This window comes from Polyodon spathula, chromosome 15 (genome assembly GCF_017654505.1).
Source record: "Polyodon spathula isolate WHYD16114869_AA chromosome 15, ASM1765450v1, whole genome shotgun sequence".
In the NCBI taxonomy this organism is placed as follows: Eukaryota; Metazoa; Chordata; class Actinopteri; order Acipenseriformes; family Polyodontidae; genus Polyodon; species Polyodon spathula.
This window is the reverse complement of record NC_054548.1, coordinates 5,868,122-6,012,300: the sequence shown is the minus strand read 5'-3', so window position 1 is coordinate 6,012,300 and position 144,179 is coordinate 5,868,122. Positions and strand designations below refer to the sequence as shown.

General features: G+C 36.6%; 6 protein-coding genes across 7 annotated transcripts in view; 3 read left to right on the top strand and 3 right to left on the bottom strand.

Annotated features, from left to right (window-relative positions):
* Window positions 1-32,322, top strand: part of LOC121327753 (Krueppel-like factor 12) — a 72,266-nt gene extending 39,944 nt beyond the window's left edge. Inside the window, exons 3-6 of the mRNA XM_041271937.1 lie at window positions 3,674-4,223; window positions 14,480-14,615; window positions 21,240-21,397; window positions 25,684-32,322. Of these exons, the coding sequence (XP_041127871.1) occupies window positions 3,674-4,223; window positions 14,480-14,615; window positions 21,240-21,397; window positions 25,684-25,865 (1,026 nt within the window). The 3' untranslated portion in view covers window positions 25,866-32,322. The remainder of the gene's footprint in view (window positions 1-3,673; window positions 4,224-14,479; window positions 14,616-21,239; window positions 21,398-25,683) is intronic.
* Window positions 32,323-59,230: 26,908 nt separating this feature from the next.
* LOC121328009 (Krueppel-like factor 5) lies at window positions 59,231-67,672 on the bottom strand. Its single transcript, XM_041272428.1, has 4 exons — window positions 67,381-67,672; window positions 64,750-65,554; window positions 64,300-64,359; window positions 59,231-60,133 (listed from the first exon to the last, which is right to left on the bottom strand). Exons 1-4 carry the CDS (start codon window positions 67,558-67,560, stop codon window positions 59,955-59,957), a joined length of 1,224 nt encoding a protein of 407 aa, XP_041128362.1. The 5' UTR covers window positions 67,561-67,672; the 3' UTR covers window positions 59,231-59,954.
* A 1,507-nt stretch (window positions 67,673-69,179) lies between these two features.
* pibf1 (progesterone immunomodulatory binding factor 1) lies at window positions 69,180-114,220 on the bottom strand. Its single transcript, XM_041272643.1, has 18 exons — window positions 113,822-114,220; window positions 112,829-113,140; window positions 111,922-112,022; window positions 111,551-111,749; window positions 105,899-106,018; window positions 105,505-105,638; window positions 105,220-105,328; window positions 104,755-104,936; window positions 104,269-104,394; window positions 103,309-103,407; window positions 86,671-86,836; window positions 85,897-86,047; window positions 84,419-84,509; window positions 82,622-82,724; window positions 80,502-80,632; window positions 75,638-75,722; window positions 71,844-72,011; window positions 69,180-71,350 (listed from the first exon to the last, which is right to left on the bottom strand). Exons 2-18 carry the CDS (start codon window positions 113,075-113,077, stop codon window positions 71,297-71,299), a joined length of 2,268 nt encoding a protein of 755 aa, XP_041128577.1. The 5' UTR covers window positions 113,078-113,140; window positions 113,822-114,220; the 3' UTR covers window positions 69,180-71,296.
* A 633-nt stretch (window positions 114,221-114,853) lies between these two features.
* Window positions 114,854-126,119, top strand: dis3 (DIS3 exosome endoribonuclease and 3'-5' exoribonuclease). Its single transcript, XM_041272358.1, is given in 21 exon segments — window positions 114,854-115,192; window positions 116,107-116,264; window positions 116,586-116,779; window positions 116,963-117,036; window positions 117,769-117,936; window positions 118,313-118,471; window positions 118,713-118,826; window positions 119,163-119,300; window positions 119,672-119,818; window positions 120,144-120,260; window positions 120,572-120,670; window positions 120,895-120,959; window positions 121,050-121,134; window positions 121,573-121,700; window positions 122,590-122,676; window positions 123,018-123,174; window positions 123,519-123,733; window positions 124,167-124,335; window positions 124,973-125,131; window positions 125,491-125,613; window positions 125,848-126,119. Coding segments are annotated over 21 exon segments (2,853 nt in total). The 5' UTR covers window positions 114,854-114,973; the 3' UTR covers window positions 125,926-126,119.
* Window positions 126,120-126,224: 105 nt separating this feature from the next.
* bora (bora aurora kinase A activator) lies at window positions 126,225-134,671 on the bottom strand. Its single transcript, XM_041272359.1, has 12 exons — window positions 134,626-134,671; window positions 133,877-134,065; window positions 133,388-133,494; window positions 133,075-133,120; window positions 132,543-132,624; window positions 132,155-132,208; window positions 132,009-132,065; window positions 131,261-131,490; window positions 130,788-130,941; window positions 129,832-130,421; window positions 129,229-129,378; window positions 126,225-128,966 (listed from the first exon to the last, which is right to left on the bottom strand). The coding sequence occupies exons 2-12, from the start codon at window positions 134,033-134,035 to the stop codon at window positions 128,946-128,948; spliced, it is 1,650 nt and encodes a 549-aa protein (XP_041128293.1). The 5' UTR covers window positions 134,036-134,065; window positions 134,626-134,671; the 3' UTR covers window positions 126,225-128,945.
* A 355-nt stretch (window positions 134,672-135,026) lies between these two features.
* On the top strand, window positions 135,027-139,620 carry LOC121327696 (mitotic-spindle organizing protein 1-like). 2 transcript variants are annotated; one of them, XR_005951599.1, is made up of 4 exons: window positions 135,027-135,132; window positions 135,947-136,092; window positions 138,070-138,239; window positions 139,581-139,620. XR_005951599.1 is itself a non-coding variant. In XM_041271845.1 (3 exons), the coding sequence occupies exons 1-3, from the start codon at window positions 135,087-135,089 to the stop codon at window positions 138,091-138,093; spliced, it is 216 nt and encodes a 71-aa protein (XP_041127779.1). In that variant the 5' UTR covers window positions 135,027-135,086; the 3' UTR covers window positions 138,094-138,938. The 2 variants fall into 2 exon arrangements, 1 of the variants encoding a protein (XP_041127779.1); XM_041271845.1 differs by lacking the exon at window positions 139,581-139,620 and having other exon boundaries at window positions 138,070-138,938.
* Window positions 139,621-144,179: the final 4,559 nt, after the last annotated feature.

Below are 144,179 nucleotides of genomic sequence, written 5' to 3'. Positions count from 1 at the left end.
AGAAGTGTGTGTGCCTGGGTGTCTGTGTATATACACCTATCTACAAATGAAACATAAGCAATGCAGAATAAATAATAGTTATCCTATCAATTAAGGATCTCTTTATTCATAAGACAAGTTCGGTTTGGAGTTTATCATGTTATAGCATTATCACACTTTGATAAGTTTGCCGCGAACATTCCTGAAGACATGTTCATGATAAAATATTTTCATGGCAAGGATGGGTAAATATCCCTTTTCACAGAAAACCGAAAAATATCATGAAGTTACAAAATCATTGCACAAAACCCCTGCAATAAAATAAAAAGCCTATATTATACTGCAGGTGGTCTACTTAAAAATACACCCACATATACACATAACCACTTGCAATCTGTGTACCCAGTCATTGTTACTGCCAACCATACTATACATTCACATCCTCTAGTTTGAGTGCAGGTTTGCATTTGGATAAACGTGTCTCTTAAATAATGTAGTATAATAATAATAATAATAATAAATAATAATAATAATATAATAATAATAATAATAATAGATTGCATCTTTGAAATAAGTGTGGCAGTTTCAGAAGATACAGGTTGCATTCTTTCCCAGCTAACATTAAAACAAAAACATAAAGTACTCTGATCTTGTACTCTGAAAGAGGAGCCCATCCTAAGAAAAAAAAGTGCAATTAGCTATTACACATTTCAGAGAGTTCTGTATTGGCATTAGTGATCAGGACTGGTTTCTCTTTGAACGTAGCCAGAGACAAAGCCACAGCACAGACGTGGTTAGGTGTCTGCCAGTTTGTAACCCATGCGATTCCTATTAAAATGTATCTATAGGCACTTGGTAGTTTGGTAGTAATATTAGTAGACTTGCTTTACCATTCTTTGCACCTACATGTATAAATCATTTCCTTCTTCAAAAATGGTTTCTCCTTAAACAGAACAGTTGGTTACAGTTGCATAATAGTCGGCAGAGTAAATTTATGTTAATGGTTTTATCTTTTGACTGGATGAAGTTAGTGTCACAAGTTGGATGGTTTCTCTCTGTGAAAGTAGTTGTTAGTATCTGCAAAACAAGAATTGAATAATCGTGTGAACAGTTGCGAGTGTGTAAGGTTAAAGACTTATCAAGTATCAGGGCAAGGTCTTGGTGAATTAACATTTAAACATCTTCACATTTAACTGTTTTGGAGGTCCCTGATTTAGATTTCAGTGAGACGAACAAACTAACGATGAAATGTATTGATGAAATGAAGAAGCACGTTATTTTCATGTTCTGTAGGCACATTCATTTAAATTAAAATCTATGTTTTTTTTTTTTTTTTTTTTTTTTTAAGTGAAACCAGATCACTGGAGACAGTCTTAAACCCATACATCTTAAAATCTGGCCACTGTTAACATGACTTCATTTGATTTTTACTTTCACTTTTTATTTTAGTAATGACTTTTTTTTTTTTTTGGGGTGTTTTTTTGATTTGATTCAAATGTGGTTTTTATAAGCAGCTACTCTAAAGCATAGTCCAGCATCCTCGCTGATGCTATTCTTTGATTTAAAAAAAATGTATATTTAACTGTTGCATTGGTTATTTATTATTAGCTGTGAAGTTTGTGTGACACCTTGCATACATATTAATGCATTTAGGCTGTATATACAGTGGCTTGCGAAAGTATTGATCCCCCTTGTCATTTTTCCTATTTTGTTGCCTTACAACCTGGAATTAAAATTGATTTTTATTTGGATTTCATGTAGTGGACATACAATAAAATAGTCCAAATTGGTGAAGTGAAATGAAAAAAATAACTTGTTTCAAAAAATTCTAAAAAATAAATAACGGAAAAGTGGTGCGTGCATATGTATTCACCCCCTTTGCTATTAAGCTTCTAAATAACCAGTTACCTTCAGAAGTCTTCAGAAGTCACATAAATAAAGTCCACCTGGGTGCAATCTAAGTGTCACATGATCTGTCACATGATCTCAGTATATATACACCTGTTCTGAAAGGCCCCAGAGTCTGCAACACCACTAAGCAAGGGGCACCACCAAGCAAGCGGCACCATGAAGACCAAGGAGCTCTCCAAACAGGTCAGGGTTGGGTTATAAAAAAATATCAGAAACTTTGAACATCCCACGGAGCACCATTAAAGCCATTATTAAAAAATTGAAAGAATATGGCACCACAACAAACCTGGCAAGAGAGGGCCTCCCACCAAAACTCACGGACCAGGCAAGGAGGGCATTAATCAGAGAGGCAACAAAGAGACCAAAGATAACCCTGAAGGAGCTGCAAAGCTCCACAGCGGAGATTGGAGTATCTGTCCATAGGACCACTTTAAGCCGTACACTCCACAGAGCTGGGCTTTACGGAAGAGTGGCCAGAAAAAAGCCATTGCTTAAAGAAAAAAATAAGCAAACACTTTTGGTGTTCGCAAAAAGGCATGTGGGAGACTCCCCAAACATATGGAAGAAGGTACTCTGGTCAGATGAGACTAAAATTGAGCTTTTTGTCCATCAAGGAAAACTCTATGTCTGGCGCAAACCCAACACCTCTCATGTCCCCGAGAACACCATCCTCACAGTGAAGCATGGTGGTGGCAGCATCATGCTGTGGGGATGTTTTTCATCAGCAGGGACTGGGAAACTAGTCAGAATTGAAGGAATGATGGATGGTGCTAAATACAAGGAAATTCTTGAGGGAAACCTGTTTCAGTCTTCCAGAGATTTGAGACTGGGACGGAGGTTCACCTTCCAGCAGGACAATAACCCTAAGCATACTGCTAAAGCAACACTGGAGTGGTTTAAGGGGAAACATTTAAATGTCTTGGAATGGCCTAGTCAAAGCCCAGACCTCAATCCAATTGAGAATCTGTGGTATGACTTAAAGATTGCTGTACACCAGTGGAACCCATCCAACTTGAAGGAGCTGGAGCAGTTTTGCCTTGAAGAATGGGCAAAAATTCCAGTGGCTAGATGTGCCAAGCTTATAGATACATACCCCTAGAGACTTGCAACTGTAATTGCTGCAAAAGGTGGCTCTACAAAGTATTGACTTTGGGGAGGTGAATACTTATGCACACTCAAGTTTTCTGTTTTTTTGTCTTATTTCTTGTTTGTTTCACAATAAAAAATATTTTGCGTCTTCAAAGTGGTAGGCATGTTGTGTAAATCAAATGATACAAACCCCCCAAAAAATCAATTTTAATTCCAGGTTGTAAGGCAACAAAATAGAAAAAATGCCAGGGGGGGGGGGGGGGGGGGGTCAATATTTTCTCAAGCCACTCTATATATATATACGTGATAATAATTTCCATTCATGATAGGATTGATTTCTTCTTCACATCATACAGTAAAAACAGATATACAATATGACCAGTATACAAAAAGGTCATTTAAAATGTCTTTGGAGTGGGAGGTCAAAGGCCAAAGTTGACTCAGCTTAGAGAAGTGACTGCATTTTTAAAGGCTGTGTCTTTAAAGTCAGTCAATATTGCATTTTGCACAATTGCAATGAAAGAAAAAAAAACTGTTGGAAGATTTAATTAAGTATTTGCAACGTGTGTTCTCCTTTTATTGAAAATGTTAATTCTTTAAATTTGCTGCCCAATGAGTTATGTCATGATGTAACTGTTGCAGCTCTACCTTGAAAACCACAATATCTAATTCTTCCCATTTTTTTCCCCCACAGTCTCCAAAAGTCCACAACTATCCCACTATGGAAGCCGTGCCTCTTTTACTTAGTAAAGTGAAACCAGAGCCTCCAGAGGATTTGCTATCAACTGACCAGTTCCAAACCCAGACTGAGCCAGTGGACTTGTCTGTACACAGAGCCAGGACCTCCCCCTTAGCTGTTTCATCGTCACAGTCGTCACCCGTTTCCATGGCGACATCGGCCTTCTCCCCTTCTTCCTCCTCCTCATCTTCCTCCTCAGGGCACACCTCTTCACCAACAGTCATTGCCTCAGTATCATCAGCATCGTCAACAGGCATGTTATCACCAGGCCCACTTGTGGCGTCCACCTCTGGGGTGCGGGGTCAGCAGTTTTTGCACATCATCCACCCAGTGCCACCTTCCAGCCCCATGAACCTCCAAACTAACAAACTGACGAGTCACGTGCATCGTATCCCTGTGGTGGTCCAGTCAATGCCTCTGGTATACACAGCAGTGAGGTCACCAGGGAGTCTCAACTCCACTATTATGTTACCGTTGCTGGAGGAAGGCAGACACCAGGTCAAAGGTAAGGAACTGGCTGTTCTTTATAAGTATCTGCTTCAAGGTACTGTACATATGCAGAAGTTACACATTATATTAGAAGTTCCAAGTTATGAACAAAGAACACTAACACATGTACCAATGTTCTTAGCAAAGAACTTTATGGTAATAAACCTAAAAAGTCAGCTACCTCTATATTTATCCATGTGTTTTCAATATCAAACTATAACATGTTGGTGATCAAGGGCCAGTAAAAACAAATCAGTTGTGTGCATATTGTACAGTACTTCTATGCTTACTGTTGCTGTGTGTGTCCTCTGTATAATCTCAAATGGCTCCAGGTGCCTTTATAATTAATTATGTATTGTATGTACATTAACGTAGTGAATTATAAAGATGATTACTGCTTTGAAGCTAAAAGGCCACGTATATACACTTGATATGGCACAACAGTACTGATTTAATATAATTGTAAGTAAATGAGCAATTGGCCACTATGCAGTCTCTTTTTGTGACTGTGCAGTGCATGTAAAAACATTGAAAAGGTTCAGTCCCTTAAAGATAATCAATACACAATAGCAGACTTGTAAAAGGGCACATTTGCATATTAATTGAGCAGTTTTCCCATGCTGGTCCTATAGTTATACTACATTTTTATCACAGTTTACCATGGTTTGCTTTCACTATGATGTATTACACTTGCTATGCTTGTAGCTTCTTTTTTTGTTGTTAAATCCTCTTGTGATAAAAACTTACATCAGTAGAAAAAAAAAAACAAGTGTTGCTTTGTGGGAATGCTTTGGCTGAAAAACAAACTAAACATGTAACAGTTGAAGGAAACACAACATTTCCTGTTTGCAATTGGGAAGAAGAGGGGAAGCTAGAAGAGAGCGGTGGTGGAAAGAGGACAGAAGTAAACAGATTACAGAATAGGTGAGGAAGAGGGGATATTGGTGCAGCATATGCTCTGGGTAATAATGGGAGGGAAGGGTTGAAGAGAGAGGGCATGGGAAGCAATCCCATAAGCATGAATCAAAAACGAATGCTAAACGCTAGCCATTTCAACATCTTAGGTAATACTAATAAACACAATAGTGCACAAATGCAGGCAAGGAAGGGAAAACAACTAATTATCTGAATCGTACAGGTTTTGTAACCCGAGTCCCAGTCACCCGTTACACAGGGTTACAATACTCCCATCAGTCAGTTGACGTTGCCTTTCCCTGACCTTTATTGTTCAGTTTTTCCTTCCATACTACATTACACTGCATTGTTCAGTATATAAATATAATAAGTTATAGATTTACTATATTAGGTATTTATACTGTACATGTTTTTTTAAATAGAAATGTAAAGAAAATGCAAAGCAACAAATCCTTCTTGTGAAGCCTCATGTTACAGATACACCCAGTACTGTGGCATATAAGAAATAAGGTGCAGGAACTACACAAGAGAAAGAAAAATCTGCCCTCAACCAAGGAGGAACTTTTTGAAGCTGTACGTTATTTAAAGAGAGCTGTCTAGAGATTTCTAATAAGAAAAGATTCTGTGAGTTTTCTGCTGCTTTGCCTCAAGTTCAGGTAACACAGGCCATTTGGGACTCTGCTGTTATTTTAATTAGAACCACACATCCTGTCTGTTCTTTATTACTCTCAGTTTTTTTTTTTTCTCCTAGCCCCGGCAACCTGTCTAGTGAACTGCGTTTCGGAACTGATTTCCCCAAGGGTGTGGTTTTAATGCTATAAACATTGTTGGGTGTGCTTTGAAATCTCTTTGAGGCTATAGTACTCTGCACAAGGGACACGGCTGTTTTACTGTTTATCTGGGATATCTGTCTCTCCCAGTCTCGAAGGCCCCAAGTGCGGTCCTAAGAGAAAAGCTTTTAAAGTGTTGGTTGTCAGCCACCTCATTGAAAACAAAAAGTTTTTTGTAATTGGGTGGAACCAACATTGAAGATGGTGGAACAACAACCACTTAGATACACATAGCAACAGCAACTCCACCCAACTCCACACTGACAAAAACATGCAGCGAACTGGATCAGAATTAACTTTGTTTTTGTAAAAATGGAAAAGGGGAGGAGTGGAAATAGCAAATACAAATAAATGCTGAAGAAAACATGCATTTGTTTAAATCCTCTTAGTTAAAGCCAAGTCACGTATTAAAAAAAAAGATCAGCATAAAATAAAAAGGTTCTGTTTGGAAAATGAGAAAATTAGGGCTGTCACTCGATTAAAACATTTTTGATCGGTTCATTTATCGGCATTAGTTGATTAATCGGTAGATTAATCAGTAGATAAATCCGTCCACATTTTTAATGAAGGTAATGATCTTATAGCGGCTGTCCTGCATGTAATCCATAGACTCTAAACAAAAAAAAAAAAGCCTAATGGGAGTTTGGTCTTTTTTAAAGCATTTTTGTCATTATTTTTATTATAGTAAATGTAACAAATTCGCAGAACAATCTTTATTTTGGTCCACTGTTAGTCACATACCTGAAAACACAAAACAGCTGAGCTGCCTTTCCAACAACAGTTGTTTCATCTACCATTAACATTACAGCTACGTACTTATATTCCTGTACTTCTGCTTTTATTGCATTTCGCAGAAGCTGAGACACCAAAGAGATGAAGTCATTCTGAATCTCAGTACCTGCTATTGACAAGTGATTGCTTAGCATGCTAGCATGTATATATAGTATATAGTATATAGTATATAGAGTATATATAAGTAGCGAGTATGTCCCTTCCCTTCCTGTGTCAGTTCAAGAAAGTTGTTCTTGAAAATTGATTCGTAACCAAATCGACTACGATGTCTTCGTTGTCTGATGACATTTTTTTTTTAATTTGTAAAAAGCAATTTGAAATATTATTTTGAACATCTCAATACAATTCTCAATAACAGTCTCTAGTCTCTATAATAAGCAATATCGTGCAAAATTCAACTATTCTTCCACCGTATTTATGTCCAACCTCTGCTCACTAATGATTGGACCGCTGCAAAACAAGGGCAGATCTTTGACTTTCCCATTGGTTAAACTCCCTAGTCTGAATTACACATCTGTGGTGGGTAACTAGAGCCTAAGAGAAGCACCTAAATACAAGAAATACATAATACCAATTAAACTGTGATTAGTAGTAGATTACAGTATATTTATGTTATATGTAAGGGAAATTGGTATTGCTGTGGAGTTTTACAAGGTAAAATGGAACTCAGTAAACAAGTCAACAAAGCCAGAGACTAGAGTTCAAGAGCATTATTTTAACAAGGGAATTCCATTATTACCTTGTAAAACACCACAGCAATGCTATGAGAATTGGTGTCATAATGTCTTCTCAACCATGCTTAATTTTCCCTTCCGTTGTTGAGTAATGACAGGAATGCTGACCTCCATAGAAAACTATGAGAGAGCAGAGCCAGTTGCTGTATACAGTAATTTAGTAAATATAAAACAATAACAAAGAAACCTATAGGAATATGTTTCATTAATGAATGTTGGTTCAAATCATAGTGTACACAAAAGGGAGATTTAACAGACTTATACAGATTTCACCTCTGAGATACAAACCAAGTGGGTGTTGTTAATGTTTTGATAACATGTAATTAGTTAAAAGTGTATAATATTGACAACAAAATCGTGTAATATAGGTGGAAATGATACAAACATTTTTAATTGCATGAATTAGAGCACACGTTCACACCCACATGTTGAAATAAAAAAGTGTGGACACTCCCTGTCCATATTTTTTTAGATCGAGTACTTTAAAAACAACCTTTGTTTATCTGCTGTTGCCAAACCACAGTAAACACGATTCCATTTAAAGCAAGGGAGGCCTATAGCTTGTTAAAATGTACACCAGTTATCTCATCAGCCTTTGTTTACCTCTTAGAATGTTGTCACCCCCTCAATTTTACTGTGAGAAACTGCTGACAAGAATTCCGGAAGGTCTTCTTTCTTCCCTTCATTCCTGATTCTGCCCAAGTTTCCATGGAAACAAGGCCAGATTTTAAAAAAACAGGAAGATGAAATCATAGAATTGAATATAGCATATTATTATTATTATTATTATTATTATTATTATTATTATTATTATTATTATTATTACTATTATGTGTGTACAAGAATATGTTTTGGTACAGCCAAAGATACCAAATGCATATATGTGCATACCTAAATATTAGATTTGATGGGTTTAGGTAGTCTGTGTGTGAGTATGCATCTGTATATGGCAGGGTAATCTGTCTGCTTCTTTGTGTATCTGTGTGGGAGGGAAAGATGGTTGGAGGATGTGCATAATGTACAATTGTTTGTGTTTTCAGGTCACCATTACCCTGAGCATTGTTCATTTTGCATATTGTGTAGTTTTATAATCAAGGTTCATTGTAAACTTTTCTTTCTTATAATATGAGTAACTTCTGCCAGGGGTTGATGTTTGCGTGACTTTACAAGTAAGTAAACAGTATAGTTCAGTCCCACCGGAGGATCTCAAAATGTTTCACACTGTTAGAAGGTAGATTAGTTATGTCCACAATACCAATATAGTGTCACCTACCCTTCAATGACTGGAGAGTGTTTCGTTCCTCGTTCCCCACGCCCGCCTCCAGGGGGTGCTTCCTCCCTCCCTCCATGACGTTGATCCTGGAGAACAATGAAAAAAATCCATCCTTAATTGTCGCTCTCCTCTCCCCTGTCACTCTCTGAGTAGGGTTAATTCACACGCCTAATTCACATTTATTGCCTAGACCCCAGAGCTGCTTCCCTTCCTCCCATGTCCATGAGAGCCACGGTCCTATGGCGGCCAAAGGGAGCTGTAAATTTGTTCTCCCTCTCTGTTCTTTTGGTTCCAGTTATATAGGGGAACTAATCAAGAGGTGCTGATGACTTGCACCTGACTACAATTGAGGTCCCAATCACTTGTAGCCATGCCTATGATAACATAAATAAAAGGATACAACACACACATAAAACTCCTAATTGGGGTCTCCCTTTGGGTATAATAACAAATAAAACACACAGTGTAAAAAATACAACAAGTAGTGCAACTAAAACAGTATACAATAAAACAATTAAAACTTTGGTCATTTGTGACACTTCCATTTCAGAAGACTGTGGGTTTCAGCCTTTTTCTAGCACTGAACCTTGTCACACCCGTAAATGCAGTGGTGGTGTTGAAACTTGGGCATTTATCAGCAACACCTTTGCTTTCTAGAATGTTAAACAGTTGCAGTGTTTGACTTGATTGTTGAGTCTCCTACTAGCTACTCACACTATACTGTAACGGCGAGCACAGACGGAAGCTTTGCAGACTGTGGGCTATTTAAAGGACAGCCTGCATGCTGTTCAGGGTGGGATATTGTGGGAGTGTATAAGAATCTTGCTGTTGTACTGCCAATAAAGAGAATAACTAACCTGCTTCAAGCTCTTCATTCCTTGTTACAATAGGTATATAAATAGATAGACAGACAGACAGTCAGACAGATAGATGATAAAGCACACCCTACTGATAGTGTGGCTGGGGTGCTTAAACCATAATATCACCTCTTTTGGGGAATCCAGAAAGGCAGACAGACACCAGAGGTGTGGTCTGCCACTGAATAATTCAGTAGAATCCCAGGTGTATACGTGTAAGCAAGCCTAAACGAAATGAGTCGTTTCGCTATTGAGGACGTTCTGGCCCAGCAACCTGACGGCTTTAAAAATTCCTGCAACAGGCGGGCAAAACTGGGTAAAGTCAGTAACATCGGATGGTTATGCCCCGCCCCTGTGTGTATTTTGGATTATTATGATTTAAATGTATTTGTGTTAAAAAAGAGTTATTATTAATTGATGTTTTGTTTGGCAGGAAAGGAGTTGAAAACCTTCTCTGTGAGATATACTCGTGTAGAATGTGGTTGTCTTCACACTAGCTAATTGATTGCCAATTTGAGGACAGACACATCTGACTAAAAAACCGACTGTGTTGGCTGAACGGGGTTGAGTGTGTTGGAGGCAGAACAAAAGACGTGAGTCATGAGATTAGAAGAATAAGATAAATAACAATTGCTATCCTTGCTGGTTTTACAGCACGATACTGGTTTGGTTTTGTCTTGATTTGTTTTGGCCACTGTGCCGTTTTGTTTGTGTTTTTAGTGTTTTGTTTCCTGTTTTGTTCAAACCTTTTATTTATTTAATTATTAAACCGCGCATCAGTGCTTCGCTCACCTCAGTACTCTGTCCTGTCTACTTCCTGGTCCGACGTCACAGCACCACAACCCTCATTATCATGATTGCAGCTGTTTATTTGTGCATGCTGAGTAAGTTGCATTGCTCTTAAGCTTACATAGACTGCAGTGCAAAATAACTGTCTGACAGCCAGGCAATTTGGATTTTGCAGGCACAGTTGTTTGCACTGCACCTATCCTTACATCTGCTCCTCTGAGCACTAACTAAACTTGGGGTACTTTTGTCCTGGCAGTCCCTGACTGTAGAAGAGAGGGCTAATTCCTTCTCCCCTCCGTAATACAGCACATTCTTATTCACTTTTGTTTCAAAGCGAACTGTGTTTTCAAATAGCTTCTTTCCACAGAGTGGGTCTATGTACTCACCGGCCTTAGCCCAGCGAACTCTCAACACCTGTCTAGACTGACCTTATATACAGACCTTTCCCAATTAAAGGACAATCAATAGCTGATTGTCTTACCCAATTAGTCTATATACTGATGCATTCTGGGAGATGTGGTTTTCTACCCCCCCCCCAAAAAAAAAAAATGACAGCAGAACCGCATCTCTTTATATCATGTACTCTGATGCAGATTTCTTTAAATAAGATACAGATTTCTGGTGATACGGGGACCACTGTACTGCCCCTCGGTTACTCTATCCCAGACTTTACATATATAAATGTGTATATATATATATATATGTGTGTGTGTGTGTGTGTGTGTGTGTGTGTGTATATATATATATATATATATATATATATATATATATATATATATATATATATATATTGTAAGGTAGCAGGGAGGGGGTTAAAATCCTTCCCTGCTAAAACTTGTGAGAATGCACATTTGGGTCTAATTGTTGAATTGTTTAGTAATTCCCTGCACCTGGTGGTAGTTGTAAATTAGAGCCAGGTGCAGGGTATTTAAGAGAGACAGACAGTTTGTTCAGGGCTGCTGAGTGAAGAGCCCGACTGAGTGTGTGTGTCCAGTCGTAACGAAGGTGAAGTACGGAGTGAAGCCCGTGTGAGTTTGTATTTGGTGTTGGTGTCAGGTAAACGGCTTAGCCGTCCTGAATGTTTAGTTAGGTTCCCGTTAATGTTAGTTAGAGATCCAAGAGAGAGCTAGGTGTTTGTTTCTGTTTTGTTTGTTTGTTTTTGTTTTGTTTGTATTCATTTGTGTTTATTAAAAATAGCGCGTAAGCGCTTCAAAATCCATTTCCGTGTCCTGGGTCTGGTCTTAAAGGGGCAACGAACTCCGTGAGTGCGAGGATCGTTTACAATATATATATATATATATATATATATATATATATATATATCCCATTTTAATATACATTAGAGTTTCATGGCTCATGTAACAATCTTGGCCCAGCTTTTAAACTACTGCTTAAGGATCACCCGGGGATCTTATTGATACTGAATAGCTTCAGGTCATTTCTCTGCTTCAGATCAACCTTTCAGTAGCGGACATGTCAAAAACTATGCAGAGCACTTGAACTGGTTGGCAGTGGACGTTAATGGTGTGTCATCACTGAAGCGCCAATGCACTTCAGGTATTCAGTCAGGGCAACATAAAGTGACATTTCCCCAAAAAAGAGGAGTGTAATAGAAATAAATTAAAGATTTGTGGTATTAGCTTATGTTTAAGAAACAGTAAGCAAACTGTTAAGAGATCTAATAATAAGTAATCTACAGGGGGGGTCTATTGTAATGACAGAAAACAGCAGACCTAGTCGTGTTAATAAAGGGACAATAAAGCACCCCAGGGCAAACCACTAACAGAATGAATATGGAGTTAATGTTCTGTGGTATTAATATCTGTTTGAATCCTGATATATTTTGCTTTAGATTAGATGTAAGAATGTGCTTTACTTTGGAAATTCATTATTTTAAGTTGCACAATGTTACTACTGTTACAGCACTAATAATCACTATTATTTCATATTTATTCAATAAAGAATGCAATAGAAAAAACAATACTTATGTTTTCTGTATTTATTTTATGGCACCAGTAATCCTGTATAATCTTTGATAGTTCATACTGAGGACGAACTATTCCTGAAGCAATAGTGTCACAAAACAAGACCGTCTATCTCCTCTAGCAACACAGACATTGTGAATAGGTGAGGTGAGGTGGGGTGGGGTGGGGGGTGACAACACTTCAGATTTAGACCTTTACCCAGCAGTTGTTGATTTTGCTGTGAAAAACTGTAAACCACAACAACATTGAACAGGAAAGCCTTCCCTCAGCAGTTTGATGTTTAAGAGTTGTCTTTGTTTATGTGTTGGGTGGAGGCAGTCCCTGATAGTGTTGGAGTGGGTTTGACAGGAAAGCCGACTAGCACATCAGCCTCTAAGGGCACACCACCCTTGGCTGATAATGAGGAGGAACTGAGCGGAGAGGACAGAGAAGCCTGGGGGCCTCAGTGCTGTGAGCAACCATAACATGCTCCTGCTCCTGAAATTTGAAAATGATGTACTGTATACCCATTTACTCTGGAAAAGAAGCATAAACAAAATATAATTCAAGCAGAACAATTCAATGCAGTTGTGTATGGGAGTGCAACTTTATAAAAAAGCTATTCTTTTTGAGGGAAATAAGGAGAAAATGTGTGCAAAGCGTTTGATACTGTTGGCTTTCCACAGAATTCTAGAGGACCTGCTTAGCTGAACTGCCTACTGTATGTTCATTGTGGACAGAACACTTTGCAGACTGCAGTAGAGCTTTACTGAGCATACAGAGTTTAACAAGGCATTCAAAGCCATCAACAGGAAAAACTCACATTCATGTTTCTCTTTCTAGAGTTTGGCACGTGCTGTTTAGTGTTTGCAAAAGATTGATTGTTAACAATAAATATTCCCTAGACTGTACATTTTAATATTAGAAACAGACAAAAGTAGCGCTGCTACTATAGTGATTTCTGGGCATTTGCTTGATAATGCAAAATACTCACGGTCCAGTTACCTAAGATATGTGTTCCTTGTGGTATATGTTACAGATGTATTTCTTAGAGATGTGTTTGATAGCTGTATGGTGGCCAAAGGGAGCTGTAAATTTGTGATGGTTAAAAAGCCACCAGGAGGCAGTAACTGAAACAGAAAGTGGTATACAAAGCTGATCTAACTAAGATGTTTCATACCCATACAAGTTGGTTGCATATATATATATATATATATATACACACACACACATACATACATACATACATACACACACAGGGTGATTAGAAAATAAGTTTACCACATCAATGATATGACGCGTTGATGTGGTAAACTTACTTTCTAATTACCCTGTAATTATATTTTAGGCTCTTTCCCTCTGGTTGTGATGCAGTTGTTACTTGTAATTCTCTTTGTGTAATCCTCTATCTACAGTCAGTAACCATCTGTATGCTACTCCTTTACTTGCCCTACTGCAGCCACCTTTTGACTGAGCCTCACCCCAGCTTAAGAGTCCCTAAGCATCTGATGCTGCCGCACAGTAACACATTTAAAAGATACCTAGCATTCTGTACGTCAGGGCACTCACTGTTATTAAAAAATACTGTTCAAAAAGAATATCACTTGAGTTGTTTCCCTGCTCTAAGGCAACGTTCAATCAAACTGTGTATGTCAGCTATTACTGTATGGCACTGCTATTTTATTAGATGGCATGCTTTTGTAGATTACATATCATAATAATATCACATGTTTGGTGATTGTCCACTTGGATGGAGAGTTGCAGGGTGGCAAGTTCATAGCTCCACTCTGGCACATCTGATGGTTTCTAACGTAAGTTAAGGTATTTCATGTTCATATCAAGTTGCCCTTCAATGTGGTTCTCTAAGGAAACTAACGTTAATGAAGATGTGCTATTGTTAGCACTGCTTCTCACACACCCCTATTTATATGATATATGCTGCAGACAAATCTTTGACAATCCTGGGATCTCTGCTTGTAAAAATGTCAGCAGTGTAAGTGAACAGTATGCATACAGTAGGCATGCGCTCAGGACTGCTGTACAGAGTTGTCACATTATAATGTTGGATTCCTCACATTATGATACTAATTTCTATCTGTTATGTCTCTTTTATTACAGCACAAATAGACCCAAATGACTTGTCTCCAAGACAAATCAAAAGCGACAGTGATGATGATGACCTGCCAAATGTGACCTTGGACAGTGTTAATGAAACTGGATCCACTGCTCTCTCTATAGCAAGAGCAGTGCAGGAGTGAGTATTGTTGTTTCTATGTGTCTACCGACGCCAAAACAAAGCCATGCATCTGTCAGTCAGCCAGTCCAAGTTAATACAGCGGCTGCTTGTTTGACGCATGTATATGAACATGAATACGTAATTTTTAAAAGCTGTTGCACCTCGTACACTGAAAACCTTGCTTTTCTGATTGTGTAAAGAAATCTTCACACTGGTTTCTTATGAAGGGGTAAAAGTATCTGGAAGAAAAGTTTTGTGTTACGTTTATGACTGAACTTTCTTAAAAGCCCAGTTGTCATTTGTTTTTCTCTTGAGTAAAGTGTCACATTTTCATTTTCTAGCCTTATCTGTTGTTTTGTCCTTAAAGGTAGAAGTTTAACTGAAGACTGTCTTTTTATATCAAATGGTGGAAATGCTCACATATAAGCCACCTTATATGTATTTATTTATTTATTTATTCATTTATTTATTTGTTTATTTGTTTAGTTATTTATTATTCTCCTAATAAATGTAATTGCTACTCATAACACAGTCAAACTACTGCCAGTACTGCTACAGCTAGACTAATCTACACATGTACTCAATAATTTATTTCTTTTTTTACAAATTCATTTCTTGTTTTCGATTGGAATTTGGGCAGAGATATTTGAGAGTTGTGTGTGCTATATATATATATATATAACTGCTATGAAAAAGGGCATATTTACTTGTGCACTGTATGTCTTTCAGTTTGGAGGGTGAGCTGCAGTGGGTGCTTGCTTCAGTAGCAACCTGGTTGACATTATTTAATTGAGGTGACTTTGTCAAAGCAGCAATCTACTGTCTAATAATGTGGCACATTTTTAACTGTTTAAAACATTATATCCTTCTTTTTTTATGACTCACATTCTCTCAAAATCTGTCCTAATCTAAGGGTTAAATAATGCAGCAATTGTTAAACTAGTTGTGGGAAGTCTCTCCATCACAGAAGTTAACCCAATTGTGGGAAGTCTCTCTGTACAGAATATTATTGGATTCAGGGTCTACTAATAGCAATTAAGAATGATTCAATGTTTTGGTCTGTTAATCTAAGATGTGCTTTAGTGACTCACAATGAGCAGATGTGATCCACAAGTAACACAAATGATATATGTCTGATTAGTTAGGTTGACGACATTGACCTGGGGAGCCTATGAAAGGGGCAGTATTCTTAAACATTGCCTGAAAATTCAAGGTCTATTACTTCCCTGGTCTGCAGCTCGCTTAGTAGTGACGATTCTGTAATAAAACACATTTATTTGCAGTTCTGCTACAATCTAACACATTTTTTTTTTTTTTTTACCAAGCTTTTACGTTCTTCTCTGATAAGAGCTTTTCTATGTTTGCAGAAAACGACAAAAAGATTATTACAATATATTTAGGGAGATTTGACCTTGAGATAGTACCAGCAATAATATCGAGTCTCATTGTAGAATTCCAAAGGAAATGTGCATTGAGTTAATAACAATTCCAACAGGGACCCAACGTCCAAGAAGACCGTGCCTGTATACATCCACATACAGAGACACCCGGAAGCGTGTTATTATACTTAGGAAACAGCAGTATTCCATACAGAAAAAAAAATGAAGGGCTGTCAAGCTGTGCTGAGTTGTGCTTAAATGTGCAGAACACTATCCAGATATTTTATAATGGCCAACGCTCATCACTTTAAAAGACCTACAGGTAAACATATTCCAATACAATAGCTTTAGCAACAATTCATAAAATGCAAGGAGATAAACATGACTGTGTTTCTGTAGGTTTTCCCAAGGTAAGCTCATGAATAAGTAAAGTGATTGTTGAAAGTGCGTGTGTGACACAGGAGCCTCTGCAGTGCATTAGCATATTCACCAGCTCCTCGGGAGCAGTGGGATTGACATTGCTATTGTTAGAATAGAACCAGCGGTAGCTGTGTTGTCCCAGGAGGCTGGGGGGCCCAATGAATTGAACAGGTGGGGGAATAAGAAGTGAGCTCAATGATTACTTGGCTGTGAAAGAAAGCCTTAAGAGTGAAAGGTAACTATCACTATCTATCTATTTATCTATTTATCGTTTCATCCAGTTATTTATATTTATAGTATCTGTTAGCTTCACTGTGAGTATTCACTTGTCTATCACTCTGACCATATGGCAAGGCTTATACAGATACATAGGAATTTGTATGTTTCCCTGATGAATGAAGAGTCTATTTGTTTACAGCTGCTGTAGAGATTACCCAGTTCCTGGTCTTAGCCACAGTACAGTTTGGTGTTTCTTCCAGCATTTTGTGCATCATGTCACACCTTCTTGTGAAAATTTCAATCAGACAGAATGTGAGATTGAAACAAATAAAACCGAAGGAGCAGGCTGAGAAACATTCAGCTTCAAAATGGATTTAATCCCAGTAGCATTCCTGTGCTTTTATAAGATATCTTTATAAGATAGTCATACAGTTCTTGTTGAGATATTCACACAGTAAACACTCTTTGCAGACCTGTTCCTGCTGTCTCCAATTCAAACTAGTTCAAAGAAAAATAAGGCATGACACTATCATAGACAAAGAATAAAAAGCTAGGACGAATGTAGAGTAGCTTTATGCTTTAACTAAATGTAGGCGGGACGGCTGAGGATGCAACTGTGCTAATTTTCTTGTGCCCATCATGCCTTGAACCTGTATCTTATCCAAGCATGAAATACAGTAGCTTCTCCACATACATTTTTAGTACAGCACAATACTGCCTGTGCTAAAATGGCCACAGCCAGCCTATTTACGTGGGATGACACACATGTGCAAGATACGTCAGCAGAGAATAAAGTGTGCGTGGAGGGATGCTATCAGATGTACATAAGCAGAAGTCAGCAGCAGCACTAGGTGAGATAAAATGAAAAAAAAACCAAAAAAAAAACCAGCACAGATTAGTTTAGCCCATCAAAGGTCAGACACATATACTGCAACACTAATGTGTAAACACAATAAAGGCAAGGAAGCAGACTGGGGCAGCAATGGTTTAGCTTGAAGCATTCAAGTGGGAGCAAGTTTATATGTGAAACAGGTCTGTGAGTGTGGGGTCTGATCTGAGCCAGGTATAAACATCACTTCACAAACATTGTAGTTTTGAATTAGATTATTATCATTATTTTTGAAAAGAACACCAGTCTAATGGTAAGGAACATATTGTTTCTGGAATATGCAGTCTGTGCATGTTCTGAGTAAGCTGTCATACAATGTTCCTGGTGGTTTGCCTTTGCAAGCCAGCCTGCTGAGTTGTATAGCAGTGTGTCGACTTCAGTTGTGTGAGCAGAAGGCAGTTGCGGAACAAATAATTTACAAAAGCCTGCCAGTCACCTCAAGAGCTTTCCTGCACAGAGATCTTTTCAATGGCTGTTGTCCCATGCGAAAGAGTCTGTGAAGTTTTGAATTATAATTTTTGTTTTGATGTTTCCCCTCACTTGGGGACTGAGGACTAGGAGCTCAGGCTTATTTCTAACGGGTTCTGTTATTTCTGCTAGGCCCCAGCTTGGCGGTGAGCCAAGGGCAACAAGTTATCCCTGTAGCTGTAGAACAGCAGGAAGTGGGCTGCGTGTGTACGAGACAGTTCACCAGAGGGTCTTTCTGGACTGTCTCCATCTCTGTGCCCCCTCCACCTGTGCATGGCAAAGACTATTTCAGCTGCTATAGTCATTGTACCATGAGCATGTTAGTAAGGATGTAGAGCGTGTGTTCCTCCTGGAACCAGGAGACTGGGCCTGGCCTGTCGTCGACCAACACTCCACATGAGGTTTCTAATTGAAAAACTTCATTTTATAGGAAATGGGAATTATTTGTTTATGAGAATACACTGAGGTACACTAGGTAAGGGGATTGTACATTTTATAAGTGGGATATTTAAAAGGTTTGTCCCCTTGTTTATAATGTTCAGCCAGTCTCTCCCCCTGCACCCCCCTCCTTTTTTTTTTTTTTTCTTCAGACTATTGAAACAACACTGCTTGATATTGACCTCTGCCTACAGAAGCTAACATGATACTTCCTGTGAGGTTACCTCTGCAGTTTGCACTGGTTTGATTGTCCTTTTCAGTCTGTTTTAAAAAGCTCTTTCCATAAAAGGATTGCCGGTTCCCTTACCTGACAGGACATCCGCTGTTCTCTTCCTTAGCTGAGAGTTAGGCATCAAAAAATGTTGAAACACATGGGACAAATAAACAATTTATTTTTTTTTAATTGGGTTTGGAAATGCATTTTGAAACGCCAATTTCCTTGTGTCCGCAGCGTTATTTTTACATTGATGTACAGGATCAGTGCATGACCCTATGCCAGAGGCTCTAGAACCTGATCCTTAGTAGATAGGAGGTTCTAGATCTTTGTGTAACTTTACTGGTGTAGTAATAAAGTGAAAGAGTGCCCTCTTGTGTTAGGGAATGGTAAAGCACCACGATTTGTTTGATGCAAATGGTTGGCAGCTGTTTTGAAGAAATACCTACAGAAATCAGGATTGTAACTTCAATATATTCAATTTAAACATATCATTTTCTCAGGGATGCTGTGGACTCTGTACAAGTAGACTTCAATATTGCAAGTCAAGCTCACTGCTTGGCCAAAGAGAAGCTGCTTAGTTAAGATTGAAATCGCCATGGGAACCAGAGGAGCTCTGTCTCCTAGCTCCTACTGGAGCACAGCCCAGTAGTGCTAATCCACTAAGACTAAGCTTTGAAACACTGTAGAGTTCCTTTGTCACCATATACTGTAGTAGACAACAAGAAAATATCTATATGTGACACAGTTTGTCAGTTAAATAAAAACACATTCTGATATGTTGTCTCACACAAAGGGCAGAACTGAAAATAAGTACATTTTGTAGGCTTTAGTTTGAAACTAAAGCTAATCAAATTAAACATCTACACTAGAAAGTCCACATACAGCAACTGCCTGTCAAACTGTTCCTGGTTTGAAGGTGACCTCCAAGCCTGCACATTAAAGCTACAGAAAGTTGATGCATACGCTTATCATGCATTAAAGTCTACTGCCAGTACTCTTGCCCTGCAACACTAGAGTGAAAATATTGGCCCTGGCACAGTACTCAGTTACTGGAATGTTGGACAAGTTTGTCGTACAATAAACTTGTGAGTGGTTCCACAGTTTACCCACAATTATTAAAGACATTAAAACACAATGAAAGACCAAATGGGCAACTGCTTTTACTTTTCCACATAGTTAACACTTTTAGCCGTTTAGCTTAAGACTGGTTTAAACTGGGCATCTATTTGAGTTACAGCATTGGCTAACCCTTTCCCCAGGATGTTGGCAGGTCAGCCTGTAATATTAGAGGTAGAATGCGAGTTTGTTCTTAAGCCACTATACACCAGTGCTGCCGGTGTTTGTCAGAGTAGACGCCTTTGGCGAGTGGATACTTTCAACACGTGGAATGGGCAGCTGGTTTGCGGGACAGGCAACATGTTTTTCATTCCTGGCCACTGATGCAATGTTCTTGAACTGTGTGTTGAGCTCAGTAGCCTGTTGCAGGCCTCTGGGTAGAGGAATAAGAAGTGGGGCAACTTAGATTTCATTTTTAGACTGCTGTGGAATGGACCACAGAGATGTCTTTTCAGTCTTCTGTGTGAACAGGAATTCATGTCACAGAGCCACAATGCTGCAAATAACAATGCCTGGCACATACTTCAGCGGTGAGGAGTGTGGGCGGTGGAAAGGTGGGAAAGTGAAACATCACTGGGGGTTGTACTCTACAGAGGCTGAGGCTAAGCCGAGAGTCTGAAAATGTTCAAGTAATGCAGAATTTTGCGTAGAAACTTAGTAAGAATGTAGCATGCGTGTATGTGTTACTGTTGCCTATACATTTAGGGATATCAATGCATTTCAACTAATATGGGGGGGGAGGGGGGGTGGGCTTAGGGAAAGGGGCTATGAAAAGCTGGACTGTGCAAAGGAAATCTGTAACAAGTTGGTCTTGCAGCTGTTCTGTAAATTGCAGAATGGGCACTTTGTCTCCCCCAGCATGCAATGTAGTGAGTGCCCACTGTGTTATTATTACTGTGTTAAGTTTGTGGATTGTGGTTTCCCTAAAACATAAGACTAAGTACACCACGCATGGTAAACTAGGTTGTTTTGGAATTTGAAACCGCATGTGGAGAGGTATTTCCTTTACAGGCAAAGTCATGGTAAATTGATTTTGTATCACTCCAGTGTGGACTTAAGCATATTCATATGGAAACTAATATGGTTTGTCTTAATTTTAGTAAATCTTATGTCTCCAGTATTACAATACATTTGCTTTATTTGTTATAGCCTCTACCAAATGCTGTAAAGCATCAACTGAGTCATTTTTGGGTTAGTTCATGTTCTGCTTTATCAGCTGTATTCTGTGATTCTCTCAATACAGTTCTGTTGCAGATCTAAAATTACATTTTGTTTGCAGAGAAATATACTATGTGCACTGTTAGTGGAGGTGTTTTAATTTAAATAGTCTTGGTTTTCAGGGTCCCATACATTAATATTTAGATCTGCAGCGGTTTCCACCACTGTTTTTAGTGCTGCTTCTGTATTAGAGACAGTCCGTTAATTGGACTGTGCACATGCTGTAGTACGTGGAGTCATGGTTACCGTCCTGATTGTGCTGCTCTCTTGTCTTTCAGTTCCATCTCACCATTCAGTATTGAAAGCACAAGGCGCCCACGGAGGTCAGAGTCCCCTGACTCGAAGAAGCGGCGCATACACAGGTGCGATTTTGAAGGCTGCAATAAAGTGTACACAAAGAGCTCCCACTTGAAAGCACATCGGCGGACCCATACAGGTAGGAATTGAGGAATCAGGGCTATAAACATATGTAGCAGGGTTAGCATGAATCTATTTATCTGTTCTCCTTAGCATGTTTGGCAGGCCTGGATCCCGTCACGTCCTTCTTGCTGCCAGTCACGACTTTCCCCTTTTAAGATCTTTGCAGTCCCTGCACTCTTAATAGATTTCCTCCTAGGCATTTGCCACTGCCTGCATTGCATTTTCATATAGCTAATAATAACACTTGCTTGGAGCTTTTAATTTTTCTTTATTTTTTTCCAATGAGTCAGTGACCTTGTAAGTTCAATTTGACGAATATGCAATTTGTGATTTCATTCAGCTGTGATGATTTCAAACATAATTGAAGCTTCCAGGGAAAAAAAGGAGATTAAACTCTCAGTGAACCAAATAAATTATCTATCTATCTATCTATCTATCTATCTATCTATCTATCTATCTATCTATCTATCTATCTATCTATCTATCTAAATCTATCCATGTATGCATTTATCAATTTATATGACTGTCTCTATCATATTACTGAATCCTGGCTTGTAAACAACAGCACCAACACATTACTGCAGTTCAAAGCAATTGGTGATTTCATAAGTGTGTAATAAACTGAGGAGTCAAGAGAATACAGATTGAAGAATAACAAAGAGATATACAGTATAGGACACAAAGGGTCAATATAGGAATCCAGATAAATGACTGTAGCAAATGGATGAAAAGGCATACACCAAATACAAGAAGTTGTGATCCTGGCTGACTCGGCTGACTAAACTTGATGAATTATGCTTCCTTTGCCACATATTGTACTTCACACGGAGTGTGGGAAGGAGAAAAGGCCCATCAGACTCGTCACGTTAGCACACCAGTCTGCCCTACTGGAGGGATATCATTTAAAAGCACAGTCTTTTTTTAAATGTTCCCAGTGTTTTAGATCATACTGTGTGCCTTGATGGTCTATTCCATGCATTTAAATAATTACAGTGCTTCCTACCTTCTGTTCTAAATGCGCTTTTACTTAGCTTCCATTTCTGCCCTCTTGTTCTATTCTTTGCTAAATTTGAAGTCGTGTCTTGGGTAAAATTTATCCATACAGTTTATGATTTTATAGACTTCAATCAAGTCCCCTCTTTCTCTTCTTATTTCTAGGCTAAAGAAATTGAATTATTTTACCCTGTCCTCATATAGCAGTCAGCCTAGTTGCCCTTGTCAAGTGCACTGATGTCTTGCGTACGTTTCAAACTTTGACTTTCCTTGTTTTCTTTGGCTCTTGTAACTTTTTACTCCAGTTTCTACTTTGTAATATGTGTTTTACAAAATGGCAGTGGAAGTTTTTCTGAAAATATTAACAGTGAAAGAATGTTATTAATATAAAGACAGACAGAATGTGAAAATTCATTATACCAGCCCTAAGAATGTAACTGTTTAATGACCAGCTTGTGTAGTGTGGCCCCAGTTACTTGAATTCTTCATCAGCTGTTTCCATTTCCACTGAAGTTCGAGCTTTAGAAGTTAAAACCACACAAATGCTTTCCTCGCTGGCACAAGTCAAACTAATTGTTTCGACCCGTTAATGCAAGTTAACCCAGATCATTGTTTAATTCTGCATTTCCTTTTTTTTTTTTTTTTTTTTTGGCTCTAACTTAATCAACCACAGTATTTTTTTTAGCAGCGCAAGTATGTCCACCAGGTGGTGTGAAGGAGCAAGGATTTTTATTTCCCAAGCATATGGTTCCCCCTGGTGGACACATGCATTAAATAATAAAAAAAATAATAATAATACATGGCCATCAGCATTTACTGTTCTAGCATCATTATTCCATTAGCTTCTTATCCCTTACTGTTCTTTCTGATGTCAGACCTGGGCACCTCAGACAAACAGTTCTGCATTCACTGGAGATGTAAGATCACTCACTGGGTAGAGAGCATGGCAATAGTGTGGGTAATTATTGGCAACATTCTCCATGCGTGCCTAGGCCTGGGAAAGTCTCCACCCTTGTCACGTGCTGTCTCATGGGAACAGGTTTAGGCTTTTCTGCATCAGTTAAAATTGGGTAGGTCATGGACAAAAGATGAGTCAAGTGATATACAAGTTTGCTTTGGCAAGATGAGCAATTGGTTCCCTAATATAAAAAGGGACCGTTTCACCTATTACGTTCGACGTGTGTGGACTAGTTCAGCATGTGAGTTTTGGTTAGGTGGCGTCAAAGGTTGTTCAGTGACCGACCCTAATTCAGGTATTGGGTTTGTTCACATTAAATTAATAGGTGAGCAGCAGAATGAAAAAAACAAACAAACAAAAAAACCCACTTTATTTTAGGAATTTAATCCTACATTTATACACAAAGGCACATCATATATCATCTATAAGCTTGTTGTCTCAGCTTTGATGCTAGCTGTGTTGGGGTCTTCAGAACATGTGCCATTTGTATAGAAACAGACAATAAGCAAACAACTTTTGAACTTGTTTACTTCTAATGAGAGTATTTGGTATTCTAGAATTAATCAGTAATATATTTTAGTGAATACCTGAGAATGTAAGCACACAGAAGCACATTGTGTATAGATGTATGTGTATGTACAGATACTTGACAAAAGTTTGAGATCAGTCAGCTACTAGGACCCGGATTAGAACTGATGGACTGAATGCCCACAATTTGGACTGAAATTATTATGACTTAATGTTGTAATGTTTCTTTTGATAAGCATTCTTCAATTCCGCTCCGCTGTTTCCTAGGAAACCACTGTAAAACACAACCCAAACAAAAAAAATGAACAAAAAAATAATTATACCTGTATAACTGTAAAGCAGAGGCCTTTTGAAGAGAAATTAGTATACAAGTGAGAAACCTCCCCTGCCTATAATTAAAGCTATAAAAGTACATGCCTTACCTATTATATTGCCTTGAGACTTCCAATGAGTATAGATATAATCGATTCCTAATGTAAAGTACACACCCGTCCACAATACACGTGATGCTAATAAAATGTACTTCTTTTGTTTAGTGTGCTGATGCCAACCTTAGTCACAATAAGATACAAAATTAGTGAATCATTAGAAATGACTTTTCAGCATGACATTTATAAATTAATATATACTTATTGCATAGTATCAGGGAGACATTGTGGCCTTCGGGTTTTACTCACACAAAGATTAAAACCTATTTTATAGCTATAATTTGAAATTTCAAATCATGTTGACACGGTGAGTGTCATTTCAGATGAAATAAGCTTGGTGTGCCTGTACAGTAGCTTTTGCTATTGCCTTTCCATTCATAAGCTAGACTGCTTTATTTTGCCACAATAGTTAAAACTTTAGAAAAGCAGAAGAGCACGTTATCAAACAAGAGTTATTCTACCCACTCTGGATTCTTTATTACTGTATATGAAATGATGTTGCCCAAACAATCTGCCTGGCAAAAAAAAAACCCTGAGCACTGCTTCTAAAAATACTGTTTAATAAAGTATTTATTTTAAAAGACAACAGTACAATCCTAACTTTGTAATTGTAGTTTAACAAGATGAGTGAATACACTAGTCTGAAAACTATATGTATCTTGTCAAAGAACTACAACCGGAAAGACCTGTTCTTCAAAGCTGATATGCAAAGTTTAATAGTTCGGCAAATGTATAGAAATACAGCTCTGGCCAAAGGTGTTGCATCATCCTATAGAATTAACTAATTTTTGATTCATAAAGTTGAATGAAACATGCTGAATAATGTTATGTTAACATATTGAATTACATACCGATTTGTTGTTTTCCGTGTACAAAAAACTGAAAAAAATTGAAACGTGACATTTTAAAATCTAACATGAAGCGCTACTATTATGGCTTCTGGTAGATGTTTGCGATATCATTTTGTAGTTTGTTTGATTACATGATGTCAAATAAAAGATCTAAATTATGATCATATAGTTGTTTTTTTTTCTTTTTTAGTTATGTCTCAATCCAAAAATTCTAGGCGATGCTAAACTTTTGGCCACAGCTGTAGAATATGTGCCTGTACAAGTAAGGGCTTTTTCTTTAGGGCAAAGCTACCTTGGCAAGATACTGGTATTTATGTCAACATTAATAAACTACAAATCATGCAGCTATAAGACTTGACATTATGTTGCTTAGTCATTGCATTTAAACCAGTACTTTGTGAAGTGCTCAACACTTTTCTGAAAAGTTGTTGCAACACATGTCACCTTCTATGCTAAATTATTTGTATTTTTACAAGTTGTTAAACATACATTTCATCATCAAAGACTTGAGCTGTTTTAAGATATATCCCTGACTGTTTTCCAGGTGAAAAGCCATACAAATGCACCTGGGAGGGATGCACATGGAAATTTGCTCGCTCGGATGAGCTGACGAGGCATTACCGCAAGCACACCGGAGTGAAACCCTTTAAATGTGCAGACTGTGACAGGAGCTTTTCTCGCTCAGACCACCTGGCCCTTCACCGCCGCAGACACATGCTGGTTTGAAGAAGATCCCTCCACACAAACACTGTAAGAGCAGGGTCTCTTATAACCCGAGTTCAGCTGGGCTGAACCCAACCCCACCGTTCCCGCCCCGGAGCGTCCGGAAAAAGAAGGAGATTCTGTGACTTCTAAAATATAGGCATCCTGTCCCATGCCTTTTAGCTATGTTGCTTTTAAGTTTGGAGCTTAGGAAACTTATTTTTGGGCATCGTTTTTAATGTCCTCTCCTTTTGTTTATACTTCAGAATGAAATGTCTTGTTTTGTCAAACAAGTATTAACACATCATCATCATAAAAAAGTGTTTTGATTTTCAAAAAGGCGGCCTTTTCTGCAACAATAATGTGAAAGAACCAAGACCTCTGCAGAAGAGCAGGCCATGACTCCAAGACATCATCAGCGCCCTGTTTCTCCAATCAATGAAGCCAGCGGAGCGGCTCACTCACAGTGTTTCCAATGTGTTCAGAACTCTTAGGCTTGTCAGCTGTAGGAAATCAAAGAGATTAGTTTGTTTCTGGAGTCTTGCAATAAGGAGTGGCGTTCAGATATCAACAAACAATTGGTGGGCCCCAAGTTCTTGTGGAGTTGAAGATTGGTGCTGCCACACAGAATAAAAGTGAGGAATCAACGTACCGCTTACTATTTCTTTTAAGAGGAATTTTTCTGTTGGAGATCTGCACTTAAAATCCAGTATAACTGATATAGGTAGGGGTTGGAACCAGCAGAGCCCCCCAGCCCAAGGTACCAGACATTGCCCCACTCCCTGGCTTCTAGGGATTCTTTCCATATTGGTGGAGCTCTTCTTTTTTACATAACACATGTTAAAAAGGACCGTTCTCAAAAGCACATGGACAACCCTAATAATCTCTATCTGGGCTAACGGAGATTGTGGGGCAGCCAGTAAAACCGCTTCATTCTGTCTATGTGAATATTTTTGTGTTCCTGACATATGAAAAGAAATGCACCAGATGCATTGTACGCTGTGATAAGCAATCAGTAAGGTGCACTTTTAGTTTATTGTGGGTTTTTTTTTTTTTTTTTTTAAATCATCAAAACTGCACTCTCTCATACCCTTTTCAATTTCTTAAATCTGCCTGCGGATATACAGTAGTACAAATCAAAGGCCACACCCCATTTTAAAAATAGCAATAAACATTAAATATTTATACATGCATACCATTGAATAGCACTATGTTAAGCACCAAGCAAGTACATGTTCTTTATGATCCTAATCCTAATTATGTGAATCCCAGAGAAGCCTATTGCTATTGATTTTTGTTGTCAATTGGATCATCTGTTTGAATATATCAACATAAAAAGAGAGCAATACTTTTTATAAGTTGCAAAGAGTTTCTCTGAATATCTCACACCCTCTCATGATCCTTCAAAGAACCTGGAGCCATTAAAACAAGTCCTGCTTTGCCAGTTATATTTCTCTAGACAGTAGTTTTATATATGTTTAATAGAGAATGTTTATAGCTGTGCTGACCATCAGATGATGGAGACACAGAGAATGACGTCACCTGTTGGTAATACAGTACCTGTCTTTTATTTACCAGCACAATGTTCAAATTGTATGCATATGTTGCCACCTGTATGATAGATGTATTTGCAAGTGGTTGGCAGTCTCAAAGTTAAAGCCAAGCATACTTTGTTGTGTGTGGGTATTATTATTTGTTTTAGGTTTGATTATGTTGAAACAAATCCAGATTATTTTGGCAAGTTTTATTCTGATAGAAGAGTTCAGTATTAAACATTGGATTTATAAAAGAATGTGCTGGAAGATTAGATTAATAACCCAAAGTGGAGAGTCTGATCCCATTACCTGTGCATTAAAGTATTACAGAACACCCTGCAAGGTTTACAAGAAACACATTACGTTACATTTGCTGTGTCCCGTGTTGCCTGTATCACAGTTTCTTACATCTTTAACATATTGCCGACTCTTGACATTTTTAATCACACATCATGGTTCATATATCAACTGGGTAATACATTTCTCAACATTTACTCAGGAATATTCACCAGGAGAAAAAAAAAAAAACCTGTTCTAAGGATGACGGTGTATCCAGATCACATTCCCTCCTGCAACAATGTTGGTTTTCTGTTCCCACAATACACCACTCGCAAGTTCCCACAATTCGCATCAGCATTGTTCCAGGAGAGAGAATGAACTGGATAACTGTGATGTTTGGAAGAAAACATCAGAGTTTGGAAGTAGGCATCGCAATTATCATACAGTTTGTTGCATCACACAATTTCTCCACCACCACTTTCTCATAATGACGCCAGCATGGAGAGTAAGATAGCTCAAGGGGTGGCCCCTCCTCATTCTCTATGATCTCTGTGCGCCTCCTCACACTCTGTGATTGCCATTCCCCTCCTCATGCTCTGTGATCTCCATGCCCCTCCTCATGCTCTGTGATCTCTATGCCCCTCCTCATGCTCTGTGATCTCTATGCCCCTCCTCTTGCTCTGTGATCTCCATGCCCCTCCTCATGCTGTGTGATCTCCTTGCCCCTCCTCACTCACAGTTCTCTCCATGCCCCTTCACCAAGCAATCATTCCCTCTACCTTGGCTCTAGTATTATGAAGTGAAATGTGAGAGAAATGGTAATAGGGAATAGCTGAAAGTTGACTATGTGACCTGGTTAGATTTTAGATGATGAGTGGCTTTCACAAATCCTCCCAAACACACCAGTCAAGAAGGATTAGTAGGAATCTATCATATCCAATGGATCCTTTCCTGTAATAAACCAACAATACCACAATATATTACATGTGAATAAATACATAAATAAATAAAAGGACTCTCATAGAGTCAGGGATTTCTTAAGGCCTTATCCTGCCAGAAGAAATACATTTAATGGGCTTTGTTTATACAGTACATATCCAGTATATTATTATGGGCCAAATGCTGCCATGGAAACTCAAAATGGCCAGTCATTGTGATAGACAAGTAGCCTTCAGAAAGCTCCTGCCTTCACAAGTTGTGGCATTGTTGGTATCCTTATCCAGAGTGGGGATGAGGCCAGTTTTAGCTGCTCATATGGCTGTTAACTTTTCTCTTGCTTTTCCATGTAGCTGAAATAAAACAGCAGGCCGCATGGAACAACTGTCTGCCTGTCCAGGGTGTCCCTAGTATTAGTTTTCCACCGAGTGTCTGAAGATGGAAGTCAGTATGTTTGTTGTATGTGTCTGGATTGAAACAACTTCCCCTTCTTCTTAACAAAAATACTACCCTGCACTTTGAGCCGTTTTTCAACATTTTGCCAATGATTTAAAAAAGAAAAGTTGATGATGTAGTATCCCTTCTCTACAGGTCTACATAACGTCCCATCTCTACAGGGCAACCTTTAAATTTCAGTGGTAGAAAAAATATTTTTATACACATATTAGAGGCTAATAAAATCACACCATTTTCTTTTCTTTGATAGTTTGTCTTCTCATAAGAATTCTTTAACTGGTTCAAATTATTTGTCATTAAAAATATGATTGTAGGTATATTGGGTTGGAATTCTCTGGGGGCTGTATGCAGTATTTTAAGTTTAGATTTTTGTTAAAACAAAATTCTAAGAATTCAAAAAATCTGTTAAACAGTAATCAAAGAGGCGGGGGGGGCGGAGGGTTTGAACATTTAAGCAACATGAATACTTATAGTTGGCAAAAATTTGAACACCTGTTATTTACTAAGAAAAGAGGTCAAACAGGTCATACCTTTTAACCAAAATAGGTTCCTTACCCAAATCAGTTACTGTTTCTAGCATATTTTTAAAATTCTTAACTTGGAAAATATTGTTTAGATTTCCATCAGAACTTTTTATTAATTATTTAGCAAGGGGGCACTTCATCTTTACAACTGAATATTGTACTGTACAACAGTTGTTTAAATATTATGTAATATATGTGATAGTGAAAAGTATTTTGCGATTCATAGTTTTTACGTAGGCTGTAAATAGTTTAAAAAAGTACATTTGAAAGGTTTCTAATTTTAAACAAAGAAAAAACACATTGTATAACTTGCATATCCAGTTAATATAAATGATTTTTTGAAGAACAACTTTGAATCATGAATATAAATCTTTTTTGGTATGATTTTCTAGTCTTCTATCTTATCAAGACAAAACAGTGTTTTTTTTTTTTTTTTTTTTTTTTTCTCATGATCAGTGGTCACAGTGTTTCTTTTAGAATCTAAAACCCATTGCCTGTGATACACTACATCATCGGGGTACACTTGGCATTGAGAATCTGTAACATCAGAATGCTTTCAATCGCTTTTAGGAAAAAAAATATACCTGTAACTATTCAAAAAAAGTCCATGCCTTCTATTAAAGTAAGGCATTCGTATTCTCTGTCTGCGATGTGTTAGGATATTGACAGGACTTTGCTGACTGTGGTGATGCCTTGTATTACCAGAACAGAGTTACAGTTTGGCGCAGAATTGTGTATATTCATATACAGAACTGACTTGCAATACAAGTGGCATACATTACTGACAAAACCCTGAGCTTGCACAAGATGAACAGGTTTTATACCTCATTAATGTCAGAGTTCAATTTATATTTGTAGGACAGATATTAAAAGGCAACAGATACCATTAACTGTTGTCCAAAGACTGGAATACCAAACCATTATATGAATGATTCATGATTTAAAAACTTTGTTTATTCTTAAAAAAAATGAAATTCTTTGTTTTATACCAATACTGTTGAAGATTTTCTCTGCATTGTACACTATGTAGTTTAGACAATAACAATGTTACAAGTTTACTGATATTATGTAAGTGTTGTTCTTGTATTTATGTATAGTGTATGTATTGTAAATATACTCAGAGCTTTTCATCTTACTGTAAATGGTGATAAAGGGAGTCCATGGTCATGAAATTCTGTCAGAGGGTGATACTTCCTTATCTCTTTTAAGAGACTGAAATGAACAAGTGTTAAGTTTCTTTTGTTTTTTTCCTAAACATTCTGTCAGTGCATCGCTTTATTTTCTGTACTCAACTTTCATATGAACTGAGCTGTGAATTGAAATAGAGTTTAAACCTATAAATGTATGCATTTGTATAATTATCTGAATGGAGGCATGAAGGTAAATAAAGTTGCATTTTGTATGTAACAAACAGGACTGACTCCAGAGCCTTGCTGTCAGTCAAAAGATGGCATCAGCTACAGTATGAGAGAAGAATCTTTCAAGCACATTTTTAGTTCATGTGATTTCATAGAGTGGAGGTGTAAACTCAGGCATTTTATGTTACCCCAGTACTAGACACACAAAAATACCATCAGGATACAGAATGAATGGCATGATACATACAGTAGTGATGCTAACATGGTAGCACACTGGTATATGGTACAAGCCATTGTGGTGCCATTTGGTACTGTATGTGAAAATACCACAACGATCACACTGATATTCATTAAAACAAATGTGTTGGTGTGGAATTTAGAATTTGGCTCACAACCCAACTGCAGAGATCTTACATCAAAGCATAAAAAGACAAAGTATACAGTATGCAACTACAGTAGCAACCAATCCAATTCAAATTTAGAAAATACACTGATCAATAGGGGTCTGAGGGAATGCCCACTGAGCATATGGCAGAATGAATTTTTGAATTGTGTATTTGGTTTCAGAAAACAGACATGAATGAAATATAGACCAATAGCACCTTTTACTGCTGACGGTTTCTCCCTTGACAAAACTTTCAAAAATAGTTTTTTTTAAATATCCAGACCTTACCAAACAGAACTCGAGGTACAAAACATTGCTTCCATCTGATACTGTTGTTCACAAGTCTCTAGTAATGATGTGAGGCATGCGTGACAGGGGGTGTGGGTTATTCACAGACAGGAGACACAGAGGTGATTTTGATGACATCGCTTAGGATTTAATTACAAGACAAACTGAAGAATCAAGATGCTACCAGCTATGGTAAATCAAGGCCAACATAAAATGTATAAAAGGCAAAATAAAACGCTGAAACAAATCTGCAAACAAAAAGCGACGAGCGCTACTCCACTAACAACAGAGATTCTTCTTACACACCTCACTCCTATACTTTCACATGGCATCTAAATCCCTAAACTAATCCTTATTCCAAATATAATTAAACTACGACCCCGATTGCACTCCCACATGTGGTCGTCATCGACTTTGGCTTCTCCTATAACAACTACAGCCCTGATTCCACTTACACACGCCGTCGTAGTAGGCTTCAGCTTCTCTTATAACAACTAAAGCCTCGTAGCTCACGTAGCTGCGGCCCCTTTGAACTATTAAACTCCTCCCTGTGATAAGTACGGTGCCACTGTCTCTCCAATCCACAGCTGATCACAATAGAGTTGTTCAGCAGGCTTTCACCAAGATCGCCAACTTCCAGCTCCATCCTACTATCGAGTCGGCCCACCCCAAGAAGGTGTACCACCAACTTTACTTAGCGCCCTTCCAGGTCGGGAGGTAGATTCGCAGCTCAGATTCCTTCTCTCCCGTTCACAGTGCCTTACCAAATGGCTATGTTTACAAAAAAAAAAAAAGAGCAAACTGCTATGCTGTTCTCATGCCTATTTAATACAATAAAATATTTGATTTACCTGTATTTTTCACAACAAATTTGTCTGTCCCGAGTTGGGCATCATTGGATTTAATTTGAGATGGAGCTGTACTAATAATTCTGAAGTCAGGCCTTGCAATAACATGGTAAAGGTAAATTAATTTTATAATTAAAACTCATTTTACTCATTCAATCGAACCAAGTAGAGTGTAGGAACTTGCAAGCATCTTTTAAGATGTTTCAAGTCAATTAAGCTTATTTTTGAGTATTACTGAATGCAGTCATTCTTTCATAGTGCCATTTTACTTTAAAAGCTTGTACCTGAAATCTTAACATAATTAAAATAGTTTTACTTAAATGACCCCCTCCCCGCCCTACAGCCATATATAACAATGAAGCCACACAATGCACTGCCTCAGGACACCAACCTCAATGTCCTGTAATATCCAAGACAGCAGAGGACAGCCATACAGGACACCACGGGACACTGTGACATGTCTGTGATTTTTAACTATCGTCAACTTTACAATATCTTGCATCTAAAATGCAGATACAAAAACAATGTTATTTCTTTTTACTTTAGACGTTGTGTTCTTTAACAAGCCATCATAATCCTGCAGCATCATGTAATTATGGCTTTTGTGGAAAAAGGGTGTTTTTATCACAGGTTAGACTGTTTCTGCAGTAATAGCTCACATGATTGTTTTACTACCTTAGGTATTATAAGGACAATAGAAAAGTACTGCTTTGGGGTGAAAGAGTATAATTACAAAGGTGTCCAATAAATCAAATCCTTTCTATCTATTTTCAGAAAGCAAGGTCTATGAGAAAACACTGAATGATGTGGTCTCTTAATCTGACCAGGGGCATGATATGTGCTACACAGGGAATTTAGCTGCCTATTGCATGGAGCTACGTGCTCCTTGCTATGTCTCATTCTGCAGCTTGTGCAGCACGTGGAACTTTTTGCTTAAAGAATGATATTGATAATATGCTTCAACTGTACTCACAATGAGTCCCTCCAGTAGAATGTTGGAAGTCAACATCTATGTAGTACTATACACAACAATGCCATTGTTTGAAAGTCCAGCATGCTACTTCTGCAATATCTTATTCTGCTCAGTAAATCTTACCTGTTCTGTACTTCTCTGTTCATAGAATAGGTCTCAAAAGAAACATATGGTTTCCGTGGTATTTTTTTTTTTTTGAAATAATTTTTTTAAAATAAATGAATATCTATAGAGTATCAAATCTTAAGTTTAAGTGATGAATGATTCATTGTGATGTGTTAGCTTAATAATCATGTTCATACTTAAAAGGAGGGAGTGTCTAGTAATTATCCATTTCCTGAGGAATTATCTTACTTTAATGCCCTAAGTTTGTACTTTGCCCATGTTCAAAGCTGGAAGTGTAATCTTAATATTGCAGGTACTGGTAAAGGAAAGCCAATTCAGGTTATCAATAACATAAACACATCAGCCTATTGATTCTAACAGTCCTAATTACACAGGTACTTCTGTTACAGTGTGAACATGGATTCAAATAATATAGGCTTATAGTATATATATACTATATATAATTTTTTAACAAAATATATCCGTTGTAAAATGCAAACAGTAATTACTTTAATTCTGAAAAATATGGCATAACGACCGTCTGAGAATGTTCCTAATATATGGTTCACTTGATACTTTTACTACATATTGTTAAAGAAATCTGTCTGCAAGCCATGCTTTCAGTTAATAGCTTGCTTGAGATTGTCTCCCTCCCTTCAATGTCTTTTTTCTGTCATTAATAAACTAGCAGCTTCCCCTTCCTGAACTGACTGTACGAAAGTCGGTCATGGTACCACAACCTAGGATTTTTCTGTGATCAGACACTACACTTTCTGTGATAACTACACTTAAATCACGCTCTCAGGCGAGCGAGGCGTACACCGCGATGTGTGAGCGGACACACACTACGGGGACGGACGCAATGCCCCTGCCTGCGTTATACCCAAAACCAAGTATATATATATATATATATATATATATATATATATATATATATATATATATATATATATATATATATATATTATATATATATATATATAACTAATACCCATTACCCATGGTTTAACAGTTATCAATAACAATTACTCTACCTTTAATAATGTATAGAATAAAGTTAACATACACAAGTAGCTACTGATGATATATAGCTCGTTATTACATTAAGCATAGAAAATTACGAAGCCTTCCAAATTGTTAAATTATTGCAATTCAGTAAAACTTTAACACTTACAGTTAACAGCAAGTATCAAAGTATAGAAACAGTTCACTAAATTTATTAAATTCAATGATTCCTATAGTTCTGTAATGTGTCAGTTGTACTGAATTGTATTCTTTGATGATTTCACTATGTAACACAATTTTTGTTCCTGGGTAGTAAGTGTTATTTCCTAATTGCTTATGCCTCAAAAGTATAGAAAATGGCTATTATTCCCCACAAACTTTGCTTTTGTGACCAGGTCAGTGATATTTCAAAATATCACTATTTCCAATGGGAAAATGGGCAAATGTGTGTCTTTTCGTTCACATAAAGTCAGAAAAAAACAACATATGAATCCATATCAACATGTATTTATACTAAAGTAATACAAAGATGACTACAAAAGATTTAGAAGTGAGTAGTTTTTTGAGATTTACAATTATACTGTATTTACAATATTTACAGTATAATTGTAAATCTCGAAAAACTACTCACTTCTAAATCTTTTGTAGTCATCTTTGTATTACTTTAGTATAAATACATGTTAATTTGGATTCATATGTTGGTTTTTTCTGACTTTATGTGAACGAAAAGACACACATTTGCCCATTTTTCCATTGGAAATAGTGATATTTTGAAATATCACTGTCCTGGTCACAAAAGCAAAGTTTGTGGGGAATAATAGCCATTTTCTATACTTTTGAGGCATAAACAATTAGGAAATAACACTTACTACCCAGGAACAATTTTTTTTTTTTTTTTTGTTACACAGTGTTTTCAAAGTTTGGTATATGGTATGTTTAATTACAGTATTTCATTACCTTAAGGCATTGTAATAACATGCAATTGAAATGACTAAAATATAAGTTCTTAGCTGCACAATAACATAGACAGGATCTCCAGCCTTTACTGGCAAAATAGAAGAAAAATCAAGAATGTAGCGACTGTTTTAATTTGCTTAATTGCAACAATTTAAAGCACACAATGCTTCAGCTAAGGTTTTGGTGGTCTGAATAATTCTGTAACTTTCATTTGCTTCAGTCTGCTGGTTCTTTTTTTGGCAGTTAAATCTCACAGCCGTTTTAGCAGCACACGTAATTCATCCCGTGATTACAGGTGTGTTCAGTTGATTAGACAGTACGGTTAATCAGAGATCAAATAATTGACTCTTAACTGTATATTGATGCAAATTTCAAAACATATTATCAGATAATCCTAAGCATGGTAAATTATGCAGGACTGGTTTTAACGGTGGGACATGGGAGCAAGGATGATGTTTGTAGTAAGCATGAGAGATCACAAAAACACCAAAATGCCAGTGACGCTCAGAAAACCAACGCTTCAATAACATCTTTCACTGCCAAAGAAGATCAAGAGAGTTACATATGCAGAGACCTTTACATGCTGTGACTAGTTCCCAGACTCACAAACTGCAAAGTATCCTGCAGGAAAGTCTAAAAGTCACATAAATAGAGAAAGAGAATTTATATTACAATTTCAGCATTAACATTGCTTTAGAAATTCAGGTTTTACTGCAGAATAGTTAGTATTGATAAGTAAAACATGCATTAAAAGGCAATATCGACAAAACTAATATACTACTGTAATTGCTTTTTCTATTTTTATTTTTTTACAGCCAACAGTATGAGAAAATTATAAATTAAAAATAAATGATATTACTTACCTAATGGGAGGGGTGAGCTTGCATGGATGAACAAAGATGCTTCAATTTAGGACATGATAAGAAGTTTACTAAATCATTTCAGGGGGAAGTAAGTTTTATTTTATAAAACAAAATGATTAATCTCTACTAAGAATAGTGCGCAATGTATCAAACTGTGTGACTGATATTTGTGTTAAGACTACAATATTGTTAAATCAAGGTGTGGGATCAGTAATATCTTACTATATTATCTTATGTGTGTTTTAAACTTATATATAAGCTTAAAAATAAGGCTTTATTTGGCACTGGGTCTGCATGCCACAGGTGCACATTGCTTAGCTTTAAAACTGTTTGTCATGTGTTGTTAATTTTGTTATCCTATGATTGATAAAAAATATAGGAAATAATCACAGGAAATGCTCCTGTAATAAATTGATTTGTCTCCACAAAAACCAAGAGCTGCAGGAGCCTGCAAAGTTCCTGAGGACTACACTCACTATTCCCCACTAAATTTGTTAACAGGACAAAGCTAAGACAGGACAGCTCATTCTAATTCTGTGCTCTTGCTGGCTGGTAAAGTAATGACAGTGCATGGTACATGGTTTTCCGGTGATTAGATCAGTCATATGAAAATGTAACGGGCAGTGTTGTGTGATGCACTGCCGTTATAGATTCTGACCCCTGTCGGTGAGGTTAACAGCTCTAGAACCATAAATGCGGATGAGCCTGGCTCTTTCGCATGAGCGGTTAATACATTTGCCAGCAGTTCGCTTTCAACCTCCACTCTAGCTACATAAGCCTAGAATAACCCCATATTTGTCTTTCTAAAGCATTCCCCCCATTTGTGATGAGATGTATTCAGTACCTTTTACAGGTATTTTATTACACTTATGGTGCCTCATTGTTGATAATGAAGATATATTACTGTGTATAGATTAATGCTCAATGGTAATATTCAGTGATTAACTAGAGCTGTGGTAATGTGGTCAAATATTTCCACCTGCATTCATTCATTTTTTTCAGAGTACTGGTATGTTAAGGCAGCAGATCGATGCATTTGGGTTCAAATGTTAAATTACTTCTCCCTCACAGGTGCAGGTGACATGGTTTTTTTTGCATTCCTATATAATTACTACAGCATTTTCTAGTAATGAAAAAAACAAACATCTTAGTTTTGGTGTAGCACAGAGTTTATGGATTATTTTGTTCTAGTTGAATGTAATGCAATGACCACTAGAGGGCAGCAGAGATAGAAAAAGTTCACCTTTGAAGACGCTCTCTCTGGTTGAAAAAAAAAAGTTTTAACATTTTGTTTTGCAATTTATTTACTTTGCCAGTCTAATAAAAGAGAAAGGTTTTGTACTGACTGATGTGAACATGCTTCTGTATGGCACCTTGCATTGGGCCATCTCAGTATTTAACCGGGACGTATAACCAGGATTGGTATATACTGCACATTATAAACACAGTGTAAAACAGCAGCAACAGCAATAACAATGTATTTAAACATCAAACTACAGTAACGTTCTTTGTCTTTCATGGAATGATTCAGGGAGTGTTGCAGGAACCCTTACAAGGTGGTATTATGTTGATCCTCCACTGTTTAGCTCATGGAAATAACACCATGGTATCATTGCAAAGGGTCAGCCATTTCATTTTAAACATGTAATGTAGGATCTCTTTGCTTGGCCCTGTGACCCACCCTAGCCTGGATTAAATGAAAATGTTGAACACTATATTCAGAGTCTTGGGATTCAAGCCATTGCAGGATGAAGGTATGTTTTATTGGGTACACACAGACCTGCCATCAGCAAGATCATAATTCCACTGGAATGGGTTGGAATGCCACGTACATCACTGACAATCACTGCCAAAAGACCAGTCAACATCTAACAAATCCAACCCACCAATCTAAATGCAGTAATGGTCAACATATTGTAATATAACAGATATGCAATAAAAGCCATACTTTATTTTCTTTTAAAAGACTTACTTTTTTTTAGTAATTTACTTTTATCATTTATGCTTGAGGCAGGTGCTGGATACAATGAGCTGTAAAAATGAAACGTGGAGAACAGTGCTCGATGGTAGATGTTCAAGATTTTTGAGTTATGATTTTGAAATTGAAGTGAACTTTCCCTTTTGACTGCAGGGAGTGCTAAGGCAAGTAGTTTTATGTTTCCATTACCACTACTTAATTGGCTTATGTCCTCTGAAACATTGTATTATTACCAGCTGCTCTATTTAAATATTTAGTGTCTACTAGGCAGCCCCAGCTCAATGGAGGAAGCTCGTAGTCAATGAAGTGCAAAAGCAGGAGGAGAGGATGAGGTGTGTAAAGGCCGTTTCCCAGGCCAAGCAGTGAGAATGGATGAGATGGAAAAGTGTGGAACAACGCAAGATCGTCCGGCAAGACCTATGGATAATGGAACAGAGCAGGATCAGTTTTCTCATCAGGTCAACATACGATGTTCTCCCATCACCACAGAACCTAAACCTCTGGGTGGGTGAGGATCGCTCATGTCCTTTGTATTCATCACCTGAAACATTAAGGCACATTTTGACGTGATTTAAATTGGGTTTTTTGGCAAAGACGGTTTACTTGGCGCCATGACCAGGTGCTGCAATGTTTGGCCTTAGCACTGGAAGACAAACGTAACATGACCAATAAGTTGCTACCAGTGCTACAATCAAAACATTACATACAAAAAACAACATTCCTCTGCCCAGGAGAGCAACTGCCAAGAAAAGGTATTAAAACCAAGCCTCGCCCAGGTCAACTGGAAGCTTCTAGAGACTGGAAAATGCTGGCGGATGTTGGTAAACGGCTTATTTTTCCACCTGAGATTGCCACCACTAACCTTCGACCAGATATTGTCTTAAGGTGTGGCTCAGTACACCTTATTCACCTGGTAGAGTTAACAGTGCCATGGGAGGATGCTGTAGATGAGGCATATGAGAGGAAGAAACTGCAATATGCTGAACTATCTGCTGAAGCGGAACAGCGAGGACAGAAAGTCCAGGTTTACCTGGTGGAGGTGGGTTGTCGAGGATTTGTGGCACACTCTACAACCCGGTTTCTTAGAGACGTCGGAGTCAGTGGCACAAATTGCATTGCACATTGAAGAACTTATCTGAAGCAGCAGACAGGAGCAGCAACTGGCTGTGGTTGAGACAGAAGGATTCTGGTTGGGGATCTCAAGCACAATAGAAGGAAAGAAACACTGATGTACAGGTAAGTAAGCTGGGTTGAGTTGAGTGGGTGATGGAGGGGACAGATGCTTAGATGCCAGAATCACTGTTGAGCCCTCTTGAGGTGTTGTGGGTTAGCCGACGAAACACGAAGGATGGAAGGTGCCCACTTGAAGACCCCAGAGATGTACCAACTTAGCTCAATCCAAACGGTTGTCATGCTGATGTGCTGGGGAGATCACAATGTGGTTGATCCCCACAGCCAGCATCGCAGAGGTTGTGTTTACTGATGCTCTGGGGAGGCAAAATAAGCTGGAGCCAGCATTACACTTCAGCCATCAACACCAGGCAGAAAGACTATCTACATCATCAGATGGAAGGAAACACAAATGGATGGAGACACAGATGGATCACATTAGTTTACTGTAAAGCTATGTCTTAGTTGGTGCTTATCTTGGCGAGAGCCAAGTTCAAATCAGCATGAAGTTTTAACATCTACTCTCATGTAATGGAAATCAGATGTCAGCTATGGCTTGACTTACAAATGTCACTGAGTTTGTGATATACAGAATACTTCAAAGCAACGGCTGATGGTACAGTATTGTCGCTCAAGCATGGTTAACCATCCTCCGCCCTCCCTGTGTAAGACTAAAATAACCCCTCTTTATCTTCTAAAGCTTTCCCCGCTCCTCATGAGATGTATTCAGTACCTTTTACAGGTGTTGTATTACGCTCATGGTACCTCCCTGTTCATCAGCAACATAATAAAGATACAATATGTAGATTAATGCTAAATGGAAACGTTCAGTGATTCCCCCCCCCCCCCCCCCCCCCCCAAGATGTGCCTCCTATAATTATACAGTGATAATCTAGAGCTGTAACGTGGTGAAATATTTCTACTTGAGGTTATGACACATTTTTTTTACAGTACCAATATGTTAAGGCAGCAGAACAATGCATCGGGTTTAAAATGTCTAGTTTGTTAAGTTATTTGTACATTTTCTAATGAACAAATCTACACACTGCATTAGTTTCGCTATAGCACAGAATATGAAAGTTCACCATGCACTAACATACTATATCATTAGAGAATTTAATTGAATGGAAATTAATTTCAATTACACACTCATTAACACAGTTTCAAAACTTTAACTTTTGTGGGGTCCTTGTATGATCTCAGAAAATGACTTGGCTCTACTTTTCTTTTATCTGGGTTTGGGGAGATTGGGAGGGAAATGGAAAAATAAATACTGGAATAATTGTACAGAATGCTAAAAGCTGTTATTTGTATGACCGCTGGGTTATTATCCAAGTACAACATGTTTTCATCTTACAAGAAGACACAAGACACTTGAAACATCTACATATGTTTATGGCTTGTCATATTATTTCCACAGCGTTTTTTTCAGTCTTTGGCAGGAACTTTTATTTAGCTCGTGGAACATTCCTGCTTTATCAGATGACAATTTGAATAAATCACTATCAGAATCAAATAATTAAGTGTGAAGATATATCTTGTCCAAGCATATTATTTTACACCTTTTCCTCAATACAAAACAGGCCCTTAAGTGAAGTTTATCTGAATTTGCATGTCTGTTGTTCAACTACATAATAGTCTCATCAGCAGAGTATAAATATAGCTTCTTGAAAGACGATTTTGTGTTCGATTTGAGCTACAATCATATATCCAGTAGTGTTGAACATGAAGTTTGGAAGTTGAAATTTCTAAACCGGCCTGTCTGATTCCAAGTAGAGATGCTTTTTAATAAAAAAAAAAAAAAAACTTTTTTCTTTTTTTTTCTTTTTTACTATTGTAAGACATTCCCGGAATGTCATATTTTATTATTCTGTTTTATTTAATATTTTATATTATATCTGAACCCAATGGGGTAATGTTATAGGTTTGTGACAGGAATAGAGTTTAAACAAAAAGTTCCAGATCTTTGGCCACTGATGATGTAAGACACCTACAATGGACCTGGAATTAACTATATGGTCAGTGCATTAGCAAGGTTCTGATGTACATAGTAAGGTGTATTATCTTGTAAAATAAAACAAAGGGCACATATATAACTCATATGTTGCAGAGGGTAGATTTCCATGTGGAATGAGAGTCAATAGGTGGGTCAAGACAATAAATCCATCTGCCATAACTGTACAAACGGGTTGAGTAAGAAGTCTTGCAGCAGATAATTTGACGTTGCTTCTGTGCGGACGTTCTCTAGACACAGAAACACCTGCAGCACGGTAGGAAGGGCATCCTGCTTCTGAAAGAAAAATCATAGTAAAATACCACAAGACAAAGATCTGACATTTCTTCCAGCTTCTAGAAATCACAACTCAGGCTGTATTGTTATTTTTATGAGTAGTCGTAGTTGTAGCAGTAGTGGTCACCACGGAAGCAGTGGTAATACAGACACAAACAAGTATGGAACGAACAAGCCTGTAACATACATCCCCTACGGCTGGAAACTCATAATGAGAGCTAGCACTACGATGAAAACCTGGAGGATCATGGCATGTATCAGCACCACAGTATGTACAGCATAGTGTAGAATAAGAATAAGCGATGAAATAGAAATGTTTCATGAAAATGTGGATAGATAAATACCCCCTTGTATATAATGTTCATTCCAAGTTTCTTGTCAACTGGAAAAGCAGTTCTTCAGGTTTATACAACAATGTAAATGTGGCATACAGAGGGATGGTGGTACAGACAGACAAACAACCCCCTATTGCATTTTAAACATTTGGGCTATATAAGATCATATTTATCTGAAAACAAAAAGCAGATGTACAATTCTTCAGGATGGATACTGTGAAGAGCAGATTGGTTTAAAGATTGTTTAAAGTTGACTAGTCAGGCTTCCCTCTGCAGTTCTATGCATGTACTTCAGTCCTGACCTGAATATACACAGATTAGGAGATCTGATAATGCACCACATAGATCACAATACTAGCACATTTAAAACAGCATACTTATTCAGCTCCTGCTCACAGAGGAGATGCCAGCCTGGCTTGCTACAATATTAATGGAACAATTCTATTTAGATTTTCAAAGAGTAAACCTAGCCTGATGAGAGCCCCTTAATACATGGTGTGCTACTTCATTGTCAGTACTGCCACATTCTGACAAGCAGCAAGCAAGGAAATCCTTTTAGTGTTTCAAGTATTGAATTCACCTACAGAAACAACTGAACATCAGCTAAAGAAGAAACACATAATGGAAGGGATAATGGACTTTTAGCGAGGTAATAAAAAGTCTTATTCGAAAACTGATTTACCTCAAGACCTAATCTACTCAAAGTAATTAACCCACCAAGGATCATGCTGAACATAAAATCGCATCATACAATATAAAACATGTGAAATAGAAATACAATGGTGTTTATGTCAAATGAATAAATAAACACTTCAATAACAATCAGAAGATTGTGCCATTTATAAGGGGATTTGATGTTAACTTAAAGACAAAAAACAGAATCATCTATTGCTATTTGATCAGCTAGCACACTTGGAATGCATAGTGTAACGCTTGGAGAAATGTGTTCGATTAAGTTCAACTATGTACAGTGGTAAATATGCCTACAAATAATTTCCATCATTACACAAAAAGATTACAAATGGCTGTTTAGCTATATTGGACCTCTTTAACATGAGTTCCAGGTGGTATTATTATTATTATTATTATTATTATTATTATTATTATTATTATTATTATTACTATTCATGATAATAATCATGATTGTGTCACCAGTTATTTTACTGTTAGTTATATGTTCATCACTAAAATGTATTGCAGTATTGTTAGAATTAGTTTAGTACCTAGCAGATAGTAAAAGAAGTCCATTCAGTTGTGAGGTTGACCTCTGTGTGCCTTTGACAGGGTGCCCCACCCCTGTGCGTATTTTTTGTGTTATATGTTTTCTGTTATATATTATATAACCTATTTTGCTAAAGGCACTTATTTTCCTTCATTCCTATATTCTGCTGTCTAAATGTTTGTGTTGTCTGGACACAGCAAAGGGTTTCGTTAATGTGAGGCACTTAATTTCCATGTGAGAATGTGGCAGGAATTGAAGAAACTGCAGACATTAATTGATGGTTGAATTAATGAATAATTCAATTTGTTTTAAGTGATGCAGGTATATAAAAGGCTGGGGCATAAGAAAGAGCTCCAGTGAGTAGCTGCCAAAAGCATCCAAACGAGATAACTGTATGCTGTTATTATTTCTTTAAAAATCATTTGTTTCTCTATGTCTTGTCGACCACAACCTCTCTCTCCTATCTGTCGCCCCGATTATTACAGCGAGATTCTGTTTTTTACATTTGTTTGGAAAAATCTTAAATGTCTTAATAGCAATTTACCTGGATGGATGTTGAGTCCCTTGAAAAAACACCAGATAATAGCAATGGAGCATGCAAATCTGCATACAGAGCCCAATGCCGAGGAATGCTACCTGTGTCCCCCTACCAGTGGCATAGTCAAGCACGCAGAAACTTGCTGAAAGTCAGTTCCAAATCGCGGATGACTTAATATTAGCCTTTGTGTGTCTCATAACCTATTCACCTGTTGCTTGCCGACACTAGCCTTGACAAAACCAGGTAAGAAGCCTTGTTGTTTTTATTACAGGCCTTTGTTTAGTCTGATTCCCCATAGGCTCATGTTCTTTATTTCCAGCTGCATAGCACTGACAGGTGGATTTCCTATTGTTGTTTCTTTTGTGCTATGGGCTTTTTAAAATAATCTATCTTCTCATAAGATGAAAAGGGCCAGACTACATTACTTAACCGAGTTTTGTATAATGCATGGTCTTATGATGCATTTGTGACATCATGTTATTAGTGTTTTTACATGCAGAACTTTGAAGAGGAGCCAGGAAGCAATGTTTCTGATTGAACAGGTTGGATTGAGGCTGTCGATGTGAATTCAGAAGACATTTTAACATGAAGACCCGAAGCATAACTGCTGCAAAATGAAAAAAACTGATCTATGACCAGGAATATAGACACTGATACAAAGCAGAAAGCTCTGGAAAGTATTGCGCTGTGTTTTAAACCCTACAGCCTGTTCAGTAACACTTTATCATTCCACTATAATTCCCTGCTGCCTGGTCTATCCATCAATCTGCCAGACGAGCTATCTGAATTGGAGCTGCCTGTTTGTGTAACTCTGTCACATTGCCTGTTTATGTTCTACTGCTACTCATGATGACACAGCTAAAATGACTTGATTTCATTTCTTACTGCTAAGTGTTCTGAAGATGGATGATTTTTATTTTCCAGACGTGTGAGTCAAGTTTGCCAAAAACAGGGAGCTGTATTGAGTGCGTATTTTCAGAATGGTTTACTGGTTGCAGTTCACTTGGTAAGAAGAGTAGCTGTTAATTTGTTTTGAATGAAATCACTGTGTGATCGGATGTTCTGAGTTTGCTGGAAAACCTCCCTCGGTTGATGTGATTCGCTTCACATCATACCGTTAGCCCTGCTATGTAATTCCTTCCTTCTGCACTGACTCACTGAGGTTACTAACGTTTTTCCTGGACCCTAGAAATCTAATTTCAGCCTTCTCTTCCAGTTAGAGGGAACAAACCACACCTATTTTTAGACCCACAATTACAAATGTATAGCTGTTGTAGAGGTAGTCAAAGTCACAATATTAACATGATGATTATATTACCAGGACCTCCTTATAAAAGCTGTTGGTAAGATTTCACACACATGGTTCACCATAACCCACAAACCGAACTGTGCAATGCTCCAAGTTCACTTACTCTGTAGATGACAATAATTATTTGGAAAATTCCCCTATTTATTTATTTCCAGGTGTGAGTATGCCACAATGCAATTTTCAAAACCCCTGGATGTCAAATATAGGTGTTGAAGGTACATTTTCCTTTTGAAAAAATTGAATTTTAGATTGGAAACTTTCAGTACAGTAGTTTGGTAACACCGTGTAACAATGGGTAGTAAGTGTTATTTCCTAATTGCTTATGCCTCAAAAGTATAGAAAATGGCTATTATTCCCCACAAAGTGACCAGGACAGTGATATTTCAAAATATCACTATTTCCAATGGGAAAACGGGCAAATGTGTGTCTTTTCGTTCACATAAAGTCAGAAAAAAAATACAGTATAATCGTAAATCTCGAAAAACTACTCACTTCTAAATCTTTTGTAGTCATTTTTGTATTATTTTAGTATAAATACATGTTAATTTGGATTCATATGTTGTTTTTTTCTGACTTTATGTGAACGAAAAGACAAACATTTGCCCGTTTTCCGATTGGAAGTAGTGATATTTTTAAATAGCACTGTCCTGGTCACAAAAGCAAAGTTTGTGGGTAATAATAGCAATTTTCTATACCTTTGAGGCATAAGCAATTAGGAAATAACACTTACTACCCAGGAACAAAAATTGTGTTACATAGTGTAAACCTATGTTATTTTGGGCATGACTTTGACATTTAAATACTTAATTAGTGCAGTTACTCGTATACACGTTTGTCTGCATTGGTCATCGTTTGGTAACCCTGGTAACTATTCTCTTGAGGGACCACCAGTGATGTGCTGTCAGCAGAGTAGTTCAGTTACAGGATGACTACAGGCCATGGCTATACAACACATGCACAGGTTCATTTAGTCCTTCCTTTTTTTGACGGGTAAATCAATTTAATTAATTAACCCTTTTTTTGAGGCTAGTTTAGACGTTATTTACTTTTCTTTGTATGCATGTCATGATTTTGTTAAAATGTTTTTTTTTTTTTTTAAATTCCAAGCCTTCTTTTCCAACACCACTACCACTTACTGCAAGACATGTCTTATTAACAATACAATACCATCAATCTAGCCTGCTTTAGTTTCCACAAACATTTCTTTTTTTTTTAAAACACAGCTTTGTCTTTTTATTAAGATAATGGGGTGAATAGAAAACAAAACAAGATATTTCTGTCCCTTTATTCTTTAACTATCCTTTTGAAAAAAAAAAAGCAATGGAGTTCTTCTTGAAAACACAATATTATAATGTCAACATCTGTTTTGGACTATTAGCTATGAAAAGAATGCTGTTGCAGGGAAAGCTGGCAATGTTTTCATCCAGAAGAATAGAGAGGTTGTGAGAGCATGAGTTTCTTATGAGGTTAGGTATGGAGCAAGGGACAATGAGAGACCTACAAGATGATTTACCACTAACGGCTCTGGATTAGACATGCTGCTTTCATACTTGCTTCATTGTTTTAACTCCTTGACAAAATAGGCATTATATAACAAAACAATTGAATTCTATATAGTGAAATGAATCCAAACACAATGCTGTGTTTTCAGCTCCAGTTTAAAGGGTTGCGTGTCAGTGATGAGCAGTGACCGCTGATGGATGGACAAAACAGAAGCAAGGAGTCACCATGCATACATATTGAAACCTATTCTGAAAGCAAAGAAAACACAGTAACAAGTCTCTTATTACCCTTTGAACCCCAACTAACACTGTCATATTACCACTGTTACATTGCCGTCATACATATTTAGTATTATATCACAAGTAGTATCTTTCTACTGTTAACTTTCATTGGAATTACAAATGATGCTATTTTTGTGATAGCATTACTTCACAAAGGCTCCTATTGATTCATAGCACAGCACAGTCTACCACTAAATGACAGATTTGGTTGAAGCCAGATTCAGAGAAGAAGAAGCTTGGCTATATTAAAGAACCTTCATTAAGAAAGGAAAGACCGAAGCAGTAATATCATAGCGATATATACCGTACAGTATAGGATGGAAAGAGTGTGCTTGGAGACAACCGTCTCTGTCGCTAGTAGAAAATGTAACTTTTTTCTTTTGGTTAACCCTTTGTTGCATTTCATCCCAGAATAGTGGACAATCAATAAAGTCTTTAGTTTTGACAGTAATATGTCCTTTAATTCTTTTCATGGTCATCACATACATTGTACTGTACAGTGTATGGATGAAAAAAGGAGGAAATGACCAGGAAGGTTTTATTTGGGGTTTGACCAACTTTGATCAGATTTGCTGTTTTAAAACCCAAAAGCTGATTGTTATCACCAAAACAGTTTAAGTCTAAGAACCTGACTTTTTTTGGATGCAAATTCTTAACCTGCAGAAATATGGAACAATGTACTAGAAATGTATCATCTCTGAGCACTTAACTAGAGGTCTTATGTAATTTTACATTAAAAGATGACCAAATGAATGCATGTTTTGCTCACTTATTGCACCACAGAGCTCTGACTTGTGTCCTCAGTGATCTTGAATTACAAGTTTAGCAGGTTTAACTGTTTTCTGGTATTCAGTCTGTTACAGATTTACATTCAGTGACACTAGATGCTTATCGGTCAATAAATGCCAGACGGTTAAAAGCTGAAATCTGTCAGAAAGGCTAACGCTTCTTTATCTAAATGCTGAAAGACATTTTAACGTGTTATTGTTATGGATAAAGGAGTTAGTGCAAATGATCGGTGTCAGGAATAATCCCCAATTAATGTGGATCAATCCTGAATATAATGCAATCTTTACTATATAGATATTTCTGCCATATCAAGCAAATGGTGTGCACCCATCGCTTAATTACAAACCATGAAGGATTCTGCCAGCAGAATTCTATCATATATGCACTTATACAAAGCTTAACCCATGAACACTTTCTTACTGCTGCATATAGTATACCATACATTGCTAACATTGAAATTGATGTTACCCCACAAGAGTTTCTCAACTGTTTGCCTGCTGTATATTACTTTGGTACCTTTAAGTGACCTGGGACCACAAAGGGTTTTATGAGTTTATTTGGCTGAAATTGGGCATGGCTCTGAAAGAACTGTCTAGTTAGGATGCTTGGACCTTTGAATCTTGCACATAAACCAGTTTGGGAATAAACTTTGTGTGTGAATGAGCAAGCTTGAGGGTTTACATCAGAAGACTCAAAAGACAATAAGATCACTTTTAAAAAAGAATATACATGAATAAAATGAATAATATAAATATAAATATAATAATCTAAGGAAATATAGGAACAAAATAACTCCAATAAAACCGACAATCGGAAAAGAAAGATCAGTATGTGCTGTACTTATAAACATGGCATTTATTTTATATGCAACAGACTGTGTGGCATATCTGAATAGAATTGACAAAACAAGATATCTAGAAGAAGAACAAAAATATTGACCTTTGCTTAAATAAAACAATACAAGGGCACTCCTTCAAGATTGTCTCACGTTTTGGAGCTTGTAATGGTTTATGACTAATAAAAGGAGCAGTCAAGCAATGCTTTGATTTTTACGCATGTACAGTATAAAATAATATTATCGTTTTCCTGTCCATGCGAATTCTGATCAAATGCCCTATATTTCTTATTAACACAACATCACTTAAAGAATATCATTGTAACAAACAGTTGCTAAGTGCAATTATACTTCAGTTTTAAATATGGCAAACTGTTTGTATTTTGAAGTTCAATACTGAGAAATATACCTAACGCATGAGTAACTAAACGTAGCGGGACAGATAAGATGGAAACATACATTTAGTCCACCACAAACTTCAAAACCTGAATGAAGTTCATTTGTTTGGGATCTTCATTCCTTTGATGTAGCAAAATAAGATGCATTTATTCCATATTAATAAGAAAAGGTAATATTTTATTAAGTCTGCACAGACTTGATATAATGTAAACTAACCCTAATAAACACTTTGTGCTCTAGTGCAATGTGATATTGTGGAATGTGACACTTTGTATTGTGATACTTTGTAACAACTGTATGTCGCCCTGGATAAAGGCATCTGCTAAGAAATAAATACTGATAATAATAATAATAATAAGAAGAAGAAGAATAAGAATATTGCAAAGAAACCTCTCACTTACACAGATAAAGACAAAGGCAATCTATTAGGGAGACATAACAAAATTGCCTTTTGTGTTCATACAAAATGTTAAAAAGGTTTCAATCACTCCCTTGTTTTCACTGCTCTAATTAATGGTTTACTTCCAGGTATTTAATCAGGAGCAGTTACGGTATGGTAGAATGTAAGCTTTCACCTGACAGCAACTGACTTTGGCACCTGGTGTCTACATTGCAGCTGTGAATCTGCTTTGAGATTAGGCAGAAAAATAATCAGTGTTTACTGAAAGACTGATTAATTGCTTGCAGTATAATGCCGTGGTGATTAGGCATATAACTGCTGCAAGGGTGTGGTGTAACATTTGGGTTATGTCTCTGTTCTTCCATTCAAGTTTTCAGTGCTGCTCTTTGTTAATTTTGAAAGTTGGTGATGAAATCTATTTACAGAAAGGCCACTGCCGCCTTCATCTGTTTGTGTTACAGGAAAGGGATAACTGAGCCCTGCAACAGTGTATTTGTATTGTGGAAGCTTTCCTCTTTATTATTCCATTCGGTGGAATGTTCATTGTTTTGTTACTTTCCATGTATTTGCATTGGCATCTGTTCACACTTTCTGCTCGGGTGCAATAAACAGTCAAATATCAAGCATACATAGACATGTGGTGTTTAATACAGTGAAAGAAAATCGCTTTGCTGAGATTGGTATCCAGCACATACATCTGTGAGCAGAACAATGGATACAATGGATGTGGCTTTTTTGAAGAATCAACTAGTACAAAATTGCTTTGGTCCTTAACATTCTATTTGTTAATGCTTGGTTTTGCAGTGTTACCAGTTTTAATTGAGCAAGATCTTTTTTTTATTTATTTTTTAAACAAAAAGGAATGAATCAACAGAAAAAAAGAGATTCTTTCCATTGAAGGTTGTATTTTTCATAGCAGGGTTGTCTGAGCAGTTCAGAATGCAGCTGTACAGTGTTCTGAGCAGCACTGCAAGAAGCCCTCTCTCACTCCCTACTCAGTCATTGCTTTGTGCATTTCCATGAGCCACACACATCTCAAAGGTGCCATTTTAAAAGAGCATGCATGTTATAGCACACATGCATTTTAATTTATGATATATGGCACTACTTCAGACTAAAGGAAGCTCTCAGTTTCTATGCCTTTATCTTAGATTATCGGTTTGCATTGCTACAACATGGATCATTTCACCTCAGCAGTGTCCTCTGGGTATAAGCATGTCAGTCAACAGGGTAAGCAGCTGATTGGTTATTAACAGGAAAGAAGCCAGTGAAAGGGCGTGGACAATTTCACTCACCAGGTGAAATGTCACTCAAAAAGCATTGGCATCCAAACACAGTTTGTTTTTTTTAACTTAGTGTATTACGAGATATCATGTTTTGAAATGAAAATACGTTTGCTGTAACATGTATTTCTTTCAAAATTGCACAACTGAGATGACAGAATATGACAGGATATGGCAGAGACATTTTATGGAACTATTTTATTAGCTGCAATTACTTTAAGCAATAAAAGCCACCAAGGGTTATGATATGTTTTCTTCTATCTGCTATGGAGAAACATAGATATAGATATCAGAAACTTCAGCAGCAAAAGAGAAATACATTTACCGCTACCTGTTACATGGCATTTTGTGTGACATGTTGTGTGACATTTTGTGTTAATTTATTGAGGATCTCTTCACTGAAACACGCTATTAACATTTCACAGAAGTAATGTTAGCAACAATCATTTTCCAATAAGAAGTTACATGTGTTTTAAATTTGTAATGATTATTGTCACAGCTGGGCATCTGGCATAAAACCTTAAACATGCTGTTTAAGTACAATTTTCCAATTCAACTTTATAGACCACCCATAATCTAACAATGCAGGCAATGTTATGAGAAGGTTTTGAGATTTGAAAAGGGATTATCTTTTGGCAACAAACTACAGTGAGTACACAGAATCCTGTCTTTTTTTGTATTTTCACATTACAGAACTGTGGCTTCCACACCTGCTCAGAGAGAGTTATTGGCGTTCGGGAATTCAGTTTTGACAATGATGAATATAGTGTTTTAAAATCACCCAACACCTGGTGCAAGTTCATAACAAAAACGTTCAAGGTTTAAAGACTAAAAAGCATGAAACCAAAATTGACAAAATGCTATTATTAAAATGTTCTATTATTCTGTTGAATGACAGGCTGAATATACTTCATATATTTAAATAGGGAATTGTTGCACGTGTGGGTCGTCACTAAATAATACAGAGCATTGGTTGTTAACATGCCGCACATGCATGCAGGTTTATTTAACACAGGTCCTGCCTCTAGGCAAGGGTAGCCCCAGTGTTATATTTAATAAAGAAAAGAAAAAAAAAAAGTCTGTCACACAAGATGCGCGCTAGCTTCATTAAAAAAGACGCCCCGCTCCAGGAACCTACTACACTAAGAAACCCTCTCTATGCTGGTTGAGATCAACATACCCGAAATTAACCTACCAATGTCCCAGCCTTCATAGGCACCGTCTTGCATTTGAAGGGTTCCATAGTAGTTATCCTGCAGAGCGGACGCTCTCCTCCTCGATGTAAACAAAGCACCCCTCTGTGTAGCATGGTGGTGCAGTTGCCACAAGCTGCAGCACAGATGTCTTTGGAGCTCCATGTAGCTTTCCCGGGCACACCCCCCAGCCAATCCTGATATCCCGATCCGCTCAGTGCTGGGCGAGCCTACCTGCTCAATTGGTTGCCTAGCAATGCATCTTCTGTTACGCGTTCCAGCGGAACACATCTGTGCAAGAACCAACGACAGGGTTCTCCCCATTACAGAAAGGCAGTTGAGTGATTTTCCCTAAAATAATCTCTTCTGTTTCATAGGTGCAGTTTCATTTAGGACTTTAAAAATGAAAAGCAAACTCAGACTGGTTGAACAAAATTGCCAGCAGTGATGTTCTTAGACATCTTGTTTTCGTTCATTTAAATTTGATATATTTTTCAAACATGTCCAGGGAAAAAGCAACAAGTTCATGTTTTATTTTGTTTTATTAGTCACTATTAACACAGACAAATTGAAATTAAGGCTACAAAAGAGAAAATATGGATTTTGAAGTGTGCTTAGCACAGAAGCATTGCCTCGATTCTTCTCTCTCCGGGAGTCTCTTCCTCTGATGTTGAGGCACCGGATGAAGTTCAGCTTAACTGGCTAGAGGCTGGAGAGGCAGTGTCATTCCAGCTCTCCCTCAATGAGAGAGAGAATTGCTTCACAGGATACATGTTAAAAAAGACAAGAGACAGGTAGGATCTACAGGTAGAAATAGCACAAAGGCGCAGATGAAATGACATTGAAAAGGGGGATGTGAAGGCAAGGTTGTCCCTGACCCTCTCACGACAACAGCCAAGCTTTAATCTAAAGTATTTCTTTTGGAGAAAGAAAACATACACATTTCCAATCCACCACACAACACACATGGCATGTTTTTTTCAAGAGCTGCTTGTTTTCTACATGCATCTGTCTGTTTAACACTATACCTGTGTGTTACAAGCAGGACTGCTGAACCAGGGCAGCCTCAGAGTCACATGAGGCAAATTGCTTGCTTAGTGATAAATGTATTCAGTAAAATGCTGTAAGTTATGAATTTTAAGTTAAATGCAAATGCATATTTCTGTGTATTGTTAATCAATGTAAAATTGAAAATATAGAGAGGCAGTACTTAAATGTGTCTACTAACATACACTTTAAACTATTCTAAAGTCTGACGTAAACTGATATAAATTTTCTTGAAAAAATCATTCTTGTTATAAACAATGAGCATGAATGATCAGTACTGTTGGTAAGTCATTGCACATGCTGGATTTATGACAACACCGTGTAACAAATTATTATTATTTTTTTGTTCCTGGGTAGTAAGTGTTATTTCCTAATTGTTTATGCCTCAAAAGTATAGAAAATGGCTATTATTCTCCACAAACTTTGCTTTTGTGACCAGGACAGGTAAATTTCAAAATATCACTATTTCCAATGAGAAAAAGGGCGAATTTGTGTCTTTTCGTTCACATAAAGTCAGAAAAAAACAACACATGAATCCAAATTAACATGTATTTATACTAAAGTAATACAAAAATGACTACAAAAGATTTAGAAGTGAGTAGTTTTTCGAGATTTATGATTATACTGTAAATTTACAGTTGTTTCTTTTTACCCTCATATCTTGATTGAGTTAACAAACGACGTGCATCGATCTCACCTGATTCTATTTGAACCTACATTTCGTTCTGGCTCTAATCGCCGAATTCAACTTATTAATTTCCACTGCGTTAGTTTCCAGTAGTGCAAGGTTATTTTAAACAATCTGGTATTCAGTTATGGCTTAACAACTATTAATTAAGGTTTAGGGAGAGAGAGGGATGGAATATATAAACAGAAAACTAGAAGCCCTATTTATACCTTACATATACTTCAATTGAAAGATTCCCTGCATTCTGATTGGCTGAGCTAGATGGGTATATGGCATGGAATAGTCTGGACAAGAGTATCTGGGATATGATCGAGCATCAGACAAATAACTCAAATGTATCAGCTAAATGAAGAATAATGACTAAGATTAAATGTATTTTAATGAGAAGGTTCCAAAAATGATCACAGTGTAAATTTTTCTGATCCCAGATGGAATGCATGATGAGATTGTCTTTTAGAGTGATGTTATTTTTTGTGAAATTACTGATGTCTGTTTCTAGTCATCTTGACAGGACACTTTTGTAATAGAGACATCTGTGTAAATGTTTTTTTCCTGGTTAATGAATAAATAAATATAAAAAATAATCCCTAGTATATGCCTGTAGAACGTCAAAAATTGTATCATCCTCCGACCACTTGAACACTCACAAAGCTTGTTCGATGGAAGGAGTACAGACGCACAAATAACTTGTTACTTAAAAATAAACAAACTCAATAAACAAATTCAGTTTTGTGGGAAATGGAGTCTGTCCAAAAAATAGGTACTCTTGGCATAGGAATTTAGCCAGAACAATATGGATAAGACCCTTACTCTCTTCTGAAAGGGTCATGAGACCTACAAGGTCCACAGGGTAGACAAGACCCCATTGTGAAGGATGACTTAACAACAATGCAGTGTTCCTTAAAAACATTATGCGGCAAATGCTGAGCTCCAGTGCAAGGGTAAGACTACCCCCTTCAAACTCTGAAGTTTGCACTGCCCCTAATTACACCCGAATGTTTCTTTAAGGTATTCCTTCCTATTTGCTGCAATACTTGTAAAAAATGTGAAATTAATGATCTCATCAAAAACATGAAGCATGCTTGTAACCACAACACAAAATTGTTTTTATTAGATTTGCAAGGAACAGCATATAATACCATAAGGGCAAGTTTTAACTTGAAGTTTCCCCATCAAAGAACATTTGAATATTCAGTTGACACTCTGATTTAAAAGTTAAACAAACATTCTGCCAAACATCTCTGTCGGCTACTCTGACAGAAATAGAATGATTCTTGGTGGTAAATCTCCCTCCCTGCCTGTGAGGGTGCTAAGTAACGGGACTCTGGACTGGTTGGTCTGACAATTCATTCCCAGGGTTAAAAGGAAGTTGATCATCTAGAAAGGGGGCGGGGCTTCAGTGTACTGCTCATCCACCCAGAAGGAAAATGATGTGGCAGCCGTGGATTGGAGGAGTGGCTGCAATTGTTTACCAAGGGGTCATGTGTGCCTGTACAAATAGGGGTCGAAGCGACATAATCTGTTCCTTTGTTTTGGTTAAGACACAACCCAGAAGGACCTGTGTTTACTGTTGTGAAATATATTGTGAATGTTCTGTTTGTTATTGTTTAGACAGCTTACATGATCCTGAGCTGTCACCAAAGGTCAGCACCAACCTGGACAAAATCACTGCATTTTGTTTCATTAAGGATTTTATATTCACTACAAACACTCGAGCACGCACTGCAGACTTTTATTTTGTGTTTGTGTTATGTGTTACGTGTGGGTGAATAACAATGGGACTGTTTATTATTTGGGAATCAACCGTGGATTTAAACAAAGCAAACCATGAACTTCAACAGCACTAGACTTGTATCTTGTTTTGTCATATATATATCCTATTAATAATTTAGATTGGGAAACCAGCTGTCACTATAACCTTAAACATATACAAAAGAGCTGTGCACCTGAGATGCATTTAGAATGAGGGGATTGTGACTGTGCTCCATGTTACCATAAAGTGAACTGAAAAGGTCTACTTAATGTATATTTGTATTTGAAATAGTATAGTTAGGGATGACTTTACAAAAACCTGTATTCCAAATTGTGTTAAGCTTGTGTGCATATGTGTGCGTGTGTGTGTGTGTGTGTGTGTGTGTTTTGTTGCTGGCAGCCAAGGCCACTTTTACACAGCCACCTAGTTTAAATTGCTGTGTTTAACTGAAAGTGTTGAATGAGTCTTAGTGTATTAATGGGCTGCCATTTTATGTATAAATGATGAATATGACTAGATTGGAGTTTATACTACAAGAGTGGATATATATAGTGGGGGATAACAGAAGAGGATAACGTGAGTAGATAACATGCTTACCAGGGCTAGTTTTGAACCTGTCTTTGTTTACATTCCAATCCAATTGTGTGCTGCTGAAATCCAGGACGGAGATGTGCTTCGGTACCTCAAACAATACTGCCACCTATATGTGTTTTATAACAACTTTAAAATGGTCATAGGTGCAGAAATATGGGTCACACTCTTTACCTGGTGCAGAAAGACGAGACAATGTAAAACTAAAACATTCTTTTTGAGCTGTTGACTTTGCGATACCATAGCATTGTACCACACCGGTTAGAGTTTATCCTCCTGTGTGCGCTGTTTTCTAAATCGCCACCGATAGATACAGTGAAAGTTAAACTTACTTAGGAAACATGTCAATATGGGCTGTTTTTAGCACGTCTGCCATACTGGACAAGAGTATTTCTTTGCATTATAAGAATGAGAGTCCCAGTTCTGAAAACCATATGGCAGTGGTCTGCTACGACCAGCCATTTCTTTCAATTAGAATGTATGTTTCTCAATGGCATAAAGGTGTTTTTTCTCAAAGCATAGTTCAATTTCACTAATTTTCTGCTTGAATTGAAAAATAAAGATAAAAAAGTAAAATTTTCTCCAAAATAAACATTGATTATAAGTGCAAATTTGACTAAAAAAAAACAAAAACCCATTGATTAGTAGCAAGTCTACATATATTACATTATAATAATAGTAAAAATAGCAAAGACATTATGTTATCTCAGCTACTGCATAACTGTTAAAGGTCTAATATTGTGTATTTTCTTATGTAGCTCAAATATTTATTGAAAGTTGAATTAGTTGCGATAGCCTTATCTCTATTTGCAAATAGCTGCCAACATACAACTCCAGCGCCAATGATTGCAAAAACCTAGCAACCATTCCTGCCCTGCCACATTGTGTATTCATCCATCAGTGTGCATGAGGACAGGATTGCTTTGCATTTACAACAGATAATTCATAGTGCAAACATGAAATTCTACTTAATATTTAATCACTAACGGAATACTGCAGCTAGAGTGTGAATAAACACTCTGCTACTGTGCTTAAATATAAGGGCAACACTCGCTTTGGACTTCAGCACAATTTACTTGCAATTCATCATAAACTTCCAAAGACGACTTTCTTTTTTATTTTCTCACTGGCTTTTTATCTACATGCAAGCTCATCTTGTTCTAAAAGGGTGGGTAAATTAAAACTGAACATTGCAAAACAGCTTCACAATGTAATTTACTGAAAATATAGCTATTTAAATAGATTCAGTGTCTTTCAAAGAAAATGATATCGACCATTCAGAGTGGTGGGCAACTCTGTAATTTCACTACAGGTTTAAGAAGTACAAGAAATAATTAACTGTTCAAAAACATAGTTGCAGCAAAGACCTGGACATGAAGGGCCAGAGTATGCAGTTGAGAGTGGGTCTATCTTTCAAATACCTCTATACAGGACTATAGTGTAAACAAGTTAAATAACTGGCCATTAGAAAACTTTCACCCTTCAAATCAGGTAGCTCCATTGCAAGGCACTATCACACGCTAGATAACCATAGAACTTTCGGATAGAATGTCTAGCTTTAAAAAAACATCAGGAAAACAAAACAGAAAACAAAGCTGTAAATTACCGATCTAAAACAACAATAATAAAAGCACTGTTTACCAGTTTCTAATTGCACTAAAGCCTGGATTATCTCCCGAGTATTACCTTGCCTGTATGGTACTCTTAGCTTCCCCACTCAACTACCAGGCGGTAATTTCACTGCAGAAGTTATTTAAAGAAATCCAAGGGGTTGACTTGGTAAACAAATATCCTCCCTGGAGAAGCCACAACTGTTTAAAAAAAAGGAAAAGCATTTTTCATTGGGAAGTGACCCATGATTTCATCAAATTCCCTGAAAAAAGTTGGCTGAAGGCTATCCTGGTGGGTTCCCTGACACAGTAAAATGCTCATAAAATCCTGTTGTGACTTAACCTGGCGAGGTGCAGGTTGATGAAATGGGCCGCCAAGTCAGTCTAGAAAATCATTTTTGAAACCCATCCTACAAAACATTAACAAGTTTTTGAAATGATGTAATTTCACCTTGAAACCTTGTCAGCTGTAGTGTGGACATCATTTTAAAAATACTAATGGACTATTTTTTGAAAATAACGTTGGTGGATTACTTTAAAATTAATGAATTTAACATTTGGTTATCAACACTTGAAGAGAAAATAAAGCATGAAATAGCAATGACAATTTTTTTTTTTTTTCAGGCATAATTTTGTTTTATTATATTTACATGTGAACATTTTGCCAGCTTCATTGTACATTTAAATTTATTTTTATTATTTTTTTTTTTTTTTAAATATAACATTACAAAAATGAAAGAAAAGTAAAACAAAACACATGGAATACTGAAGCAGGACGGCAACTCTGTTTGCCTCGGTTTTCTGGTACAGTATAAAGATTAGACACATCTTACAAAATATGTACATCAGATACCAAATATTTACATTTCAGACATTTTAGTTATTTGTATAAATGACTAAGCCTATAGTTTACCTTTTTCCCCCCCAAAAATGGACAGCTATTAATTTAGAGAAATAAATAACCATACTGCAAAAGGAATACCTGTATAACAAAGAAAATATTTCTCTCTGTTACAAAGACCCATGTAAAACATTGTGCTTCTAACTAGTGCTGTATAAAAATGTATTCCTGATTTGTGGTCTTAATTATAAAATACCTTTGAAGACACTTCAAGTGGAGGTACTGTTCATAAGTTTATTATAAACATTATTGTATATTTATCAGGATTCAGCATGGACAACTAAAAATAGCTTTGAAGTTTATGATGTTAAAAAATGGAGACAATGTTATAACAGTTTGATCCAGTCGATCACTCTGTTGGCCAATCCATTGGAATGGCGAAAATATGTTCTATTAGCTTGTTCAGCTTTTTCTAGAATTAAATATGTAGCAATACATTCATTTACCCTTTGGAGGGAAGCCCAATATGCTCTGTGATCCAGTACAAAGTGCAAGTTACTAGTTTTATGTCAAATAAATCCAGTCAATAAAATGTGATCCTATTTCTGCCAGTGCTTTAAATATAAATAATCCAGCTCTTATGTTTACTTTCCAGTTTGAGAAACTACCAATGGTTAGTTTCTGAGGTATCATTTTTATATGATTTTTTGGTAAATTGAATCAACTTTATAACAAAGATCTGTCTAACATTTGTTTGAAGGTATTTAAAGCAATGTGTCTGTATCGTAACTTTTTCAAACACTAAAAGACAAACACAAGACCTTGTGCCCAGCTTGGTATTTGCAGTAGTAGTGACATGTCAGACCAACAACAAACAAATCCCCATTATACCTAAGTATGCATTTTGTGGGACTCTTACACAGTTTGCATGAACAGTATGGTAGCAAAAGACCTTTAACAAAATGCTAGCGTATGTTTTTAAATAAAACCCAAGATCACCAAGACATTTCTAGTAATACTAATATGTGTCCTTCCTATGTGATAAGAACCAATTAAAAAAACATAGAAATGAAGTTATGCAATTTCAAGTCTGAGCTTTGTTCTTTGGTTACACAAACTTTCTACAGTACCTGAAGGTTTTTGTCCTTTCCACTGCACGTTTCTCTGATCTCCAATGTATTTACTAAACTGCCACTACAGTCAACAGTGCTTTGGTCAAAACAACTCAAAAGGTACAGTATAGAAAGCTGTGTTTTTGTGAGATGTAAATAACCTTTGTAGCGAGCACCAGCTCTTTCTCATTCCTATTTGCTTTTGCATCAACACTGCAAAAGAAACCTACAAAACTTTCCATCTGAACCACGCTTTTCCTTACTTTCTCCATGCTGCATTCAAACTATACAAAAATAAAGTTCAAGTCACAACCCCCCACTCCCCCAGAAAAAAGCTTAGTGTGAAAATGTATCATAGCTGTGCAGCGACATATCAACAAAGTATATATTGGTAGCAAAGACTGGACAATCCGAGTTGCCCGTCCTCAGGGAGTCTAATTCTGGTGCCTCTTCATGTGCAGAGCCAGGTGGTCGGAGCGGGAGAAACTGCGGCTGCACACTGCACACTGGAATGGCTTTGCCCCGGTGTGTTTCCTGAAGTGACGTGTGAGCTCATCAGAGCGGGCAAACCGCCAGTCACAGCCTTCCCACAGGCATTTATAAGGCTTTTCACCTGAAACAAACAAAAACGAAATGCTTTAGAAACTTGGTTGCTACATTCAACATAAATAATAAGGGTAATTCAAATATTTCAAAAGGTGGACTAAAAGACAGCTTGGGGTCTTGGTCAGTGAATTGAAAGTCTTTAACAGATTCACTGTGCTTATATCATGTAACATATGTACTTCAATGAGAATGAGAAGTCATGTAGTGTTGACAATGTAAATTTAAGAAGTTCCACCACTATTGCAAAACATAGTGGCACACCAAAAATTCTCATACATATTACAATCCCATAAATTCACAAAATCAATATTTAAAAATGTGTCAGTTATCAAGGGAATCTTGTGATCTCTTAACACTGAAGAAAACTACCTCACAGAGAATACATTTTTCAACTTTTACCCATAAACCACTAGGGTTTTTGGAGACCTGGGAAAGGGGACCCTCAGGTAAACAAACTTTTCTTAAATAAGACACCTGTACCAACACCTGTTACGCTAGTTAAACCACTCTGACAGGCGACACAAATGTTTTTTGTAATGCTAAAAATGGTTTAACCTTAATCAAAATGAACTAACTTTCAGCTGCAGAACACCAAACTTTAGTCAAACAAGCATACACAGGAAGATGTGACCACGGATATCTGTGATACAGGCCTCTATTACAGATATTTGCATTATACAGAAGGTAGAGATACTCCCAGTGAGTTTTTTTTTTTTTTTTTTAATTAATGCATGCTAACTTGCCCCACTTTAATCAGGCACCTGTGACAGGAATCACAGAATGATTAGCCTTATGACAAGCAATATATTGAACACATCCCTCATCTGGATTGCTATTTTACCTCTTCATAAAAGATGTATGAAGCTTTAGGATGTCAAGTACACTACATTGTTTTTGTTTTGTTTTTTATGTGGCTGTATCTGGACATAGACAAATTCCACAATTTCTTTGGTTTTCTGGTTTTCTTTTTTTGGCTGACATAGACAACCTCTCACTGAACAGTTGCCAGAGTTTGTAATCCTGAGATCCTGTCTGTTATTAAATAAGGCATAACTTATTAGCACATAACATTCGACTACTCTGCACCTGTTTCTTATTACATCAACAGTTGTTTGTGGTAACAATTAAAATGTGTATATGGTCTTCCCAGGTTTACCAATTGAAAAAGGACCTCAGTACGATTCACAAGGTTACCCAAAATAGAGCACTTTTGCAAACCATTGTAAATATTGTAAGTCACTCTTTCAGGAAACTTAAACACACTTTATTTAAGAACCAATAACCTCTATAAATACATTATTTCCCCTCCTCCCACAAGAGCCATTCAAAGTGAACTAAAGTCTTGGCATAGTCTTGAACAAAGGGGCAGGTATACACCTGTAGAGGACACATTTTGCAAACAGCACTTTTCACCTCAAAGACAGACAAAATTGTCTTTATTGCATGTACTTATGTATCTGTTGTCTAGACCCTTTCAGGTTAGGAAAATCCCAGTGCTTCAAATGATACAGGATTTCTAAAGAGCACGACTGCTTAGAGACAGCATACAGGGCCTCCCAGAAAGTTTGCAAGAGATGAATTGGACAGAGAACAAAAAGAAACAAAACAAAACAAAAAATCATTTAAAATGTCATGGGATTTTTTTGTATTTTATGAAAAGATTAAGGTATTGTAGTAGTTTTGCAAAATCTTAGTTATAAAAATTTACAAAAACAAGACAAAAAAAAATTCTAGATATAAATGTATTCCATAAAATGTGCTAGTTGAATTGACCACATGCTGCATAATCAACTCCCATTATCCCCATAGTACTGACATAACCTACTTCTTAACACCTGTAGAGTGTTATCATTCTAACAGTCAACTTTCTATGGCTTTGTTGATCAACAAGCCCACAACTGGACATTCAATTATATCACATAGCAGGGGAAAAGCTAGTGCGCTTTGCAAAGCTAATAATATTGACACTCAATAAGCAGACAGTCTGAATGACAGATATTTGAGATATTATATAAATGTGGATCCCCACTTTTCATTCAGAGTGGAGAGCAACACCTCTTCAATACTATGTCTCTGTGCTAGTGCTGGGACGAACACAGGATTTTCATGTTCGGATATTCGCTCAGAACTGAAATATTTGTTTGTTTTCAAAAAGCAATAAAAGCCATTATATTGTGCAGAATGCAGGCAGAGACAGCATAGCAGCAGGGTCAGAGGCATGGCCCCTGTGTGTATTTTACAGCAACGTTGTATAGACCTTACTTTACCCCAGCGAATTAACTACAATCCAAAGCATGCCAAACAGCAGTTCAAGTTAAACATTGTTCTGTTTATTCACAAAATAAATAGTGCATAAAGCTGACGTCGCATTTTATTATTATTTTTTTCACTTTTTTCATTCCTTGCCATTGCCGTTTCTGCACACTAAACACACACAGACATGTTTTCATAAAGTAATAACATGAGGATTACTTGGGCCTTTTTGTAGCTGAACAAAGCAAAATGAAAATTTAAATTTAACTTGAAACACTTCAAATAAAACAAACGTGGAAATGGCGTTGTCAAATGATTATGCGTGCACATGCATAATCTGGTTTGTTTAATTTTTGTTGTGTTGATCCTGTGGGGCTTTTTTATTTTTATTTTTTTTTAATATTAAACATCACATATCACACTGAGCTCTTTTTCATTTTTCATTTTTGATACTGTTGCACGACTTCTGGAGAGGCAGTAAATAAGTGACAGGTATTTTTTATTTTTGTCATTTCTAGCGTATACGAACATCTGATTTTTGTATCCAAATACATGTCAAAAAATATTTGGATATTTGGCCCAGCACTACTCTGTGCTCATACATTTGGATGGCAGGATTACTAAATTTGCTGTTTGTTTTGAAATTAAGGTATTTCAGCAATCAGACTTCATTAAGATAAACACTGCTCAAGTAGCTCCCTGTACATGCTTTTTCATAGCAATACTGTACATTTTCACGTATATCAGAGCCAACATTGCATAGCAAACATTTTAGTGAACCTTTTCTATTTTATACCTTTTTTATATTTTTGACTTATTTCATGGTAATTACGTATACTATGTAGTCATTTAGCAGAAACTTTTATCCAAAGCGACTTACAACTCAACAGCTGCCAAGTCACTTACAATACGACCTCAGTTTTTACACTTCATCCGAAGGATGGAGCACAAGGAGTGACTTGCTCAGGGTCAGTGGCTGAGCCGGGATTGGAACCGGGAACCTCCTGGTAAAGGACCCGTTTCTTTAACGACTGGATCACCAGGCCTCCTTATAAAACATCAAATCTTTAAAGGAAAATCGTTATGCATATACAGGGCAACTATTGACTAAAAAAAATGACTGAAAAAATGACTCCCCCAGTTCAACGAATATGAGACTAGATGGTCTCTATAAAGGCGGCAGAATTTATGGCAGTCCTTCGAAATGTACAAGATATGTTACATATAACACACCATTTCAGAAAATACAGGTCGGTTACATGACCTTCTTATGCCAATAGATAAATATTGTACAGACAGTTTAGATTTATAGTTGCTGAGAGTCATGCAAGTGACAATATTCCTAATTTGTCTAACACGATTTCCATAGTAACATGCCTATGGGTATTATTGCCCTTTTTATAACTACAATTAGCTGTACAGGATTTACAATGCATTCACTTAAGTACCCAGTACTGCTTTTATTACATGAAAGAAACAAACAAAAAAAAAACTATGCTTTATCACAATATTGACATCTGTATGCATAACAATGTCAGCTAAATAAATAAGGGCGTTGATTCTAAACTTTACTTTACAACCTTATATTTGTATTCAATGTTTTAATTATCTTTTTAGTGTTCAATGAAAAGGTGTGTCTGGCAACCTGAAACCTCAGATAAGGCCCAGCTTTTTGTCTTATCCAGAGTTCTTGGCAAAGTCCATTTCCTGAGAATGTCAACAAACTCGGTTAATCCTGCTGTTGTTTAAAAGTCGATGGCTCTTTTAGTTTTACCTCAGCATTTATAAGTATTTCTAAAGTTTGTCAACACCAAGAGTGGAGAGGTGGGGAATCCTCGGATTTGGTCAGAGCAGACCTATACAGTCATTGGGATTACATTGTAAGCTGTAGCACAACAGAAAATAAATAAATGTGCTTACCAGTATGGGTTCTCAAGTGGGCTTTTAAGTGAGAAGACTTTGTGTACACCTTCGTGCAACCTAAAAAAAAAAAAAAGAAGTTAAACACACCGACATTGAGACACATTTATTTTTCACACTCCCCACCCCATCCCCTTTTATCTGCCATGCTAAAATGTTATTATAATTTCTAAATATTTTCATTTAATGCCACTATTATATTAAATGAGCATAAGAACTATTTGACTATTTGTACCATGACTGAATTTAGTTATAGAAAGCGCAAATTCTGTACGAGTTGAATTTCTTTAAAGTAGTTAATACATATCTGGATATGAATGAAAATGTACTGAACAAACTAGATTTATCTGGTTTGGTAATTGTTATACTGCATGGAGTCGTCTTGGCTATTAGGACTCCTGGCCAAGCATTGAAATGAAGTAAAAAGACAGACAAGGCTTCTTAGCTTACCTTGGAAGTCACAATGATGGATGCGCCTCTTTTCCAAGTCTGGGTTGGTCCTGCGATTAAACCGGACTGGCATGGACTGCTGGGTTATTTGCATTGCTGGCGAGACATTGGGATTCTGGACCCCCAGCTTGGAAGCGATGCTTGCAGCGTAGGAAGGAGGAGGAGAGAAATTCTGTAACAATGCTGTCTGCCTGTCGGGGCTGCCTGGCTCCGAGCTCGGAGGGGAGGGGGGGAAATAGGTTGCATGATGCTGTTTTATTTGCTGTTGCTGTTGATGAAGAAAGTGTGTTGGAACTGTAAAGGTGGCATCGGGCATGCAGTGAAATTGTTTTACGGGAGGCTGTTGGCTGGCTAAATGAAGATCATTCAAATCAGACATCGCAGAAGGCAGGTGGGCATTACTATGAAACACCTGACCCTGCTGAGGAATTTCTGGAGAAGACATCTCTTGTTTGATATAGATGCCATTGACGCGAGTTCCCTGGGAAGTGTTGAACACACTTGTGAATTCGGGGAGGGTCTGTTCCATGTTAGTGGGACAATTCTGCTGGCTGTAAGAGCCGATGGGTTCGGTCTTTATTTGGGTCATGGCCGGTCTCTGGGGTTTGAATAAACCAGACCGCAGATGTGTGAAGTCAGGCAGGAAGACGTTCATGTTGATGCTATAAGGTAACCCTTCATCTTCATTAAAGAACTGGTCTATCCCTGAAGCACTGTCTCTGCGGAATTTCTTCTGTTCTTGAATAGTGGGGACTGGTGGAGGTTGAGGCTGTGGCGTCAGGTATTTTTCCATTTCCAGTCTTGTCTAGGAAGGCAAATGGAATCAAGTTAGATACTGTTTGAGTATGCACTGTAAATATCAACAATCATGCTGATGATTTTATCTTGGATTACCAGTTTCCAGGTGAGGTATCCACATTATTTATTTATTTAAAATCAGTGGAATTTCCTGATTAAAGTAAATTGAAAAACTTACTATAAAAGGTGTGTCATATCTACTGTACCACTTCTATTCAGTAACAGGTGTATTTTATAGTAAAATGAATTACTCTTGGTTAATTATTAAATGGCAATAGTGGAAGAAAAGATACCAATATAAAACACAAAATCTTTGACTGCCTTATGACTGCAAAAACGTCTAACCTGTGCCACATACTTTCTGTGTTAAAAACAGCAGTTTAAAAAACGGATACAATACAACAGCAAAATGAACACAAAGCAGGGATGTGGCTAGGATATTATATATCAGGTCAATAACAGAATACATTTTAATTTGTGTCTAAATGTTCTTCTTAACCTTTTGAGCAGTCTTTAATGTCAAGCTATAAAACTGTAACACTAGACTTGACATTTTGATGCCTAAACTGTAATCATTCTCTATGGTGGTGCTAGAGCGCATGTGGGTGGAAGAAGCTTGATATGTTACAAGTACCGTCATCAGCAAAACATTTACCAAGTGCTTCTCAGTGGGCTTATGCTACATTCCCCCTTCTCCTGTAAAAACTCAGCTCATACCAAATCTTAAAACAGAACCAGCTGACAAACGGAAAATCTGTTGCATTGTGTTCATTTATACATCCCTTAATGGAACATGCACCTCTATTTGTATGTTAAGTTTATGCAAACAACTACAACTATGCAGTTTTGGCACGGAGATAGTAGGCTATTAATTTATATATATACACACACACACCAGCGACTTTATAGACTGAATTACAGAACACGGCAACCATCACTGCAAACTGCTTTTAAAGAACAGTGGAAAACGTTCCGTTCAAGACGTGGTGAGCTCTTGCTGAATTTAGATCTTCCAGCTGTCGTTTGGTTATGTATCTGTTTCCAAACAGTTTTCTAATCGGGCCTGACATTGCTGGGAAGTTTTTCTGGATCTACTCGGAAGACTTTGCGTGGGCGACGCGGAGTCAGTTGCTGACGGGATGATGGTCAAGTGCAAAAGCAACTGGAACTTCGCAGTCAGTGCCAGCCAACAAGACTGACTTACAAAGCACCCTCACCCACCCACACACAGTGCCTCCCACCACTTGGGGTTGGAAAGCCATGGACCTTAAAATGTATGCATTTACCCTCAGACTAAGACTAGAGAGAAAAAAAACAAAAACAACACACAATAAATGCGATGTGCTGTAAACAGTTGGACACCTAGCAGTTCTAGCATGGCGCGTAGGTGGTTTAGCTGTTTTCTTAATCTAAACATTAAATCTAAGGCGGCATCACCAAAAACACAAAAAGAGGAAACCCCATCAGCAAACTGTTGTGAGGCGTGTCCTCTTAACACTCCCTGTACGGTATCTTTTAAACAGCAAAATTGAACTACCCCCCGAGCCCCCCAAAAAAACCTACAAAAAAAAAACCCAAAAAAGCTGTTGAAACGAGAAGTGGGTTTTATTCTATATCTTGTAGAAAAGTTAACTGTGTAAATGTCCAGAACTCGAAACATGCAAAGCAAAGCAGCTTGGTTTAAGCCATGGCAAAACTTAAAAGTTGAAAAAAACTCTCCAGCTAATTCAACCAGTGATAGCGTGCTTTTTTAATTTCATGAAATCCGGTTCCTTGTGCTGGTCTCACTGCGCCTTTTACCTACACGTACACGGATAAGTTGGTATCCCCTACCTGGCTGAATTCATGTGTTAAAATTCTGACAGCAGAGTTCTTCATATCCTCTCCCACGAACGGAGTCGAGTCTCTCTCCAGGTTTTCCCCAGTCAGCGTAGGCTTGAGCAGGGTGTAAAACAGCTCCTCTTGCCCTGGTCCCATCCCTGTACTCATTGTTAACAGAGTGGTGGTAGCCATACAATTACAGGGAGGATGCAATATCCACAGTGTGCCCACACAGAGAACACTTATCAGAGGTAAACTATCCCCAACTATTCCTTCGCTCTACCTTTGCGTAATGGACTTTACGAACTAACACTGCCACCGCATTTAGTACTTGAGGCTCCACTATTAGGGGAGGAGTCAAGGCTCACGATTGGCAAGATGCAACGCCCAGAATATCACTGAGGAGAAAGTTATTAGGCTACATTATTTATTGCATTACTACGGGTAGAAGTTTAGTACTTTTTGATAGTAAAAAAAGATTCAGTCAACGTGCTTTAGAATTCTACACAGAACTGAGAATTTACACCAACACCATGTGATTAACAAAAACGGGAAAATAGTTGTATTAATTGCAAATTATACAACTTGTTAATTCATTATATATATATATATATATATATATATATATATATATATATATATATATATATATATATATATATATAATTCCAATGATAAGTAGTTTGAAAACCGCTATGCTAAATGTGTATGAAGTTCTGGACTCCCCAGCGTATATGGTGTGGGACTTGCTTATTTACAAAAATGAGCACGCTTAAGGGGACTTCCAGTGACAAGTATTGGTATGCCAAGCTTCCACTACTAACCGCAACAAGAAGCTCGGACATGCATCTCTTCTGGAGCTCTTAATGATAAAGGCATGCATTCCTATTTTTACATTCAGTGTAACGAATTAAGGCTCCTCGTGCGGAGCTTCAGAAATATTTCACACGTCTTTTTCTGAAGGCAGTAAGTCCACTTAGAAATGCGCTTGCCACATATGTTAGATCTTTGTTGAGGAGATGCTTTTTAAACCACTCCAACTTCCTGAATATATATTCTTTTGAATATATATATATATTTGGTAGACTTGCCAGATACACCTGGTAAGAAGAAATGTACACTACTGGCCGTCCACAGGTTTTCATTTCTTCTTAGTGTTTTATTAAACACAAGGGTTTTTAAATGTACACAAACTATCTAGCATATAAATAATAGCATATAAATAATCATTTTTAAACAATACATGTAAACAATTTAATAAATGTTGTTGAAATCAACTGTTTTGATTTTGGAATGATAGTGTGAATAATTTAAGTTATACACCCTCACCCCATACAATTGAGGCCATTGAAAAAAGAAAAAAAAAAGCCTGCATGATGTCCAGATCATGAGAAAATGTTAGGGTCTGGTTCCCTGAAATAGAAATGCAACCATTACCGAATGTAGAAAATAATGTAGAAAATAAAATTAGCTCCAGCAGGAGCTATGCAGCCTGGGGGAAGAGCACAGTCAGCTGACTTATGTTGCTGGATCTCCGGGAAGGAGTGACTCGAGCCACTGGCTTCATGCTGGGCACAAGGCCGCAGCAGAAAGTAACAAGCAACAGGCTGTAGTGTACCACAATACCCATAATTAGCATAACTACTTCAGCAATAAGTTTAATATCACATATAATTTGTGTAAAAACACAATAAAATGAGGAATATATACAGATTGAAGCAACAAGTACTTCTCTGAATAATGCTCTCTGATCAGGTCAGAGAGGCTTGGATCTGTGCGTGCAGTCCTTTTGTTCCCTTGGGGGTGGGGCCACAACTGCATCACAGGTTCGCTGAGCAGGTTTGGTATACAATTTTCAGGATTTGGGTCTTTAGGAGGTAAATACCCATTTGGTAATGGTTACATTTTATACTTGAAAGAGAACCATTCCGTTATCTCGTGTTCACGAGATAACGGAAATGCTTTTTCGTGATCACAAAATAGTTTATCTTGTGATCTCAAAAGAACAGACAATTGTCAGATTTTTGGTCTCAACGAGCCACTGTAAACCCAAAGACCTTGGCCACCCACTTTTCGAAAGGCTTTGGCACCGTGGCAGTAGTGTTTTCAGTCTATTACACCAGTACCAAAATAAAATATATGTTCATTGTAAATACATAATGCCTTGTTCTGATCTAATCAGAATTGCTATCTAAAAATCTGGACAAGTGTGGTTGCAATTATTTTTTTTTTTAAGTATTAAGTTTTTTTTTTTTTTTTTTTTTTACTAATGCTCAAAACAGATAAAATCAAGTGACTGAATGCTAAGCGCACTGTGAAAAGCTTTCAGTGTTGTCACTGGTAATAATGGCACACAGCAGCAGGGTACTTAGCTTGTCCTGGTGAGAGCTTAGTAAACAACAAAGTACCCTCTGACGCTGAACTGTAAACAGTATTATTTTACACTAAATCACTCTCAACAGGTGTGTGGTTTACCCTGCAGTGATGGTTATCATTCACTACAGCCAGCAGTAGGAGCAACACATAGTCTGCAAGAACATTACATAATGCTTAAACAATTAATTTTACAGTGCTTTGAATCTGCTGTTGGCATATAAAAAACAAACAAACATCCATCATAGTTATATCTACTAGAAACATGTTAAAATTAAACAGTTGGAATTACTGGATTGGTCCCAGCTATTAGTACTTGACTTGCAAGTGGTACACTGTAAATTAGTTATTCTGATCTATCAATAAATAAATTAAATAAATCTGGTACTAACAATGAGGCCTTAACACTTAGCTTTATAGGTTACATTACTTGGCTAGATCAATAAAACAGCACTATAGCACTGGCTTATTACATATTTGAAAAGTCCTTGCTAAAATCGTATTTATAAAAAGTACAATGTCCACCAACTGTGTTCATTTTTACACCAAAATATAATTTATTGGAATTTGTTTACTACAGTCATCCATAGTTTAAACATCTGTGCACACTGACTTCAATCAGAAAGCCATTTTATTTACATCCTGCACTGACCCTGCAGATAAACCCTGAACCTCCGCAAGCCTTCTTTTCACGGTCATGCTAAGCTGCAGGTATGTGTTCGTCTGCTCACCTCTAGCAACATGTTACGACGAGCACACTTATTGTATCCCAGTGATATAAGTTAATATTTTCAACACCGATTTATAAAGCAACAACCTTCTTTATATAAAATTTTAAAAGCACATGGGGTACTATACCTTTACATAATATGTGAGTGACAAACAGTAGGAACAACTCCATGTTTTGAGACCCCTACAAAAAACAACAACTGCCTTCTGTGCCGTTCACATACGCTTCTAATATTTAGATCATTTGGAAATACAATACCTTTTCATTGTTTATTTACCCGTTGAAGTGAGAGACGGTAATTGTGCACACTGTATCACAAAGCAATACCACATTTTCAATAATATTAAATCAGTTGTTACCTGAGAAAATGTATTTAAGTTCAACCATTACACATACATTTAAATAAATTAAAAAAAAAAAAGATATAATTTTCAGGCATTAACAGATCATTTATGAATATTATGTACAAATTAGTCAAACAAGTTTTTACACCCTCCCCACCATTACTAAAAAGACCTTTAAATAAATACAGGTTTTATAATGACAGTTCCCTGAAATAAATATTAACATTACACAGGGAAAACCATGTAGATCGCATCCAAAACTGTTTATTTAGTTTTCTATAAAATATGGTACATTCAGAAACACATGTTATTCTCTGTATTTTTTTACAACCACTATCCATAAAAATGTATATTCACACATTAAAAAAAAAAAAAAAAAACTATAACATTCTTGTCATGTAAAAAATAATCTTACCACACAGACTGATTTGATTTATTCATGATGCTTTTTTTGTTTTACATTTAAAAAAGTAGATAGAAATTATTTTTTCTGCTTCAGTTTTTTATACCACTCAGGAGGAGCCTCTCTGTTTGTCTGAAAAAACAAAGAATAACAAATTACAGAAGAAAAGAAAATGAAGTCGTCAGCTTGGCATGCGTGTCTCCTGCTTTCAAATGTGTATTCTTGTAGAACATTAAGGCTTTTTTCAAAATTCACATCCCGGTTTAGGAGGTTTCTAAATTCCAGCACATCTTATCTTGTGTACAGATGTCATCCCACGTAAGAACATGAAAACAACCGCTCTTTTTTATCTTTAATAGTTCTAAGTACAATGTTGTCTTTGTAATTTATAGTAAGTTAATGCTTTTATAATAAGAAACATAATTTTGCATAGCTGGAGGAGTCCAACATTGCTTAGCTGTCCTCTTGTCCAGATATGAAATCTATTTTACAATAAGCAACACCCTACACATGCATTAGAAAACTTAGAAAACTTATACGGTTCAGAAAGACGCCTGGGTGGTAAATGTTTGCAGCATTACTGTGGAATGCTCTCAGCCCATTCCCCACAGAAAGTCATACTTACAAACAAAGTTGGTTTGGGTTGGATATTTTCCTCTCCATCCATGCTGACAAATGCTTTTGGCACAAGTACTGCAGCCGCACTTGCAGCTTCGTTACGAGGATGAGGTAATCCATCGCCATAGCGTCGGGTATGCATGTTAATCAGAACCTGTTTCATTACAGATAATTCCTGGAAAATGAAAATTAGAAAATATGTTACCAGTAATCTGCGAACAATAAACATTCTACAAGAGCTAAATATGAACTCAGCTGTTTTAAAGTACAGAAAACAACACTGTTTATTTAAATGATATCAACCTATTTAATCTGTTTATAAAGATTATGTTGTGGTTTAAATGTTTAGAATTCTGTCATTGGGTGTGAGATCTACACGTCAGCAAAATTATACGTTTAGTTAGTGCTTACTGCTTCCAGTGAGGAAACAGTTTCTAATGATTATAAAAATGAAATGCAGTATTTTATATACAGTAGAAATATATTTGATTGAAACCACCTGCACTACAAGAGCACAGTTAATTGAAGTTTGACAGCATATGTGTAGTAATGAATTTACTCAAAGCAGTTTTCACTGAATTTGAAGTTAGCATCTCAAATGCTTTACAAGATAACAGCAGTTGAAATAGTGGCGACAAAATGACAATATTTTTCCTGGTAAATTTCCTTCACAAATAAAATTACTTGAATACCTTGTAAGACATGGTAAACGATATCATTGCAAGCATCCAGCCTCATTGCTAAAGATTCTTGGTCATTTAATATTACTATTTAGCACACTTCAGCCATATGTGCTGGCATGTAAAACAGCTCAACTGCAGCACAGCTGTTTAAAAGGACTGCAAGCTTTATGCCAACATGTTGCTTAAAGTTGTGAAGTCGGCAAATATGTTGCCAAGACGCATAGAGAGAATTCTTCGTTGAAAATAGGTCAGATACACAGATAACAAACTGCATGTCCAGCTAAGGATTTATTCATGTGATGTTTTGTAACTGTACAAATCATTCCGTCACTTCTACTAGGTGAAAAAAAGGAAGGTCGACACAAAAAGTAAATAAATGGTCGACTACATTCTTCAATAAAAACAAAAAAAACCCATCCAATCAAACAAACAAAATACACATGGGCCAAACCTTAATAGAGAAAAACGTGGGAACATAGTAACAAGGGAAGAGACTGGTCATACATGTACTGTAGGTTTTATTCAAGGTTAACTACTGACCAGTGATCATACAGGTTAAGTAGCAGAACTACTTCACACCCACTTTAGGTTAAAACAGGGATTTTCAACCAGGGGTATGTCTAAGGGTCAGAGGGGATATGCAGGCCAACTATAATGATCTTGAACTGACTTTTTTAACGGTATTATATATTCTCTAAACCACTATGTATACTTATTTAATCTTTTGTTTAATCACATTTTCCATGTGTACGCAGGCGTGATTTCCATATATAGGTGAAGCAGGCGTATGGCGATGGTGCCTAGGGAGCGCTCTGTGCTGCTCATGATCTTTGCGGTTTTCAACTTGTCGTATCAGTGAAGCAGTGTTTCTGGGTTTTGTTTTTAAATATGAATGCTCCGGTAAACATAAATCATAAATCACAATACAATAGTTTGACGTTTTTTGTTTTATTTATTAACACGGCTGCATTTTAGTAACAGCAATAGCGGCTGTTTGAATACGTGTTTGGTGTTTGAAATTGATACATATCTTACTTGCAAAAGAAAAGCAAAAAGGAAGAAAACACAAGCGTACAGAGAGTGCAAAGCGACAAAATTATACAGAGTCCCTTTGGATAATTTTTACGCTGTCGTTAATAAAAGTGTACTATTGTCAGTAATGAATTTTATCTTGAGGTTAATGTTTTTGATAGGCTACTATAAGCATTTTAAAATGGCAAACAATTATAATAAGGTTGTAAGTAAATAGTACTGATAAACATTTACAGTGCAGACTATTTTAAATTATTTCTAATGACTGCCCAATAGAAAGCAAATACAAGTGTTTCCAAAGATTCCTACATACTGTCTTTTAATTCTGTGCGCCCAAAGACATGTAATTAAGTTGAAGAATGAAGCCTACTGTTTGGTTTTTATTGTCTCAGCAGTTTGTCAGTCCCAGACTGTTGTGAAAAATTATATATTACATAAACGAGAGAAAAAAGGAATGTGTTAATGTCACAAAGACTGCCGGAGTGGGTGACGTCAGACTAGCAACAGGAAAAAAACGACAGAGAGGTGGAGTTTGGTGGAGCTGAGCGAATGGTTTCGCTAAGCATTTAATAAATGAACAGACAGCCAGAAAATAAACGGTTGTAACAAACACAAAAACCACACATGACACGGCACTTGTCGCCAAAACAAAAAGACAAACAAAACAGACTATACAGACAAAACACGGTGAGCAGATATTTAACTAATTATTACTTTTACAATTACCGCCGTCTCCAATCCCGTTCTCCACTCACTGAACACACAGCCCAGAGTGGGTGAAAACATGCAGCTTTTATGCAGCTGTACCAAGACTCAATTGCGAATCAATCATTCAACTGGAGTCTCGGTACAACTGCACGTGAATTAATAAAGTGCAATTCCCCGTGCTCACATAGTATTACTTTTTACTTGCACGTGAAGTGCTGTGCAATCCTTGTGCCTAAATATAAATATACATTTTAAACACTCATGTTACACAGACCCGTTTATATCCTGTGTACCAATGACTATACACCAACATTAAAACACAACACATAACACAAAATACACACAGGGGCGGGCACTTTACCACAGTTAACCAGATTATTCTGCCTTTTATTGCAACTGTGGTACCAATCAGTGAGCGGAAATTGTAAAAGGGCACTTTAGCAGAAAAAAAAAAGAAAACCCCCTGGGTTTAAAATAAATGTTTAACAAACTTGTGTTTCCTTAAAAAAAAAAAAAAAAACATTCTACGGCAATCTGAAAAACAACTTTGTGATTTTATTGTACGTGTTTTTCTAAGCAGTTCACTTTGAACCGGTTTTAAACCTGTTGCATCAGTCAGACGATTATTAGTTGTCATGGATTTGAAATTCTTTTCATTCATTTGTCAGAATTCTAACTGGTTTCTGCCAATTTTGGAAGACAGTTTCATTGGGTGTACAACTGTACTAAAGGAGCCACCACCTGGTCATTAAATGTGTAAAAACTGCTTCAGGCTTGGAGGTTGTTTTGTAATCTAACAACTTGAACACTGTAAATTATTCAATGCTGTGAACATGTATTTGTTGGTACAGTTGAGTTTTAATATCCTAATAGTAAATGAAGATACATGGTTGTTTTAGAAAGGTTATTTTTGTCCAACTGATAAATGGCAAAGTTTCTAGTCAGGTTCAGTAAGCAGCACATTTGGTTTTATTTTTACATGTTTGTTGTACGATGCACCGACGTTATGAATACTTCTAAATCCTGCATGTGAGATCAGACAATGGATTATGATCTTAAGTCGATCAATGCTTTTTCTTCTGGTTGAGTCCCAGCCTTGGCCTGTTATACCAGTGGTTTTACATATTATGTTATAAACACACTGTTTGTAATAGATTCTTTGATGATAACACTGCTCTGCCTTGTACAGTGTTTGGATGGGCTTTCTAAACAAATCGTATCTGTTAATAGCACCAGTCAAAACCACATTTCCTAAGCAAGGACTACAAAGAACGCATTACATGTGAATGTGTGTGAAATCTGCCAATTATTAAAAGATCACTCTCAAGGGAATGCAAAAGACAGGCACGCAGCTGAACTAGTAGTGCAAAATCATTACCTCACGGTGGTTCAGAAGACGCTCTAAATCTGCCGCCATGTTATTCTTGACTCTCTGCAAATCAGTTCTCTCTTTCTTTAAGGTACTGAAAAACAAAACAAAAAACATCATAAATAAATTATGGCTGACAATTAAATTGCCGTTAACTTCTGTAATTAACATGTTCATTTCTTTGGAGATTAATGTTTTTAACACACTTTAATCACACTCCTCTGTTTTGACCCTCTTAGCATACCGTAATTTATTCCTTGCAGCACCATTTTTGAATAGATGGAACGTCATGAGTGCAGTCAGTGTCTGCATGGAAATTTAGTCATATAACTGCATTATGGAGCAAAGTACGAAAAGTACAATACTATAATATTTACAATTAAGGAGAATAACCGTTACTCAATGAATGCTTTGTTTTATTTAGAACATTTTAAGATATGAATAAAAGATAATGCTTTTTTTGTTTTAAAATAGCAATGAAAATCAGTAAAAGATACAATTTAAAAGTTAACTGATAAGAAAATATATAGTATAATTTGAAATGCATTAAGGTGAGTAATAAACTGACTCCATTGTGATTTAGCAATTGGTTCAAACAATTTAAACAGCAATTGCTAGAGTTTTCTGTTTAATTCTGTGTAAATAAATATAAAACTATAAAGAATGGCAACAATATGATTCCAGAAATAGGACAATTTTTTGGATAATAATAATAATAATAATAATAATCTTGAATGAGATGGATGCAGTAATTGTATCAATTACATATGCGATTAAAACCAAGATTAATTGCTTGACAGAATAAATGGATCTTCTTGATGCTATTATATGCAGTATGTTATCTGAATTTGTATGTTAAAAGAAAAGCTCAGTAGTCATGTTTCATTTAACACATCCTGCAGTGACTTAACTAGCCCAGCTTCATGGGTACTGAACAAACTGTCCCATGTTACGCAGGTCTGCTCTGTTTGTATGTATAATATGAAATGTGTATGTGTAGGTTATACGAAAACAAAGAACCAAAATGTGTAGCTCTTATCAATGAGGAGAACGTACCACATAGTGCTCTTGATGTTTATTTAAAGCAAGCAAGGAAATGACAGTATATCAGATTGTAATTCAAAAGTAACACATGAGAGAAGGACTTATGGAAAAGTGAGCTGATTTTATGTTTGTATTGTTCATGAAAGTAAAAAATACATACACAAATAAACATTGTGGTTAGCCATTTCATTAATATAGTATGAAACTGTGTTCTTATGTTCATCCAGTTATTCTGAACTTCCCTGCAAAAGGCTCTTTATCCTTCCTTGGCAATTCTCCCAACCCATTACCTGTGCACTAAACCTTGAGGGTGACTCAATAAACAAGTTACAACAGAAACCTCAAAAGTAACTGCTTTGCATGCCTAGATTCAATGAGTGAAAGATTGTCTCAGGGGTTCATACTCCTACTCATGGTGCTGGTTTTATTGTCGAACAATGAAAGTTATGATTTGTCACCTTTTGGATGAATTAAAAAGGACATGGAACATAAGGGTGTGTTGGTGGCTCCTCTTTGGCAATAAGGGCAAAAATCAGATACCAGCCCGGGATAACACAACAGTACCGACTACACAAAATCATAATATTTTATTGATGAAAAATTATTATTTGCCCTTTCACAATAATAATAATAAAGTTTAATTTATTAATCAGATTTAGAGACTTGGTACACAAATAATAATTACTGTAGCACATTGGTATATTAAGATACACCACTGCTGAGATCAAATTAATAGACCTCTTCCTCGAACGATTTATTTTAATGTACTATACATTTTGAGGTTCAGTCATGTTCATTAGAGCAATGTTTCTCAAACCTTTTTTCTCACGACCCAGTGGAGGAAAAACACTTAACCCTGCGACCCAAAACAACATCTTATGTCTAGTTTTCATAAAATCACAATAAAGCCTGGGCAATAGATACTAGCTAGCTTTAACCACTGCACTTTAAATAATCATTAAAATTAGAGATTGACGTTACTTGTATAACATTTTTAAATTCAGTAAAAAAAAAAAAACGATGACGATCACGTAAGTTTTACTTACCTAATGTGACGGATGGGCTTGCCTGCTGTTCATGATCTCACTCCAATCTGGATCACAGGATGAAAGCGCTACTCACATGTCAGGCGCGCTGTTGAGTCCATTTCTTTCTTTTTTTTTTTAACCTTGTCAAAGTCAAAAATCCCAGTTCGCACATGTAGGTTGTTCTGAATAGCAGCAACAATAGAACACTAATCTTAACAGTGGATATTCTTTGAAAACACTGATCCAAAATGATGACGAATGTAATGTCTTGTGGCGTGTTTTCAGTGTGCTATCACAGGTGAGTGGCAGCAACTCGTTTTCTTGCTCAGACATCAAGTTTAGCTCCATTATTGATTCAGGATTTTTGAAAGCAAGGATCTTTCACCCAAAGCTTTTCCTTCAGATTTAAAACCCCTCTGCAGGAAAGTAGCGACTAAAACTGTCAGACAGAGCAGCGGGATGTAACTCTATGACACTTTTAATGTCATTCACTTTTTCTTCACTGATGCTGTTCTCCTCAGTGTGTTGTAACAGTGTTGGGAACGTAGTATCTGGGACGATAACTTTTTAGTTGTGCTTGCCACAGTACTAACAACTTTTGGAATGCTTGTGTATGCTCGCAATGTCAGAATAAATCATTGCCTCTTCCTTCTAACTTTAAAATTGAGTTTGTTTAAAATTGAGAAAATGTCAGTGAGATATGACCAATTGGCATCGTCAAATAAATTTGCCAAGTTAGACTGTTAATCTACCAGAAAAATGTGAATCTCATTCCTGAGTTCGTACATCCTTGTTAGCACGCTGCCCCTCGTCAGCAACCGTACTTCAGTGTGAAACAGTAAATGAGTGTGCTCCGCTCCCATTTCTGAGCATAATGTTTCAAAAAGCCTGCTTTTCAGCGAGCTTCCTTTAATGAAATGAACAATTTTCACTACTTTCTACAAAAATATAAACTGTTGGTCCCATGTTTCATGAGCTGAAATAAAAGATCCCAGAAATTTTCCATAAGCACAAAAAGCTTTTTACTCCTCTCAAATTTTGTGCACAAATTTGTTTACATCCCTGTTAGTGAGCATTTCTCCATTGCCAAGATAATCCACTCACCTGACAGGTGTGGCATATCAAGAAGCTGATTAAACAGCATGATAATTACACAGGTGCACCTTGTGCTGGGGACAATAAAAGGCCACTCTAAAATGTGCAGTTTTGTAACACAACACAATGCCACAGATGTCTCAAGTTTTGAGGGAGCGTGCAATTGGCATGCTGACTGCAGGAATGTCCACCAGAGCTGTTGCCAGAGAATTGAATGTTCATTTCTCTACCATAAGCCATCTCCAACGTCGTTTTAGAGAATTTGGCAGTACGTCCAACCGGCCTCACAACCGCAGACCATGTTTAACCACGCCAACCCAGGACATCCACATCCGGCTTCTTCACCTGCGGAATCATCTGAGACCAGCCACTTGGACAACTGATGAAACTGTGGGTTTGCACAACCGAAGAATTTCTGCACAAACTGTCAGAAACCGTCTCAGTGAAGCTCATCTGCATGCTTGTCGTTCTCACCAGGGTCTTGACCTGACTGCAGTTCGGCGTCTTGACTGACTTCAGTGGGCAAATGCTCACCTTCGATGGCCACTGGCATGCTGGAGAAGTGTGCTCTTCACAGGTGAATCCCGGTTTCAACTGTACCGGGCAGATGGCAGACAGAGTGCATTGCGTTGTGTGGACGAGCGGTTTGCTGATGTGACGAGATCCTGAGGCCCATTGTCGTGCCATTCATCTGCCGCCATCACCTCATGTTTCAGCATGATAATGCACGGCCCCATGTCGCAAGGATCTGTACACAATTCCTGGAAGCTGAAAATGTCCCAGTTCTTACACACCAGACATGTAATCATTTGAGCATGTTTGGGATGCTCTGGATCGACGTGTACGACAGTATTTCAGTTCCCGCCAATATCCAGCAACTTCACACTGCCATTGAAGAGGAGTGGACAACATCCAAAAGGCCACAATCAACAGCATTATCAAATATGCAAAGGAGATGCGTCATGCTGCATGAGGCAAATGGTGGTCACACCAGATACTAACTGGTTTTCTGATCCATGCTCCTACCTTTTTATTTATTTATTTATTTTTAAGGTATCTGTGACCAACAGATGCATATCTGTATTCCCAGTCATGTGAAATCCATAGATTAGGGCCTAATGAATTTATTTCAATTGACCGATTTCCTTATACAAACTGTAGCTCAGTAAAATCTTTGAAATTGTTGCATGTTGCGTTTATATTTTTGTTCAGTGTATTTATTCATTCCAACCAGGCCATAAAATTAGTTAATTGCCTCTTAGCAGCTTCAACTAACTACACTAGAACCTGCTTGGAGTGGATCTGACCTCGGGGGCCAGAGTTGAGTACCACTGATCTAAATAGCAGTGGACTTTAATTCTGCTGCCTATTAACCCCACTGATCAACCAAGAAAAGATTATGAGAACACACACCCACAAAAGGGAAATATTTCTGCAAAGGAGCTGGGTTAACAGAAGAATAATGAAATCCTGGTATTTCAGAAAGTTAAGTCCCTATAAAATCAGTAATAATGAAATGAATTTAAAACTTCAACACATTTGTACATTTTGAATCAAGTTTATTGTCAAACCGATATTTTAGTCATGAGGAGTTTATGCTGTTATATTCATCTTTATAAAAACAGCTAAGGAAATGTATAGGTTGGGGAAAAAACAACTCACAAATGTTAAATGACCAATAAAACTTAAACGCTGTTGGTGTTTACCTGACATCATTCTCCAGCTGTGAAACACACTCTTTCAGAGCCTGGATCTGGGAGTCCTTTTGACGAACTGTTTCTATTAGATAGCTGTATGGTTGCTGTGCTTGGTTCAAGAGGTGATTAGCTCTCTCCAGCTAGAAGAAAGAATTGGAAAAGCTATCTAAAGAGAAACAAAACATATGCCATAGCTATTTAAACCCTACAACACATAATGTTTAACTACGCATGGCCTTACTGGTCTATGTATTGGCCCACAATAACTGCAAACTACTAAAGCTGGCCAACACTGACAGCACAGAAATCATGTTTCTGGGATAAAGACTAGACTGGGTTAAGAAGGCCAATTCAGATGTGCTGAATGCACATTAGTTGTGTGTATAGGGTAGTTAACTTAAGCAGACTTTGTAACAAAGCTCATTAATTTTATTATTTAAGAACACTCTTATTTTTGGGCTATTTGAACTTAGATGTCAGTTTAAATAAAAAATACATGTACAATTATAAGCCACAATAAATGGAAAGGTAATGAGTAATCTGTATTATTATAATTAATCTGAGAAGTTTTTAACAAAGTCAAACATTTGTTACCTGTCCTTCAAAAACGAAACTGTCTAAAATCTGTGACTACTTTTAGAGATACATGGTTAGCCCAAAATGTTGTTTTTTGGACAATTTTCCATCTCTTATTCACCAGTCAAATCACTGGCCTTTTTAAATACTAAAAGTGACAGCTGCTTGAAAAGGAGGTACTTTGAAACAGCTGCAAGTTCAGCAACAGTCCCTGTCTGTCAATTACTGCTCTTGCCTTTGTATAAAAGGTTCAGTGTTTCCGTATCCCACTAGATGTTTTTCTTCACCTGTACAGTCTGCACCATTCCTTAGTTTGGTAAAAAAAAAAAAAAAAAAAATCCAGTTCTCCACTTGTATCAAACTAAACAATACACACAATGAACTACACCGCATTACAGTTACGTTTTCTCTGGGTCAAAGACACTTTTATTTGGTTTCCTAGCTACTGTAATCTACAGGCAAACAGATATGAACATGAATATGCACCAAGGCATTATAAAAACATTTTCTGCCAATACAAGCACTAATGAGGTTGTGCTGCAATATTTACATTGCAGAAAAAAGGCTAGCAACTGTTTCCATTACTCGTATTTGATATCACTGAGTGCTAACACATGCAGTCTAATCCACTCAAATGACATTTGGTGTATTTGTTGCATTGTTTTACTGATTGTCTTCTTAAAAAGAGTGGGATGTGTTTCATGCCTTCAAGTGAGGTCATTACCAACACAATCCAACTTTATAAGCCCTAATAAATATTCTCTTTACAAGCCTTAATAAATATTCTCATTAATGCAACCAAATTAAAGTGATAAATGTAAATATAAAAGAATTGCTGGGTCATTCAATCTCAAGTGGACCAAGAGGGGGTTGCTTGACCACTTTACATCAATTCACTTTTGTTGGAAAGTCCTTCAAATGCATCGACAAAACGTAGGTCAAAAGGTCATTGATCTTGCCATTTTCACTACTTTCAGAAATGTTCTGACACACAGGGCATGCACCTAAGACCTCGACTGGAAAACTAAACGTTTTCCAGCCTATCTCAATATAGTTTATGTATCATTAACCAATAAAGGTGTAATAACCCTGCTGCAATTCCTAGGATTTAACTTGAGAGAATCATAAAATACAGTTATCTAAAAAAGAGGAAGACAACAGCAGAAAGTTAAACTCGTAGGCAATAGACAAGCAGCAGTGGAGTTTACAGCAAGCACTGGAAGAACCTCGTGAACTGCATTGCAAAGTTCTTTATGGGGTCTTTAACAGAAAGTGTGCTAAACAAACAGGTGCTTAACAAAATAAACACCTCCAACCAGCTTAACCAGCTCAGATTCTGAAAAGTTATTTTGAGGATCTACCATTAGTGCATGTCTAGTCTTCAGAATACACTAACCTTTCTTTCTTTTATCTCTTCATAAATTTGGGTTGGAGCCGAATTGGCAACAGAAAGAAAATGTTGTTGAGGTAAATGTTAGTTTGAATGTTTTGTGAGAGTATTGAAACCCATTTTAGTATGTTTGTAGTAATGTGATTATTATGAAATCGCTTACCTCTTGAGATACGTGTTTAGTCTGGGCACTCTGTCGTTCCAAGTCTCTCCTCAGTAAGGTGTTCTGCTTCTCTAGCTGCAGTAACCTTCTGGCTAGATGAACACTGTATCAAAGATGCAGACAGCAGTAAAAACAAATACAATCTAATAAATAATATATTTGACTTAGCACAATATAAAATCACAGACTTGGATAAAAACAAAATCTGTCTCCGTCTGTCTAAAACATGTGACGTGCCGCATGCAAACCAGAGGCCTCTCTCTCTAACCTACTTACAAATACCTAGTTTACACAAGACAAACATATAAGCTGCTTTTATACTATTAAAATCTACCAAAAGCTTAGCTTGCTCAACTGGAATTCTACCATGCTTGTGACAGGTTAAAGTATATGTAAATGTAGTTGAAACAGCTGTAGTAAAAACAGCTTAAATGTCAGTATGCAACCATACCATTTGTTTCTGAGGCTATTTGTTTAGATTAAGTGAAAACAAACAAATAAACCAAGCAAACAAAAAGCTTGCATTGTCAATACTTATTAGATCCAAATGTAGAACAACCACCTGTACCCCATGTAGGAAATAATAAAACTAATAATATACTGAACATGATAAAAAGAGGCCAACTCAAATTAAACCTCCAACATTAGTAAACTGACCTAGCCATTGATATATCTGGCCATTATGTGAAGAAGCAATGCAGTTGTATTATGCAGGTTTTGCACCACTGACTATGTATATTTATTTTACATGCTGAAGTTTATTTATTTTAAACCATGTTGTTGTTTTGCTTCCTGAGGTACACTAGTGCTTGCAGGTGATATTTAAAACCATCTGTTGCTGCAGTAATAAGCAGGAGTGTGCCTGTTTAGTTCACTGTGTGAGTGAGCAGCAAAAAGTTTTAGAATCAGAAAGATTGTGCGCCGGCAGCCAAAACTAGAGAAACTAGGGAAAAAAAAAAATGTAAACAAACAAACTTGTAAGCCAACAAAGCATGTTCAAAAAAAAAAAAAAAAAAGATATGGAAAAAATGTACAAAACTAATATTACAACATTTAACCCCATTTTGGGGCACTGCAGTTAGTAAGATAACTTTTAAATGAGCAAGACATTCCAAAACATTACACAAAAATACAAAACAGAACATAAACATGTGTGTTCAAATACTTTGTTTATACTGCTATTTAAAGCAAAAGCACATACCTCACTAAAACCAGAATATCTTGTTTGAAGGTTTCAAAACTTGACAGATGTGTTCAGGTTTAATCAAGCTTACATGGCAGTGGTCGAAAACAAATGTTCCCTTTCAATGGAATGACAACCATTACCAAATGGGGAAAAAGCCCTCTCTGACTGCCAATCACTGAGCATATATAAAAAAGCTGCCCTATCAGGGCACTGCTGTTAGGGGGACATCCCTCCCACCTCCTGCTGAAGAGGTACATCATCACAGTAACATATCGCCATTTTCTCTCTCACTTCACTGAGACAGGTCACAGATTGCTTTGAGCTTTCTTGTCTGAATTTGGCCAATTTGTTGGTTTATACCCTCAAATTTCTTTATATCCATGGCCACGGAGGTCACCTCCAAATTCTCACGCCTTTTGGCTTACCGTCAGCGCCCAAGGTGGCAGCTTTTTTATATATGCTCAGTGATTGACGGTCAGAGAGGGCTCTTTCCCATTCGGTAATGGTTGTCATTCTCTTTCAGGGAACCAGGGTTATGGTAATAACCTAACGTTTCATCTTGTTTCAGTTGATATAATCTGATTAAAAAAGAAAAACCTAAAAAGACCCACCTCTGTTTAAGGCGCCTTTTAGCTGTTGTCGGAACATTAGCTCCGTATCCATAAGAAAAGAGAACTCTCTCTGCTTCATCCTCATTCTCCACTGCAAGAAGCAATTCAGAATTATTGGACAGTGTAAAAATTTAGAAAACAAAAAACGCTGAAACAAAGGACTAGGGTCGAATAAAATATTTACTATTGAAGTTGTTTCACCATTTAATACAACTATCAAAAAGGACATATTTGCAGAAATTAACTTTTTTTTTTTTTTTTGCTAAATTACACTATGTAACGCAATTTTTGTTCCTGGGTAGTAAGTGTTATTTCCTAATTGCTTATGCCTCAAAAGTATAGAAAATGGCTATTATTCCCCACAAACTTTGCTTTTGTGACCAGGACAGTGATATTTCAAAATATCACTATTTCCAATGGGAAAACGGGCAAATGTGTGTCTTTTCGTTCACATAAATACTGTAAATACAGTATAATCATAAATCTCGAAAAACTACTCACTTTTAAATCTTTTGTAGTCATTTTTGTATTACTTTAGTATAAATACATGTTAATTTGGATTCATATGTTGTTTTTTTCTGACTTTATGTGAACGAAAAGACACACATTTGCCCGTTTTCCCATTGGAAATAGTGATATTTTGAAATATCACTGTCCTGGTCACAAAAGCAAAGTTTGTGGGGAATAATAGCCATTTTCTATACTTTTGAGGCATAAGCAATTAGGAAATAACACTTACTACCCAGGAACAAAAAACAAACAAAAAAATTGTTACACGGTGTTATTATTCTCCCACCGCACTATGTGGACTGAATCCTATGTAGGCCCACTTGTGCAATTTTGCTCTTTGTATCAATGTTTTTTATGTTGTTTAGTATTGTCGCACGGCTGGAGTTAGAATTCCCTTTCTTGATGAGATAAGGGGGGAATGTGGTCAGGTGCTAATTGATCTATTGATTAGAAAATTAGCCCTGGCACAAGCTGGTTTACAAGCCTGGAGGCAAATGTCTGTGTGAGATGAGTTGACTGGGAATCGTCACGACTCGTGTGTTAACCAGGGTCACCAAAACATGGAAGGGAAACCGTATTATCTTGACAACTGTGTGTAACCAGGATCACTAGTACTGGAAAGAATAGGAAAATATAACAATTATGTGGCACTAACATTAAAAAAATGTATGCGAAAGTATAAAAATACCCTTAACAATGAGCACAAAGGCACCAACACATGTGTGTGTTTCTGAAGTGAATGTGCACAGCATGCAGCTATTTTACCACCTTAAGCCAACGCCAGGTCTTAGACACAAATATCTGTAGTAAAACAGTATTGCATGAAAATTAAGTTAGCTCAATACTGATCAAACTACCTCACCAAGCACAGGTTTAAAAAGTGGGAAATCATTAACAACCTGCCAAGCTGGGAAAAGAAAATTACAAGTAAATCACAAGTGCTTGTATCTTTAATTTTTATAACCTACTTTCTGCAGCTTGCATGGTAACATCATCAAGCTCTTGTTCTAATTTTTCGTAGGTTTCCAGTCGAGCTTGATATTCAGAATTCTGTGCCTGCAGCTCAGTAATGCGCTTCTCTGTCAAAGTCTGAAGACTATAAAACTCTTTTGTCAAGACCTGTTTGGAAAAAATATTAGAATACAGCTTTGTGTTTGTCTAACAGATGAATAAGGACATCTGAGGATGAGTATACAACTTTCAATTTAATAGATAACTAACAATACATATTAAATTATGGCAAAATCCCTATCAAACAGCTTTTCATTTACAATTGATAATCAAACTGAATAATAAATAACAAATAAATAAAATATAGCAACAAGATAGCTGTTTCAGTACCAATAGAGGACTACCTTGATCAATATATTCTACATGTTTAGTATTTCAGACAATTAAGAAATTACTACAGATCAAATAAAGTCAAAAGTTTCATTTTGATTAATAGGAACAATGGGAATACATTGATTAATAGGAACAATGGGAATACATTGATTAATAGGAACAATGGGAATACATTGATTAATAGGAACAATGGGAATACATTGATTAATAGGAACATGATCTGTAATCCATTATGACAAGAAAACCAGCTTAAGGGAAATAGTGTTTAATGCCAGGACTTGAAAGTAAATATAGGATGCACTAAAGAAATGGATTAAAATAACTAACAAATTATTCATGTTGGCAAAAACAATGGTTACCTGGCTGAAAGTTAATTTAAAAATAAATTGTAAACTTGCCTCCAATTTTTTCTGGTGTTTCTCACACTCTAATTGGCACTGACTGAGATTTTTGGCCGTTTCCTCCTGTATCATCTGAGCGCGCTCAGCTTCAAAGGATTTGAACTTGACTTGGTTGAGCAACTCAGCAACCCGGCTGTCTGTTCCCAGCTGAAGCTGTCTGAACCTGGAAGAAGAATGGCAGGCATTATAAATGGGGCTAAATCAACTCAACCTGAACAAAGGTTTTATCAGGTTGCTCGGAATGTCTGCTGGGAATTGTCTTGAATCTTTCTGGTACGTGTCCTTAGTGTGGTTACATTAATATTCTGGCTGAGCTGGAATCGAAGAGGACATATTACAGGACACATTCCGAAATGCATTTGGTAGCGTTTACACCAGCAAAATTTTCCGGAATACGTGCAGAATCTTCCGGAAACACACCTCAATTTTCACCAACCGGTACCACATTTAAATACACACTGTAGATACAATAGGAGGAATGTGCTTTAAATGCTATGCATGTGTCAGTGTTTAAACGTTTAAACCATATCTACACACACACACACACACCCTTCTTATATTACGTTCTGATATAGTGACAGCCCTGGTTAGTATTTTTCAAGCAAAGAACCCCTAATCCAAATAAGTAAATATTTAACATCAAAGACTTAAACTACAAGTATAAAAAAAAAAAAAAAAAAAAAAAAAAGTATATTTTTAAAAAATCATTATTATAAACACACACACCAAAGTATATACTGAATTTAATCCTGTTCAGTTAAACTCTAATATTTAATTTTAAACATTAGTGATTAATTAGGTCAGTTAAAAAATTCATTTCCAGTCACATTTTAAATAAAGGTAACAACCTTACACAGAATTTTCGAACATTTTTTTTTTTAGGTCACCAATTTTTATTTTTTTTACATCGTTTTTTAGAATAGCAATTATTTTTAGGCTCAGCTCACCGCTAACACCCAGCACTGACTCTGGAGTGGCGAACACACGCTGTCCTCTGAAGCGTGTGCCGTCAGCCGACCGCTTCTTTTCACACTGCAGACCCGTACAGCTACAGCACTGGAGAACAATGCAGCCCTGGGCAACTTACAGGCAAGCCCGCAGGTGCCCGGCCATACTACAGGGGTTGCTGGCGCGCGGTGAGCCAAGGACACCCTGGCCGACCAGTTTACAGCTGAAAAGTTCCCCTTGCTCACACAGTCAATGGCTATATTTTGCTAGCCATGCTCCAAGGTCTTTCCTCTGTTTAAATCTTGTCTACTCATATTATTTTTTAAATGTCCAATTCCAATAAATCACAGCACAAACACCACTTGATTACCAGGGTTGCTGTTGAAAAAATAGGGCCAATCAAAACATTGATATATTCGTAAATCCATTAGCTGTGGAGTTTCATAACCTTTAAAAAGCCATGTTTTGTGTCCAAGTAAATGAACATGTTTAAGCAAGGTTCTACAACCAAGTGCACAGAATGTCTAAAACGCATGGCTCTGTATTTTGTGTTTCTTTGTGCCTATACTTAATGAAATAAAATTAGCTAGAAACTAGTCAAATCAATGCCAACATCCCGGTTTTTGAGCATGTGACATTAGACTGCAACGAATTTGGAACCAAAATGCATTTAATAAAAACAAAACAATGGCACAATGAGTAACCATTTAACTTTATATTGTGGATATACTTCATCTAAATATAACAGGGATGAGGCTGGGTGCGAACCAGCCACCCGGCACACAGCAAGCATCTTAACCATAACGGCAGTGCATCAAACAACACTGCTCATTACATACGCAGAAATATCAGGCACTAGCCCCTATTTACTGGCTAGTTTTTTGTTGTTATTTTCTTCCCCCAATAGGGTTCTCAGTGGGAAGCATAACGGCTTCTAACTCAACAAGTTGTGGTTTCTATCCAAAGCAAAGACTGGCAAGTACGGTTCAAAGACCTGCAGTACGGATACTTCTGCGGCACCAACTGAAACTTTGGAGAATATAAACAAACTGAAAAGCCAAGAGAGCTTGCTTTAAAAGGGTACAAATAGGCCAAGTTTACAATTACAACATGATCACCTACTACTACAGCAATTAAAGCAAGTGATTATACATACTTTATATGAAATTACTGTGTGGAAAATCCAAGTGCCGCCAATGGGGGAAAAACAGGACCTTTCAGTATTTATAAGAACATAAGAAGAACATAAAGTTTACAAATGAGAGGAGGTCATTCGGCCCATCTTGCTTGTTTGGTTGTTTGTAGCTTATTGATCCCAGAATCTCATCAAGCAGCTTCTTGAAGGATCCCAGGGTGTCGGCTGCAACAACACTACTGGGGAGCTGGTCCCAGACCCTCACAATCCACTGTTAAAGGGTAATAACCAATGCTTTAAAAACCATGTTCTTACCAGTCATAAGCAGAACATGCTTGCAAGTCCCTTCTTTTCCGGTGCTAAGAATGATAACTTGAATCGAGTGATGCCAATGTTTTCTGCCACAACACTGTAGATTAATTCCCTGTGCAGGAGGTACAGTGGCTTGCGAAAGTATTGACCCCCTTTGGCATTTTTTCTATTTTGTTGCCTTACAACCTGGAATTAAAATTGATCTTTTGGGGGTTTATATAATTTGATTTACACAACATGCCTACCACTTTGAAGATGCAAAATATTTTTTATTGTGAAACAAACAAGAAATAAGACAAAAAAAAACAGAAAACTTGAACGTGCATAAGTATTCACCCCCCCAAAGTCAATATTTTGTAGAGCCACCTTTTGCAGCAATTACAGCTGCAAGTCTCTTGGGGTATGTATCTATAAGCTTGGCACATCTAGCCACTGGGATTTTTGCCCATTCTTCAAGGCAAAACTGCTCCAGCTCCTTCAAGTTGGATGGGTTCCGCTGGTGTACAGCAATCTTTAAGTCATACCACAGATTCTCAATTGGATTGAGGTCTGGGCTTTGACTAGGCCATTCCAAGACATTTAAATGTTTCCCCTTAAACCACTCGAGTGTTGCTTTAGCAGTATGCTTAGGGTCATTGTCCTGCTGGAAGGTGAACCTCCGTCCCAGTCTCAAATCTCTGGAAGACTGAAACAGGTTTCCCTCAAGAATTTCCCTGTATTTAGTGCCATCCATCATTCCTTCAATTCTGACTAGTTTCCCAGTCCCTGCCGATGAAAAACATCCCCACAGCATGATGCTGCCACCACCATGCTTCACTGTGGGGATGGTGTTCTTGGGATGATGAGAAGTGTTGAGTTTGCGCCAGACAGAGCGTTTTCCTTGATGGCCAAAAAGCTCAATTTTAGTCTCATCTGACCAGAGTACCTTCTTCCAAATGTTTGGGGAGTCTCCCACATGCCTTTTGGCGAACACCAAACGTGTTTGCTTATTTTTTTCTTTAAGCAATGGCTTTTTTCTGGCCACTCTTCCGTAAAGCCCAGCTCTGTGGAGTGTACGGCTTAAAGTGGTCCTATGGACAGATACTCCAATCTCCGCTGTGGAGCTTTGCAGCTCCTTCAGGGTTATCTTTGGTCTCTTTGTTGCCTCTCTGATTAATGACCTCCTTGCCTGATCCGTGAGTTTTGGTGGGTGGCCCTCTCTTGCCAGGTTTGTTGTGGTGCCATATTCTTTCCATTTTTTAATAATGGCTTTAATGGTGCTCTGTGGGATGTTCAAAGTTTCTGATATTTTCTTATAACCCAACCCTGATCTGTACTTCTCCACAACTTTGTCCCTGACCTGTTTGGAGAGCTCCTTGGTCTTCATGGTGCCGCTTGCTTGGTGGTGCCCCTTGCTTAGTGGTGTTGCAGACTCTGGGGGCTTTCAGAACAGGTGTATATATACTGAGATCATGTGACAGATCATGTGACACTTAGATTACACACAGGTGGACTTTATTTATGTGACTTCTGAAGACTTCTGAAGGTAACTGGTTATTTAGAGGCTTAATAGCAAAGGGGGTGAATACATATGCACGCACCACTTTTCTATTATTTATTTTTTAGAATTTTTTGAAACAAGTTATTTTTTTCATTTCACTTCACCAATTTGGACTATTTTGTGTATGTGCATTACATGAAATCCAAATAAAAATCCATTTTAATTCCAGGTTGTAAGGCAACAAAATAGGAAAAATGCCAAGGGGGGGGTCAATACTTTCGCAATCCACTGTATTAGGATCACACCAGACATCACATGAAAGTTGAAAGTTTCAGCTAAAACCTGTTGCATAAATGCAACAAAGAAAGAAAAAAATCCCCCAGCCCCAAAATAAAAAAAAAAAAGACCGTTAAAAAAACGATGACATGCAGTCAAAGAAAACCACCAAGGAGCTGAGCTATATCAAAGTAAACTGAGCATTCATTTTCCACAGCTAATTATGTCTGTTCAACGCAAAAATTAGAGAAATGAATGACAAAAACTTAAATGACGTTAGTAGAAAGGGCCCAGGGGTCTTTATCTTTTAATAAAAACTTCCACCTAGTTTCTGTTTCACAATCGTCAATGCAGGCGACGTCAGCAAATCAAGGTGACATGTTAAAACATGAACACCACATTTTAAAAGATTTTCCGACAACAATCTTGAAAATTAATACAATGACAAAAGACATAATCTTTTATACACACAGATGTGTATGAATACAAAAAAAAATAAGAACTGAGGCTTAATAGAATAATGTTTAATTATTTGTCTCAGAGGAATCTTAGCTAAAGTCATAAAGTCAGTCTATATCTAAATACGGAGTTGAGTTTTGCATTTTAATCCATCACCTGGAAGGATAACCCTATGGCTGTGTTGAGATTTAGAGATAGAAGCAGACATTTAAAAAAAAAAAAAAAAAAAAAGGTTTGTCCCCTCATCTCTTATTTTGTTATATTGTAAGACAACCTGTTATTCGATCATTTGATCTGATATGAGTGGCATTTAGATATGAAATATGTGCTTTAATATTTTTTAAGATGACAACTTAAATATCATATTATTTATGTTACTTTTCTTAATTCACAAGTATAATACGTATACTCTTTAGCCAATGTCGTGCTTATAGCTTACTAATTCTTAGATGATTTAACAAGTCATGATTTGGTTGTACTGTATGAACATATGCAGGATACGTGACTGACTTGCAAGTAGATCAGTTGGTGTGAAATCCCCCAGTATTTATGAACAAGGACTGAATTAAGCATTTTTTTTTTAAACATCTGGGAATTCCCTCCACTATCAATGGCTAAAACTAACTGTTAGAATACATTTTGAAGTCCTTCAAATAAAGACAATAAACACATGTTGTGTTTGAAATAAAATGAGAAATTTAAAAAATCAACCAAACTTTGATCACCATACAAGATGCTTCAATACCATATTCTACATTCTTAACAGGACCCTACAGAACATTTGTGGTTTGCAATGATCTAGCTAAAACAGCATCTGTGTTGGAGCTAGAGTTTTGTTTTTAAATAAACCAGGTTTAAAAACCATGGTTATGTTATCTATGTAAGTGTATAATATGTATATAATAAAACATTTAGTATATATATATATATATATATATATATATATATATATATATATATATATATATATATATATATATATATATATACACACACACACAACACACACACACACACCGCTATGTCTGGATTTTTGTTTTGTTTCCCTTGCTTTTATTTAATGTATTTCTTTTGATGGTCAGTGGTATGAGTCGTTGCACAAGCCAAACTGGAACACTGACAAACATTTAAATCTACCCTCACATATTTTAAAATCAGAATTTCTCTCCCTAAAAGAAAACTACATGTAAACCCAAATCCAAAATAGTGACTTTTTTTTTGCAAGTAAACCAAGCCATAGTCGAAGAATTTAAAACGCTACTTCATTTTCTTCTTTATCCAAGAATAGAGCCGAGCGAGTGATTCATCAACTCCCTTTACATCTCAGCTGCAGCACAGCATCTGTCATTTTTGGCTCACAAACCAGCTCTTATATGAATGCGAGCAATCTTTTTCCCTTGCATAAAAACTCAGAGTATGCTTAACAACTGTAGTGAAGGTCTGCTGGAATCTCAGGCATGTGTCTACAGCAATGCAACACAACTGTCCACCAACATGAACAAATAAGGCTTGCAATGCTTAGAAGGAATACAAATCTTGTACTTTGGGTAATGTGGAAATATGATCAATGAGAAATACAATGAAGAACAGTGAACAAAATGAATATCTTAAAAAGCCTACATATAGTCTCCCTACAGAGCGATTGGGGTGCATTTTTAGAATTTTCTTTCCCCCGCTTTTTAAATATCTAACACACGTCTGTAGTGCGCAGAAAGGCAGTGCACTTCTAGTATTATTTTTGGTAGAATTATGTACTACTGTATATATTAAATGCAGAATGTAGTTTTTCACCATTTAACAAATGACTTAATTTGAACTCACAGCTGATGATCATGCATATGTATAAACATACAAAGGAGTTTACACTACACTAGATTCAAACCACACTGAAAACATGCTTGCTCCAACATCACACAAATGTAGATTATACTGTATAGTGTAGCTATAATTACAATAAATAAAAGTGGTGGGATCACAAAAAAAAAAAAAACACATATTCTGTTGAGAAAATCATCCTGTGGAACTATCAACAACTATCTAGCATTGAAAGGAGTGGAATTTAGCTTTGTGCCAAAAGGATTAAACAGTGCTTAATGATGGAGCCAGAAAAACTTGACATTTCAAGCATATAGTGCCAGGTGTATTATATACAAATCCAGGTAAGTCTAGATACTAAAGACAAATAAAGACATAACAATTGTATAATCATGGGAACAGACGGTTTGCGTGTTTTACACTTTTTAAAATCAGTTTTAGGAGGACATCATTTTTTTTTTTTTTTTTTTTTTTTTTAATTTAACTTGCAATCCTCAGGAACAAAGGAACTGCCAATAATTACAGGCATTGTTTTGAAATAATCTTTCTGTCTACACTAAGACTGGTGTTTCAGAGACTTTAAAAATAATAGGTTGCTTTTCTCAAGACTGTTCAACATCATAAAAATCTGACATTTTAAAGGACAGGATAAATGGTAGACTTATTCAGTCGAACCAGCTTAGTTCATTTATAGAAGTCATGAACAAAACTGACAATACACATGTGGCTGGCAATGGCTGAGCGGTGACGTCAGGCCAGAGTGAGGAACTGAAAACACAGAGCACTGAAGGTACGGTGCAATGGTGCTTGCGCAGTTTTATTTTAATACAAAAATAAATAAAATATTTAAACAAACAAACACTGCTCACAGAGCGAAACAAAATATTTAAACAAAAATAAATCACAAACACTAAACAATAACAAAACCCAGGTCAGGCTTCACTGATCCTATATGTTTTGTTTTTTTTTTTTTTTTTCAAATTCCTCTCTCCTCTCGCTCTCGTCCTCCACATATAAACACAGTTTAAATAGCAGGGCTTTCCTACTACCCTGCTACAATCAATAACCAACACAGGCTCTTTAAAGATCTGAGAGATAAGGTACACAGACTTCTCAAATTTCAAAGCGACATGCTTCAAGTGCACTTTACAGTATTCTGTCTTTGCAGAAAGTGAACATAGGATATTTGTTTTCATTCTGTGTTACATTTTTAGATGATATGACTTCAAACTTGACTTCGAACCAAATGCCTCGCCCTCAAAACTAAATACATTTCAACACTCATTAAACCCATTGTAGCTTTATTTCTAGTCACTACTGTAGTTCTCTACAGTTTGTTTTTTAATTCATGTGAAAAATGGCAATACAATTGTATTTACTTATTTTTTTTTATAGAATTACTGTGAACCAATTTTCCAAAGCACAATGTCAAAAAGGTTTGGTCCAGGTTTCATTTAACAATGCAGGCAACATTTCTTGCTTGTAACTGGTGATCAGAACATTCTAAGTCAACATGACGCATCAAAGCAAAAGGATGTCAGATATACTGCAATTAACTTGCCTCAGCACTGGTACCATCACATAAGCAGTTACCTCCAGACGCTTGCCTTAACTGAAACTTTACCGGTTACATAATATTCTATTTTTACACACCCTTACTATCAAGAGGAGTGTGCGAAGTGCAAAGGACTGCCATTTTCTGTTCTGAATGCTATAAGGTTCAGAGGCTAAGTACGCATATGGGGCCAAAGCCAGCTTAGGTCTGTGCTCAAGTGTAAACACACATCTTAAGAGGAACTTGATTAACTTGTACAACAAGTTTTTGCAACCTCAAAAGAAAACTAATGCCATAGCAATTTTCTTGTGTGACAGTAAAAATGGGAATGATCAGATTAGTTGCTGTGTACAACCCTGTAATTAAATTACTACAATTGTGCAATAGTATATTTGTACATTTTAGATCAATGCCTTATATACTGCAATTTATGTGACTTATCACACAGAACATAACGGGGCAATAAGCATCATTATTCAGCGCAGCAGTATACGTTTTTGTGTACTGGATTGTATATGACTCTTCTAGACAAAGTCATTGTTAGAGAACGTTTCAAGATGAGAAAGTCCAGGTGGTCTTTTTTAAAATTATTGCTTTACTTGAAAAAGGATTGTCCGAGGAGATGATCTGTGTGGTTTATAAATGAACAATGCAGGCCAACATTTTTGTGTAAACAAGACTGGTCTAATTAGAACAACTTTATTTACACTCTCACCCTGTCCCTGGACTCTGGCTTGGTTCTTGCTGCCCTTAAGCTTGCCCGAGTTACACTGGTACTCAAAAAACACTCCCTGTCTTATTTAATTTCCGTCCCATTTCCAATCTCGCTTTTCTCTTCAAAACTCTCAAAAGGGCTGTAGCCAGTCAGCTGATGAAACCTCTCGTGGATAACAATCTGCTTGAATCTCTATAGTCTGGCTTCCGGCCGCTTCATAGTACTTAAAACTGCTCTGCTCCAGATTGTGAATGATCTCCTGCTTAATGCTGACGCTGGTGCTCCCTCTGTGCTTGACCTCCTTGGCTGCCACCGCTTTTGACACCATAGCTCATGGCATTCTTCTTGACCGCCTTCAGAAGTATGCTGGGTTCTCTGGAACTTGTCTCTCCTGGATGTCCTCTTACCTATCTGGATGCATGCAGTCTGTTTTCTATGCTGGATGCAGTGGTTTCTCAAACCTGGTCACTTGTGTCTCCCAAAGATCTGTTCTTGGGCCCCTTGTCTTCAATATCTACATGCTTCCCTTGGGTCACCTCATACGCCAACACAGCCTCATGTTTCACAACACCCAGCTCTATTTAACCCTTTGCGGTCTAATTACTCTTCCCCCTTTCCAGTCTGATGTCACAACACCCAGCTCTATTTAACCCTTTGCGGTCTAATTACTCTTCCCCCTTTCCAGTCTGATGTCGAACCATGTCTGACATTAAAAAGACGTAAAGCACAGATCTCTAGTCATTTTTTCTCCGGAGAAAGCTGAGAAAACCTTTTAATGGTCGAGTGAGACCGACAGGAGCAGATGGAAGCCCGAAAAAAAAGGGGCGTATCTAATAGCACCATGCACCACAGAGATAACACGGACACAAACAAAGGAGATAGCTGCTTCCGCATCCAGCGCTCAAAGACTATCACAGACATTTGCAGAACTATTTGAGATGTTATAGTAATAAAATAATGACTTGGATCACATTACTAAGGAGTTTGGTGATAAGAGGAGTGATCAGGACAGGATTTAATCAATATGCACGTCTATAAAGAGGTGTGAAAAATACAACGAACAAGAGGTAGGGCTTTAGAATTAAGCATAGAATTATCATAACAGACATTTTCAAGACAAACTGTTTTTCATTAAGTTGTTGACTATTACAGCGATCTTTTTTATGTGCTTATTTTTCATGCAACTATACAGTTTATTGTGTGGTCCTCAGATATAAAAAAAAGAAAAAAAAAAGTCAGGGAAGCACTGCTTTAGGGCTTGAACTGCAGCTTCTGTCTCTGCTGGTAACAGCTTGGGCTGTGACACTATCCTGCCACACACGGTGCGAGAAGTGAGAGGACCCCCCCCCCCCCCCCCCCCCAAAAAAAAAAAAAAACAACATATGCTGGGCATCGCCTTCACTATATCAAACAAAACAGTTCACAACTCACCTAATTATCAATTACCTAACTGGGAAATGGCCACACCTGTGATTGTTTGCAGGGGCAGATTTAACCCCATCCCTGTGAAACAGCCCTATTTACAACAGCAGTGCTTCTTCCCTGCTACAAGCCCTAAAATGTCATTTGAACCATAAAAAAAAAAAAAAAAAAAAAATCTATGAAGATTAATGAGAATAAGGACCTAGTACTGTAAGGGAAAAATTATACTTTAATTATGTGATCAGGTACATTTCCAGCTTAAGCCCCAAAATAAAGTGGACCCAGCATAATGCCTTACACATACCCCCATTACTCTTTGCAGGCAGAAGAGATCAAGCCTGTTACCCATTCACCAACAATATGTAGAGATACCAAAGAAAACCACTTTTTTTTTTTATATTGAATCCTTGTGTGTCAAGGCTGCCAAGACGCAACCCCTGGGAATTGACTTGCCTAATATTTCACTAACATATAGGTGGTTATGTTACCCACTTTCTTTGCAGTCATTGCAAAGCCGATTTCTGGGTAGCTGCAAAGCAAATTACTTGTTACACAAGTCCAGCAGTTTACTTGAAAAAACAGTTCCGTCAAAACTACATTCTTTGCTGCAACAATTTCAATTATATTAGCCACACCAGAGTATGGTGGGAGGTGCTCCCCTAGGTAGGCCATTGTTTTTTTTTTTTTTATTTATAATAGAAACGTGACAAGGGAGGTAGCAGACTTGTTTTATCCCTTTTCAGTTTTACACTGGCTGCCAAAAGAACAAGGGAGTGTAACCTTAAGAGACATTATTTTTTTCAAAAGCTTATGAAAGAACATGAGAAAATGTACAAAATATTTTTTAGACATCTTTAAAACATTTGTAACAATTTTCAGAAGCTTTTTATTGGGGAATCTGATATCTCTCTATCTATATTTATACACACTGTATAGGCTATATATATATATATATATTATACACATATATATATATATATATATATATATATATATATATATATATATATATACACACACACACACACACAACATAAAATTTATTTATTTATTTATTTATTTTTGAGGAGCAGTGGTTGTGTAAACACCCCAGATTCCCCAACCGAAAGTTTTTGCTCAAGAGAGAAAACTTCCCAAAGTTTTGGTATATATCTGCATATGTATGGATGTCTACTGAATTACATAATATTCCCATTTTATTAATCCTAAAAAATATCAGTACTTGAATCTTGCTCATTACATATTATGGTGGCTGATTTTCAAAAACTTGGTAAGTGGATTTGAGTAGATTTACAAATTTGATAGATTTCAAAAAGTTTAAAATCTACCTCGCTTTTGCATGCCAACTTAAATGAAATGTTCTTTTTTGCCAAGTAAAGTTATTTTGTTTAGGTAAACATGCAGTTCCGGGGCATTATTATCAGAGATTACTCAAAGTAAGAGTACAAAGCTTTGAAAATCAGACCCAAACTGTCTGGGTTATTGTGGATTTTGTTAGACATGTTTCAAAAGTCATAATCCTCTGGAGGCAATAACAGTCACTAGTTACTTCTGACCACACATACTGTGGATATGCATGTATTAGATTAGATTAAATAATATTTTCCTTTTTTAAATGGTCTGCTTTGCAAAGTTTGCTGATGGAACTCTAATAATGATGTACTCTAATCATCTGCCACATATAAAAATTAGACTGCTGTAATTAAACTGGTTCACAGAAGGGTCCTATAAACTTTATACAGGAGCTCCATCATCACAGAGTATCATTGTCCTACCAGGTTTTTGTTTTACCTAAACTTTTAAAGTTTGTTTTATTAAAAATAAATAAATAAATAAATGAAATTCTCTACTTTATAAAACATTAAATGTCTGAAGCCTTACAGGTGTACCATTTTGTTTTAAACCGTTTGCTTTTTATTTACTTAATCCCCTTCACCTTGTTTAGTTAAGGAAACAATAGCAGGATTACAACTAGGTATGCAGTTTCTACAGGAGAGTTAGTGCTTATCTAAAAGCATACAATCACAGCATTCTTAACCAAAACAAACCCCAAAAAACCCAAAACAACTCTTTTAGAAAACTAGATTTAAAAATTAGGTAACATTAGGTTATCGTCTGTAATGGGGGTTGGAGGGAATACAGTTAAGACATGACAGGTGGTGTGATTAACATGAGGTAATAACCCTATAAGTGTTATGAGGCACAGCGCAAAGAAATTGGACCATTTACTTTCAATCTGTCTTGCGCATCTTCCACATTACACAGGACCAATACAAATAACATTGGAGTATAAAATAGTTGAGACACTGTTATAAATACAACTGTGAATCTAACGGAACTAGCGTAGCACTTTTCTTTATAGATTTAATGCTAGTTACCGTCCTGCTGCCGTCTTGGCTACTAAGTACAAAACTTAATTCATAAGTATTTTTATACTACACAGGAGTCCTGCACGACATAGAATTCTTTAGTAGTAGAACACAGCACTGTGCTAGAACATTTTAAGACATGTAACTAATGGAAGCACAAAACGTCAGGCATGTTTCTGAGGAATGGGATGTGCATTAGTCTGAAATTACAGCTTTAAAAAACACTGACAGGCAGGATCTCCTGTTAAATACAAAATTAAATACAAACATATCAGTCCCTTTTGTATACTAATACACAGCTATCAATCCCACCAGAGAAAAAAAATGAATCATCTCTGTTTTTTTTAAATCTGTAGTGTTTATTTTGTCATGCTATTGGTTAATGAAGCAAATAGTCTGTAGGGGTCAGCAATTGTATAGCAAACAGAACAATATAAAAACAGCAACACTGCAAATGGTCATTGCTTAAGGAGAATTTTTGTACTGGCACATATAAAATATATAGTGGGAAAAATTAAACTTCTGCTTTCTGTGACTTTAAGGCAAATATCTGTTTCAAATAAAAAAAAAAACTATATCTACCAGTTGTGAAGTAAAACTAAAGAAATACATTAAAATTTGAAAAACTTGAGAATTGTGCTTTTCTTAACAGAGGTCAGTCTTGAATTATCTGGAAAGAAACTATTTTAAAATCCTATATGAGAAACCAATCAAAAACAGTTAAGGGTTTGTCAAAATGCCAGTACATCTTATATGTTGTGTATAAATGTCACTCCATCATAGTAACAACAACAATAATAATCGAGACACCTTACACACCATGTATTAACTTATAGTTTGTAAATTTGCTTCTTTAGACAAGGCTAGAATGGCTTGAACATTTCCATTGGCGTGCATTTATTTTGTTTAGCAGTTCAGATTTGTGTTTGTAGGGATTATGTAATTTTGTGCTTTAAAATCATTTCCAGCTTTCAAACAATTAATGAAAATACTGCAATGACTTTTTATCCTTATTAAAGGCAGCACTGCTACATTACACCACAGAAGTTTATAAACAACCCAGTATTTTTATGCAGACATTTTAAAAGATAAAGCTCTTAGGCAGTAGTTTTTCAAAAAATTATAACATATTTAAAGCCCACAAACCCAAATAAAAAAATTATTTAGTATAATGAAGGAAAGCCGACTTCAATGTGACCACAATGCCTGGGCTACAGTGTAATTTTCCTTTTAAATACACTACACTCAAATATAACGTAACCCACAGACATACATTAAAAACAGTTTACGCCACACTCAATTAGCTCCTTCTTAAAACTCCTAAAACACAAAATTAGTTCTTACCATTACGCTGAATGAATGCATATTTAATTAAACAGTACCAGCGTGAAGATATCTAGCATCACATTTTTTCCACAGTGGTCCTGAGTGAACGTGAAATATATATATATATATATATATAACCCCTGCAGATCTTGATCGAAGGAAAGCATTTCTCAGAATTCAGTGGCTTAAACTTAGGCTTTCTTTTTCGTAATTATCCGTGTTACATGAACATTCAGAAATTCCTGTAGTTACTTCAGTCATTAGGATTGCTGTAAACAACCCTTTGGAGGCTCATAGGTAATTCAGCTATCATTAGTGGAATAACTACAGTACTCCATTACCCCATTCACGCAGAATAGTTATGATGGCACAGTGCCGGTACTGACACAGCATTTGTGTCTGTGTGTGTACTGCCTATAACAAATCTGTGCTAGCATATTTTATGCCGGTATTAAACCACCTCAGGAGATGGTTTTATTTATTGCATTTATACAGCACTTTTTAAACAGACGTACAGTACATAGCACAAAAAAAAGAACAAACCACAACACATCTGTATAGCATGCCTGTGACAGGGTAGCTGAGGGTTGATGACGACCCCAGACCAGACAGCTGACAGAACACACAGGCAGGCACTACAGGTGAAAAGGGGTTTTGTGCATCATTTTTATTCAACAAAAATAAATTAAATTTTAACAAAAAAACACTACTCACTGAGCAAAAATAAAAGTTTTAACAAAACAGATCTCAAACACAAAACAAGCACTGTGCTGATGCGTCCAAGCACGAGTAGCATTGTCTTCTTTTTCCTTTCGTTTTAGATCTTCTCTGCTCGCTCTCTCCTCTGAGGCACAATGCCACAAATACAACTGCCACAATCAGACCATTTAAATAACATATTTAAATAAAAGTATACACATAATAATACAAAAGCAGCAATTTTAAAGTTACAGTAAAACCCACTAAGATAAGCCATTTACTAAAAGTTTGTTTTTAAGTCTTGACTTAAACTAGAAGGGTCCCAGCTTCCCTGACAAATGAAGGCAGAGTATTCCATAATTTAGAAGCTCTACAAGAAAAAGCCCTATCTCCTCCCATGTTGCTTTTGTTGACCCTAGGAATAACCAGCAGCCCCGCATCCTGTGATCTCAAGAGTGCGGATTGGAAGATATGGGGTGAGTAACTTCTGCAAATAACTAGGTGCTAATCCATTCAGGACCTTCTAAGTTAACAGCAAAATCTTAAATCAATTCTATACTGCACAGGGAGCCAGTGTAAAGAGGCCAAAACAGGGGTAATATGTTTTTAGTCAGAATTCTAGCAGCGGTATTCTGAAAAAGCTGGAAGTGGGATACCACACATTTTGGGACAACAGAAAAAAGTGCATTAAATAATTCCAGATGAAACAAAGGCATGCATTAGTCTCTAGGCATCAGATATGAAAATAGTTGTTCTAAGTTTGGTTACAGTTCTCAAATATTACAGCACTGTAGAACTTCTGTGTGAAGAGGTTATAACAGCACTGTGCCGCTAGAGTGGGGTTGTGTTCTATCCCATGCGACTCAACTGTGGTACTAACCTTACGTTTTAAAAGCTGTTTTCTCTACTCATTGTCAGTATCAGGGGAGTGTTTCAGTCCAAAATATCTCACCGTGGTGGCAATTCTTTTACATGAGCATCCACTATGCAAAACATTTAAAAATAACAGTTTTTAAAAACATCTGGAATCTCTTCCTTCTTAACGTATAGCATCTTCCTACTAAACTACGCAACCTACATTGCTCCCAAATCTCCTGTACACTGGCTTTTAACGGCTAGTTGCAGATAAACATATGATTTATTAATAAAATCAAACACCATACAACTTGGTCTGTTAGTATGACAACAGTGACGTAACTGAAGCACAAGGATTCTATTCTAATAGCTGTGTAAAAGACTTACCAGCATTGAGTAGTAGCACATTTTTGGCTATGTGAATGAGATGAAACAAATTCCACGCAGCCGTGCATATTCTGTGTGAATGGGGTATATATACATTCATGGTGTAGCCTCTATTTATCCTATACATATACCTGCTACTCTTAGGTGACTGTAGTATTAGGGGAAATCATTCGACAGGATGATTTATCAGAGGATCTGAGAGTGAATGGCACGTGCAGGAAAAAACAAAAAACAAAAACAGAAAATGCCTTTGACACAAGCAATGCGATTTAGCACTTTTTACACTATTTATTATGCTAACAAAAGTAAATACTGTCCCTAAAACCACAAAAAAAAAAAAGATACCCAACGGGGTCACCAAGTGATACACCCGTTATCAGGATGTCTGGATACATTTACACAAACAAAAATCTCAGGGCATTCGCAGGGCTTAGTGCAGCACCTCTCAGACAGGTAATGAAAGCTTGTTTCCCATTACATACAGCTGGGTTAGTTCAATGACTTAATTAAGCACTTGATTTGGCCATGCCATATTTTCCTACCAACTAGGTTGGCCTGTTCAGTCATTACCTAATCATCATATTGATTGTTCACATTTGAATATCTGCTGGATATGAATACACACACACACAAAATGTCACTAGTTACACGTCACATACCTGCAATGTTTTCAGGATGCCAAGTGGTCCTCTGTGCAGTGTTAGATAAGAGTACCCTTTCAGAGTCATATGAAGTAATGTTCTTTAAGGAATTTTTATTTATACTCAGTATTTTGACATCATTTTTGTAAGGCTTTATGTTACAAATATCCTCAAAATAATTCTGTCAGGTATCTATATGTTTTAGTGCAGAGAACGAGAAATATTTTAAAATGTTACTTACTGTTCCAAAATCTGGTCATATTTCGCTAGAGCATCCTTTTCAGCTTGAACAGCTCTTTCTTTCTCTACAACAGCATTATCTTTCGCTTCCCGCAAATTTCTAGCACAGAAATACAAATTGAATCATGAACGAGGAAAATGAAATACTTTGTATCAGGATAAATACAATGCTCCCATTATTTCTGTTACCTGTGAAATGCCTCCTTTTAAAAAAACAAGTTGGTTCAAAATGTTAGTTACTCAATATTGTGTTTTTTTACACTTTTCATATATATGTGGTAAGATACTTTGAGCAAAATCCAGGTGCACCTTAACAGGCTCTAGTAGTCAGACTGTCCGCTACTATTTCTTATGTAAAAGAAAATGTGTGTCAAATGAAAGATTACCGCCTTTAACCCCAACTCACTGAAATACAACCTGGTGAAACTCCCATACCTGTACGTCATCCTAGTTTACTTCATATTACTGGGGGCAAGGAACTGCTTGAGAGCAGCCAGCCACTCGCTGCAATGCATGTTACACCAAAATGTAAATCATCAATAAAACACAATACATGGAGTTATATCCTAGACAGAGTTAACCTGAAGCCCCTTTTCTTTATATATCAATCTACAAGAAAGTAGTGGTGTTCCATTCAGGCTATTTGAACTCATTTTAAGGAGTTGGCATGGGGATTACAATTTGAGGTGGAATAGTACAGTGTAGTATCTGACTAAATGGAATCAGTTTGTCACATCCACTGCCTCACTTCAGGAAGCTAATACAACACTAAGTGACAATGTGTTACAAACTAAATATACAGCATGTGCAATTTAAGAGTCTGAAAAGAGCTCCATAACAAATGCTTGTAAGGCTTGTTAAAAAAATAATAAATCAAAAAGAAAAAAACACTAAACAAATGGAATACAAGGTCAGTTAAGACATATGGATAGAAAAGTGGATAGCTGAATTGAATCCTTACCTGTTTTCACGTTCATACATCTCTTTTGATGTGCTACGAAGATTGTCAATTTCGTGATTAGTTTGAATTCTAATTCGTTCAAGTTCATCACGGAGTTTGTTTTCGTATTCTGTTTTGCAATGGTCTCTGTAAAGATTTAAAAGTTATAATATTAAAACAATAAATAAATAAATAAAATTAAGTCAGATTACCTATACAGAAACCAAAAAAGGTTAACAAATTTACCAATATACATTTCCTGACAACCTTAGAACATTTCTATGCAACAGATTATGTTATTAACTACAGCTGTATAAACTTTGCAAAGCCGGGTTGCTTTATGTTATCGTCATGAAGGTGCACAGACATGATCTCATAAAAAGAGGTTTTCCTGGATCTAAAGCACATTTAAAAAAAAAAGTCTCACTGTCTACTGCTAGGATTGGAAGAATTCTATGACCGTACAGATTAAACAAACAAATACAAACCACAAATGGAAGTGCTCACCTTGATGCCACATATTTTTCATATGTTTCTTCCCGGGCTTTCTTTGCTTCTTCAAGATGAATCTGAAGCCTCTCCAAACGATCTTCTTCATGGGCACATCGCACACTGAGCTCCAGATTTTGACGATTTAAATACTCTTTATCCTTCTGTAGTAAAGTGACTGACTGCTGGAGGGTAACCACCTGTATAACACAATACAGTATCAAAGGAATTCATTCTCACATTTTGTTAGTGTCAAGGGGTATTACATTTTCATAGCAGCACAAAATTGTGCCTTTCCATTTATGTGCCGTGCCAAAATCAAACCATGAACTAAAGCTTCAAATAAAATCATGTAATATCATCTAATTTGCCATTAATTCCAGAAAAATGAATCGGAATGTTTCACTAATTATTTGTGAACGTTTGTTATTTAACAGATGTTGGGATTGTTTTTATAATGGTAGAAAAAAGTCTGAAATGTACCTCTTTGCTGAAGTCATTCCTTTCCTTTGTTTGTGCTTTGTGTGTCACTTCAAGTATTTCAAAGTGTTTTCTAAGGTCTGAAATATCTTGCTCAAGAGAGTCTCTTTCTCTGGAAAACAGAATAACAGTTAGACAGCTATTAAAGGAAATCTAAAGAACACTGTACAGTCACGGTATTAAAAACAAATACATACAGCATTGCAACTGTCAAACGAATAAAAATGGGCAGAAAATTCTAAGCTAAAATGAAACACACACCCACCCACTACACCTAGATTAACTTACCGCTTCACTCTGTCGTAATTTTCCCGCTTATAGTCCCCTTGCTGAATTAGCTGCTTTGTATCAGCTAAATCCAGGGTTAACCGCTGACATCTAACTTCTAGCTCTGACCGTATTCTTCTCTCTTCATTGTAGCTCTAGAGGTAGAATGCAAGAATTTACTAGTAACTGGATTTCTTTTTTTGGGTGAACAACAAGGATTCATCCCTAGGGTGAGGGGCAGTTACATACAGCGTCTTGAGGTATACAGACTGATATTCTGCCACACACGACAACAATAAGGTGTATTCCACATCTGCGAAGAATGTCACTGCAGAGAGGTTTTAGCTAGTTTTAGAAAATTAAACACTCTACTCAACAAGGTATAAAACACTCATGCTTTAAGTTATGTACTAACCTCCATTAATGACTTCAGCTCACTTCTATGGCTGTCAAGGTCCTCCGATAGGCTGTTTTTTTTTGCCTGCAGTTCACCCACCTCTGCTCTTAATAGATGGACCACTTCATAGAATTTGACCTGGAAAAAATAAAAATAATAATACATACCATTTATTTTTTATAATGCTACTAACAAAGAAGACAATGTCTAACCATTTATAACGGCTTGGAAAGTCACCTTTAGAGTTCATGTCAAGCGAGCACTCTTAAAATTTGAAAACATTTCCTGTGGAGTTTCTTCTCTTATCCAACATGTGGTGATGGAGATACATCCCGATTTTATTCTAGCATACAGAACAGGGCTTCTGAAACCCTGTGGCTGCTGGTTTTCATTCAAACCGAGCTCTCAATTACTGAACTAAATGTTACTTATCAAATGTTATAGCTAACTTGAAATATGCAACTGTTCAAGAACTGAAAACAATTTAAAAAGGTCTAATTAAGCAAATGATCAATTCAATTAAGTGCCCTGAAATAGAAGATTACCAGGTGAAAAGGGAACTGACCAACAATGAATACCTTGTGGTTCCAAGCTCACGTTTTGTTTTTATTGTAGTTTATGAAAATACAGTAGAGCAATTGCCTAGTGAAAACATTTTCATGGTTGTTGCTTATATATAAAATGGGTATATAGTCTGGGTCTTACTCAACAGATCAAATAGAAAGGGTTGCGTTCTTTATTCATTTTCCAAATTTAGACCCTCACTGTGTTATTATGTCATACATGTGTTATGTCATTATTATGTGCATACTTTCATTTTGATTACATAAGCAGTCTGACTCATTAAAGCAGTGTTTTTGTATTGGTTGAACAGAAAAATAATGCACTTATATTACAAATGCATAAATCAGTGATTGTATTTAGTGATTTCCATAATAATTGTTCTGAAGTAAAAGACCTTTAAAACGTATTTATTATTGCAAAGACTACACACAACATAGCAATTCCATATAGCCAGCAGACCTTGAACAATGCAACTAAAACATGCATAGTAATACCTAACCGATAACTAGAGGGTGCCTCAAGTGTATATCATTTCATTACTCCATGAACGTTGACAGTTTATTCTCTATGTATGTGTCAAGGGGAGGGTCACTACCATTTTATTTGTGTAGCATTAACAGTGGTATGTTGCTTGTTCTGTGGCATTAACAGGTTGTTATTTGCTTTACAAACAAATTATGCAAACTTAGAGTGGTGAATGTCTTTTCTAATATATTTAACAGGCAACACAAATACATCTCAGATGTTCGGTTTGTTTTCCCCAATCGATGTTATGTTTTTCTACAATTAACTGATAGGTCCTACATGCTACTTTGCTAGCTGACAAAAACAGACCACACACATTGCTGCTATACAGAAACTGATAACATCTGCACATCACTGTCATCTCACAAACTCAAATGCAATGTGAAACCAACTACTTCATTTCACTTGCAAACGAACCATAGCTTGTTTGTTTCTGCATATGTGGAAGATTCCCCCGGCACCACATATAAAAACATCCACATGGTGGTTATATTTCCAGTCCATTTCCAAAATGGTCAGAAGCTTTCAACAACTCCTGTTCCAAAGGGCAATCTGTTTTACTTATACCAGCATATGTCTGAGGGTGTTCATTTTCTTCTTTCCCTTCAAATCTGGTACTTAATAGGAATGCTAAAGGTTACCCATGTGTTTAAGTATTTTGAGTAAAAAATATGCAAGCTTTGTTCAGGGTTTTTCATATACAAATAAATGCTGTACACCTGTAGTTGCATACTGTACACATCAATGTTGTACGTTTATAAAAAGTAATCACCCTATTGGAGGGCTTCTCATGATTGATGACTGGTTCTAAATATTTTTAAAAAGGTTAACATTTAAACATGTTTTAATCCTACAGTTTAAACGTTTAAAAAAGCAATCCTAAATAGACCTGGTACTAAACACACTCTTTCGTGGATCTACATAACACATGTCTCATTCTTTCATCACAATATTAGATTAGCTTGTGAACAGCAAAAATAATAGAAAACTAACTAAACTTTGCAAACTAAAACGACTGTCCGTGCGACGTTTCCCTTAGAGTGGCTTTTTCCTTGGCCGTGACCATTGAGAGCTTCACCGTTCAATACTCGACCTGTGGTTGAAATGGAAACCCCAGTCCCACCTGCAGCCAATTCACTTTGAATATTTTTGGCAGTCAATCTCGGATTGTTTTTAACCTTCTTCAAAATTCTACTTGTTCTTGGTGAGTGAGCCTTCTTTCTTCTAGATAGAGGGAGCATTGTGACTGTACCACGAGTCTTGTGCTTCTTAATAACTGAAACAATAGTTGAAATTGGGATATTCATTTTTGGAAATCTTCTTGTATCCTTCTCCAGCTTTATGACAATAAATAATGGTTCTGTCTAAGGTTTCATATAGCTCTTACTTTTTTCCCCATATTGACTTATTGATAATGACAGCAATCATCCAATGCCAAACCCTTTTATACTCTAATAATGTTCACCTATAATCCAGCATTTTCTAGATTTTGCTAGAATTAGGTTCTGCATCATATTGAAATTTCTAGCACAAACTGTAGACAATACTAGCATAGCATAAAAGTGTATGAATACTTTTGAATTAGCATTTTTGGAGTTCTGCAAAAAAAAACCTGCTGAAATAAATAAATGTAGACATCTATTTCTTGTAACATTTTCCACATCCACAAAAGCAAAACTTTTGCTACAAAAAACTTTATAAAATTATGTCTGAGAAATTTCTAGAAATTATAAATTTCCATTAGAGTACTGTAGTCAAACAGGTGTGTACATCATGTTTTAACTACAGACATTTTTTTTTTTATCAAACATTATTCTTTTTTTTAAAACACTGACATAAAGAGAACTCGCACAGAAAAATCAATTTTGTTACCATAACTTCTCATTAGTGGCACTAACGGTAACACAGTCCCACACTCTTCTTAATTGACTGCCTATTTACAGTAAATACTGGCCATGCCCTCTACAACAATACAATAACATGAAATGATTATATATATACACACACACACATACATACACACAATATATACACACGCACTATAATATATGCAGATGCTTAACAACGGTATCTTTCGACTCCCGTTCCAGCTGACAGTTAAAATCGGCACATCATTATTTTGTCAGCATAAACTGCAAACATCCCCTTTGCTGCGTGGTTTAATTGTTATGTGCGGTTTAGGCATTTTAGAAACAAACATCTCTTCTCTTTCATCAATTTAAATTACTAAACAACTCGCTCCAAATTATACATCTGCGCAAGTGCTAGTCAGAGCTTCCGTTTCCCTTCGGACTGTGTCCATGGTAACGGCTGAGCCTTGACAACTACGACTGCAAGTATGTATTTAAATTATTTTTTGTATCAACCTCCCAATTAAAAAATGTAATTCTGTGTTTGCTTTATAATTATTTTTCGTTTACTGCATTTCGTTTTATTTTGTGCTATTTGGTATATGCGAAAAACACGGAGCTCCAGCGATGTACAATAACTGGCAACAGGTTTACTCTACATTATTTATTTGAAAAATGTCAATACTAAATCCACATAAACAGACTGGCTGTACCGCAAATGTAGTGGCACACTTCCAAAGGAAAGTTCACAGTTCAGAGCCCACCTCTGTAAAGCGCTTTGTGATGGTGGTCCACTATGTAAGACACTAAATAAAAATGATTATTATTATTACTATTATTATGGGCGATATGCTTGATAAACCTGAGCTATTTCCACTTTGGATATAAAAGAAGAAAAAAAAAAGATTTTGTTCCATTGTACCATTTTTGTTGAGAGTTGTTGTTCCAAACATAAGACAGTTGCCAAGGACCTGCAAATAGCTACAAATTGAACCAGTATTACAATAGGTGGGGCCCACAAGATACTTATTTAGACAGTCAGCATTTTAAATCCCTTATAATTAGGGCTTCTGTTTTTCAGTTTTAACAGATAAACCGGAAAAACACTGGATATGGTTACTCAATTCGCGTTGACTTCACCCCTTTCCCATTTAAAAAAAACAAATACACCTTGTTGAGTTGAGCAATGTCACTCTTTGTTCACAGGATTTAAAGCTATATTACAGTCATGGGAGAATTTAAAAAATAATGGCAAATTGGGGCAAAATGTAAAAAACCCCAGCAGAATGTGTTGTGGAAGACAGCAAAGGCAAGAAGGTACAACTTAAGTGCAAGTACTGCTGAGTTACTATACATATTGTGACACAAGAAAACACACAAGCATTTTGGAAAGTAACTGAAAATAGTAATTTCATACAGTATATAAAAAGCAAAAGCACTGGAAAATGAAATTATTAAAAAACAAAAAACAGAAGCCCTACTTATAATTGAACTCACTCATAGGAAATGCAATTATGAATTGCAACACTGTTTCCAATGAAATGACAGAAATATTCTACTGGTCTGACATTAACACAACAGCTGCAGGATTTTTTTTTTAAACCCTTAATGGTGATTGGTTGATTTCTCTTACATGAATTACGATTTTCAAAAATCCTAAACTGTTTTAATATTTTCATTAACAGGGACCCTCAATGCAATACTGTTTGTTCTAAAAAGTTAAATAGGAATTGCTTTCAATTATGTGTCAGTACTTTCCTTCAGTAAATCAACATGATTTTAAAAATGGGCTACTGTTTCCTTAAACCCTTGTGTATCAAACACTAGCAAATAGTTGAAGGAAAAGTGTTAAAAAGATAGACCTTTCCTACAGAGAAACAGTGGAATCACCACTGAAGTGCTGATATTTGTGACATAATATACAGAAATGTCATGTCATGTTATCCAACATCCTCTGTGTCCCAATCTTTCATTTTCAGGGCAACAATGATCTAACTTTTAATGTTAGAATGTTCTCTTTACAACCTGCAACTACATTACTCTCCCATTTGTCCAATTCACAGATGAGTTGAAAGAGTAAGCAGCGGGGTTCGAAAAGATATAGAGTTACATGTCCCCACATGTTGCTACAACTGTTTAAATAAAGTACATGTCATTGCTTTTCATTAACATCCTGACAACTTTTTATAACTATAAAGTCTGCTTTAAAGCGCTTTTCAAAATGTCTGCTCTAGTGCACTGGGGTTTGATATCTGTGCTCTAAATCACTGCAGAGAGCGAACAAAAAAAAAAAAACCTATCATGTGCTCTGGCTTGTCTGTTCTGCACCACATCATGGATTGTTATTGCTGTTTTACCTGTTTCACAATGTGAACAATAATCCTTACACTATCAGTGCACTAGAGCGGACATTTTGAAAAGAGCACTGAAAAAAACTTTAGCTTCCTTTTTTTTTTTTATGCCTATATCACATTTTTCAGAACCCTTCTACTAACTATAGTGTTTCCTCTTGGCTTGTGCCACTTCTATTTGGTATTATGTCGCCACCTAGTGTCCTTTGTAGGATCTGCAGTTACAGAACTAAAGTGATGGAAAAACAACAGCAACACAAAAGGTTTCTATAATAATAATAATAATAATAATAATAATAATAATAATATGTATACAATATATCTACAACTGGATATGCAAAGTACAGTGCACGGCATAAATAAAATATACCAATACTCACAGAGACATATTCTGGAATTGACAGCTGGTCTTCTGGAAGCTCTTTCAGTTCTAAGTATTTGTCCTCAGCGAGCTCCAAGTCACGCAAACTACGACGGATATCTCCTGCTTTTTCTCGAAGCTGAAGATTCGTCTCTTCCAGCTGCTTCTGTCTCAACAAAATAGTGTCCATTTCCTGCTTCCTTAATGCCTGTTGTTTTCTGTAGAAAAGGCCAATTAAAGTTAATTGTGACTAAGCATTCATTTAATGCTGCTACTGACAGTACAAAAAATACACACAATGTAGGACAAACTTATGTCCACATGCCAAAGACTTTATTGATACTCTAATAGGGTTGGAGATCTGGACCTCATGTAAATGCATTGACAGACCTGGTTTCCTCTTGCTCAAGTTTGAGTTGATTGTCTAGCCGTAGTGCAAGCAGCTGTTTCTGATGAAGAGCATCGTTCAATTTCTCCTCCAGCTCCTCTATCTACAAGTAAACCAAAAATCAGACCTCAAAATTACCAGTACTTCAAAGCCTTAATTATTGGCTTATATGTAAAGTCTATGTAAGAATGGAGTTTGTCCAGACACTGATACTGTGGACAAATGCGTGTTATCCTGCCTTGATTTTAAGAAGCATGTCATTCTAGAGCAGGGATGGCCAACCCTGGTCCTGGAGAGCCACAATCCATAGGCAACCCTTAATCATCATTTTTTGAAGCCTTGGAACAATTAAATGTGGACTAGTTTTTTGGAACAAAATCCTGAACACCCTGCAGCTCTTGTGGACTAGAGCTGACCACTCCTGATTTAATTGAATTTGCTAAACTGATCAACAGCTTACATTCTTCAGAAGATGATGAAATAAGGGTTACCTATAAAACTCTCTCCAGGACCAGGGTTGGCTACCCCTGTTCTAGAAGATACAGCAATCTGTCCCACTGGGTTTAGATAATGATCTACTGTAAGCAGTGACGGATTTAAAACTAAATTCTGACGACACTCTCTAAGGCCTCATCGCTGTTTACTCCTCTGACATGAATATTACCTAATGCAGTCACCTTCTAAACTGTATACACCTGTACTCTTTCCTAGATCATTAAATACAATAAAACTATTTTATATAAGGTAAGTACAGGAAGAGCAATTAACCTCAAAACCAAGTAATTCTGACTTATATGACACTTGCCACATCAAGCCAGTGTATTGTTGATTTGCCAAATTTGTTTTAGGACAGGGATACAAGTCAAGCACTATTTATAGATTTACAAGAGAGATCCATTAGGCACGCACTTTGGTGAGATATTCCACCTTCAGGTTGTCAATGATTAGAGTTTTCTGAGAGAGCTCTATTTTCAGAAGCTGGACATTGTGGAGCAGCTCTTTCCTCTCGATCAGCTGCCTGGTGACTTTTTTGTTCCCTTCATGCTCCTCTGATGAAGAAATGTCCTCAGTGGGAACTGTAGTTTCCAAACTGAAATCCTCAGACTCCAAGGAGCTTGATATATTGACGTTGCTATCTTTAGTCCTCTTTGGTGGCATTTTGTTTTACTGTTATGGTACAGACTTCCTTCAAATGTCTTAAATCCAAATAAGCTGCATAAACTGAGAGAACAAAATGTACAATGTTAGTGTCACTTCATATACAATCTTAAATGTATAGTACTGTATTGCGTTTCACATAGCCCTTCTGCATAGTAGTTGAATAAATCTAATTTTGGTTTTACAAAAGTAAAAACTGTAGATTAAAATAAAAGACAACACTGATCTTTCTTTGAGTAGCTGAGCTGATTTCTAAAAACGACAATGTTCGGTCTTGAAATATAGTTAAGTTTTTACTCGAATTCCTGGATTTATTTCACGTTGCTCAAATGCAATAATGAAACACAAACCCAATATACACAGGCCTACTGCATACTTACTGTACAGTAAAGGGACACTGTACAAAGTACATTCTGCTAAGAAAACCATAGGTTACATCAGAAAAACCCTAAAATGAAGAAACCCGTTTTAAACTCCACGCAGAACACGTTTGTGCATTTTGGGATAACATTTCATTAAGAAACAACAACTGTACGCTGTATAATCTAGATCTTTTGGAATAACTAAAATTGTTTTTATATTTGAAAATTGAAACACATCTCAACAGTTTATCATGAATCTGCTGGTTCAAATATTGTAGTGAAAGCTTTCTTGCTGCTTATAAACACATGTAAGATCATCATATATTTTTTTAATTCCCTTGAATGATATGAATATGCATTAAAAGCAAGATTTTGTTATTACCTGATTGTTGAAATGTTCGTTGTATGTGCTCTGGTTATACACTACATTGGTTCGTGGCAGAAAACAAATGAAAACCTCGAGTGAAGATGAATCCGTGTCAGATTTATTCTGCAGTATTCTTTGAAAACAACCGTTCAGTCCTTGAAAACAATATTCTTGTTTTTGTTTACATCGCAATTACATCATGAAGACAACGGAATCTGAGCACAGAATATTTTATTTTTAAATCATAACATACTATTGTATATTTACATTTAGTTACGAGCGCTTTGTATGATTGGATTCTAGCGGTTTCTCTTCTTAAAGTCCTTGTACCACTGCTAAGTACGTTAAAATTGAAATGTCCCGCTCCTAACCCAGCTGAAAACCGCCGGTTAAAAACAAACTAAGATCCAACTGCAGCGGTAACTACAACACAATTTGAACCCTGGGTGAAATAAGTGGAAAGAAACGCAAACGACGTGTTCACAGCGTCACCTGTCCTAATCTTGCGGTATTACCACTGAGCCTCTTTAACCCCGGGTTAGTGACCGCTGTTTCTGTGCAGTATCCCCCCACTCCACTATGTGGTGCTGTTCTTCTTTCAGGAGTTCGTCTAAGCAGCAGATGGTCAGGTATACTCTTACCCTTAGTTAAAAGTAATTTGCACCACAAGTGTAGCTAAACTCGTTTTATGTAGGCTAAGCTTAACTAAGAAAATGTATCTGATTTTGTACCTGTTTTTGGATGTACTGTGCAAGGTACTGCACAAAACATAATATAACTTGTATCTGAATGTTGTATGTTAACATTAATAATTAATAAGGAATTCAATTGGTTTACATTGTGACTTCTCTGTTGAATAAACCTTGTTAAATAAAAACAAGTCTATATTAAAAGATAGGAAATTGCCATAGTACTGCCTAAATCCCAAATATTGTGTTCTAACTGCTTTAACAGGTATTGTGTTTTAGCAAGTTACAATTTCCCACGGCACTGTTAATAACAACACATAGAAAACTCTGTGACGAGTACTGTTGGCCAGGTTCTGACACACGTGTTAGTGCGGATGCCGTGGGATTCTGTTGTAATTTTTCGCTGTGGGTGATTTGGTTTTAATATTTTTTTGTTTATTTTTCTGCCGATAAAAATAAATAAAAACACCGGTTTGAGATGTTGAAGTCTAAGACGTTCGTAAAAAAGACCCGCTCCGGCGGGGTGATGAAGATTGTCCGTGAGCACTATCTCCGGGATGATATCTGGTGTGGAAGTGAAGTCTGTGATTCGTGTAAGCAGGATTCTCCCGTGCTGCAGCAGGACCCGTGCACAGAAAGCAGCCTTTGTAAATGTCCTCACTACATACTACCGGACACAAATGTAGTTTTACACCAGGTACTGAAGCGCCCTGTGATAAAGTTCTGTACGCTGCATCGTGCAGTTCTTAATAATAGAGTTAAAATAAATGGAATGTGGTAGCACTGGCAAGCAAATATCACGTACAGTATGCATTTAAACCCACATACTTTGAGTGTCATGGTCAGTTTGTTTTCTTTTAAAAAGTGTTATTTCACGACCAAATGTAACACATCCCATATAGTCGGTGTTAAGCAGATTTCTTTTCCCCCATATTATAATTATATATCCCTTTAAATTTGACTCTTGCGTAGATCAAGATCGCTATACGTGAACGCTTGATGTTTCTGAACTGTATTTACATATAATAAAATTAAAATGTGTTTTAAAAGAAACAACACAAAACATTATAAGGTTACTTTTACAAGGGTTTCGTGTATTGAGCAACGCAGGAGTCTGAGCGTACTGTAGAAAATCAGTGGTGTTAAATGTGCTGTTTTATTTTGCTACAGAATTAGTTTGGTCTTGTTTTCAACATGTGTTGCAAACTGCAGCAAAACTCAATGGCAGTGCTTGAGAACACAGCGGGACTCGGGCACAGGAATAACGCGAATCCATGCCCAACTTTGAAAAACTGCATCTGCACAGGCATGGAATCGTGCGGTGATACATAAATCTGCATAACACCTGCAAGAGCCAGGCTCGTCTTCTCACAGCCAATCATAACCAAAAGCACTGCCAATTTACTTCTGCTATTTTTGAATGGATCTTGAAAGATGAGTTGTATTAGTTGTACTAACAGTGTGCTGTTTACCCATATTCATATCAGTTTTGACTTTTAATAACATAGTCGTTAATGCATATAATAATAATAATATACTGCAAAGTAGCCCATCAGCATTGGGTGACCATCGTTTATGGTTACGCCCCAAATCAACCTGTTTTCATTTCAGATTGACGTCCTTGAGGATCCCGCTATCACCAATGTGATCATCCTGCAGACAGTACTACAAGAAACAAGACACAGGAGCGCTCCTGTGTACAAGAGAATTAAAGACGTCATCCATAATGTAGAGAGGCATTTCTACACGTTCACCAATGAACACCACAGGTAGGTACTCAAGTAGAATACAGTCTAACCACAGCTACCAAGGATAGAAATAACAAACATGTTCAATATATACTGCACTAATGGATAGAGAATTACAAATAGACATCATTATTGGTATGCTTACCCTGAGATTCTACCTCTTATATTCCTCATCTAACTGTACTTGCCTAAAGAGCTACATTAAAAAAGTATCACACTGTTTGTAACAGTTTAATTAAGACACTGAGTATTGGGAGTGCTTAAAGTTACAATGATAGAGTGCTACTGTACAAGCAGTGGCGGACCCTGCGTGGTGATATTGTGTTTATTTTTTTTACATAGAGAAACCTACATTGAACAAGCACAAGGTGAAAGTGCAAACGACCGCAACGATAGGGCGATCCGTGTGGCGGCCAAATGGTACAGTGAACACCTGGAAAATGCCCAGAAAGAGGAGGGCTTCAAAATTATTTTACTTACGAATGACAAAAAGAACAAAGAGAAGGCTGAAGAAGCTGGGCTGGTGGCATACACATGTAAGTCCTTGTGCTCTGTGGGTTGGGGTATAAAAAGGCATGTGGTGATGTCACTAGTATGGTTGTAGTTACACTAACTATTAGCCATTGTTTGAGTTGGTTCTGGGGTGAGCCTTGTTTGGATTTATTTTATGGTCGTTTTGTGTTATTTTTTTGTTTGAGCACAAAACGTTTCTATTTTAGGTGAAGAGTACATCCAAAGTTTGGTTGCAAATCCTGAACTGGTAGACCGCCTTGCTTCAACACCAGATAATGTGGTATGTATTTGTCATATATATATATATATATATATATATATATATATATATATAAAACTATTTTGACTTATCTCTGATTGTTATTGATGGAAGTACAATATGTAATTAAATTGAGTTACAGAGCCGTGGATAAGTGAAATAGGTCTAAATTTAAAACTACGAGTGGAGGTATATATTTTGAGAACACTGATTATTGGGTCATTCCAAGCAAATTGCAGACACATTTCGTCAGATCACCGTCTTGCAGTGGCCTTTGCATGGCTTGTGAGGATGATGGATGTTGGTGAATGGGAATAAACTGGTGCACCAGTTAAGAGTTTGTTTATGTATCCTTATTAACCATTAACTAAGGTCTACTGGACATCATCCTGTGAATTTGGTGTCATATTCAGCCACCATCTGTGTCAACAGGTGCTCTAGTGCACAACTCCCATGTGTCTGAAAAGCAGACTTGAACAGTGTGCCATGACGTTTGATAATGACAACATCCATTTCTGCAAATGGGTTTGAAAATCATTGAGCTTTTAGGATGTCTTGTGGTGTGAAGTAAGACAAATTGGATCATTTTGATATGATCGTTGCACATCTAGCATCATAATGTTGGTGACCCATCAGTCATCTGCTGGTATGACATGAAATGACCCATTGCAATACATTTCAATGTTGATGTTATTTTTCAGGCGTTTAGATAAGTTGATATTGTAAATGTATTCTGTTTCTTGTATCCCACAGAATGAGATTGGAAGTGGTAAAATAATCTTTCAAGAGCATCTTCCATTGTCAAAGCTGCAGCAGGGAATCAAATCTGGAACTTACCTTCAAGGCACCTTCCGATCTAACAGAGACAATTACCTGGAGGCGACAGTGTGGGTCCATGGAGATACTGAAGAGAATAAAGAGGTGGGTCCTGAACAGAACCGTGCAGCAGCTGTTTTTTCTTTTATGTTTTTTAAGGAATGTCCTTACAGGATTAAAAGCTTATACATTAATGTAGTAAATCTTACCTTGAAATCCAAAGATATTTTTTGAATGTTATCACAGGTTCTTGGTTAATAAAGATCCACACTTTTATTTTTGAAAGCCTGCATTTAACCTTTAGCTTGACGCTCTAGTTGCTGGAAAGTGTCCAGGATCCTGTACCTCAAACAAAAATTCATCCTTGAACATGCCATACACAACATACACAATAAACTAAGGAAAAAAGAAACGTCTTGCAGCAGCAATACTCAATACCCGTAGTTCAGGAATTCATTATGATCTGCTGTGTTCTTCTTAGGTTCTTATTCAGGGCCTGAAGAATTTGAACAGAGCAGTCCACGAGGATGTGGTTGCAGTGCAGTTACTGCCGAAAGACCAGTGGGTGGCACCATCCTCTGTTGTACTTCAAGATGAAGGGACTACAGAAGATGATGATGAGGAAGAAAAAGAAAACTCAGTGAGAGTCAATACTTTCTGTTCTCTTTCTTTCTTTCTTTTTTTAGTATTTCAATTCGTAATAAGGTTAAATATTTCAGTAGCAGTTTTTTTAAGGGGAATATGTATTGTAGTATTACATGATAAACAAAGCCAGGTGCAGAGAATACAACCTAAAAAGGGGGCAGGAAAGAAAAAAAATGGTGGTATTTCATCTTCAGAGCAACAAAATAGGTGGAGTAATGCATGCTTTCTATCTACAGCTTAAGAGTGTAGTGCATGAGAGTATGCTGAAGCCTACTGGAAAAGTAATGGGCATTATCAAGCGGAACTGGAGACCTTACTGCGGAATGCTTTCAAAGTCACAAATTAAAGAGGTAAGATGGAGGTAGTTTTTTCATAGATTTGCACTAATGCCTTTTATCTGTTTTTTTCCATGCTGTTTGTTTATAAGTGAGCCACTGGTGTCTTGCATTCTTTGTAACAGAGCTTGCCATTGGTCTGCAGCACTGATACCTGTATTTGTCTTTTATACAGATAGAAGTTGGTTTAAACATTTATAGTGAAAAGCATTAATTTTGACAAATTGTCAATTCTATGTATTATTATTATTATGACAATTTTTTAAACAAAAAATAACCAGATAAATGGTACTGAACTCGACCCTTGCAATTAATGTGAATTCTTAACTGAAATTACTTTATTTCTTACAGGCAAGAAAGCACTTGTTTACTCCTGCGGATCGCAGGATTCCTAGAATCCGAATAGAAACCCGACAAGCATCTACCTTAGAAGGACAGAGGATTATCGTAGCAATTGATGGTTGGCCAAAAAATTCTAGATACCCCAATGTAAGTTATTAGTTTATACTATAAAGACTGTCTAGGCATTGGATCAAATCCCAGCTCAGCCACTGACTCACTGTGTAACCCTGAGCAAGTCACTCCTTGTGCTCCGTCTTTTGGGTGAGACATTGTTGTAAGTGACTGCAATTGATGCATAGTTCACACACCCTAGTCTTGTATCTTGTGAAGTGCTTTGTGATGGTGGTCCACTATCAAAGGTGCTATATAACAATAAAAAATATTATTATTATCTATTAAAGATTATTATTAAAAGTTATTTTAAATTATAAAAAAAAAAAAAGTCAGACCATTGCAAGAACTATATTATACACACTGATGAAAAGCAATAAAACACCAAAACATGTTTTTTGCTCTAGGGTCACTTTGTGAGAAACTTGGGAATTGCTGGTGACAAAGAAACTGAGACTGAAGTCCTGCTCCTTGAGCACGATGTCCCTCATCAGCCCTTTTCTCAAGCGGTCCTCAGTTTCCTGCCCAAGATGCCATGGAGAATAACAGAAGAGGTGTCTCATTACTTTATGATTGATAGCATGAGGGAAATTCCATTTCAAAAAGTGTCATTAAAACATGCATCAGTGTAGTAATAGTATGTTGTTATTCTGTTTGTTTATATATATATATATATATATATATATATATATATATATATATATATATATATATATATATATATAAAAGCTACAAATCTGTCATAGCAAATCAAACATAAAGTGGACAAATAAAAAAAAAAAGATATGAGCACATGTAAAATGAGTTACTTAAAACAGAAGAAAAGTTGTAAAACATACCGAGATGTCTTCCCATCATATTTGTATATTTCATTTCCAGGACTTTAAAAGCAGAACAGACTTGAGGCATATCGGCGTCTGCAGTGTGGATCCACCGGGTTGCACAGATATCGACGATGCACTGCACTGCAGAGATTTAGAGAATGGAAATCTAGAGGTATGTTTAAAATTAAATATATTGCTTCGACCTTTTCTGTATGTGTTCTTAACACTCCTAAAATTTGGATATTCGCTTGCACAGTATGCAGGGCCAAAAAGACATGGTTCCTCTGTTATATATATATATGTTTTTTTTGTGTTTTTTTTTTTTTTTTGTCCCATACTTTCCTACACTACCCATTTCCCTGATGGCACTGAAAAGCACCACTCTCTAATACACTATTCTGGGGTCCTGTCAATCCAAAACTAGTTTATCTGCTCTAACTGATATCACTTTCATTCATGAAGAAGTTATTTTCTAATCACTAGGTAGGAGTACATATAGCTGATGTCAGCCATTTCATTCGCCCTGGGAATGCCTTGGACCAAGAGGCTGCAAGCAGAGGGACAACAGTGTAGTGTGAAAAGGTAAGATTTAAAAAAAAAAAAAAAAAAAAAAAAAAACACAGATTGTTTTTGTAATGGGCTAAATGATCTAATTTACTTTTTGTTTTACTTATGCTAAAGTGAAATACATTTTTCAAATTTCTGCAGGTTATGATTCACACACATATATATATATATATATATATATATATATATATATATATATATATATATATATATTTTTTTTTAATGTATTTTTAATACAGAGGATCGATATGGTTCCTGAACTGCTGAGCTCCAATTTATGTTCATTAAGGTCTAATGTGGAGAGGTAAGCTGATTCTAAAATGTTTCTGTGTTCTGATTGTATCTTTTGTGTGTTGCTACCTGGACGTTTAATGATCAATATATTTGATTCTAGGTTGGCTTTTTCTTGTATATGGGAAATTAACCACGACGCTGAAATTATCAACACCAAGTTTACAAAAAGTGTCATTAATTCAAAGGTACGTGTTCACTTGATTCGTTTTTAAAAAGTTGAACAGGGGATACATTGGCAGACTGTTTATGAAGATGTCCCCTTTTCTCCTGTTGGCACAGAAAGTAGATGGACTATATTTAAATTGCAAACTGAGTATTTAGCTTTCTACTAAATTATGTGGAGACACTTTAATTGTAGTACTTATGGTGATTTGGTCCCAAGTATCGAAAAGGAAATCATTAATTAAGGAAATTAATTTAATGACTAACGTCTCATCTTGATTTATTCATTTACAAGTAGAGCTTTTGTGAGGTTCCTTGTGGGACAAAGGGGTCTGATGCATCTGTCTCTTTGGTGTCATTATTGTTTTCACTTGTACCGGTAGTTACATACAAATCTGTCTTGTGATGTCCTGGATATTTGATGGAGTGTTTTGAATCAAATGTACCTATTCTTAATTTAGGCATCTCTAACTTATGCTGAAGCCCAGATGAGAATAGATGACACCAGCATGAATGATGAAATAACAAGGAGTTTACGAGGATTGAACAGACTGGCAAAAATATTAAAGAAGAAAAGGATTGAGATGGGGTAAGAAAATGTCATTTTATTCAGGATTTCTTCACCAAGTGTGTTGATCTCTTCGGGACAAGAGTGAGATGTACCTTTTTTTTCATATGCGCTAATCGATGCGTCATCATCATTTTATTTTTCAAAGAACAAACATTAGGATTTTTCAGAAGATCCAATAACTAAAAACACTGCTATGCATAACAGTTAAACAGCAAGAACACTTTATTAAAACAAAAATCTAATCAACAACTGAAAAGAATAGGTAGGGGTTCCGACTATAATACCCCTTTAAGACTTCATTTTTTTTTTTTTAACTGAAGTAATTTCGATCTGAAATATGCTGTTAATAAACATTACCGTTAACATTGTATGCCAAAAGCATTTACCTTCTACAGGAATTGCAATAAACTGCCAAACATCGCTTTTCCATCCTCCCTTTCCTTTACCCGAAAAATGACAGTCAGATTCTTCCATATTTTCAAAATAAAATAATTGTGTAGCTGTCGTTTTAAAATCAGGGAAATGGAAATAAAACATTTTTTAACTGATGTTACTTGTCCAGTGCAAATCCAGAGATGGAAAGTTTGTGTCTTAGCACTGTTATAAGCACATAATCAATATTTTAATGGAAACTGACATTCAGACACTTCAAACTGGGCTCTAATTTGATGCATCTATGAATTGCTGCATTGCTAGATATTTTTTTAAATGATTTTCTTATAATGTTTTAAGATAATTCATGATTGATAATGGGGCAGACAAAAACAATCGTTTCAATTATATGTCAGATTGCTTTTAGAGCACTACTTCTTAACTGGATCCAAGTCCTAATGCACATTTTTATATTGCATATGTAGATGAGTTTTCCATGAGTAATGGTGACACTCCTCTCCACCTTCCATTGCAGTGCATTAACCCTCTCCTCCCCTGAAGTCCGGTTTCATATAGACAGTGAAACTCATGATCCCATTGATCTACAGACCAAGGAACTGAAGTAGGTTGCTTGTTATCCAAACATAATTGTATAAATTGAATGGTATGCTCATTGAATCGGTCATTTGAAAAAGGACACAGCTACAGTTTAAGTCCAAGTTACTGATTTAGTTATGCCCTCTTATATGATTACTATACATTATGAATATAATTATATGTGGGTTAGAATATACCACACACTAATATAAATTTAATTACCCAAAATGTAATATGAGAGAGAGAGATGGTTAGGTAGATGACATAAATAGAATAATACATTATTGTAAAGGCGTCAGTGTATTTACTGAAATAGTTTTGTGAGCATGTTGGCGTTACTGTTTTATGTCTGGTTCATATCTACAGAGAAACCAACTCTATGGTGGAAGAGTTCATGTTGCTGGCAAATATATCTGTTGCAAAGAAGATCTATGAAGAGTTTGCTGAGTGTGCCCTTCTCAGAAAACATCCAGCCCCGCCTCCATCAAACTATGACATGCTTGTTAAGGCAGCTAAATCTAAGGCATGTCATTTTAACAGTTATTGATTAAGAATTGTTGCATAATGTACAAGTAGAGTCTGAGAGCAAATTAGGACATTTAGCTGCAAGAGTTTGGCTGCTCATGAAAAGTGACAAGACAAAGTTAGGGCTGCAGAATGTTGGCGCCCACTCACACAGTATTTGCACGGCTTATTCCTTAAACCCATTTTATGCAACTGTCTCTTTTATTGCAAATCTGGCTTAATATTAGCATGGTATGTAATAAAAGATAAGGACAGTCATTTTAGTTTTAGACTATTGCTGTTTTCCTGTAGCCTGCTGTAACCATATTAAACTCTTTGGTTGTTGTGCATCTAATTGATTAGGACCTGGATATCCGGACTGATTCTGCAAAGGCTCTTGCAGACTCTCTTGATGCAGCCCAGGTGGTGGGCTTCCCCTACTTTAACACACTGCTGAGAATCCTGGCGACTCGCTGCATGATGCAGGCTGTCTACTTCTGTTCAGGAATGGACACTGACTTCCACCACTATGGTCTAGCTTCTCCCATCTACACACACTTCACTTCCCCAATTAGAAGGTTTGTACCCTTAAGGTCCTTTTTAGGTAGCATGAGAACTTTTATATAGGCATTTATGCTGAGGTATCTTAGAAATTTTTGTCTAACTTTTAGAGCTGTAAGCAGTTTGTAGGTACAGTACTGACAATATTCGAAAATGTGTTATGATTGATAATATTACATCAACAGTTTTTTGCGTATTAATATTTTAGTTTAATTCAAGGCCAAACATACTGACTGGTAAGTTTTAAGGCAGAGGTTGATTCTTTAAAATGGAAGATATCAGTAACATTGAGATTTCAGGTTATTTTTCTTAGTGGAAACTTAGTACAAAAATAACTGTGTACCATTTATAGATTTTGATGCTAAACAAAATATAATAAAAATAAGAATTTGCAGAATGTGTGTGTGTGTGTGTGTGTGTATATATAAATATATGCCTGTTTTCATACAGGTACTCTGATATAATAGTACATCGATTACTGGCAGTGGCTATTGGAGCAGACATTACCTATCCAGACCTAATGGACAAACACAAGCAAGCAGCTCTGTGCAACAACCTCAATTATCGCCATAAGATGTCTCAGTATGCCCAGAGATCATCAGTTGCCTTTCACACTCAGGTACTGTAACTCAAGGGTGAATGTACTGGAAGTCTAATTTATAACCATCTTATTTAGGCCCTTCATTTTTGGTGTCAGATTACTGATTTGTGCTGTGCACATTACTGTTAGAACAATATACATATAGAAAGATCGCAGGATATCCACAGATTATTATTATACAATAAAACAGTATATTGTTATTTTCTGTGTAAAAGTAGTGCAATGCATGACCACTAGAGTATTGAGAAAATACCATCTGGAAGTCTTATCTGCTAATTTGTTGACTGTGAAGTAGAAATAAACATTTCACACCCTGACTAGCCATAACAATGATTTATCAGCTGTAAAGAAATTAAAGCTCATCATGTCAAATATTTTAATTGTCACTTAATGTTCTATATTGTCATCACTGTTTTGTCCGTCAAACTTTACCAGTGAAAAGGAGGTCTAAAACTGTTTGAAAAGCAGTTGGATTTTAATGTGTGTCAAATTTACAATAAAAAAAGTGGTAATTTGTTAGCTGGCAGTAAGCAAACTGTTTTCACCATGACAGAGCAGTCACTTTATTACAACCCTTCAATATAGTCAATACAGAACATATCAGTCACGTAGCAACTAACTTCTTATTCTTATTTCTTATTCTTGTTTCTTGTAGCTGTTCTTCAAAAGCAAAGGAATTGTAAACGAAGAAGGCTTCATTCTATTTGTGAAGAAAAATGCCATAGTAGTTCTCATTCCAAAATTTGGGTTGGAAGGCACAGTCTTCTTTGAAAACAGAGACAAACCCAACCCAAGGCTGAGTTTCAAGGAGGAGGTACGTAAAGTGTTTTCTTTCATGAAATGTGGTCTTGTATTGCAGTGATGTATGACTGTGATGTATAAAGGAAGGGAGTCTTAGTGTTACTGAATAGGGTTACAGTAAAATGCATTACTTACGATTTCTCTTTGCTGTGCTGTAGATATCTGCATTGTCTTTATATTGTATTTATTGTTAATGCTATAATGCATAAATACTTTTTAATGACCCGTATGAGACAAGTGTTTTTCAAAATAAACAGGAAAACATAAAAAAAAGTAATTTAATTGTTTATCAGATTTATGCAAATTATTTATTGGAAATAATGTTGTTCTTTATCATTGCTGCATTTGTATTAAAAACCTTTCCCCTTTTAGATACCCACACTGACTGTAGAAGACACTGTTTTTCGTGTGTTTGACAAGGTGACAGTGACCATAAGCTTAGATGCTTCAAATGTTCAGCATCAGAAGATCAGAATGTCCCTTGTGGAGCCTGTGGTAAGGTTAAACAATGCTTGAGGTTTTAATATCCCAAGCTCAGTTGTAACTCTTTATAATTGCAATGGTGTGATTTAGTAGTTTAAAAAGTAAAAATATTGTTCATTTAAAATATAATCCTTATGATTTTGGATTGTTTCCAAGGATTTTTGGGGATTTCACCATTGCAGCTTGCTACGAGAAGAGCTTTCTACGAATTCAGCCATATCATTTCTCCTGTTTTCTTTCTCCCAGATTCCTGGAGTCAGTGTATCTCCTCAGTCAAATTGCAACAGCGAACCAGATGCAAAGAAACCCAAATTGGAAAGTTAATTATGGAGCTAAAGTAGCTTAACGCAGGATTGTTTTCAATTAAAGCTGCCCTTTATCTGTTTTTCTTGAACAGATAATGTACAAACTTTTGTATGAAAGTTAATTGTATAATCATATTTTTGCTAGTCTTTCTTCATCACATATTACTGTTACACTGTTGTTAGTTTTGACTTGATAAAGGTATAATAACCTGCTTCTAGGCCTTTGCATCTTTTACAAATGTTTTGTTTTTTATCTCTTACTTATACTTGTTTTATACCTCTACTCCAGTTCTTTCAGCTACAAGTGTTTACACTGATATTCTAGCTTGTGTAACTAAAGATAAATAAGGAGCTTTAAGTTATAAATAGGAAATTTCAGTGAGAACACAGCTGTAAATACTGGTAGGTCACGTTTGTACTTTTCTAGTTTAGTTAATTGATATATTGTGAAACAAATTGTTTTGAATTCTCGCAACTTTACATCTCAGTTAGCAAACAAAGTACAATTAAGTGTGATGAGGGGGAGTCAAACATAATGAATACCAAATTAGGCTATAAATTTGTTGCATGCTAGATCCTATAATAATGATTTAATTTATGCAAGTAAAAGTTGCGTCAGTGTAATACACTGCACAATACGCAGTACACACAATCTACAGTGCACACAATGCGCAGTACACACAATCTACAGTGCACACAATACGCAGTACACACAATCTACAGTGCACACAATATGCAGTACACACAATCATGTTAAAACATTTTGTCATTCATCTTTTCTATTGTTAGTTTTCATATGCTTATGTAAATAGTCTAGCAAAGTTTCACTCTGTCAGACATGTTGAGCTCTGAATTAGACTTGAGACTGAGTGATCTACAGAAAGCAATCCCCCGGATTCAACATACATTCTTTTTTCAATACATTGTACTTCACTTTTTACATTAAAAAAAATCTCTGTGCACATTCATGGAGTGCTGTGGTTATTTTCCCCATGACTTCAGTGTTCCAGCTCTCTCATTCAGTATTGAATTTTGCAGCAGATTCTAATAAGCAGATAAATGCTGGGAATGAGAAGAGGCTGTGTGGCCCATATAGTGCAGCGACTAAACAAAAAATGTTGCACTTTGATTAAAGCGTGAAACTTGACAAATTTTAGCTTGAAGATCATAGAGCTCAAACATCAGAAATCCCCCCCCCCCAAAAAAAATAGGTGCTGTAGCTGGGAGACATATGTTGCGTACGAGTAAACATTACAATGCATACTTAATTGTATGGAATATTCTACAAATGAAAAACTACATTTCTGTCATGTTGAACTGGAGCTGCTTCTTTTTGTTCACCTTTTCTGATATGAAGTAGATTGATAAAACTGTGTCCAATGTTTACCTTTTTCTTTAAACACGGAAATGATCACAGGAAGTTTTCCGAATTTAGACCCTACAAACCATATTATGATTTTACCTTAACTGGAATGTAAAACCATAAATCATAAATCTTAGCTACATGGGTCTAAAATGTGCAATTCTTTTTTAGAAACACATGTTACAGGAAACAAGCATTTTCATTTCAAAATGGACATCTGGTTCTCAGCTTGTCTGAACAACACATGCTTTCATCACAAAATGCACAATTGTTTTGTGTCATACTGATTGGCGGCAGGGGGGATGCTGGTCGTGTATGAGAGGGACATACTTGTTACAACTGTTTCAGTTAACTATATTTTGTTTTTTATGCTTGCATTTTATACTTAACATACTATAGATCAAAATATAATACTTCAGGTGTTCAATTTCAAAGTCACTCCAATAGTCTAGCTGCAATCAGACAATGTCATGTACAGCAACTACCAGGATGCAGAAGTTCAGCTCTAATGTGGTGTTTGTTATGATTGATTTTCAGATCATTAGTAAGCCCTCCTTTATCTAACATGGCTGTAAGCATACTGTCAATGTACATATTTCATTTTTATTAAGAACAACAACACTATTGTTACTTATGAAGGTGATCAAAGATAGAGGCACCATGTTACTTCGTACACCCTTTGTGCAAATCTGCCTCCCAGGGTACTAAATTAATAGACTTAACTCGGCAAGATAATAAAAAAAAAAAAAAAAGAACTTTATTGTGATAAATATATGCCCTGCCCCAATTCCAATCACTGTACATTACATTAATGCTATAAAATATAATTCATCTCAAAATGAGTTATGAAATAAAAAATAACAGCATAAAGATTGTTGACAGCAACAATCAATTATAAAAGAACTAATCAAAACACAGACTGACCATTATTACTTCTGTTTCATAAATGAGTGTAACAATTAAGTCCTTAAATCAGAATTGTCATCATGCTCCTTTTAAAATCAATCATTCTGTCAGTATCAAGACCACTTCGATATCTGGTACAATACTTGAATGTTGAGGTATAAACAGTTATTGAAAAGCCCTTAAAATAACATGCGGTTTTATCCATTAACACTTGTCTTGAATGACCTAATATTACCTTTTGAAAACCAGCTTAAAAAAAAAAAAAAAAACTTTCTAATGTTTTAGTGAGCTGATCCTATTTATGTGTGCCATATAAAATTACTAACAGTATTAAAAGTCTCCTTTAAGAATAAATAAAATGTAGTTTAATAAAATGATTCCATAATGCAGAATTCAGGTTTTAGTATAAAATAACAATTATATTATCTTTTTCAAAAGGTTTTCGGCCAGAAGGTTTACCAAAGTTTTGTCACAATTTTAATCCCCCTGTTGAACAATACACACACACACATACATATTTTAAATAGTGCAATTGCACTTTACAGTAAAAACATACATCTGACCCAATATGTCAATTTTATGAGTGCAAGGACCTGACAAATAGATTTTAACTGTAACTGTGTAATGCCCATTTTTGTATTCTCATTTCAAGATGCTTGGGCATTATAAGGTTAAAACTACATTCATACACTGGAATTTGATTGAAATGCATGGTTTACTGTTTCTCTAGGAATTTCATAAAGCTGTTGCAAGAGCCACAGTCATCTTCATCAATGATGTATATGATGTAACTGCATAAACAGAAAAGGTAAATTAATTAAAATTGCAAAGAACCTGACAGTTTATTCATTTATGTTTCTATAATTCCCAGAAAGCTCCTTAACTACTGAATAACCAGACCACAATTAAAATGTATTGTTCTAATCTGACTTAAGTAATCTTTAAAGTTGCTCTAAAAGAATATTGTTCAGGACTCAATACTTAACACTTCGTAGTTCAAGAATGAAGATAAATAAATTAAAGACAACCATTTCATTGGTTCATAACATTTACCTTGGATTTAAAATGCAGAGGTTTGCTACATAATACTAGGGTTTCATCTGGCATTTGGATATCCAGCAATTCCTTTCCACAGTTCTCTGAACTAATGCCATCTATAATGCTGCTTATACCAGTTGAATGTGTGTTATAGCCACTGTCCACCTAAAAATAAATAAGATAAATTAATTGGTAATACCTTTCAATTAGAATAGCATAAATCTTTGATTTGTATGCAATTAATAATATGAACTTAAAACACACAACTATAATGCTTATCACCACACAATAATATTTAGGAATGGAGCCTGCATCGAATTAGGATTCTGTTCATAGAACCCCCCCGGGATGTCCAACAACCAGGAGGTTCCTGATGCGATGCATACCTAAAATTCTATGCATCCAAAAAGATCATACATAGTGGCTTGCCTTTACAATGAACTGGCACAATGGGGGTTATTCTAACTGAAGACAGTAATGTAAACACATTGCACAACTAAATGTAGTATACCGCTTCCAATACAAACTCTGTAGTTTTGTAAGAGGTTGTGTCTTAGTTTTTGCTGAATAAGCTGTATAGCATGTGTTACGTATTGCAAACAAGAGAAAGATTTGTACCTGCATACTGTTGCTGTCACAAGGAATGGCACTACTTTCCACCAGCAGTGACAAGCACATAGGAGAGTGGGAATATGATATACTTCCAGTCCTGGAGCTTGTCAGTGGTATGTTTGCATTATCATCACCCTTTGCCCATGTGCTATCATCCTCTGCAGTTTCTACTTGGTCTGCCATATCCACAGTACTGTTTTCCTTTGATTCTTCCGTTTGTTCTAAAGGTACCCTTGAATCAATAACGGCTGATGCTGCAGACTCCCTTCTGCCTCCAGTAATCAAGAATGATTCACACTTCACTGCAACTGCATCAGAATGCATAGAGAATGTGTCCACGTCCATTGACACCAAGTTGCCCATTGGTGGAAAACATTCCTCGTCTTCAACAGTTGGTTCAAGTGTAAAAGACAATTGGACAGGCGAAGCTCTGCTGCGCAGCACAGCCCTGCAATTACTGGACCCCACGGGGGAACAACTTCTAATGGGAGAGCAGCCCTCTACAAATGGACTTCCAATGCAGGACTTAACTTTACAGTTAGAGCTGCCCAGAGAGGCACCATCAGGGGAGAGAAAGTTCAATTTCCTCCGTTCCGCTTTAAAAACAAGGAGAGTTATTTCTCATTAATCCCACTTCATACAAGCTAAACAGCAAGAGTGTTTTAAAATTGAATTTCAAAATGACCAGCACAACACACCTCAATTCTGAACTTTGAATTAACAATCCTGACAAAAACAGACTCCCAGCCCTACCTGATAACAGGTTGAGTGTAATGCTTTTCTGGCTGCTGTACTGCATATTTTATATTTAAAATGTACCATATTAGTTTCTGGACTGAAATGTGGTTACACAAACAAACGCATTTTACAGTTATATTGGAACATTTTAATGTGACAAAACAAGTATAAAGCGGTATGGTAGCATTTAATAATAAGAATATATTTCATGGTGCAACCCATACCTGATCCTGGAGTTTTTCCACTTTGGAGTGAAATGGGAGACAAAATAGGGGAATTGTAACCAGGTAAAACCCTTTCAGAAAAAGTAGGGCTCGTCACACTTCCCAAACTGTAGGCTCTTGACCCACCCTGAATAGGACTAGAAGAAAACTGTCCCTGTGGGAGAAGGAAATCCAGATAAAGAGCAGCAAGGGATGAGTGAACATGTTAAATTATAGAAAACCACCAAAAACATCCAGCGAAGACTGGAACTGTACTTTGAAGAAAATACACCTAGACCAGGAATAGTCAGCATGAATTCAAATATTTAACCCAGTGTTAAGTTTGCACCAGTTTATTTATTAATTTCTAAAATTAAGTTTGAGTTACCCAGTTTTTTTTATTTATTTTTTGTTAGCAACTGTTTGCTTTACAATTTTTTTCCTTCCAATTACAGTTAAATTGTATCCTTAATGTAATCAGAAATGGTGCTTACAGAGCTTTGTGTTTCCACTGGAGTTTTACAATGGACCGGTGACAAATCTGATGAAGACAGCACCCCATTTGACCCAAAAGATGCAACACAGGGGCTCCTTTCTGGGGTAGGTGAGGTAGAAACCTCTGATTCACTCCCAATGCCATCCAGGAAGAGCTTTCGTCGCAGAGATGATGAACACAGGCTCTCATGAGACTGGTCAGCTGCCTCCTCAGTCTTGTAATAATCGCCTATACACAAATTACAAAGTCCAAAATTCACACCTCCCAGCCAGATATTGACAGTTTTCAATCTCTGAGGTTAAGTATGTTTAAAAACACTAGATTTGTTGTTTACTTGGATACTTTTCTGTTATGTAAATGATATAAACAACTCAAACCATGCAGTTCGATTCAATCTAGCCAAATGGTTCCTAGATCAAGTTTCCATTAGTTTAAGCACAAGTCATAAGCAGATCACCATGATCTTGATTCACAGAATCTCAATTTGGTGGTTTAGAATGAGTATTCTTCACAATTCAAGTCAATACCATGACCTACATTCACAGTGAGTGAAAGAAATGAAATTGAGACAGAAGTATATACAAGCACCACTATTTACCCATTGTCAGAAAATGTCTAAAAGAGTAGAAACTGACACCAATATTGACAGCAGCTGATGCTGAAGGTGAAAGTCTAAAATTACTGGGAAGCCCTGGCAAGAAATACAAACATTCATGATAGTTTTAAGCCAAGCAACACATATTTACCTAGTATTTTTTCCAGATCAAAATCCACTGGTAATGACAGCAGTGTTTGACAGGCAGCTGCACGGAAAACATTATTTAAGCACATCTTTAGATAATAATAGAAGTAGCAGCTACATGGCAGTTTTTAAAATGTAATCTTTACCAACCATTTGTTTTTCCTGGTGGAATATTAACTGCATGATCCACGGGAGAAATGGGACCTAAAACAAAATGTAACAAATGTAATAACAAATGATATCAAATAATATGAATTATCTTCTTATGATAAAATATAAAGGTTGTTGATTCTTCAAAGAGAGCACTGGCCTTTGATACATTATTAAATCCTCCAGATGGTACTGCTTATTAAATGAGAAATTGGACTCCCCATTTATTTTATTATTAAAGTTGAGAAATACTGTAAATGACTACAACCAACACCCACAGCATGTACTGTGCATGCAAACATGCAAGTACAGCATACAGTACATACACTCCCAGAGAGTTACACTCTAACACTTATCAAGTCTTCTAGCAAGCACTATGTTAACTTACATCTTGTTGAATGGAACTGTGCGGCTATTTTTACTTCTGGTTGAGTCCAAGGAGAAGGGACAATCATATTCTTCGTGAAGAACTACATACACACAAAACATGACAATCATATTCACTTATTTGGGTGCTGCTTACACTAACAAGATCTTGGGTAATCTAGTGACAGTTTAGAGCTTAACTGTTAAACACAGATTTTTTTCTTCAGATTAATAGGCTTTGTTTTAGAATTCCACAGGCAGAAAACATATCCCAGTCAGATAACATATTGCAGCTTACTGTACATAACATGCCTGATGTTAATTCTACTTTAATCAATCTTAATTAACGTGATGATCCTGTCTAGAACCTGGGACATTTAGATTACGTAACCTTGTTGGTAGTTCTACAATAGGCTCCTTCAATGACAACGATAAATATATAGTGGTGCATCAATAAACATTTCATAAATACCAGCACACATTATGGACTTAGGAGGATGCCCTACAGTTTAATATTTCAAAGCGAAATAAGACTGAAAAGGAAGAAATCATACCTGTTCAATTGCTTTTTGTCTTCTGTCCTCAGTTTCTGTATCAGTCCTAAATAACATGAAACCAACAAAAGGTGTGTTTCTGTCAAATGGAGAATGAGTAAAACCCAGCATAGAAAACTTCTGGGAGAACCTTCAGAAGTTTTCAAAACAACTAAACTGATGCATCAGCACCAAGTGAACCAAATACCAAGAGTTACCACAATTTGGTAAACACCCCTCCCCCCAAAAAGAACCCTAGTCTAATTTTAAAAAGAAATTGTAGCCGTACATACTAAGGGTGTGTTAAATTCTTGGAGAAAGGTTCCAAGCTTACCTTACTTGGCTCATATACAGAGATTGCTGATGAATGTCTTCAGGGTCAATGTCAACTGGGTTCAAACTAGCAATCTGATCTATTGACCATTTAAATGTTCCAGGAGTCTGAAATCAATAAAAGTGTATCTGTCTCACCTCTCCAAATGCTCACCAGCGTCACTTGCATGACTGACTTTTAATTTAACTGATACAAGCAAAGAAAAAAAGAAAATAGTAACTTTATATGTGCTACAAAAATACTAGGCTTAGTTTTTTCCATAACAGTAATTGGACTGCTTTAAAAAAAAATGTTGATGTTGAACAGGAAATCACATTATAAAAAGTGAAATACAGAAGTTGTAGGTGAACTAAAGTAATCCACTGCACAACTATAAATCCATAATGAAGTCATTTTACAAGACTTAGCAAGATATTCATAAATTCATGCCCTCAAAATACATGGCACGGCCAAATAGTTCACTATAATAATAATAATAATAATACTTACTGCAGATGAAGTTTTGGAAGATTTGAAAACTGAAGGGCTGGCGACTATTGATTCATGCAAGCTGTGATAATCACTTGGACTCTCAAAGGGGTTGAGAACTCTGGGACGCCCAGGCGTTTCAGGCGTTATCATTAATCCAACTTCCAGGGTATCTCCCATTTCACTCGCCCTTCGCAAGGAATCGGACAGCTTTGGACGTTGGAGGCAAGACACAAAACGTACAATCACTGGTTAGCTACACACACTGGAGTACAATACTAGAGACCCTGTATTTCCAGACACCTAGCGGCAAGTAACAGCTTATGGTGGTAGCATAGTAAGTGTTCCTTGATAATTTTACAAATCAACTTACAGGCTATTAAAAAGCCTGGCAAGAATTCATTTGAAATTAAATTACTGTCCAACATTAATAACATGACAAAAAAAAAAAAAAAAAAAAACACACTTTTGTATAACAGTTGCCTGCTATCTGCAAACTATGCGGCAAATCAACGCAGTTTTTAAATATCTAAAACAGTTCCAGATAGGGGTGTTTGCAGTTCTTTGTGTTTGAAACCAACAACATCGTATTACTTATCGCTAGTTCAAAACTATACAAACTTTACATAAAACTACGATTGCAACTATCAACATTCTACATGTTATACTACTCAGCTGAAAATAAGCCATACGATTTAATTAGGCTTTTTGCTGTTTAAACAAAAACAAGTAGAGTTTTAAATTAAAATATAACACACTACTTCACTTACCAAATAATACTACTCCTCCCGCTGTCCACTCTGAGTTCGCTTTAATTTTCCTTCGCTTCCCTGTCCTTAACCAATAGCAATCTGCGATAGCTCTCCACGGCCAATAGAAACCATCGGGAAGTGCACCTCGACCAACCAAATTCAAACGGCTCCCTAATTTCGAATAGAAGTCTCAGCCCCCTGGAAACAGGCAGCCTTTTAAAAATAACGGATCTTTAAAAAAAAAAAAAAAAAAAAAAAAAAAAAAAAACACAGTAAAGTTGAATTATTGTTTTAAAATAGTACACAGTAATACAGGTTATGTATCATAATTAAATAAAGCGAGGACATGTAGTTAACAGGGAAACCGCTGTGAAGCTTAAAGGTTTCTAACCAATGTTAACATCCAATGAGCTTGCCAAATAAAGAGGTATTCCTTCCGGGTCTCGGAGGTTACACAAATCAAATGCAAAAACATAACAATGGCTAATGCGGCAAATCTAAACGCTGTGCGAGAGACTATGGATGGTAAGATTCATACGATTTTATTATTATGTTCGTTTCAAATATTACATTTTATATTCTTGTATTTAAATTATAATTTAAAAAGCTTGTTTATTTTTTGTGCTGTATGTGTGTCGGTTTGTATACTTCGCGCCTCTGTTCCCGCTGTGCACTTATAGTATGGCCGCATACATATCAGTAAGGACAAACAACAATAATACACACATATTAAATACACAGCTGCTATGTGAAATGTTCTTTACAAGAAACTGTCAGTTTTGGTTCACAACCAATTTTTAACAAAATAAATCAAGTTTAGTTCAAATCCTTTTCCAAGACATTGTTTACCTGGACTTTTAAGTTAAGTGGGACTGTGCCGTTTTAAATGGAAACCAGTGAATATAATATATATATAATATATCTTAGATACAAATTAATTATATAGATATAAACATATTCATTGTATACAGGAAAACGTTGAGAGCCAGGCTGAAGTTAGATATTTTAATCCGATGAGATCGATATTGATACAAATAATAAGAAGATACATTAGTGTTGTTAGGTTCTAACAGTAGTTGGTGTTTTTGAGTCTTTTAAAATGAATATGGTGATTGATAAATTCTTAAGAGGACTGCATTTGGTGTGAAAAAATACATTTAAAAAAAATACTTTTTTATATATGTAAATGTTCCTGCCAGCTGAAATCATAAGTTGATTTCCATGGTTTTAACTTGTAAGTGTAAGCAAAGCATAAAATCGAACGATGCTGCAGAATGATTTGTGTTAGTCTATACATTTTACATTTCTGCATTCCTAAACCCTTTACCTTTGATTTCAGTTCTTCTGGAGATCTCAAGGCTTTTGAACACTGGATTGGACATGGAGTCACTTTCCATTTGTGTTCGCCTTTGTGAGCAAGGAATCAATCCAGAGGCCCTTTCTTCTGTAATAAAGGAGCTCCGTAAAGCTTCAGAGGGATTAAAGGTGAGAATAAATAAATATTGCTTACTTTAAGTAAGGTACAGTAGCTACAAATGTGGTTTGCTCTAATAGTGAGATTTCTATAGTTTTCCAATTTTGCTCAGTCTACAGCCCCTTTCACATTGGCACGCTCTACCCGGGCCAGCAGCAACGTTCACAAGACCACCCTTTCATCTGTTCAGCTTCTCTGGATTGAATCATCAGCCCAAATGTTGATTAGAGCAAATTTTTCTTCATCCCTGCCGCAATATGGTTCATGGTGTGTCTCGAGCAACAAAAATATGGCTATAAAGAGATATGTTCCTTTGCAGAAGTGAAAGCATCACGCAGGCGTGGCTGTTTGTTACTTCGTCCGCTTACAAATGCCCATCTTGCTTTGCCTGGGTCAAAATTATTATTATTATTATTATTATTATTATTATTATACACAAAATAGTTTTAGCAATGTTTTTCAGAGTTGGTTGATAATTTAATTATTCAAATGTGTTTTCAAATCTTTCTGTTATCACAGTGATGTTAAAGTGAATGCATGAACGAGTGAATTAAGCAGAATGCAAGATGACAGTTTGGAATGACCAGGCTTCTGGTTGGGAACAAAGCACAAGGTGACAATTGAACACTCCAAACTGGAGTGGTTTGGTATTTAATTTACCAGAAAACAGATAGCAGGAACCAGATAGGAAACAGGAAAGCGACATCCAGTACCTCTTGTTATAATTTATGTGGACAAGATATTTGCCACTGTAGATAACGCAAGTACAAGATGATGATAATAATAATAATAATAATAATAATAATAATAATAATAATAATAATAATAACTGACCTTTCAGGCTCCAGTTCAGATAGACTTATGGCAATTGAGTATGTTTTGCATTAAAACAATACCGTTGTTCTTGTCTAGGTCATGTCTCACATGGAGAACAATTAGGTCCATTTTTTTTTTTAATTAGACACGTTCTTACCATTTGGTTCATCAGTTATGTGATTTGCTCCACTTGAGCTGAAATGACCCATTTAAAAGCGGTAGTAGGGGATTTGTATATCTGTTGCAAAGTGTTCATTCTGCTTTAGAAACTTTTTATATTGAAAATAAGTGGAGTTGACAGGCCTAGATACTGGTGTCCATTATTTATGCATGAGTAACAATTACTAGGAACCTTGGGCCTCATTGTGTATTCACACTTGGGCCTGTTGAGCAAAAACTGTCAGCACTGGTCAGGTGTTTTCTTTTTGGTGTGAGCAGACCTAAGATGTTGACATTTTTTTGCAGTTTTTAGCAGCACTTGTTCCCATTCACTTATGCTTTTTTGACTTACTAAAGTTAGAAGAAAATAAATCATGAAAAAGTAAACCCAGCTTCCTATTGAAGCTACTTTTGCTTTTTCATGTTTTTATTTTATTTCTTGTTTTTACCCCTTACCTTTTTATGATGTTTGCAGTCATTTCTTATACAGTGTGTCCGGTGCTTTTACCGGAGATGAGGAGTGCTCTTTAGCTCTGCAGTAATTGCCTGCCACAGACATGTGTAGTAAAGCATTAAGAACCATCTAGACAGTTATGTATTGACAGCAATACGAAAGGAAACTTGATCCAAAATAGCTAATCACTCTGGTGCTGGCTGTTTCTTCTGTACATTTGAAGAACAAATAAAAATGGCATACAGTCCTCAAGCTTCATGTGGAACTTTGTCCTTTTTATACATGTGATTTAATATGATTAGCTCCTTAGAGATTTGATGCCAAGTAACGTCCTACTTTGATTGATGAGTAGCAGAGTTTGCCGAGAGGCTGAATGGGGGGGGTCTTTCACTTAATCATCACTACTAATCTCTGTTCTACAAAGCCTGAATTGTTCTTTACTTGTGTTGCCTCTGTTTCCTGGCAACAGGAAAGTCAACTTGGCCCACGTGGAGCAGTAAAAGGTTAGTTTAATTTTTTGTGAACTTTTAATTAATTTTAACGTTTATTGTGTCCCTAGACATCTGAAAACAGTACAAGCTAAGGAAGACAGAGATAGCCTTGTATGAACAAATCGGACAATGTCACCGGCCCCATCCACAAAGCTGAAAAACCTGCCTGAATAAAGGAAGCTTTGTGCGTCTTAAAGGAGTTACACAAAACATTTCTGTTTCATCAGAGGCCATCTAGGTATTTCTATTTATTAAAAGTGAATGTGACTGTGTGATTAATGCATTCTACCACAGAGGTATTTTTCTTTGCTAATATACTGTTAATGTTGTCACAGTATTTCAACCTTACTGTTAAGTGGCATTTACCCAAAGTTGAAAATGAAAGCATATTGTAACTTCTCTTTAATGAGTGCTAATGCACAATATAGGCTACATTTGAATTGAACTTCTTTTCATTTCTGCAATTTTGATTTATTAATTAAATTGAATTAAATTCCATGTTTAAAGAATAACTGTATAAGGAATCATTTCAATCGCTATAGACTTGGGTGGCAAGCTGTTGTACACTTGCATGCTTTTTTACTGCAGTGTGCTCCAAATGTTTCCTAATCGTTACTGCAACACAACATCTTAAGCTATAAATAGAATAACTAGTAAGAAACCTTAAGCTATAAACAGAATAACTGGTAAGACTACCATTGTATTGCCACTGATTTTATTTGGCCACACCTGAGCTTAATTAGACGTATCTAAGGGCAGGCTTTCCCAGACTGGTAGAAGGGAGCAAGGTCATTTCAAAGGAGCTGCAGCACATAGATAAATACTCTCTGCCGACAGCTGTCAAAGCAATGCTCCTCAGGCCAGGTTATACACTGAACAAAAATATAAACGCAACATACAACACTTTCAAAGATGTTACTGAGTTACAGTTCATATAAGGAAATCAGTCAATTGAAATAAATTCATTAGGCCCTAATCTATGGATTTCACATGACTGGGAATACATATAGGCATCTGTTGGTCACAGATACCTAAAAAAAAAAAAAAAAAAAAAAAAAAAAAAAAAAAAAAAAAAATATATATATATATATATATATATATATATATATATATATATATATATATATATATATGGGGTATCAATCAGAAAACCAGTCAGTATCTGGTGTGACCACCATTTGCCTCATGCAGCGTGACACATCTCCTTCGCATAGAGTTGATCAGGCTGTTGATTGTGGCCTGTGGAATGTTGTCCCACTCCTCTTCAATGGCTGTGCGAAGTTGCTGGATATTGGCGGGAACTGGAACACGCTGTCGTACACGTCGATCCAGAGCATCCAAATCATGCTCAATGGGTGACATGTCTGGTGAGAATGCAGGCCATGGAAGAACTGGGACATTTTCAGCTTCTGGGAATTGTGTACAGATCCTTGCGACATGGGGTCGTGCATCATCATGCTGAAACATGAGGTGATGGCGGCGGATGAATGGCACGACAATGGGCCTCAGGATCTCATCACGGTATCTCTGTGCATTCAACTTGCCATCGATAAAATGAAATTGTGTTCATTGTCCACAGATTATGCCTGCCCATACCATAACCCAACCGCCACCATGGGGCACTCTATTCACAACGCTGACGTTAGCAAACTGCTCGCCCACACGATGCCATACACGCTGTCTACCACCTCGCCGGTACAGTTTAAACCAGGATTCATCCGTGATTCATCCAACATGCTAGTGGCCATCGAAGGTGAGCGTTTGTGCAATGACGTCGGCTACAACGCCGAACTGCAGTCAGGTCAAGAACCTGATGAGGACGATGAGCATGCAGATGAGCTTCCCTGAGACGGTTTCTGACAGTTTGTGCAGAAATTCTTCAGTTGTGCAAACCCACAGTTTCATCACCTGTCCGGGTGGCTGGTCTCAGACGATCCCGCAGGTGAAGAAGCCGGATGTGGAGGTCCTGGGCTGGCGTGGTTACACATGGTCTGCGGTTGTGAGGCTGATTGGACGTACTGCCAAATTCTCTAAAACGACGTTGGAGGCGGCTTTTGTTACAAAACTGTGTTGTGTTACAAAACTGCACATTTTAGAGTGGCCTTTTATTGTTCCCAGCATGTGTTCCCTGTGTAATGATCTTGCTGTTTACTCAGGTGGATGGATTATCTTGGCAAAGGAGAAATGCTCACTAACAGGGATGTAAACAAATTTGTGCACAAAATTTGAGAGAAATAAGCTTTTTGTGCATATGGAAAATTTCTCACTATAACACCACCCTCGCTTATTGCCCTTACCAGCCGGTGTAAAGAGGGCTGACTGTATCAAAGTGTAGTTGTACTGAATTTGAAATTTAATGATTCAGTTCAGTAATGTATCAAAGTTGTACTGATTATATTGTTTGAGTTTAAAAGTTTGGTATATGGTACGTTTAATTACAGTATTTCATTACCTTAACTGTAGGTGTTCGAGTTTTACTGAATTGCATTAATTTAATGATTTGTTAAGCTTTGTAATTTTGTAAACTTAATGCGATAAATAGGTTACTAGCTATATATCATCATCAGTAGGTTCTTGTGTATGTTAACTTTATTCTATAAATTAAAGGTACAGTAATTGTTAATAACTATTTGATTATCCATACAAATCGATTATGCAAACTAGTATCAGTCCCAATTAGTTTGCATAATTGACTCTACTGTGTTTTACAATGGTAAAACATAGACATAATTAAACATGAAGTTCCTTTTTGTCTTGTGATAACAAAACTAAACAAGTGACAATACATTTCAACTTTCATGTTTTTTTGTGTATTTCTACTTTAATATATTGGTATTAATACCTTGTTTGCTGACAAACGTACATTTTTAGAATAAAATGTAAATGGTAATGCGTATACACATTTACAGTACAATTATGTTTGCTGTCCTCTAGTGCCACCTCTTGGTGAATATTAGGCACTGCAGGAGAGCAGGAGCCCTCACTGGCATACAAAAATTTAGATGTTTGTCCTGGGTTCTTACTGGTACATCTAATAAGGTTATGTTGTGTATATTAAGTTAAACTATTTTATATTCTTTTTTTTTAACTGGGTTAGGATTCAGTTGATCATTCCTTGAAAAATGAGTGCAGCATTATGAATGAAACTAACTTTGTACCCAATTTATTAAAGCTTGCCATCTGGGTGAATTTGTATTTCCATAATATTTAGAAGGTACAGGATGGATTTCATTAGGTTACATGTTAAAATAACTATATAGTTTCAGGTAATGTTAAATAAATATAGTACTCTGAAAAAAAATGTATATTTCACTTATATAAAGAATACAATTTGAAGGTTTTGATTTGAGCTTAGAACTAGTGCAGGAAAAATTCCCTCACACGTTGAAATTTGCAAATATGAAATAGGCTCTGTGTGGTGTTGATAATGTGTGGACTGCACAACAAAAGGGAAGACAATCTGTAACTCTGCCTCTGTTTTGAATCAGTCCACTTTGGTGGCTGCAAGAGACTGAAAACTACACTTTAATGACGAGCAAAATACAGTAGATAATAAAGAAAGCATCTTGCACACACCAATAAAATGCTTTAAAAAAACAAAAGATTTTCTTTTATTCTCGCTCTGATCTCTGAAGTGTGCCTGTCTTTCATTTTGATAGTCAACAAATCGCATGTAAAACATTTATTCAGACTGTTCAGTTTAATCTCTGCACCTGTTCAACACAATGATAAAAGAAGAATTATTGCTGTACGATCATCACTATGCAACTCACTCTTTATCTGATACTGTTTGAAGCTCTTTCATAAAGGTAACTTGATAAGACAGGAACTCCAAACATGCCATAGACAACACTCTAATAGCCTTGTCTTGAATTCCAGTGGAGCAGGGACTAGATAGAGTTCAGTTCATCCAAGCAGGCCAACATAATGAAGCATAATTTGGGCTAATCCGCCAGAGGAATGCCCTCTGTTTGAAGCTCACAGCCCCCTATCACATGTAATTATAATTGCCTGTTGACTAAGCTAAGGAGTCTGTTGAATCTATGTCTTTGTGCGGCTTGCACCTTACAGGTGTTCTGTGTGGCACACACAATCTGGGCCTTGTTTCAAAGAAAAAACTGGAATAATAAAACAGACAGTGGAAACCTTACCTCACCTTGCTGAGCTTCCCTGGAATGTTTTCATGTAGTGGAGGGGGCTGAGCCCTCCTTTCCAAGAAGAAACTATCTAAGTTCACACTAAAGGTCAGGTAAAATAATGAATATAAAAGTGTAATTAAACTCTTATTAAAAAGGATATGATCAATCTTCAAGCAGCAAAGTTGTCCAAACGTTTGTCTCAATGTATTAGGTTTCTTTTTAGTGCTGCTATATAGCTCTCTTGCCCATGTTACTTTCTGGATTAAAAAAAAAAAATAAAGGCAAAAACAAACATTTAACACATGCTAAGCCAATCTATTTTGCGGAAACTCAACGTGTTAAAAGTAGAACTGAGTGATGGTAAGGGTAGAAGTAAAAAGGATACTGAAGCTGATTAAGGCTAGGGAACTGGATTTTAAAACCAGTCAGCTGAAGACCACAACAGACCAATATAAAAGCTTTTAAACTTGAGAGAAAACTTGAAGCTTTACTCAAACTTTCTGCAGATGCTTCTCTGCATAGTAATATCGAGGTTCCCAATGGCAACAGACTTCTTCAATTAAAAAATGTCTTTGTGCCTTAGTTTAGCAAAGAAGTCGTGGAATGTGTACTATTTAGCCAGCTGTTGTGATAGTGGAGGGATTCATTTCTGATTTCTTACAGGATAACAGATATGCTTACCCGTCGAATCAGGTTATTAGAACAATATGAGCACCATTGTTAGTCTAAGCGATTGATTGTTGTACATTCTACCCTCGGAACACAGCACACCAATCCGGATTGTTTAATGAACATACCTAGTATGCCATGAGTTTTGCTGTGTTCTGTTCTAACATAATTTATCCATCTATTAAGGAGTAGACAAGTAAACAAAAATACATTGTCATTTATGTTATTTCATTAGTGTCATATCCCCCCCCCCCCATAATATTTTACCCCCCCCCCCCCCCCCCCCCCCCCCCCCCCCCCCCCCCCCCCCCGTCACAATCTAACATTGCAGAATCATGATTAATATCTTTTTCATGAGTATTTTTTTCTCTACAAATCTATTGATTACATCAGTAATGACATTATGTAACATATTTCTTTTGCAAAAAGAATAAGCTGTGCACATAGCACATTGATTCTTGATTTGTGCCTTTTGTTGAAACACCTGCGTATAATATCACTTCAGCAATAAAGGGATTAGTTACCTCAGTTATACAATGTCATTTGGAGAAAATTGCACCATTTCAAAATTATTTCATCAGAGGGCCTTATTTAGAAAAGGGTGCAATGTGCAAACACAGGCACAAGGTCCATTTGCAATTTGCATAATCAGGCTAATTGTAGCAAACAGAGTTTGCACCTTTATATTAGTGTGTGTCAGCAACAGTTTATCTGTATTGTTGTATTTGAAATATTCTTCTGAATTAACATGAGAGAAACAAGAAACAAAAGAGCCTCATCACAATAAAATGGGGACCTGTAATAGGATAGGTTAGTACTCCTATAATGAAGAGGAAAGTTAACTGAGAACTTCAACAACATTGCATGTGGACATGTTGGTAAAAACATCGTAGCTAACATAGTTCTGAGATTAGCATTGCCAAGAAAATCAAATCATACATTTAAAAAGCCATTGGAATTCTACTTTTAAAGAAGGGACAATTATGTATTTTTAGGCAAAGAAAATACCTCAGCATTTTTTTTCTCATACCACATGTTGTTTTTCCTGTAATCACCCCTGTTTATATGTAAGTACTATATGCTTGAATGACATCTAATCAAGGATAGAGATGATGTTTTTTAAATGCTCTCATCTTTGTTTGGTTTTATTTAAGCCTGTTCCCTTAATACTTTACATTTGACTATATACAATAGTCCAGAACCTGACAGTGAAGTTATTGTCATATATTCTAGACAAGATTCTTGTTTTTTTATGCGGCCAAGTGATAAATACGTGCCACTAAATGACTTCCACAGGCATACCAGTGTGTTCCTTGCGATCTGTGAAGAACTTGACATTTTTAAAGCTTTTCACTTTAAACAGTAATTTT

Bases quoted from the DNA above. Each gene is read 5' to 3' on its own strand.
- bora (XM_041272359.1), bottom strand. From the start codon at position 134,035: ATGGGAGATACCCTGGAAGTTGGATTAATGATAACGCCTGAAACGCCT. The intron at 133,121-133,387 runs GTAAGCTTGGAA...CATGTTATTTAG, and splicing joins CTGTATATGAGCCAAGTAAG to GACTGATACAGAAACTGAGG. The intron at 130,942-131,260 runs GTAAGCACCATT...CTTCTCCCACAG, and splicing joins CAGTGGAAACACAAAGCTCT to GGACAGTTTTCTTCTAGTCC.
- pibf1 (XM_041272643.1), bottom strand. From the start codon at position 113,077: ATGCCACCAAAGAGGACTAAAGATAGCAACGTCAATATATCAAGCTCC. The intron at 105,329-105,504 runs GTAAGTTAATCT...TCTGTTTTCCAG, and splicing joins AATTACGACAGAGTGAAGCG to AGAAAGAGACTCTCTTGAGC. The intron at 84,510-85,896 runs GTAGGTTATAAA...TGCTTCTTGCAG, and splicing joins TACCATGCAAGCTGCAGAAA to TGGAGAATGAGGATGAAGCA.
- LOC121328009 (XM_041272428.1), bottom strand. From the start codon at position 67,560: ATGGCTACCACCACTCTGTTAACAATGAGTACAGGGATGGGACCAGGG. The intron at 65,555-67,380 runs GTAGGGGATACC...TTGCCTTCCTAG, and splicing joins TAACACATGAATTCAGCCAG to ACAAGACTGGAAATGGAAAA. The intron at 64,360-64,749 runs GTAAGCTAAGAA...TTTTTTTTTTAG, and splicing joins CCATCATTGTGACTTCCAAG to GTTGCACGAAGGTGTACACA.
- LOC121327696 (XM_041271845.1), top strand. From the start codon at position 135,087: ATGGCTAATGCGGCAAATCTAAACGCTGTGCGAGAGACTATGGATG. The intron at 135,133-135,946 runs GTAAGATTCATA...CTTTGATTTCAG, and splicing joins TGTGCGAGAGACTATGGATG to TTCTTCTGGAGATCTCAAGG. The intron at 136,093-138,069 runs GTGAGAATAAAT...TTGTGTCCCTAG, and splicing joins AAGCTTCAGAGGGATTAAAG to ACATCTGAAAACAGTACAAG.